At 40.7% G+C, this 144179-nt stretch overlaps 9 protein-coding genes across 19 annotated transcripts; 5 read left to right on the top strand and 4 right to left on the bottom strand.

Moving 5' to 3' along the window:
* The first annotated feature begins 27276 nt into the window (after window positions 1–27276).
* On the top strand, window positions 27277–30572 carry pou3f2a (POU class 3 homeobox 2a). Its single transcript, XM_075458906.1, has one exon. It carries the CDS (start codon window positions 27277–27279, stop codon window positions 28660–28662), a length of 1386 nt encoding a protein of 461 aa, XP_075315021.1. The 3' UTR covers window positions 28663–30572.
* A 2927-nt stretch (window positions 30573–33499) lies between these two features.
* faxca (failed axon connections homolog, metaxin like GST domain containing a) lies at window positions 33500–43968 on the bottom strand. Its single transcript, XM_075459545.1, has 6 exons — window positions 43470–43968; window positions 40629–40764; window positions 40012–40208; window positions 39444–39661; window positions 38114–38230; window positions 33500–37961 (listed from the first exon to the last, which is right to left on the bottom strand). The coding sequence occupies exons 1-6, from the start codon at window positions 43727–43729 to the stop codon at window positions 37654–37656; spliced, it is 1236 nt and encodes a 411-aa protein (XP_075315660.1). The 5' UTR covers window positions 43730–43968; the 3' UTR covers window positions 33500–37653.
* A 1568-nt stretch (window positions 43969–45536) lies between these two features.
* On the bottom strand, window positions 45537–51956 carry ccnc (cyclin C). Its single transcript, XM_075459405.1, has 12 exons — window positions 51814–51956; window positions 51345–51451; window positions 51083–51167; window positions 50362–50431; window positions 50157–50208; window positions 49991–50046; window positions 48695–48730; window positions 48500–48591; window positions 48343–48410; window positions 48157–48236; window positions 47094–47212; window positions 45537–46710 (listed from the first exon to the last, which is right to left on the bottom strand). The coding sequence occupies exons 1-12, from the start codon at window positions 51843–51845 to the stop codon at window positions 46656–46658; spliced, it is 852 nt and encodes a 283-aa protein (XP_075315520.1). The 5' UTR covers window positions 51846–51956; the 3' UTR covers window positions 45537–46655.
* Window positions 51957–52955: 999 nt separating this feature from the next.
* ngs (notochord granular surface) lies at window positions 52956–56851 on the top strand. The gene is made up of 11 exons (XM_075459562.1): window positions 52956–53158; window positions 53306–53471; window positions 53611–53760; window positions 53923–54042; window positions 54142–54237; window positions 54426–54560; window positions 54750–54860; window positions 54948–55058; window positions 56082–56206; window positions 56382–56657; window positions 56758–56851. Exons 1-11 carry the CDS (start codon window positions 52956–52958, stop codon window positions 56849–56851), a joined length of 1587 nt encoding a protein of 528 aa, XP_075315677.1.
* Window positions 56852–57186: 335 nt separating this feature from the next.
* pgm3 (phosphoglucomutase 3) lies at window positions 57187–62072 on the bottom strand. Its single transcript, XM_075458656.1, has 13 exons — window positions 61969–62072; window positions 61043–61251; window positions 60653–60837; window positions 60471–60538; window positions 60243–60376; window positions 59910–60105; window positions 59180–59337; window positions 59022–59105; window positions 58838–58936; window positions 58626–58745; window positions 58403–58525; window positions 57853–58026; window positions 57187–57719 (listed from the first exon to the last, which is right to left on the bottom strand). Coding segments are annotated over exons 1-13 (1641 nt in total). The 5' UTR covers window positions 61970–62072; the 3' UTR covers window positions 57187–57629.
* Window positions 62073–63797: 1725 nt separating this feature from the next.
* Window positions 63798–96242, top strand: LOC142374995 (clathrin coat assembly protein AP180-like). 11 transcript variants are annotated; one of them, XM_075458894.1, is made up of 25 exons: window positions 63799–64374; window positions 64505–64526; window positions 64620–64792; window positions 71148–71290; window positions 72830–72905; window positions 74057–74159; window positions 74306–74399; window positions 74492–74603; window positions 74691–74797; window positions 74900–74941; window positions 75444–75517; window positions 76846–76858; window positions 76951–77084; window positions 80559–80632; window positions 80899–80913; window positions 81500–81664; window positions 84347–84445; window positions 86805–86879; window positions 87205–87291; window positions 88022–88087; window positions 90500–90586; window positions 92278–92339; window positions 93260–93343; window positions 93438–93548; window positions 94869–96242. In XM_075458894.1, the coding sequence occupies exons 3-24, from the start codon at window positions 64663–64665 to the stop codon at window positions 93522–93524; spliced, it is 1929 nt and encodes a 642-aa protein (XP_075315009.1). In that variant the 5' UTR covers window positions 63799–64374; window positions 64505–64526; window positions 64620–64662; the 3' UTR covers window positions 93525–93548; window positions 94869–96242. The 11 variants fall into 11 exon arrangements, with proteins under 11 accessions (XP_075315012.1, XP_075315011.1, XP_075315009.1 ...); XM_075458897.1 differs by having other exon boundaries at window positions 63798–64374; window positions 64505–64792; window positions 92278–92309; XM_075458896.1 differs by having other exon boundaries at window positions 63798–64374; window positions 64505–64792; window positions 90515–90586.
* A 63-nt stretch (window positions 96243–96305) lies between these two features.
* On the top strand, window positions 96306–99894 carry LOC142375669 (C-C chemokine receptor type 8-like). The gene is made up of 2 exons (XM_075459812.1): window positions 96306–96338; window positions 98917–99894. Exons 1-2 carry the CDS (start codon window positions 96306–96308, stop codon window positions 99892–99894), a joined length of 1011 nt encoding a protein of 336 aa, XP_075315927.1.
* Window positions 99895–100795: 901 nt separating this feature from the next.
* Window positions 100796–103426, bottom strand: LOC142375094 (inactive serine protease 35-like). The gene is made up of 2 exons (XM_075459016.1): window positions 103259–103426; window positions 100796–102725 (listed from the first exon to the last, which is right to left on the bottom strand). The coding sequence occupies exon 2, from the start codon at window positions 102719–102721 to the stop codon at window positions 101288–101290; it is 1434 nt and encodes a 477-aa protein (XP_075315131.1). The 5' UTR covers window positions 102722–102725; window positions 103259–103426; the 3' UTR covers window positions 100796–101287.
* A 21964-nt stretch (window positions 103427–125390) lies between these two features.
* On the top strand, window positions 125391–131072 carry LOC142375348 (terminal nucleotidyltransferase 5A-like). The gene is made up of 2 exons (XM_075459349.1): window positions 125391–126422; window positions 127353–131072. The coding sequence occupies exons 1-2, from the start codon at window positions 125997–125999 to the stop codon at window positions 128166–128168; spliced, it is 1242 nt and encodes a 413-aa protein (XP_075315464.1). The 5' UTR covers window positions 125391–125996; the 3' UTR covers window positions 128169–131072.
* Window positions 131073–144179: the final 13107 nt, after the last annotated feature.

Here is a 144179-nt window from a genome sequence, read left to right on the forward strand (position 1 = left end):
TCCTTTCATGACAGGTACTCACCCTCAGAAATTTAAAAGTTAAAATGTTTAAAAAAACAAGTGTTTCCCGATCCGGTCCATCACTTTATTCCATGTAGATGTATTACAAATCTACATCACAGGACACCAAATAGAAGTCAAACGTCCTTGTCAGGATATGAACCAATGCAAAAAGTAGCGGTCGAGCACTTTTAGCTCATTTTTTTCTTCATTTAAATTAACTATAGAACCTGTGATAAGATTTTGTGAAGCAAAAAGCAAGAGAAATTCATTTAAACTTTACCACTTCAAAGGCTCAACAAATGCAGTATCATCAAAAAGTAGGAGGCTGGATAACCTTGTGGAGAGATACAAGATACCTGCAAATCTGAACAGCTCACTGGAGGTGAGATTTTCAGATGAACGAAATACCAGGTTAGGGTTTTTTTTTTAGGTTTTGAGTTGGTAGTGACTTCAAACACCCAGATATGTGCTCTCAAGCACAGGAAAGAAGATGTGTTTCCATAAAGATTACATGCCTAACACCAAGCATGTATACATTGAGAATATGCTTGTGTTCTGCTTCTTTTCACCTGCTTTCTCAGGTCTTCCTAAGAGGAGGCCTTGTGGCAGACCCAGGACTCCCTGGAGAGATTTTATCTTATGGCTACTTAGTGTTTAGTGCTTTCATGTTCCCCCAGAATAGCTGGAGAAAGTGGCCGGGCAGAGGGAAATCAGGGGATCTCTGCTTGGACTGCTGCTCCCATGACTTGGAAAAGCCATAGAAAAGAGATGGATGGATTCTCAGGTTGCAGTACATTTAGCTCTCAGCCACAGGGACAAAGAAACATTAGCTGCAACTTGAAGTAGTTTTATCTTCAGTATTCATTCAACAGGTACATTTGTTTAGCTCTCCACTAATTCATGAAGAAACTGACAGGTTCTTTATTGTTTCCAGTTCAGCTTTTCATCTGGAATTAGAACCAACATTCATAACGAATGGATTAATAAATTGGAACACTTTCAGCTATGCTTTTTGTCTTAATTCTTTTCAACTGCTTCAGCTTAAGCTACTTTATGGCTTTTTTTTTTCTTTTTTGGCACTATAAAGCAGCCTAAATGCTTGTGCTCACTTTACTATAATTAAAAGCGGACCATGATATTGGTGCTGCTCCCTTGACATCAAGAGTTCCCCTGGCGACGAAACAGAAACGAGCCCTGGTGAAGTGCTGTAAAGAAGTTTTTAAATGAACATTGATTTTAAATAGATCAAAAGCACTAATTGTGATATAGATATATAGATATATATCTATATATAAATATATATATTTACATATCTATATATCTATGTATATATCTACATAGATATATATAGATATATATTTATATATGTAGACAAAACAACAAAAAAAGTGGTTTTGGCTTGGAAGGCATCAGGCCAATAGGAGAGCTGTGAAAAAGAAAAAATCTGTCAAAGATTTTGGAAAAAGTCAGGAAACAATAAAAGAAATAAATGAACGAATAAATAAGTTAATCAATAATAAGTCAACTAAAAAGTTACATTTATTTGAAAACATGATATTTTTCGCATTTACTTGTGAACTTACTTATTTATATATTAATTACTTGTATATTCTGGCAAAACTATTTTTACATGTAATTGACTCTTTCATACTTTTATTTTTTATGTATTATCTATTTTGAAATTTTTATTTTTGCATATTCTCTTCCATATTCCTGTTGTTTGTTTGGGATGTAATGTCCTGCAAAACTGAAGTCCACATCAACCAAAAGTATTTTTAAAAAAGACACTAAAATTGTTTCTGGCTAGTTGACAGCTGCACAGATCATTCATTATGAGGGCCTCATTTTGACATTGATTTAGAATCTATATAAACTAGTAAATATTGTAGCACCAATCTACAAATATGCTTGCAATCTACTGTCAAAAAAGTGCTTATCTCAAATCTTTCTCGGGTTATAAAGGTAGTTTTCAGCATTCAGGTTTTGTAGTGTGATGTATGTGGTTGCCATGGAAATCCAAATACTGGGAGCTACAGAGTTCAACCAGTGTGGAGCTGCTTGCAGTGGATTATTACTGTATGTTAGCTGCATTCCACTGATGCAGCCTAGAAACATGAAATGTGAACAGCTACAAGCATTGCTTTTTTCTGCTCTTCCACCTTGCCTTCACCTCCTCCTCCGTCTGCTTTTCTCTTCCATCTATTCAGTGTATTTCCTGAACAAGCCATGTTATTCCACACAGTATTTTTTCTTCTTTTTGTTATTGGAACATGCCTTTGGAGGCCGTCTCTGTGATGTGCTCTGCCTCTCTGTCATTCTTTTTGCTTTTGCTTTTTCTCTTTCATCTTTTGCTGAGTCTCCCCGCCTTGGGAAGCAAATGAGAGGGAAAATGAATTGACATTTGGTCAGGTAGGAAAATAAAGACAGGAGGAAATAGAAACAGGGAGAGAGAAAGAGGGGGGGACTAGAGATGGACGAGGGGGGGTCGGGGAGTGAGGAGCAGCTGCCAAAGCCAGTCAGTTGGAGGAGAGTGAGGAGTAGGGAGATAAGGAGTCAGCCAGAGAGTGAGAGCTAGCAGGCACCCCAAAGAAAGACACTGATACCCTCTCTCTCTCTCTCTTTCACATCCCACCATCACCCCCCCTCTCTTTTCCTCCCCTTACTCCCAGCCTCCACTCCTCTTTTGTGCAGTGTCTCAGCGGAGCTACGTTTGAGTGGCAGGCCGTCACAGATCAGCTAGCAGCTAAAGCAGAGGGCTCTGTGTTTGTGTGTGTGTGTGTGTGTGTGTGTGTGTGTCAGCCAAGGCAGGGGGCTGCCAGCCCAGAGCGAACAGATCAGGGGAGAGTCTAAGTGGGTTTATCAGTGCCGCTGAGAACCAACACACACACGTCATAAACTTCAACACACAACTGTCGCACACCAGCAGAAAGTAAAGAAACAAAGAAGAGGGGAGTATAAGGCACGTATGCAGTTAGATTTAAGCGTATGCTCACGTGCACACAAGCACTCACACTCATACATGCGCGCGCGCACACGTACAGGAAAAAAAAGAGGTATTAGACCCAACCAAAGCAAACCTGTGAGCGTGAAAGCGCCTTACTGCCTGCCTGCTAGCAAGAGATGTGACTGGATTCTTAAGCAGCCAGCTAGAGAGTGAGGGCTGCTAAATACATGCACACACACGCACGCACACACATATACATACTGTGCTAATATATTTAAAGGTTCTGACGAAGGCTGGTGGTCATTCCTGCTGTAGCCCCATCATGCTTGTTGAGGTAATGATCAGGTGCAGTTCTGTCAGTGATTTCCCAGGGTGTTATATCTATATCTTCTATACTTGAATGACTTTTTGGCTTATTTTTAAGGGAGAAATGTTTTTATTAGATGATGTAGTTTAGACAGAGGAACGGGGATGGAAAATCAGTAAATGCAAGGGCATATTGACTGTACTCAAATTTGCTTCGATCAATATTTCTGTGTTTACATGGTATGAAATCCCTCTTTATAAGATGTTGAAAACTTGTAGTTATGATGCCAAGAGAAAAAGATGTGTCATCAGCAGGTTCTCCAAGTTTCAGGCAGAGGTTTGGCATCTTTCAGCACATTATTTTAAGTTTAGCATCAACAACTCAATCGTTCACCTGTGCCTTCTGCTCTCATCAGCTTCATTGACAGAGCTGGCTGCATGCTGTCCTGTGCCAAACAGTAAAAAGAGAATTATGTCTCCAAATGAAAAACAAAACAGTGCTCTGTGACTAATAAATAACTGTTTATGTGTCCACTAACAGCTGTATAAGGTGATAATGGATCCTGGTTGCATTTGCATGTTGGCTGTGACAGCTTTGTTAGAACACTGCATGAGGCACCAATTAGTTTTTCTTTTTTAAATGTACAGTTTTGATATTGTGAAAGTGTGTTTTACAAAGTCAAAGTGGTATCTAACTCAAACCCAATCATTTTAGTGCTTGCGTACACATTCCTTTCTCCAGATTTATGAAAAAAATGTTTTTCTCTTGCATTTCAAGCTCGAGAAACTACATGCATGCACAAACCTGATTTCCGCTCCCATATTTGAAATTGTCCCCTAAATTGTCATTTACATATCAAGACATTGTTTGCACCACAACTAGATGGGAATGATAACGAAAGTAACAGTAGACAGTCATCAGTGAAGCAGAGAAGAAAGAAAACGTGTCCTGTCTCAGTCCAACAGAACTAAAACTGCTGAATAAAAAAAAGTAACAAGCGATCACCCACGTAATTTCAGAGGAAAAGGATCCAGCGGAGGTAAAAAAGAAATGATTATATACCAGCGGCCAAAACACCACGAGCTCGCACATCACATCCCAACTATGGAAGGACCGGCAGCTCCTGTTTTATCTGTAACGGATAACACAGCCTGTACGGAATACAGTCTTTATTGGAGATGATCAGGAGGGAGACAAAGATGTTCAGACGGATCATGATATGTTTGTTTTCTTAAACAGCACGGTGGAAGTCTGAGTCTTTTTAAAGGGTCATAACATTGGTTTTCCACAGCCATTACGCATGACACAGGATTGCAATTATTTAGAGCATCAACAGTTACTGTATGTATATATACATATATATCGTGAAAATTGATTATAAGAAACAAAATGAAAATTTTTTTTTTATCATACTGGGCATGCTCTGTTAAATCATTTGTTTTGTTTTATGGTTATATATCATTCCTCTGTTTCACCTTCACTTTAGGGTTACATTACTATGAAAACATATGTGAAGAATGTGTGAGCTATGCACAATTTCAATGCACCTTTCTTCCTTTATAGACACCAGTTCACGTGGAGGAAAAGGAGTACACACGTGTAACATCTACAAAACAGAATAGCTCGATGCCCTGAGCGTGAGAAGTGGTTGGATGTGTCATTGGACAATGACATGAAACATCGCTGATCACACACTAAGATGATGCTTGTAACAAAAGGTGCCACTAATTTAGTGGGCATAGTGATAATCATAGTATCTAGGGGATTTCTTTCATTTTTTAAATATATTTTTGATAAAGTGGTTCTGCGAAGAATTTAAGTGTAGTCAGTGACAGGGAAGCTAAACTAAAAGCTATTTAGTTAGAGGACATGTGAAGACTGAATTTTTTCGTCATCTAAAACTTCACTTATATAGTGAATTTTACTCTTCATCAATTTTGCATCAGGAAGTTATTTACTCCACTTTGCATACAGGGTGACTGCACATCATAACCCGCTGCTAATTAGCTGTGACTCACAATTCTGTCAGTCTAATCCCAAAATGCAAACTATGAGACGGTAAAAATCATTGATGGTCTGACACTCCTGATGCAAAAGTGATGCAGTGTAAAAATTCACCGTATAGAGGGTTTGCTTGAATCACAATAATATTTCTGAGCTGAGAGTTGTTTTCTATTGAAACAATTTGCTCCTCTGTGGCCAAGTTCTAGCTGTGCTCTGTGTCAAAATTCCTCCAATATATCAATACATCCATTTAAATGGAAAGTTACAGAGATCTCTTCTGAAGGTTAAAACCTGAAATTTCATCAGCTCATTTTCCAACATCAATGATGACTGGTTAACATCACCACATGTGGTGTCTCTGCAGTAAATGTCACATTAAAGTGTTCAATTTAATACGTTTCTTACATTTGTAATTACATTGAGCTCTCTCTGCCACCTAAACCCACACATAAGCCCAACAAAAAGCCATAACATTTACTTCCAAAGTGTTTTTTTTGTATGTTACACTGGAACTGTTAGTATGTTCATTAAAATGGTGTGTGTGTGCGTGCGCCATGTGTGGACATTCTCTCTCCACTGAGTGTCTTGCTTGTTTGCTTCATGATATCTCTTTGTGTAGCAATGGAACAAACAACCTCATTATGTCTTTAAGTGTGTAATTAGATGCAAGTTAAATTGGTGGTTGCACACACAAAACACCCCTGACTGGAAAACATGAATCATGTCTGACACTATGCCTAACATGGCTGGTGGTTTGGGATGCAGTTTCAGCGGTGCACACAAACCCGTCAGTTGTATTTCTTCCAGTGAAAGTAGTCTTAATCAACCAAAGTAAATTATCAAAATTGAAGTTTGATAGTGTGATGTTGCACTTATTTGGTATGTATCTTAACCACTTGACCACCAGGACAAAGAAATGTGATCCAGAAAGCCCTCATGAAGCACTGGAATAGTGCACGGCAATTGTCACTGACATGGCAATGTTAATACTGTGCTTGCTCTGTCATCCAGTACACAAATGATGCATGCACCCTCTCGCAGGCTCATAGAGGAGACAGGGAAGTCAGAAAAGAGGAGAAAGAGATTGACAGGGCAGGCTTCAGCCTCTCTCCTGTCCACAGAAGAGCTGTTTGTTTAGAGGAAATGACACGTGCTGCAGAGGAGGAAATGATCTGCTTGGCCCCATGTAAGATCCTCCCTGGCACCAACGCCACTGCACTCAGCTCTTTTCTCTCAACCAAAACACGCCCTTACACACACACACACACACACACACACACACACACACACACACACACACACACACACACACACACACACACACACACACACACACACACACACACGCATACACCCGCTCCCCCCTCCGTGCCTTTCTTTCCTTCATCTTCTCAGCTCTCCATCCATCGCTCGTCTGTCACGGCAGGAGTGCAGCCAATCCATCACGGGTCGGAGCTGGGCGAGCCGTTAGGGCGAGCGTGTGTGCGCCAGTGACTGAATATGTGAGTCAGAGTCATCTCTGTGTATCAAAGCACCACTACAGAGCACACACCGAATGCACGGCTGAGCTTTATGTTTGTATGCAAGCTTTTCTACACAGCGATTCAGACACACACACACACACACCTTTTCTCGCTCTTTCACCTTTAATAAACAGTGTGAGTGGTGTGTGTGTATTTGTGTGTGACACCGAGGAAGTGGATTGGCCCTACCTTCCCTGTGCTCTGCTGACAGATTGTTGGACCGTGGCGGGCTGCAAAGACCCACACCATGCTGGGATAGAGACTTATGATGAAACATCAAATAATGTGTTGTAGGAGTGTGCCTGCGTGTGGGCCTGCTTCGCACACAAACACACCCACGTATGCACAACAACACACCTAATCGAGCTGTTGCTGCATTCAACTAAAAGTCTCCCACTGAGTCATTATGATCTGGTGGTAGCAACAAGCCAGAATTACCGATGGCGTGTTGTTTTATTTACATAATACATCTCCTTTATGCCGCTGATGTGGTCCCCGTAAAACCACTTTGGATTTATGAGGCCATTTTCACGCTTGTTACCGCAGGAAATATGACTGTCTATCAGCATGTGTTAGAGAGGAGAAGAGTGAGAGTCCTATAGCTTGGTGCAGCACTCCAGCATCACACACATACAGTACGCTCACACACATGGGTCGTTGTGCTTTGTTTGCTGGTGACAGTAAATTGTGGCTGGGTGCTGAAAGACAAATTTAGGTTCATAAAGCTTACCAGAGCTGAAGTTTCATAGGCTGTGACTGGAAGTTTGTACTGTGTGTGTGTGTGTGTGTGTGTGTGTGTTAGCCATAGAGTACCTCCTCTGACATCCAAAGGGGCACCCTGGGATCAAGTTAAGCCCACAGCGAAGCTCTTGGCAAGGCATCTGCATGCACCACCACAGTGTTTTCTGCACTGGCACTTTCATGTGTGTGAGCATATGTGTTTTGATAAGTACCTGAGTACACATAATACCTGTTTGTCTGTCAAAATATCAGGCAAAGGCCTTCGTGTATACTGCCGTGTCTGTATGCCTATGAATCTGCCAGTGAATTTGTCTGTAAAAGGCTCATTAACTCTGAGTGCTGTGTGGTCATAGCCACGATCAAGGTTGCGGGAGTCAGACTGATGCTCTGTGTTTGGAACTGTGACAGTGTTTAGTGGTCAGCTGAGAGCAATCCCACCCTCCAGATGCAAAAATCCTGTTCAATCTTTCATACAATCATGTGTAACCATGACGAAATGATCCAAGCAAGAGTGTAGCGTTGTGTCTAAAAAGTGAACAAATGCAAAATGAATTTACAAAAATTTAAAAAACAAGAAATTGATTATCACACCCCAATAATGTGGCTGGAGATTAAATCATTCCTGCATTTGCACTCAACAAGACTCTATTAGGCCTCAAATGCTCTGCAAATGCTCAAGAGTACCGTCTGTGTATATCATCCAATAAAGCTGGTCTCATTCATGTATTTTTCATTTTGTTTCAGCTAAAAGCATGAGAAATGTTAGACTGTGTGTAAACTCGTGGTAGATTAAAGCATTTCCAGACTCTGAAATCCTGATTATATAACCACAGCTTCACCTGACAAAATCGCCATTTAATTAACGTAAAGACAACATCTGTGCAGTGAATTCAACTATACTCGCATGTATGATGATCTCACATGGAGAATGTTATAGCGGCCGAATGTCATGAACGTTTTCTCAAGCGGTTCACAGCATTGAAAGATTGAACATACTTAAGTCAATTACTCGATTCCATTCCGGTGCATCTATACTGGGACAAAGATGATGTTTCAATTAAATTGCCAAGTCGAGCTGTAACGTAATTTGTGTAACCATGCATAGTGCATTACCTACAGTAAACAGCGATCAGACTGCTCTCAGTTTGGAGAATTAGAAGGTTCCCTAATGGGTGTGCTAAATGGAAAAGTTACTCTGATCAGGACAATCAGAGGAGGTAATGTTTTCTCATCTAAAACAGTTCAAACCTCAACAATTTCATAGCACTACGTTATTTTGGGCATTTTTACGCTGAATTTCCTCTGCATCTGAAAACTGTTTACTGCATCACTACATTTTCTTAACCACAGAATGTCAGAGTAGCAACAAGGTCTGCAGAGTGCTCTAAAACAGTCTGGACTTCATTACCAGGATCTATTCTGTGTAACTGATGCAGAAGTTGTGTGGGGTAAAAATCCACAATGTACCGTTCGCTCGAACTGGTATGAAATTTTCAGAGTTTGAGCTGTTTTAGATTTAGATTTAGATTTAGAAATGCCTCTTCTGGGGCTCACTTTCGAAGTCACTTTTAGCTTTAGCTCATTCATCAGGAAAACATCTTCTCACTTTCCAAACTAAGAACATTCTGACTGCTGTCTGCTGCAGGTACAGCACTGACAACTCACAAATACTTCACACAACCCTACTTAAAAAAACAAACATAAAAAAAAAATCCCTTTTATTCGACGTAAAGTTGTTAGTTTGGGCCTTCGTCAGACAGATTTGTTTTACCCCAACCATTCCTAAAAGCTTTTTTGCAGCATGGTAGCAGTTTCCCACTGAAAGATGCCACTGCCATCCGTCATCATGAACATGGTCTGCAACAGTGTGTAGCTGTGAGTCAAAGTAACATCAACATAAATGCCAGGCCCTGAACTTATGTTGCGCTCTGGAGCCTTGTTTAATTTCTTAAGAGGAATCAGTGATTTGACCAAACGCTACTAAACAGACGCTAAAGTTCCAGTAGAGTTTAAACTTGATTTTGTTTGAATATTTGACATGAAGTGCAGTGATGGTCTCCATTACTTTCACCAGAACCTCTTTACTTCTATTAAAATGCACTTTAATATCATAAATAGAATTAGTTCATAGCTAGTCCATAGATGACTGTTAGTTAGTAGTTATGTCCTTAGTCTACCTGGGAGACAGAGGTCTGTTTATGTGTCTCATAATTTTATTTGTTTGTTGTGGGTGGATAAACACCTAATTAGGTTTAGGGGTAGGGTTATGCACCGAATCTCTGCCTTAAGCCTCCTGTTTATGCCAGCCGCTACGTGCCATCCTAACATGAAGGAACACATACATTTGTTATTTCAAATTTACGGCATAGCTCCACATAATGGTTGAGAGGTTTCAAATCCATTTGTCCTCTTTTCTTACAGAGGAATAGTTTTAAGTTTGTTGAAAAAAAAAGAGATCTTATATTCATTTGTATTCAATTAAATGATTTTTCTCCTGTTATAATTAACGAGGTGAGCGACTTATTTTGTGGGTGCGGTAACTCTTACAACATCTAGATGGCTTAAACGACAATCAAATATAGATCATATGGTTCAGTGGTAATACAGACACAGAGAGGCAGAGACCCTGTGAATCAAAAGCAATTTCAGGATCGATGGCTCATGTTTCAATAAAAATCAATGGTGCTTGCCTTGTGTCAGGCTGGGTCAACTCTCCAATTCAATTTCCTCCTAAGGCACAGCTACACAGACAGGGGATGGAGGAACCAGTCTGTATGTGTGTGCGTGTGTGGATGTGTAAGAGTGTGTGTTGTGTATGAGCATTTATAATATCCTGAGATCACACCAGGAGAGCCAGCTTTGGTAAAAGAGACATTACAGCTTTCATGAAGCTTCTCTCTACAGCAGTAAGTGAGTTATATATTTTTTTTCATGTGCGCAGTTATCATTTCATGCCCTCTAAAAAAAGACTTTAGGACATATTTTCCAATCTCTTCAGAAACTTATCCTAGCTTATAGCTTGAGTTATGCGTTCAACAACAGGGATAATCACACATCTCTGTCAGCATTTTGCGTTTGCTTCCTCGATAACGAGACTCGTCTAATTTCAAGTAAACTGCTCAGAAAACAGACAGCTCTTTTTTTTCACTTCGACATCAACATCTTAGCGTATCCTGGTTGTACAGTGATGAATGATACAGATTCTGTAATAATGTCCATCAAAATTTCCCTCTGAATAAATGCGAGCAGCAAACTGATGCTGCCTAAAAAATTTTACATTTTCTACAGCCAGATGTCTTTTCTCTCTGTAAATGTGCTAACAAATGATGTCAGAACATAAGACTCTGTGCCAGACATGTTCTTACTACTGGAGATGTTCTGTGTTTTTGACATGAGGGAAATGCTTGGGTAGCACCTGTAGAAGGCAGTACTTTGGGGGGGATGTCTCCATACAGTCCTGTAGTAATCATAATTTGATTCTAAATTGTGTCTTTCTGTCCCTTAAATTTGTCTGATGTTTTCAGTGTTGGACAGTACTGTCTGGAGCTCTGTTTTCTCATTGACTCTCCAGTTGTTGTTGGAATCTTTGCATTTAAGAACAGATATATTATGAAAATGACTGCTCTCACCTGTGACTCACACATGAAATAAATCACACACGATTCACATGTTTGTGTGCTCTCATATGAAGCTCCTCTGAGTGTGTTTAGGGTTTATGAAGGCTTTTTTTTCTCTCCCTTATCCTTGTGTGTGTGTAAGTTTGGGCACTCCATAGAGCGTTTTCAAGTGAAGTTGGAGAGACATTTAAAAATGGCTATGAACCTAAGGCATTCGGGATGGGTAGCCCAGTCTCACCAGAAAACAAATTGACCAAATTGATACAATTATCAACCTGTTCAAAACATACTACTGTCAAAATCCATTGCTGTAATTTGTCAGATGATATTGTATCACTGGATGGCTGTTTTCTGTTAGACAACATTCACATAACATGACAGGGATCGAAACTTATGAATAATAAGATGTGTTAACTATAACCATGTATATTTTTGAAACCATCTAATTGTATTTAGAAAAAAGCTGAAGTAAGTGGGAGAGAAAATAGAAAAGAATTGCAGTAGAAAAGAAGGTTCTTGCTGCCCAACTGCCATCAGGGGTCGAGGTGTGCGCCCTGGACAGCTCCGTTACAAGGCCGGACAGGCAAGCACAATCACACTCACTCACTCCATTGTGAGTGTTCATGGAACACCACAGCAACACAGTGCTATAGAAAATGTGACTTTCTGCCTATAAACGTATCAAAAACTAACTCTCTTGGTACAACTGATTATATTAATTCGAGTAAATAATTTTTTATTTAACATTAATGCATACAACTCCCATTACAATATCTAGATGCCTTTTGTTGGCAGCACCCAGTCCATACATTACCACAGTTGTGACATTTTATAAGACACAATAAACAAAATAAAATTGTGTATCACTCATTGTCAACCAGAACCTAAGCAATTATATGAATAATCAAACAATTTGGGGGTTTTGAAGCTGCACTTTAACTGGTTGACAAGAGGACAAAAAGAGATGTTTAACATCAAAATTTCCCCACTGTGGGATGAATAAAGGTATTCGTATTAATCTTCATAAGCATATTATCCAGTTTGCCACCTTAAATCGACATTGCTCAGAAACAGCACCTTGAATGTGAGTATATCTTGCTCTCACACAAGCGACTGGCCCCCTTTTCAGTGTAATTGTTCACAAACTTGCCTGCATACAACACCTGATATGAAAGATGTAAACAATAAGCATGGTGACAATAAAGAAAGCTAGTATCTGACTGACATATAGCTTCAGAATTATAGTATTCAAGTATTCAAAGCCCCTAAATGAAGGACTTTGGATATCTGCTTACATTTGACCCAACTACCCTACCAGTCTCCTCCACATTGTGTCTTATGTACGCAGAGCCTCAATTTATGAAGAAATTCACAAAAGATGCGTCATGCAGGATGCATGTGGTAGCCATCTTAAACATACATGTATGTACGTAAATTGAAGCATATGAGAAGTCTTGGAATTTGTAAACCCTAGCATGTCCAACATTTCTGTTATTTTCTTTTAAACTTGCTATCTTTTACAGAAGTGACAGCATTAAACGCAGTGTGGACTTCAACAACTCACCTTCTCCTTCATCCTTACCCACAGTGAAATGACACGTTCTTGGGAATCCTGGAATGACATCTGATACAGTCATGAAAGCCAACAGAACTGGCATTCAGAATTCAGTTAAGTTAAAACTCTATAGCAGTGTGCGCAGATGGTGAGCACCTCTCTCACTGAAAATACAAGTCTTGCCACGAACAGTGTTGCGCTTGCATATACTCAATTTAAAAAGAGAAAAATCAAAAAGCATGGGACTAAATATTTTTCACAAGTAGAGTACTGGCATAGGTCTTGCAGGTGTCTCTGGACACACACACTCTACAATTTCCCTGAGCTGTATATAAGCATGCAAAATTCATCCCAGAAGAAATATAGCCCTTCAGAAAGAAGGCAGAGGATCCCCTTCAACCTCCACTCATAGACCCTTCCCACTCTCTTACACACATATGCACTTCACACTGACTATGTGCTGATTGGACGGTGGCAGGGGTTCGCAAACAGAAGTGCTGCAGAAAGGAACTACACAGATAGATATGAGAGGAGCCCCTGCAGTCCTGAGGATGAAAACATCAGGAATCTAGACAAGGCACACAAGCAAGGACACAGACTGCAAACATCTTGATACACACATAAAGAAATACCATCAATGGCCTTGAGGCTGGTGGGGCTTTATGGCTACATTGTAAACTGAAAGCCCCCCTCTCTGGTCTTGTCAGTTTGGAGTTTATGCATAAGAAGGTGCTTTACAGAAGAAAAAAAAAAGCCAAAACAACGAGTAAGAAGTAGGGGGCTAAATGAGCCAGGATCACTGACCTCCAGCCATCCCATTTCATTCAGATTGTGTTGCCATTTCCCGACTGATCTACGCCATCTGGCTCTGGATCTAAATTTTGGCACCCCGTCCGTGTGGAATGCCCTGACACACGGCTCAGCTCGCAGAGAAATGAAGGGAAAATGAAAATGAAATGAGCCGAGCATCTCTCCTGATCCTGGTCTCCGCTCCGTCCTCTGCTCAATCTCATCACCCCCCACACCCACCTCCCCTCCGTATCATCATCCTCCATCCTCTCACCCCTCCAACAACCCCTCACACTCCTCCGCCTCCTTCCCGCCACCCCTGGGTAATCAGTGTGCTCTCTCATTCTGTGGCACATGGAGACACATTGATCTGGCAATGCGCACTCATGCTCATGGAAATGCACCTACATACACACACGCATCGGGATTGTCTCACACACACACACACACATACATTGATCTAGCCCGCAGGTCAAGTTCAATAGGAACAGCCAAGCGTCCCTTTTTTTTCTTTTTTTTTTACACTGACTAGTTCTGCGGTATATTGCAAGGAGCTCTCACTCCTTATCTATCACGTTCTCACACAAACACACACCCTAAAACATGTTCTCAGCCTTTCTTTTCTTTTATGCATAATGACTATGCGCCTGAATCTGATACACAGCACAAAGGAAAAGACTATCATACTGTAGAGTAACACCTATATTTTTTCCAATAAAAATGCCTTCGGAAAAACAACATAGGGGCATAACTATAGCGGCTTTGTTTCCTGTCACAAAGCTATTTGTGGCATAACAATTCACCATCCTTATTAAAGTACCGTCGGTAAATAGCCCCTAATAGGTGTGGACGTAGTGATCTAAGTGCTTGACCCTGTTGCACATGTATTTATGAAAGTTTCCCTTGCAAATCACCAAATTTGGGGAGGTGAGTATTTAAATAGATCACTGCGGCATATTCAACAAGCTTTGGACCTTTCAATTCATGCTGTTTCCGCCTTTATTTACCATAGAAAAAAAGCATGTCTAAAAATTTGTGCTTGGCTGTGTTGTAGCTGCGCAGAGGAGGCACAGGCATTGTACACTACCAGCAGGAGGAGAGTGTGTGAAGGACGAGATTCTCTATTTGTATGAAATTATTCTGAATGACAGAAAAAACACTATTGATTGCTTTTGACTGCCAAAGCCACATTATCCTTAATTCACTGAAAGAATTCAAAGATGACCTGGTTTTCTCGAAGAAGAGTTCTACACAATCTTGTCTACACAAGCTGCACCAAAACTTTTGAGACATCTTCATCTTTTACCCCTTGCTTTATTCATACCATTTTGTCTGGGTTTCAGTGGATGTAAATACATTTTTTAGTAATATTATTTATATTTTCGTTGGCTTTGTCGCTGAGTGCAGAGAAATACAGTGGGCCTGTAGCATTACAATGTGAGAGCTATTTGCTAGGAAACACGATTAAACCACAACCTGATGCATTATCAAATCCTAGTCAAAACATGATAATAACAGCATGAAAAATCTATATTTTACACAGCTTTTTCCAAAGGCATATGGACTCCAAAGGTCTTCACATGGTCCACAGAAATGGCAACGGTTGGATTTTTCATCCCTTGACTGCTCATTGTCATAACATCCTTGTGCTTCAGTTTTTGCTTGAAGTGCAGATTTACTTTTGCTGTAGGTTATGCCACATTCTAACCTTGGATTTCTAAATAAAATTTCCAGAACACAGCTTATTTGTATTACACGTATGTGCTATTTATGCACTTAAGGACTGGCTGCAGCCATGTTCCTTTACGCAGGGCTTTCCTTACTCGACACACGGAAACAGAATATTCTTATGTGCAGAATTTCATTGTCCAAAATTCAGACTGGTTTAATCATTACTGAAATTAGCTGTTTACATGTGCATTTGCAGTTCAGTGCAGTTTTAGGATGTCACCTAACAAAACAAAACCCATGGATCCCCCAAATGCAAGATCAAAGCTAAGAAATCAACCTTCCAACACCCATCGTCATCCCAATGTCAAATTCTGATTGAGGATTCTCTCTCTAAATTTTTGCATTTACCATCACTTGTATCCCTGCAAATTATGGAAAAAAGGTTTCAAAATCCATCTTAGGTAGTAATAATCAGATTCTTTTTTCCTAAACAAATTATTGTTATACATAAATTATTAATACACACTTAAATTTAGAGATGGCAGTATAGTGACTGAAAATGTGCTCCTCCAAACAGCAGTGCAGGGTATCAAAGTGCTAACATCACGAAGAGGTGTATTTTTTTTACCTGATTGGAACTTTATCTTAAACCTAACCAAGCAATTTGTGTTGCCTGATCTTGCCCAAACAGTGAGTGAAACAGCAAATGATAAGAAATGGGACTTTGATCACTCTTCTCAATTTTGGCCAGATTTATAAAGCCCAGGGTATTAATGGTTCACTCTTATAAATGTCGTCATTGTGAAACTACACCCTATAACCTATGAATGAATGTCTACACTCATTATTAGTCATTAGTCACTGATATTATTAGTCATTTGCATAATTAAACATAATCGGCCCCCAACTAAACAGACATGGCAACAAAGGTCAAGTCAAATTTATTTGTGTAGCACATTTCATGTACAAAACAATTCAAAGTGCTTTACATAAAATAAAAGCATTGCAGCAGGGTTTAGGGGTTAGGGGAAACAAATAGAATAATTCAAATGAATTAAATTGATTACAAACAAGCAACAGTCTAGATAAGTTAAAAGATACCGTGCAGATATCATGCATAGACACAGAAAATAAATGTTTTTGGTTTTTGTCTACATTTGGTGAAAGTTTAATCTCCACTGGCAGTTTGTTCCACTTGTTCGCAGCATAACAGCTAAATGCTGCTTCTCCGTGTTTAGTCTGGACTCTGGACTGGACTAGTTGACCTGAGTCCTTGGATCTAAGAGCAACAACAAAGAAGAAGCTTATTCATCAGTGGAGACACTCATCACTGAGGTAGAGGAAATAAACTAATTTTTTTTGGTGGTCTCTGTTCTGGATTGAATAACAGAACAAAATCCTTTGATTATAAATGGGATCAATTGCGTAAGTTGCGTAAGCAAAGGACGTTGCAGAAGTAAAGCATAAGAAATGGTTGAACTACAAGGAAGAGGTATATTACAGCTACGTGTGGCGGACCAGCAAACCCCTGCTATGTTTTTAACATATGATGAACACATATCATATACGGCATAGGAAGACACAGATGTACAGATGAAACATGATATAATGAGTGCTTCCACAGCCTTTGGAAATTCAAAGCAGTGCATGAGCCAATTTTGAACCAGAAAATTAGAACAATCTCTGAATACTATACTTCCTTCATAAATACCGGCTTGTAAAGAAATATGTATGGAGGTTTTTTGTGTGTAAGCATTGTTTATGCAACTGACCTCATGTGCATATCACTGAAAAAATGAACAGGAGGGGAAATCTTATCAACACGCCTGCATCTTTACATTACTTCCGTACATTGCATGCTGTCTAACACTGAGCACTGGTGTTCATTACTATCCTCACGATCCTTTCTCACCACTCCACTTTGTAGGCTCTGGTCGCATGCTTTGTCCTCCACCACAAGAAACAATTTTTTTTATCTAAATCGCTATTCTTGATCTGCTCCCATCCTGCCTTCCCTTATCTTCAAAAAAGTTTGAGGAGTTGTTGTCTTAGCTTCTAGCACATACTCATTTTTATCTTACTAGAGCCTGAATTAAACCAGGAGAAAGGACATTTAAGTATACTACTCCCTCTGCTTGGAACCAGCTGCAAAAAATCATCTGTATCTCAGAGCTACATTGAAACAATGCCAGTGATTGATTCAGGAATTTTCCTGCAAATGTGACAAATTACTATTCTGACCTGCCATGAACAGGATGATTAAATATTCCGTTTTTTTAGATGTACTTAATATATGATGTTGAGGATTTGGGAGGTTTCTGTGTTTCACTTATTTTGTGCACAACTGCTGATTGAACTGCTGCTTTTCTTGACCTGGGTTCACTTTAAGGAGGAACATTGCCTCTGTTTTTTGTTTTTCATGTTTAAATAAAAATCAAATAAAAAAAATATACATCAAGTTTGGAAGTTTGGGAATTATAAAAATGCTCTGGTTGGGCCTATGGGGTTTGCTCCTATTTGCACACAAAAAATGACAAATCTTTGCCCAAATGGGTGTGAATCTTTGTGTGATATCACGCTGTCAGGGGTGCAAAACCCTGTAATACTGTGCATAGAGAAACCAAACGCACAGAGGGAAGCATGCAGGAAAAGACAGCTGAAATCATAGAAACTCCTACCACATGCTGGAGACACAAGCCAACATCTCAAGAAGCAAAAGCATGCTGGGATTGTCTGGGAGTGGGAATCCCACATGACTGAAAATCTCTCTTTTCCTCTCTGTGTTTTTTCATTTTTCTTTTATGATTCTGGAGTAATTTATCCCTCAGAGAGAGAAAGACAGGCATACAGAGAAAGGGAGAAAGAAAGAGAGAGTTCCACATTTGGCACTTTGATTTAGCAAAGCAAATTTAATTTTGTTTGCTTTATGCAACAAAACAACAAAAAAAAAACGACACAGACCACAGCTTCATTTGATTTGCACTGGAGGCAGAAACATTGCTAATGGAAGCTAGCGCGCACTCACCACAGCTACAGGCCTATGACACTTACTGAATTAGCCTCATGCATATATTTAATACAGACCTGCTACACAAATTAGCCCAGTGGTATGTAGCCTAGCACCTCTCCAGTGAGGCTTTGAGAATTGAGCTGCAAATTAATTGGCGAGGTTGCCTCCAAGAGTAGCTCCTCTGTTTTTCCTCCACCCAGAATTATGCTTTTCAATTGCTGAAACATATTTGATATGCATGGGGGGGAAAGCGTGTAAAGCAATGTTCCTTCGCAAAAGGGACACTTGCTCTCATTTCTTCAGTTTTGTGCATCTTTCACTCATATAATAGGATTGTGTATGACTAATTGTCTCCACATATAAGCAAGTAAAAAACTGAAATAAATATTATTTCTTCATTGGCAGCATTTCCTTTCTGGCGCATGTTGCACTGCCTCGACATTTTCATTGAAGGTGAATTGGTCTGTTTATTAGGAGTCATACAGATTCCACATACTGAGAGACACTGTAATGAACAGGAGCACATCTGTAGCCCGTGGTAACTGGAGACTGGAAATACGAGGGGACTATTCCTTCAAAGATTTTATAGTCAGAATAGTTGTTACTGCACAGAAAAGATACGTTTGGGGGGGTGGTGGTCTTGATTAGAATAAGAGATGCTCAATTTGTTCTTGTGTGTTACAGACAGAAAACAAGTAAAAGAACAAGGTAGAGATTAGTTTAATTACCACACAGAGAACAAGTATTGCTCCCAGAGGTCTCGCTGCTATCCATCTTGGTTTGATTCTTGGACGTACACCTTGTCTTAGTTTCAGGACCTTTTTTCTGGATGAGATTCTCTCCCATGATATTCATTAAGCCTTAAATTATTTCAACCATGCAGAAGGTACTTTTCTAGAAAGCTTTAATTCTTTTCAGCACAGGAAGTTAATAGGGGACAAGTCTTTTGAAATATTTTGCCATTGAAATTTCAGGAGAGGAGCTTTCGAAACCAAACTTCCACCCTTTGCATTTTGGTCTGCCGTGGGTTCTGCAGTTGGGGTGGTTTGTATGTGTGGTGGGGAGGGGTTTATATTTTGGTAACACAAAAGTAAGAATTCCGCTGAATAGGTTTCCCTTTGCCCTGCCCCCCAGCTTGCAGCAGTGATGGGGTGCAAGGGAGACCAACAGTTCGAGTCTTGTAAAGAGATGAAGAAGAAAGCTCGCAAAAAGCGTGGCTGATGAAGAACAAACACAACACTTATTTTAAAACCCCACAAATTAAAAATGTAAAATGTATTATGTTGTTTTAAAAACCACAATCACGTATTGTACCTCAGTATTTTTACTGGACTGTAAAATAATTTAACCACCCCCAGCTATAGTCATGAAAAAAAAAATGTGTTATGTAAACAGAAGATATAATCCACCTTTTAGATTTGGCTTGAGGGGATGTATATAAGCCTGTTAAGATTATGGTGTGTGTGGATAAGGATTTACTTTGTTTCTTTGTCACACTTTATGTAAATTTGAGCTTTTTGCTACTATTGCAGTTCTTTTGCTAAGTATTAATGTACACTGTGAGCATACAAGAAGTGTACAATATCAGCTGATAGAATAGGGATTTGCACATTTTTAATGGAAAAAGCAGAAACAGACAATTTACCAACTGAAACGATCGAATGAAGTTTCCATGACCTCTTCTGAGATTCCACTCTCTTGTTCTTTTATGGAACTTTTTATTCCTTTTCATCCTTTTTCCACAACTACATTTTCCCTCTATATCTCTCTGCATCATTTCTGCCCATTTTAACGGCCAGGTTACTCCGATTTGTAACTGGCCAGTGTACCTACCAGCGTTTGCACCTGTCAGTTGTCAGCGGCCAGCTGATCACTCCAGCATTCTGACAGATAATTTTGTTCACAAAAGCAAAAGAGTTGTAAAATCTGTGCCAAATGTATTCAATTGTGTGTGATGGAAAAAGGTGTGATATCTGCTACTGCCATCCCAGTGAATAGTGGAAAACATGCTGGCGTTGAGTGCTTGGGACTGAGCTGTCAGGTTTTTTTGTCAGTTTGTATCCAGTTAAGGTAGAAGTGTCACAACAGAGCAGGTGAAAAAAAGCACATTATTCTTAGAAATTTCAGCGGGAATCTGTAATATAATTATAATAACATAATTCTCTAAGAAATCATGCTTATCGTGTTGGATTTTTATTTTAAATGGATTAGGATTTAAATATTTGTAAAAATTTCCCATGTTTGCCAAAAGCTCAGGCTTCAGACGGCACTTAATACTAGTCTCTAATATTTTTTTCTTTACGTGAAAAATAAAAGTTCTTACACTGTGTATGTTCTGTATTTGTGTATTTGTTTTACCATGCCATTTAACTTTGAGATTAGAGTTACTTTTGCTTCCAAAATTAGGTTTTTTCAAACACATTCTGCTGTTTATTTTACAGCATTTTGACACACACAGCATGTGCTCTATTAGGTAATATCTCATTTTTCTTTTTAAACATAACATTTCAAAACACTTGTAACACACAAAAAAAATCCTTCTTTTAATAAAATTAAAAGATAACATGAAGCCATTTCAATAAGACTCATAAATTAGCTCATGGAATATAGATGTGCGGCAGCTTCTCCGTGTGTTGTCTCTCTGTAGGTACATTGATCAGTATCGGTAATTGATAAGCAGACCTATGCTTGTAAGATCAATCTGTGCGGCGATGGCCACCTTCCTTTAGGGTGTGAAGCAGTCAATCATGCATGTGAGCTCTTTGTCTATAACTCATTCTCACCTCTGTTAAAGCTTTGTTGTGTGAATAGACAACATGGTAACAAAAATTACAGTTTGGCTCTCCCTTTTCACACAAACGGTACATTACACGCTCTGCACCTCAAACACTTTTATGAGAGCTTTACTCAGTCTGCTCAACTGCATCGACAAATCCAAATTTATTACCCCAATCTTCTAACTAGACAGAGTGTATATCCACTTAGATACAACCAGATATGTCGCTGCTGAAGGTCTGTACAGCGCTCATTCATATCGACTGCACCTGCATGGTAACCCATTGTGTGTCCATTTGCATGGATAGCTTTGGATTTATCTGTTCTATAGGGCCTAGTGCAGACTTGTGTATGGGCATGTATGGAGATTTACTCCTGTTTTAACCCCAGGGTTAGCCATCAGTATTGATTGGAACAGACTTAGCCTGATTTTAATCCCTGCTTGGCCCGAGACTATCGATCAGGGCGCTGAGCTTTCAAGTGGGTTTAACGACCTACCTGCCCCCTTCCCTGCTCCCTCACACCCCTTTTTTCTGCTCATTTTCTGAAGTTCATTATCACACCTCGCAGCAGAAATTAAGTGAAGCATTAGGCTTGTATCCACAAGTCCACATACTCCTCTTCCAACACAACCTTCCAACTCGAAACCATTACGGAGGCATGTGACAAGGAGCTGTCAGTAAAATATGACTGCACTCATGCTTCTCCTATCTCTGGAGTTTGTATAGGACATTATAAAGCAGGGGACGAGATGAATCTGTGCACCTCGACAGCAATGTCATGATAAAAATACCTGCTGGTGAATTACGACCACTCAGCTAGAGGTAGGACCGTCCCTTTATGTCTTTATGGGTTCTCTGAAGACAGTTATATGGGACAACATGGGAACTCTTATAGGCGCTCCGGTGTCTTGGGGCATGGGGAGTGTGGTAAATTTATAGTTGTACAGAATGGTCACCACTGTTATTTGTTATGAAGAGTAACACTGGAAACGGAGACCTAAGTTTTAAATTGTTTAGAGCATGTGTGCAGGTTCGCCTGCAAGTCCTACACAAAAATAGGAATTTAGGTTGGTTTCTGCTTGTGGAAACGCTTGTACATATGTGTTTGTACATTTGTGTGTGTATGCGTGTGTGTGTGTGTGAGAGGGATAGTTACTGTGCCTGGCGTTTCTCCTCCATTTGTCCTCCCAGAGGCAGATCAGACAAAAGGGAAATAAATTGGAGAAAGGGAATAAATCAATGCTAAACTGAGCACCAGTGGGACCTCCTAACCCTCACGCTGTCACTCACACGTACACACACACACACACAAAAAATGGGCAATGTGTCCAGGGAAACTGTTATAAACATCCATAATAACAACACAAACCCCATACATACAGGCTGAGAGAGGAGAAGTGGCTGCCTGGATGAATGGGTTCAGACCAGCACTGGGTCACACTATAACTCTTGAACTTAACCCAACAATCACCAGAACTTTAACTAAGGCCAGCAGTTTTTACCCTGCTGCACATCTGTTGGCGCTTCCCTTATTTACAGTGCAGGTATTTTAACTGCTTTCATCTACAATACGTAGCTGTTTTTCAGTGTTGACATACACACAGGCAATTCAACAGCCTACTGGGCTTAAAACTTGGAATCTAAATCTAGCAAATGGCTTTAAACCTTTATATGTTTACCTGCACTTGAACTTTACTCAAACTAGACATGTCAGTCCATTAGAGTGCACTTACTGCAAAACATATCCGGTGCTTCAGTTTCAGATAAAAAAAATTAAAAAAAATCACTGTCATCATTCAAAAATCCACTATCAGTTCAAGTCTGTTCACTGAAAATAGAAATTCTTCAAGTGGTTGAGCTTCAACTGATCTCAGATTACTTAGCCTCCCAAAAGCAATTCACGGTTCCCAACTCTGATCGGTCACGAGGTCTGTGTGACTTAAATTTCATCACCTTAACCTGTCTGCAAGGGCACACTGGGTCTCTCTATGGCTTAATGTGTGAGGCTCAAATATTTGTGACCACGTGGACTGAGCAGGCTGACTGGGCATGCACCTGGATAAATCTCAATTCAGAAAAACAGACTAAAAGTAGTAGAAGTAGAAGGACAACATGCACGCTTGTTTCAAGCACATATTTTGAAGATGAATCATTGTCATCCATACCTCTACAATGTGCTGTAGACCCATTACAAGCCAATGCATGGTAAGCCACAGTGCATCTGACCCAGAAGGTAGTGCATATACACAATTTGCAGGAGAAAACCGCATATTCTGCTTTAAAGGCAATTCATGGTTCCACATAATTCTGTAGACCTCTATTTAGCAACTCCTCCACCATGGAACCATACTTTCACCAAATTTCCCTCTGAGGAACAGCTTTAATCAAACTAAAAGGTGGATTTCACAAGTTTCACATCATTATCCTGAACGGACCTCAATAGTGTTATTGTGTGCCTGTGTTGTGATTTCAGGTATTCCCAAATTTGAAGTAGAGCTCTTTGCAGCTGACTGCAAACATTTCACAGTATAAAGTATAAAAGCTGTCCTCCTCGCCATCTTGCTAGCTGAACGACACACATGCCCTGACACAGATTTGTGATACCTTCCACTACAATCCAGCCACTTGCCAACGAGTGAGAAACGACTAAGATTAAAAAAAAAGCTTTTGAAAAAGCGAGTGAACAGACAAATGATTAAAAAGCAAAACGAATGTGTTACATTTCATATTACAAAAAAAAAGAAGAAAAAAAGCAGCCAAACTTTGTAACATGCCAGAATTAACACTCGACATCACCGAGCAGCTTTTGCACACACTGTGGAGCTGCGTAGTTCAGGCCCCAGATGGAGTTGAGCGCTGGAGGTTGGGGGCCGGAGGGAGTGTGTAGATTGGGATCATGGGGGGTGCATTGGGGAGAGGCTCTTCACTGTTTTTCCTATTCAACCTAAGTCCTTTAAGACCTCCTCATCTCTTCTGAGAGCAGCAAACTGAGATCTGATCTAATGCCGAGTGCCACATGTGAGTGTGTGAGTGAGACACAACACTTTGATGAGAGCCTGCTGGGGATGGGAATGTGATTGTGGGTAATGAACAAGTTCAGAGTGTGTGCGTGTGTGTGCGTGTGTGTGTGTGCAATTGTGTGCAATTGTGTGTTGCATTTTCCGGGTAATGAATTAGTCTAGGGTTTATATATTTTCTGTGTCCCCCGTGTCAGTGCGCTCTCCCTCATCTCTGAAGGGTTGTTTGGGGTATTCTGTGAAGGTTTTGCTCAAGGGGGAGGTGGGTTCTCCGGGTCGTGCATTCAGATGTAATTAGCCCAGACAATGGCCTGGTTAAAGCTGGAATCCTCCGAGCTACCTCTTCCTTTGATTGTGAGGGCCAGCTGTGGAGGAATGGCCATTATCTCCCTGTGTCCGGCAGCATAAAGAAGCCCCCCCCCCCTCCCTTCCACAGTTACCCCTGTGTTAGGGTTCCCACAGGGGGAGGGAAATGAGTGGGTCACATACTGGTCTGGAGAAAGTGCAAGCAACTAAAGCACTGGTTCACTCACATAAATGGCTTCGCCTCGCACTTGAACCATTCTGTCTCAAAGCAATAGGGAAGAGCAGGTGGCACTGTTTACACAAGAGCAACAAACAGAAATGGCTTTTCACCTCTGGAATGGGCAAGTGCAGAGTTCAAGCTGTACATCTACATCAAACGAAATTTCTTCCAATCTGCATGTAAAAAAAGGCACAGATGGCTTTCCTCTGTGGTTGTTTTTGTTCTGTCTGTGTGCTTTTTAATCATGAACATCTCATACAGATTTCTGCCTGCACATAGGGACACTTAGACCCATTAGACTTGCGAACAAATTGAATCTTTATAGCATCGGGGCCATATAATTACTGTTAATTTAACGCTCTGACTCTCCATCGTTAACCCTCACTCCCGAAAAACAGAGAGGGAAAGTGAGATAGTGTAAAAGTGTTACATGTGTTGACAGCATACCCGGGACTTTAACTGAATTAACAGCGACCTCTTCGACTTGTAAGAACAGGACTGGCATCGTTTATGCGCTATTAAGTTCTGTGATTGGGCAGCCAGTAGTTTGCATATTAGTCTGTTAGGGTAATATGTTTTGCCTCTCTCAACACACGGCTTGCCAAAGCCCCTGGCGACACATTTGGTAATTCTCCGAATTACACCCTAATCATAAGCCAGTGTTCTTTCGATCCGAGTAATTCATTGTGCATCAGTTTACGTCTGTGTATCCGCCTATCCTGTGTATCAGTCAAAGGATTCATTGAGTAGCGTATCAACTACTTTGTGCAGTTTCTCTATGCAGTGGTTTTTCATCAACTGTAAAAATGCTGTTGTCTTTGAGTGCAATGAATTTGCAATAAATACACACAAGGGTTGTCATAGTACCCAGTGGCACTGTGGCACTGTCTCTGTGTCTGAAGGTGAAACATGGATGTATTTTTCTCCTTGAGGTTTCTTTAACCTCCTAACAGCTGGGATGTTTTACAGCCAGCGCCACACCTTGAGCCAATAGAGCCACATCTCCTAAAAAGGTGTGGCTGCCAAAAGTAGGTCCAAGGACGCCCCGAGGGGTTTGAGAGGGTTTCAGGGGGACTCAGCAGAATGAGGAATAGTTTAATTTCAATATCACTTCATTAATTTACAGAAAGCAGCAGCAGATAATGCAAAATAAGGGCTTTGATGACTTTTTTCTTTTTTGCAAAAGTTCACTGTTATTATTTTACCAACAGTCCCATCGCCTTCATGAATCTGTGTTGGAAAGATGGAAGAAGTAGTCATGACATTACATTACATGTAAAAAAAAAGATACAAATGTGTCATTAGCTAAATTTACAGGAATCAATGCACTCATATGATGGTGTTATGACTGGTAACGTTTAAAGTATGATAAGGGTATAAATTACACGATTGATGTTTAACTAACACATGACTTGTGATGATTTAATAAAGGATGTATCATGGCATCCAGCTGCTTCTCATGATCAATTGACAATTACTTAATGTGATAAGTTCATGTCAGTTTAGTACTTACAATGCTAAGGAGTTCATATTTGAATTATAAGCAATCTAACTATGCTGGATTTCTGCTATTTAGAAACCTGAATGTAAGCACAGCTTCACTAAAACAGTGTTTCTCATAGACATAAAAGACTATTATTTATAATCAAACTGATACACAACTAGAAGTACATAAATAAAACTTTTATGCAACCAAAATCAAGCTAATTCGATTCCATATCAGTTCAATAGCCAAACACATACAATTGCTTTTAATTAACACCTCAAAACTTACGATTTTTGACCAAATCCCAGATCAGTGGCCTGAACGTTACTTAATAGTGAACAGCAGGAATCTATGATACATCCTGCATTAAATCGTAAGTGGGGTCAATTGGTGAATAAAAGGACCATTTAATTAGTAATTACTTTTTTTTACTCTTTCGGTGTAGAAGTGAAGCAGGCAACGTGAAACATTTGTATAAAGTATTTGGTTCGACTCCACATCTTAAAAGCGAAAGGCCTGAGAAGCTGAGGGCATTAGGGAGAGCAAGCCCCGCGTGCCACTGTGGGTGCAACCATCTCAAAGTTTACCCAACAAGAAGGTGGAAGGGGACACGGTGGCCGCAGAGCAGACTGAGGCTCTTGCTGCCTCCACTCTCTTTGGCCCCGAGCTGCCCTCTCCGCTCGCCCCCCATTATTTGTCCCGACGGCCGAGCGCGCGGCCCCAATGAGCCCTTTGGAACGGAACGAAAAGAAGGAGCGAATTGCAGCTGTGACGTGGGCGTTGTTGTTCCATTCACCGCGCTCCCCATGGCAACGGGGCAGAAGCTGGAAGCACGCGGCCCCTCTCCTCTGTGTGTGTGTTTCTGGACAGCGTCCTGAGGGCAGAGAGGCAGCTGGAGGTTTCTCGTATAGGATCACTTCTCAGTGTTTCACGGTGCACAAAATAAAAAAAAGAAAAAGAAATCCCCCCCAAGTATTTGATTTAAAAATCCAGGAAATGAGATAAGAATATAATACGGCACTGCTGGACCCTCAAGGTTCACGTGTTGTATTCAATAATGTGAAAACTACAACTTTTACGCGACGTTTTTGACGCAACTAACAAATGTGACCTAGTGACCCAGATCAACAACAATGAACAACTTTAAGCAACGACTGTAAGTTTTTTCTTCGATCGTGTTGTGCCTTTTCTGTGTTTACACTCATCTGCCAGATTCTCTTCCTCCACTTTGTACTCCAACATGCTGCAGGACTACTTGTATTGTTGGGCAGAGCGATTGGGGTTTCTGTACAATCTCCCGTGACCAATGAGCGGGGTGCTGTCAGGGGTAACCACATCTGTCAACCGTTCTTGGCCAATAAAGAGCGGAGCGAGGCGGACCACAGGTGCGCGCCTCTGCGTCCCCTTGGCACAGCGCCCGGGAGATGCTGGAGAGAGACGCGGAGCTGCCCCGTGGCGCAAAAGAGTTACTGTCAAAGGCAGCCTCCTTTTAACTCCAGCTATCACTCTGGCTCCGATAGTTATGGCGACCGCAACGTCCAACCACTACAGCGTCCTCACAACCCCCAGCAGCGCGCCGCCGCCACACTCGGAGTCCGGGAGCATGCAGCAGGCGGCAGCGTACAGGGACGCGCACACCCTGCTCCAGAACGACTACAGCACGTTACCGGGCAGTGGACATCCGCTCAGCCACGCGCACCAGTGGATAACGGCGCTGTCTCACAGTGACAGCGGGGCGCCGTGGCCATCCAGTCCTCTCGGAGAGCAGGACGTGAAGCCCATACTGCATGACAGTGACCGAGAGGAGCTGCAGAACTCCAGCAGTCTGCAGCAGCAGCAGCAGCAGCAACAGCGACACCCTCACCTAGCGCACCAGCAGGCGCATCACGACGCCAGAGCATGGCGAACCAGCACAGCCACTACTCACATCTCCGGCATGGCGACATCTGACAGCCAGAGCCTGGTGTACACCCAGTCCGGTTTCGGTTTGATGCCGGGGGGAGATCAAGGAGGGATGCACCACCACCCCCTGCGGGACGAGGACCACCACAGCCACAGTCCGCACCTCAGTGAACACGGGGCCGGCCCCGGGGCCCACCAGCAGTCTATCTCACATCATCACCAGCACGGGGCCCATCAGGACCAGTCGGACGAGGACACACCGACCTCTGACGAGTTGGAGCAGTTTGCCAAGCAGTTCAAGCAGCGGCGAATCAAGCTGGGCTTCACCCAGGCGGACGTGGGACTGGCTCTTGGGACGCTTTATGGAAACGTTTTTTCTCAGACAACCATTTGCAGGTTCGAGGCGCTTCAGCTCAGCTTCAAAAACATGTGTAAACTCAAGCCGTTGTTGAACAAGTGGCTGGAGGAGGCGGACTCCACCTCGGGGAGCCCAACTAGTCTGGACAAAATCGCGGCACAGGGGAGGAAAAGGAAAAAGAGGACCTCCATTGAGGTGGGCGTCAAAGGCGCTCTGGAGAGCCATTTTCTCAAATGTCCAAAACCGGGAGCGGCGGAGATCAACTCCCTAGCGGACAGCCTTCAGCTGGAAAAGGAGGTTGTGAGGGTTTGGTTTTGTAACCGGCGGCAGAAGGAGAAGAGGATGACACCCGTTGGGGGACAGATAGCAGGAGGAGAGGACATGTACGGGGACACCCCTCCTCACCACGGAGGACAGACTCCTGTGCAGTGACCCCTGTCTGTTATTTTGAGAAAAACACGGACCCCTTATGGAGGTATAATGCCTCCTTATTTGTTTAAGTCTCTGTGCTGGACCGCTCGAAACTGGACCTCGGCCAGTTAAGATGTTAGATGGACAGCGGGAACACAGAGTTGCAGACCGCTGAAAATACTCATAGCCGTGCTGTATGGAGAGATTTCATGCCAAGCATATTGAGCTAGTGTGTGCTAACCCGAAAAAAAAGACGAAAAAAAAAAACCCCACAAAAAAAAAACAGGGACGTGGATGCGCTTTTTCTGTATCTTCGACCGAGGCGCCGGTGTGTCATTATGTAACGTGTCATTAAAGAAAAGCAGAGGGTGGTGTGGACAAGAAGGGTCCGCAGGGGTGGTGGGGGGGAGAAACATAAAAAAAAGAAAAACAAGCTTCGGGCTTGATGATTTAGTCGCAGTCAGTGTGGGTAAATAAACGCCATCTTTCCATCATAACAAAAGCGACAGGGGTTCTTCGCAGCTTGTGGCAAGACGGGGTTGAAATGGCAGACACCTGCTGTAACCCACAATGTTAAAAACGGAAGCCAATACCAGCCAGCAGCTTTTGTTACTATTGCTATCATTATCACCATCTGTATTATTATTATTGTTACTATTATTATTATTATTATTATTATTATTATTATTATTATTAAGCTGTTTTGGTCATTTAATGCATTTACAATAAACGTAGGCCTATCCATAAATAGATTAAATGCAAATCTCTCTCTGCTTTAATATAAAAAGATACAATTTCACTGAATTTAGTTACGTTCCGCCATAATAACAACAACGGTAATAATAATAATGATAAAAACTACTAGTAATAATGAAAAAAGTAATAATAATAAGGTTGCAATAGAGAGTGAGTGGACCGTAATGTTTTCCTCTCTGTGCATCTGTTTACAGTCTTCTTGCTGTTTGCTTTATTTCTGTACCTTTTCCAAGATGCTGTGACGAGAAAGAGACCGAGACTGTCCGGCTGGACCCCCCACCTCCCCCCAAAAAAGAAAACAATCCAGCCCCCTCTCTTTTTTTTTCTTTTTTTTTTTTGCCTTGCTTTCCTATAAGAAGAGAAACACACAAACTCTGACTATTTCCTGGAACCAGCTCTGGCCACAGAGGCTACAACTCTCTGACTCTCTCATTCACGCAGAATGTGTTCTGTGGGAATGGATCTGCATTCATTTTCTTTTTTCCTTTTTTTTGTATTGCTTCGTTCGTTTGTACGTTCGCTTGTTTTTGTTTTTTTTTTCTTTTTTTCCCCCCTCCCTGTCAGTCTGTGCCAAAGCACAAACGCGGACACGTGTTCTTGTGCCACCTAAATCCTGTGATTAATAATCTGGTGTGTGTGGTTTTATGTGGAGAAAATCCAAGGAGCAGCTGGAGAATAATTCTCTGGCCAAATTCTAATAATGATAAAAAAAAAAAAAAAAGTATTGAAAGTCAGAAACTCAAAAACAGTTGAAGAATTCAGATGACTGGAGGAGGGAGGGGAAGTGATATTTTAAAATTATGACGTGGTCAATGATAATACATTTAGTAAGTGAGAACTTTCTGAATGTAAACAACGTCAAAGCAGATCTCCAACCTCCCTTTTTATCGTCAATCATGAAAGAATAATCACACAGCAATATTTTACGCAATGTTCTGCAGTGTGTGTGCACAGGGGCCATTTTCTTTATTTATAAGCAACTATTTCGTTTAAACAAGGCCCGGTGTTTCTGTGACTCTGGTTCTGACTCCACCACAGGCAATCCTACAGCTGAATTTGAGTTTCTGAGGCTGAAAAAAAAAAGGAAAAAAAAAAAAAAAAGAATCAATAAAACCAAAACTAAAACAGCATCGACCTGAAATCTGTGATCAAACAATGAGGACAACTGAAATCAACGATTGCACAATTTCTATATGCTTTTTGTCATTAAATCCTATTTGTTTTCTACAAAAAGTGCAGTCTTGCTTGTTATTGAGGGGGAAAAAAAGAAGCAACAAGCTGGGGTTTTGTTTTCCTCCTGTCAACTGTGCTCGGCCTTGCATTGCGATTATGGATTTTATCAATTCGTCTCGGTTGCTTGGTAGTGTCCTTCATCTGCTTCGGTCAGGTGTTTGCTCCCGCTGATGTGGCCAACCCGTGAAGACGATGCAAAGCATCAATTTACATTTTCATCAGGATAAATCTTCAATAGTAATTTAGAGTATAAAAAATAACCAAAAAGAAAACAGAAAGCTTTTTTTTTTCTTTAAAAAAAAAAAAAAGTTTCCTGGAAGGAAAGCGACATGTCTGCCTGTCCAAAGAGGGGCCAGAAACGTGCACTGAAAAAGATATCTGGAGGTCAAATCAGAGCAGGTGCAGGGCAGGTGATGCAGGCCAGATTTATTTGTTTATCTCACGATGCATCCTGAAAAAAAATAGAAAAGGTTGTATGGTCTCACACTTCTGATGTACAAACGTGGGTCTTAAGAACACAAAACAATTGTCGATGTTATCTACCATGACTCTGAAATATCGTGGGAAAACTGAAACAGACCCCCACCCCCAGCTTGAAATCCAGACAGAGATGAAGGTATAGGCTAGTTTGTGGCACTGAGCCTCACTTTTTCTCATTCTGTAATTATTCTTTGAATAATCTCGGACATATTAGAGTATTTAAAAGCCAGAGATTGTGTGTTTAACAACACATCTCGCGGTGGTTTTTGTTCCCCTCGTGTCCAACACACGCTGTGATTTATTGCAAACTAGGCGGATCGATGGCCTGAACAAAAACAGTGTGCTGACGCCACCTAGTGGCCATAGGCAGCCCTGACTTGGGTGTAAAGCGATGGCCTCGTGGACAACGAATGTTGATGCGATCATGGATCCTTTTTCTTTTTTAATGTCTTTTCTTTTTAGGTGCTGGGACAATGCTGGGTCACGTCACTCCACTATTTCGAGCATACTTTTCCGTTATTTGGTTCGAGTGTTTTAACATTAGTTTGCATTTATTTTCGTACCAGAATTCAGTCAACAATTTTACTTCCTACATGGTTAAAGCACTTTATCTTATAGATTAATACTTATTTCAGGATTAATGCAATGACTCATAAATCAAACGGAAACAGCTACTTATTTAGAGTTCAGTTCAATTCTTTGCTCTGTGTGAATAAAACACAGTTAGCTACAAACATTTATTCAGGAAGTGCCATTGAGTGTAATTGTGAAGTACTTTTACTTTGCTTGAGAACAAGATGCCACTTTAGACTCACCTGCATTTCAAAGGGGGATGTTGCACTTTATATTTCACGAGGTTTCCTTGAAAGTTTTGGTTCATTACTTTCGAGGTGGCAGTTTTACACAAAAGCTTTAAAAATTCAACATATTTCCACACATTAAACCAGTGGTTCTGAGGCTTTTTTTGGCTTCTGGCATCTTTAAAAAAAAAGAAGTGTGGAGTCCAAATCACATTTCAGATGTCGATTAGTGAATTTTTGTCCCTCAAACTTCCACACAGTTTAATTTCAATAAATGTTCAAACAATCCAAATATCTCAGCGAGAGAAAGTCCAAATATTGAACTTACATCTGTACACAACATACTGTATTAGTATTTACAATCTGATTATGTTTGATCATCTATCAATATCAACAGGGCCAGACCAATACTTGTGCTTTTAACTTACTTCAATTTATTTACTTCAATATCAATATTTGTCCTTTTTCTTAACTATCATTGACTTTTTATCCTGGACTTTTAGCTGTAGGATGATTAATTGCTGTATAAGTGAGGCTCAGAAATTTGAGTGTAGTAAATGAATAATGCATTTAACACAATCTCTAAGCTTTGTAATTATTTTCAGTCAGTCTTTGAATAACCAGACAGCAACGTGGCAACGTCAGGCTGTGTTATTTTAAATCAATTCATTAATACTGAGGCTTTTACTGTAACTTGAATTCTGATTCAGTATGTACAGTTTCTGTTTAAAGAAAACGAGAACGATTGCACAAAGAAAAAAAAGAAAGATTCGTGGGGTTTTGTGGCTTTCTGTCTGTCTGTGTGTATGTGTGTGAACCCAGCTCTCTGGAGGACCCCGTTGGCTGGATTCTGTCCTATCAGCGGACAACCATCTGCCCTCCTCCAGGCCCTCACGCTCCTACAGGCATCCTCTACATTATTCATATTTTTCGCACACAAAAACACACACACACTTACCCTTCACAGCATACAAGGCCTCACCTCACACATCGTGCATACAGTCACGTTTTAGACAGCCTCACACACACGCACACACACAGCTGCCACCTCAGACACTGTACACCAGAGATGATTCACACTTCGCTATCATTGTCAGTCCACAATTGTCTCCCCTGTCTTGTGTGAGAGGCATCTCCCTGGGATTTTGCACAATGGAGGCAGAAATCCGACGAGCTAAAAGCCATCAAATATCATTCATCTGTTCGCTGCCATTTGTCTCTTCCCCTTTTCATGCCCTTTTCTCGCCCGGATCCGTGCTCCTTCTCTTAGTGGAGCTCCCACAACTTGTCTTCTCCCCCTCTGGCCTTTTTTTCTTCTTTTTTTTCGTACTGCGTTTCTCCAGAGCTCCAGCATCTGCACAAAGAAAAGGGCATAGAGCTAATCCTTCAGAATTGTTGGACGGGCTTAGTACTGTCATATGGTAGCAAGCACAAAGGGACAGGGATTATGGGACAGACATATGCCAGAGTGCACAAACCTTTAAATGTTAAGAGTGAATAGTTCTCTTTGTAAATATTCTTCATCTCAGGTGAATCACTAACAAAGCACAGAATAACTGAAGCAAACCAAAGAAAAATATCACAGCTATATTTAATGAAATATCATAATGCATCCATTTTCATACAGCCTTTTATCTCTAGTTATGATACATTCATATGAATTCTTTTTAAGTTTTATAGAGCATTTTCTTTTAAGCCATGTTGACATATTAGTTATATATATATATATATATATTTTTCTTTTTCTGGCTCTCTTATTTACAGTCTGATGAGATTCCACAAGTTTTTCAGCACACACAATATCAAGAGACAATGCAATATGGCTTCTTTAGTCTACAAGCTGAAATCATGAAGGGAAAGCACCACCCATGGCGGGGCCAAACCCTGGCCCGACCTTTAAATGCTGAGGAGCACAGAGACAGATGGAGCTGGCCCACAACCACAGATCAGGAAGGACTTGTGTAGTCTCGTCCTGCGACTGGTGAACTTACAAAAAGGTTGAAGTGACACTGATCTCCAGCAGGATGGCTCACCTCACCCTGCTGATCTGAGATCAGGTGATCAGTCTGGTGTTCTAGCGTCACCTGACCAGGGAGTTAACAGAGGAAAATTTCCACTTCTTGTATATTTTTGGCGAGAGCAGAACTGAGCGGGAATGATGCACTTTAACATGATGCATGTGTAGTACTATTTGTGCAGTGAAATGAATTTGAACATTTTCCAAGGGACATCTGGAAAGAGGCCTGCACATGCTGTTTGGCTAATGAGAGGCAGCATGGAAATATGTTGTAAATTCAGTATAACATGTCACCAGGAGTCATACAGTATTGCACTAATACAAGATCAATAAGTGACTTTGAGAACAATATTCAGCCATCGTAAACATAAGACAAAAAGTGCAAAGAAATCAACAGTAAATGGATTCCTAAATCTAAGTGCATCCACCATTTAAACAATTTGATGTAACCAACATTAAATGAATACAAATAAATAAATCTTACATATAAAAACATTTTCAAAAAAACACATAAAGTTAAATGCTGGCACAAGTATACAGTAAACTATAACTTCTGTTCCCATGAGGCTAAATCTGACCACCGATGAAAGAAGGCAATAGCATGCAGGCAAGGGTTTTTAAGACACCAAATAAAATAATTCTGTTAAATTTTTCTGTTTCAGCTTGTATCATTTTACTTAAATTCAGCTGCTACATCAAACACACACACACACACACACAAACCCATAGACCTCTCCCTCTGCTGTCGTCCTAAACACTTTGCTTTCAGCCCAATCTTTTGGTTTTAAATCATATCAAAATCATAAGACCTTAAACCCGTAAAACTGTTCATGAACAAAAATCCACGACAGAAGCCGTGCTGTTATTTCTTATTGCTAAGTGTTCATGTTCTTTCAAAGAGAGGAGTCGCGTAAGACGACAGGTAAACGTATGTGTCACGCGTCCACAGGGAAAGGAGCATATTAAAAGCTATTGGATTGGTGCAATCAGTGTAGTTTTGATTAGAAGAGTCAGCTGTTAAGATCCTGATACCATAAAGAAATATTTCTTACAGAGATCCTGTAAATCCTGTAAAGGTGATGAGTGGAACATTTTAGATTGGAAAATAGCTGTGAGTGCTCTCTGGTGGACAATGGATGCAATGGACACACTTCTTCCAAAGTGTTTTCACCAAATGTACTGGCTCACATTCACTCATACAGCATGGACAAACTTCTTCATTATGATCTCAAATCAGCATCAATCGAATGAAAATTGCCAAACTGTTTATCTTTTATTCCAATGGGATAAGCATCTGGGAAAGTCTTAATCTCTTTGTTCAATAAGTTTTTAATGGTATTCGGCACCGGCTTTTGAAATAGAAAGGATGGATCCTCACATCAAAGATCTCCAAAACAGGATTTTATTTAGTGACATTTCAATCTCTGGGCCTATAAATCACTGTGTGCAGTCACCATCTTAGATACATAATTATCTTAGCTGAAAGCATTAAAGACATAACGGAGATATCTGTAGAAAACCTGAAAAAAATCATAAGGCTGTCACTATAATTTCCTTTTGTCTTTTTTTTTCATCTTCTTTTTGTTTAATTTTATTTGGCTTTTGAATTGAAAAAACGAGGCAAGGAACTGTAAAAACTGTAGAAAAACCCCTAACAGACATCAGTAAAGTCTCTATTTTATCAGCTGATATCAAATAACTGTCTTATCATATGTGTATTATCAACACAATATCGATATGTCATTATTTTGATCAATACTGGTATATTGCAACATCCCTGAACTGAAGAAGGACCCAGTGTTCGAAATGTCATGACAGAAAAATAAAATCCTATACGGGAGCTCTTTGTTGTGCAGATCCATACGTTTATAGAACCTCTGTCTATATATACTGTCAACCGATCCAGCACCAAATCAAATGGATTCTTGTTTTAGGTCGATATTGGCCTTTTTATGATCAACATGATTTCTATTAAAACTGGACTGTTACAAAGCTGATATCACCGCTGTATTTTTCTAAGACAACAATCTCGGTGAACAACAGTGAGCAGTGATTACAGTTTGTAGTTCATACATGTGTATGTGTGTGTGTGTCCGGGAAGAAAGAAACATTCGGCATGAAGCCTCACGAATGCGCCATCACTCATGCAGACGGTGACTCCGCGTACAAGATGAACAGAAGCATACATACCGCCGTGCTCCTTACTCGTACCTTAAGCAGACTTAACACACCACAGCTGGTGCCCTATGAGCGTTTGCTGAGCGACAAACACACACCAAACATGCACCGTGCCGTCACGAGCCCCAAAACACCGCACAGCCCACAGCAGCATAAAGTGCAAGTGAACCGAGTGTGACCCGTGTCTGCGCTCTGATTGCTTTAGCTGATGTTTTCTGGGCAATGTTTGAAACAACCAGCAAGAGTTTGTAAAGATCCATCGGCTACATCTCTGTGTGGTTGATTTGGCCAGAGGTTGATTGCATGGACGATTTGGCCACCGACAAAGAAAAAAAAAAAGAAAGCTGTATCCTGACTTCAAACTTAAATGAACCAGCTAAGACATGTAGATACCTTTAGTTACGTGAAGCGTAAAGGAAGAAACTTGTGGGCATGTACCAGCCATGCGCTCTCATTCACTGTACATGAATTCAGACTATTTTCAAATGATTGTTTGACTCGCTCTCAATGATTGAATGCGTGTGAAACATCTTTTTGAGCTAAAGCAACTGTCCTATGACGCAATGATTCTACTGTGGGCATCTTAACGGTTTATTTTTTTTTGGCTAATTGAAATAAGACACACTAAAGTGCTCTATTCTCTGCTCTGAAATTTTACAGCACTCCTTAAACGTGGGCAGCAGGCATGACTCTAACATCCCCCTTGTGTAAACAGATGCTCGGGAGCTCTTGCGGCTCTGCTTGCTGATCCTAGACCAGCGGAGTGGGCATTTGCGGAGATAGTCTGTGTGCAACACAAAAGGGGTTTTAAAAAAGAAACACCTACAGTATTTACACCATATTACAGAGGAGATTATTCTATCTACTTTCAGGCTAGCTGTACCATCTATATTCACAATTTGATCAAATATCCTATTTATTCAATCTGAGAATTCAATCAGATTGCTTTATGTACATTTACACTGGATTGTGTTCACTCACATGAGTCCCGTACAGCTCCGTAAGTGTTGATGTCATTTCAGCACGGGGTGTTAACGGATTAAAACACACACAAGGCTGGGTGGTACAAATTGCTACAAGGGACCACAGGGGGCACGCAGGCATGTAGTTGCCATGGTTACAGCAATGGGACACAGGTAAAAGGTTGTGACTGCATCTGATGTCGACTTAGTGGAGGAGTTTCTCAGCACCAGCGTCATTTACTCCTTTCTACCTTTCAACTAGCTCCAGTATTTAACTTTTTTACTCATCTCCATTGAAAGTTTCCCACCCTTTCATTCCATTTCCCTCCATCTGTCGGTTCCCTCTCTTTTGGGCTACAGTGTGCTTCAACTTTGTGCCCCTCTACTGCAGTCTTTCCTCCACTACAGTTTTGCAAGTTAACCCTTAAAGTCCTCTACGTCTCCGCTGAAACAGCAACACCAAAAAAATAGTCCCCAGCTTTTTTTTTTCTGTTCAAAGAGGTAGGGGAGCATGTGCACAGGCAGGATAAAGCACCCTCCCGTGATGTGTGTATAGGTGGTGTGTCTACTGTTAGTGTGTGTTTTGTCAACACTTGAGCTGGTCTATTTCAGAGCACTCAGTGTCCATGTCAGAGTCGTACAGCGAGTGGCCCGTAGGGTCGCTGACGGGCGACGGTGGGTCTTGCGGCGTGTGAGTGTGTGAGGAAGTGTGCGAGTGTGTAATGTCCTGGGATGTGTCCGTGCGGGAGTAGAGGCCCAGATCCTGGAGTTGGGAGGGCGAGTCGCTCTCCTCCGTGGTGTTGTCGTAGCGGAAGTCCTCCAGGTCAACAAACCACTCAGGCCAGAATCGCCGGCGGATGCGCTCACAGTACATTGCCAAGTTGATTAGGTCACCTGGAAGGAACAATGAGCTCAGTGGGTACACAATGGAAGCATGTTTGGATGTAGACTGGCATGAAACCATCTGTTTGTCTTTACACTACAAGGGGCAAAATAAAAGTTTTATTTCTTTGTAAAATGTAGATTGCTTTTTTTGCTTAACTCACCTTTAATTAGCTGCTCCGGCCTAGATCCTGGCAGCATCCACATGGCCGGGGCCAGGTGACCGAACACTGCAGCGTCTACGGTTGAAAACCTAGAGCCCATAAGGTACTTCTTGTCACCTTAAACAAGACACACACAAAAAAAAAACCCAAAAAGTCAAATACCAACACAAAAATACAAAGTGCAGCCATGCTGTTCCTCCTATATAACAGCTCTTTGTGATTTGTGTTTGCTCTGACCAAAGAAAACACTCAATCTGATTTGAGGACACTATAATGCTAAAGATGACCACAAGAGGTCACTGTTGATGTGTCTTTCCATTTTTTTTCTCAGCCTCTGCTGTCTCTTGACAAGTGCAAGAATGATGACTTTGGTTTCTATTCTCGAGGCGCACATTGAAAAACCATCGATTCCCTTGCTGGCTAAACTATGTGAACATTCAAGTGACGGATATTGTGACAATGTGATTTTTAAAAAATCTGTTTGGATAACCCCATCAACCCTGTTTTTAGTTAAGTTAAGCAAATTTAAACTAAATCAGATTTGTAACAAGTTGTACATTCTTTAAAGACAACATATGGAAATGTTTAAACTGGCTTTTTTTTGGACAAATATATGCTTATTTTATCATTGATGCCAGTGGTACGATTTTAAAAGGCTGGGACTGGGGCACGTTTGCCTCTGAGTTATATCTCTTCTCCTTTTGGCAACACTTTTGGTTTTTGGGAACTGAGGAGAAAGACTTCTGTAACTTTGCAAGTGAAATGGTCAATACAGGATTTCATCTGCCGAACAGTTGAATGGGCAAAGCCTGTATGTGATATTCGGCATTCACAAATGTGTATGCGAGCACCTCCAATTCTTTTAACGGTTAACCCTACCTCACTGTATACTCTTTCAAGGTCAAATGTAAATCTTCTGTAATGAATGGGGCCGGCCGTGGCTCAGTGGGTCGTCCAATAACTGGAAGGTCGGTGGTTTGAATCCCACTCTCGCTGCTCAAAAAAGATTGATCAACTGACAGCTGGAGGGGTGGCAGTCCACCTTGCCATGGCTGAGGTGCCCTTGAGCAAGGTACCCTTACCCCCATGTTCCCTGGGTGTTGTGATTGGCTGCCCACCACTCCAGTGTATGCCATCTGTCTCCATGAGTGTGTGACCATGTGTGAAATATAAGAAATTACTTTTCTTTGACCCATCCAAATGTGGAGGATTAATTTCGTGTTAACATTGGTGTGTACATGACAATAGAGTAATCTTAACATTGCCTGCATATTTCAATAGATTACATTTTTTTCTAAGGATTACTATTAACATTCATAAAGACACTCACCTAGCAGGGTGGCCAGTGTGCGCATATCCTTCTCCATCAAGGCGTAAACCTCCTCCGTAGAGAACCGTCCGATCCCGTGGCCGTACATCTCCCTCTTAAGAATCCCGCCGGTCAGGTGACTCAGGATCCACTTGAGCAGGTCACTCAGCGGTCCGCTCACCGACAGCATCTTCTGGGTCTCCTCTAGGTTGTCCACCCACTGACAGTAAGCTATTGTCCTGGGGCATGAAAACATGCGAATTTGTACAGATTGTGCACATTTGTACAGACACATCTAAAGCAGAGCTTCATCAGTCAATGCTACTTTTACTGAGAAGAGGACGTCAAAGTAGAAGAAGGAGTATCACCAAATTATAAAATCTAACAATTGTGTTGGAAACATTGTAAGTTACAGTTCACAAAAGAAAAGCCCCATTTGGTAGCACATTTGTTGTTTTCCTACCAGAGATGTAGAAAAAGATTCTGTCTTCAGGACAGTGCTAAAATGACCTTGTTTTTCAACCCCCTCCTCTGAATGAGTCGCAAAAAAGGCAAAGCGATGGCGGTGTGAACTTCAGCTTAAACTTACCAGTAGAAGTGTTCCTCCACCATTTTGGTGATGGCACGAGACACCGCTCTCTCCTGCGGGGTCAGGCTCTTGTTGAGGCTCACGCCCAACCTCTCCTCCAAGAACTCGATGATGAATTCGGCGCCGAACACCTGCTCCTGGTTGTACTCGATCCACGGCATCTTTCCCTGCGGCGAAAGCCTCCCATCAAAGTAGTTCTGTAGGAGCGGAAATGAGAGTCAGAAAAGGTGCCCGAGGATGTTTTAACGAAACAACAGAATGTAGAAAGAGACTGATAATTGGTGCTGAGATAGTTATCATGGAGCTAAATGATGGCAAACATTCAACATTCGAAATTTTAATCCCTGCTGCAATGGAAACTGAGTGAATCTTTGTCACAATAACGAATCACAGAAGAATCAGTCACAGCAAAAGAACTAACTTAGGTTTTCAGGTGAAAAAAATAGAGATAAACATCCCTTATGCAGATTTACATTTAGTCCAAACATCCAAAATCCAAAAGTCAACTTGTGCTAACATCCCTATTTTGCAGCCATGTAGTTATTGCATATTACCAGTGTGAGTGTGTTTTTTTTATTTATTTCTATTATTTGTTTTTGGAAGGTACATAGCCATACCTGGTAGGGCAGGTCAACCATACGGAGGTAGGTCTCCAGCTTAAGGCAGAAAGGGGACAGTGATGGGACACCAGATTTGGGCCTGGAGAACTGGTGGAGTATGATGGCATCCTTAGAGTCCAGCTCTTCCTCCTTCCTGTGAGGAGCCAATACAGACAGATCAATATGTCACACAGAGGCTGAGTGAGGCTGTGAACTAGAAATCTTTTATATCCGTGTATGCTGCAGGATTCAAATGTGGTCCTCACAACATTAATCATCAGATTTTAGGGTAGAATTCTAAGGTTTTTAAGGCTGGCTGTCTAGTGAGTAAGGCTATGTCCATAGGCTGGACAACCAACTAGGAAAAATAGCTAAACAAAATGCAATCAAAGCTCTCTTTTCACTGAATGACAGGTTCAGGTTTTTCATGACTTGTTTAACTTTAAATTTGTTGGAACTACTTTGATCGAAGGTGTTGTTTAGAAAAATAAAAAAAAGACATTATTAAATCTCAGCGTTTCTTGAAAATGTCTAAGGCTCATCTTAAAAAAACTTTTATTTCTCAGCCTCTACAGAAATTATAAATATGTGATTAAAATGGCATTTGAGAGGTTACAATTCTGGCTTTTATCAAACATATTAATTTGATCTTTATGGAAAATATATCATGATATGATGACATGAACCTCGCACTCAGGGCCGGAAGGTAAACACACACAAAGCCACTCCAGGCCTAAAAATGGAGATACGTTATTTGCCTTTAATGGACAGGTCAGTGGAGAGAGACAGGAAAGGGGGGAAAAAGACACGCAGGAAAGATCAGCACAGTTGGGAATTCAACCAGCAATCACTGCAATGGGCATTGCCAACATGGGATGTGTTTTTGCCACTCGACAACCGAGCACCTCCGACTTAAAGGAATCATCCATCCATCCATTATCTATACCGCTGAATCCGTCGGTCGGGTTGCGGGGGGGCTGGAGCCTATCCCAGCAGTCAATGGGCGAGAGGCGGGGTACACCCTGGACAGGCCGCCAGTCCATCGCAGGGCTTAAAGGAATCACTGTTCATTTATTCACTTGTATGCTTCCACGAAAGGACTGCAACTATCTCATATCTGTTCATCAGAAGTCTGCTCTCCATTACAGCTGGAAACAATGTGAAAAGCTTATCCTGTTTCTGTTGCCCTTAAAGGAGCAAGATGCAAGTCTTGATGTAATCAAATTCTGGTATAAAGGTTTCAGACTGCTGGTTAGACAAGCACTCATGAATGTTGTTAGCATAAGAAAGTATTATAATATTTAGTAATATTAGTGATCACGTACCATACACAGTTAATATATGGTTAACTGGACAGTGAGAACATTTTGGGGAAGATGAGCACAGTTTGATCTGTCCTCACCTCTGACACACCTTCACAGGGCTGTTTGAGTTGATAACTAGTTTTAGGATTAAGAGCTGGGGTTGGGGTTTTAATAAGGTTTGGTACTTAGCTAGGTTGGTGTACGCAGCAAGTTTGTTGGGTTATGTGTTAAGCAAGCTGTGGTCATGTTGAATCTCGGAATGTTTTCTAAAGTAAACGTGACAATGTGTGCGTGAGTCATGCGAGTGGGCAACGCTCATCACATGACTGACTGAATAAACCAACAAAGGCTCTAAGTGGCTCTGTAACTGTCAGCCCAGGGTCATTCACCGTGGCTAGGAACACTGCAGTGTAATGAAGCATCCCCTTGTGAGAGATAATCTGTGGATTATTCTGGTGATAAGGACTCTTATTGGATGTGCACATGCCCACAAATGGCAACAAATTAAATTGGAAGTGCTGCACAAATCCGGGGGAGCTGTCCACTGGGGAAAGTGCTGAAACGTAGGAACACAAACAGGCCTCTTTGGAGAGGAGCTGTCTCAGTGTGGTGCTGAACTGCCCCCAACAGACAATTTGCTATTTGATACACAAAGCCTATGGCATGGTAATATGAAGCCTTGCACACAGGGAGGCATAGAGCTGCAATATTGTACGTCACAGCTACATGAACAGCTTGTGTTTACGCTCTGAAGGTATAGGAATCAACCCTGCATTTAGGATATATACCAAACATGAATCTTGCAGCGATGAGAGGCCCTCTCTGACATGTAATATTCACTGCCCTTCTAAACTGTGTTGTAACACAGTCATGGGCCCAGACTGCAGGTAACCGACGTTTTAAAAGACACTGATTGATCAAATAGCCAGATTGAGGATTCCAGAGTTCACAAAGGAGATTAAAAAAGCTGCATTATTTTAGACCAAACTCCACTGTGTGATTGGGAATAATAAAAAAATTAAAAATGAGCCTGTGTCGTGTCGACTTGTCCTTGAAATGCAGACAAATCTAAGTGACCTATTGACTATGATGTCAATTCGCGTGGCAGTGGAGCTGTTTGAGAGCCTGCAGGCTGGCACAGGAACTCAGACAAACAACATCGGGGAATTGTCATGGTTTTGTAATCGTAATTGAATAAGCAAGGACATAGCCTGGAAGAGTCCATAGCCCTTGCCGCGGGTCACTCGTGTCAATAATCCACAAAATTAGCCGGAGAAGGTGGGAATCTCCTAATGTGTGTTTGTGAGGATGGAGTCGGGTGGTGGGGGGTCCGTTACATCACAACCCACCACTCACGATTTCTTATTTTCCCACCGTCTCCGCTCTCACCCCGCCCAGTCAGACGAGATTAAGTAATATCGAAGCAGAGAGAAAATGCAGCAGACCTGCGAGATTTAAACAGATTTAAATCCACAACTGCTTTCACTTTGATCCGGCTCCACAGGCCTGGCTGAGGAGCCCTGAGCTCCTCTGACACCCTCTGTGTTGTTGGTACCTGATGGCCAGCAGTTCGTGCAGCAGATAAGCAGCGGCAGCGAGCAGAGCCCCTCCAGTCAAATACAGTGTTTTCCGCCACCACGAGTCCGAGCCCAAAGCTGACATTATCCCGCCGTAGTCCTGTAATGGGGAGGCGATGATGTATCCATAAAACGAGAGCTGCTCATCGGAGCCCAGCAGGCCGAAGGAGAAGCTCTGGTTCTGGCAAAAATCAACCACACTCGACCCCGTCCAGGCGAAGCCGACGCGCCAGTTCATTGCTCAGTATCTCCGGCCACTTTCCGCCTCACTTTGGCAGGTCGGGCCTTCATCGGTGGGGGCTTCATGGGTGCCGACAGAGGCAGACGAAAGGCGAGTGGACCAGGAACGGCCGGGGGGGCTCGGGCATCCCGTCCGAGGTTACTCCCCGAAGCGGGGGGGCATCTTCTGGAGCCCGTTCGGAGCTCACTGATTTGACCCCTCTTCTCTGGATACTGGCAAGACAAACAAGCGAACACCGACACTTCTGGTTTAATTTTTCAAAATAATAGTAAATTTCTCTTTTGTAACAGTTGAACAATACCAACACACTAAATTAAATACAGATTTTTTTAAAAAAGCTATTCATGCTTAATTCATCCAGGCTTCTACAAAATCACTGAACTACGGAAGCCTTTATCATGGCACAAAAAAACTCATCTGTAAAAATGATGCAGATGTTAGGACTGACACTGACGATCTCCTGTTAATTCACGGCCACTTAGTGATATAAAATAACAGCTAAAAGTCCAGAGTACAGGTCTCCATTTCTACAGTGGTAATCTCTGAACCACAGAACCAGGTGAACTGTTGTAGTTTTTTTTTCTGAGAAAGAAAAAAACAATAAACATTTCAAAAGCACAACAATGAAAAGCAGTTTAAAAAAAAAAAGGCACGACCCTTTTACAAAACACAGAAACTCAAACCAAAGATAATTCTTCAGTAAACACACGAATGAAACAAAAAGCAACAACTAATAAAAGAAAAAGGTTTTCTTTCACGATGTGTTCTTGTAGAAACTTCTATTTACCCTTTTTTGAGAGATTTATTCATTTAATTTCCTGCTCCGTCATCTAAATTGTCGTTGCATGTAACTATTTTCTGCACGAAGTGGACGCAATTTCAGGATTTTAATCTGAAGGAGACGTGGTTTATGGTACTACTTCCGCTGCCCCCTGCGGGCTTCTTGCAGTTAGTGATGTAAAAGGAACTGACCGTACTGGGGTGTCAATTTGGACATGAAAACACTGGCAAATACGCTGATCACCACGTCCACCCAAGCTGTTAATTAGAAAAACACCAGAGCAGTGGATGATTTCTATTGTGCGCTTTGCTGTAGCGACTCTCCAGCTGTCAACATCTGCATTGCATATCCTTTGCATTCACCGCTAGGGGTCCCACCACAGCCTCTATCCAGAGCCGACATTGAAGTTAGGTAAACGTACTGCATATAGGCTATACCCTTTATGTCTCGCTGGAAAATCCCCAAAAGTCTGTTAGATGAACGTGACACAACAACATAAATAAAAGCAGGGGTTTGCTTTGTTCTGCAAACCACAAGAGACGCTTTTTTTTCTTTCTAAACGGAACAGGTAAATGTTTTGACCGTAATTAGGATGAAGCCCTTTTATTTTCATGTGCGTTCATGTGGACAGCACCGACATCTGAAGCCAGCTGAAGGGGATGAGAGAGCCTGTCGACGAAGCACAGAGAAAATCCAGCCTCCCTCAGATGATTCACTGTCACGTGTGTTTATTTCGCTGTGTATGAAAAGGACAGAGGGGGTATGCCTTTAACGAGATGTTTTTGTTATTTTTGACAAGTGTCACAATAGCCAAAGAAATAAATAGAATTCAGAAGCAACCAAGTAATCCAACAAATCCCTTGAATTCATTTTAAAGTCCACCCGAACACAAAGGTTCACAGTGTTCTTATCAAGGTTTTTCTGTTTTCTTTTTATTTCACAAGGCTTTGAAACACCCGTTTTGAAAACAGCCACAAGTCACAAAAACAGGGAAATCTGTGGGTAAATGCATGAACATATTGCCACGGTTTGATGATTTAATAGACAGCAGAGGGGAAATGAAAAACAAACAAACAAACAAAAAAAAAACACAGAAGACACTTTGCAGATAAATCCAGAACAATTATGATTTGCATTCAACTCCAGAAAGGTTTTTCCCGACTGATTAAAAGCGAACACTTCACAAAATAACCTTTCTTGATACATTATTGTACAATTAAAGAGTAAATTACAAACTAAGCCTCGCAGCAGGCAAACAGAACAGTAACAGTGAAACAAACGGGGGTACTTTCATCTAGGTCACGAATACAAAATCAAACCAACTCAGGGATTTCCATCAGTTTCCATAATCAAACAAAAATGTGAAAGATCAATTAAAATAATTGTGAGGCTATTTACAAATAAGGAGGGAATGGGAGGGAAGAAATGGGCTGTTCAAACAGTTCATTCTTTTATCTAAAGAGCTAGTTTCCTGCTGAAGTGCTTTAATCAAGCAGCAGAGCCTCCAGAGGGCAGAGGTCTCCCATCACCCTCGCAGCAGACACGGGGATATCCAGTCACATCCATTCAAAGAACACAGAAATCCTGTCATTTTACAGAGGAGACAACCAGAATTCCTGAGGAATCAAAGGCCACCCACACCGACCACTCACATGAACAACACACAGACACTCACACACGGTTCTCGTGATCAAGTTTCCCAAAATCCCAGATCCGACGTGCTCCTCCGGGCTTTTCGAGGATGTCACGAATATCACAATGGCAAGTTTTGACCGAACCATCACATCTGTTCTCTCATCAGCCCCCCCCCCCCCCCCACCCGCTCCGCAGTTTTAGTTAATTTCAAGTCAGACTAGAGAGCCTCAGTGTGCTGTGACAGGTCGGCTGCTTACTGCAGGCTTTTCCACGGTTGGTTGCTTAATCCATGAACCCATAATGATCAGAGAAAGGAAAGGTGAAGACTCTCAGCTCTCAGAGTTTGTCGCAGTGTTCATAGATGATGAATAGACATCTTGATCAGCTTTTTTTTTTTTTTTCTTTTTCTTTTCAACCGATGCTGCAAATTTTGTGCTGTGTGACACTAAGCTATCCAACCCTCCCAAAGTTGGCGTTATGGATTCCCACGGAAGTGCACGAGCTCCGCTAAGACTGGCTGTAGGAGTTGCTTTGGTTCCCATTGGAGCTCTGATCACTCTCACTGCGGACAGAAAAGAATAACACAGATCTTTGAGATAAACAGCAACAAAGCAGCTGTCCCAGTGTGCACTCTATTCCAGGCTACGAGTCATTTAATCTGGAACAGTTCAGCAAAAAACACTTGGAAATAAAAGCAAAACAAAACTGACTCTTGTATGCTAAGTTTAGTGTAAAATGTCTTATATCTGAAACATATCTTATGATAAAACCCACCAGAGTTTTTTGGTTTGTCGCGACACCGCATACAAAACGCTCTGTGGTGGTTATATGTTGCGGATTTCTTTCATTGCACAAAAATAAGATTTCTCCACAACACTAATGGACTACAAACACTCAAATGAAATATTCATGCACTGTGCACAACATCAGAAGCCCAAGCCATACCTGTTGGGAGGTGGTTTGGGTTTTGGCATCTTGTTAAGGACAGCAGCTATCTCCTTTCGGTCATCGAAATTTTTCCATTGGTCATACAGCTTCAGAATGACACGGATAATCTCCAGAATCTTAAAAGCAAAATAAATAAACACACAGAAACATAAGTTGACGAAGGGCTCTTAAAGATAACACCAACATGAAAAAGCAGGGTGATGTCAGCCTCCATAACCATAGAAGCATGTGCTTTGTGTTATTCGGTAATGTTAATCCTCAGTTGTGAAAAGCGTTGCTTGTTTTGGAGCAAGTTAAGATGATTTCTGTAGTGACTGCCACCCCCCTTCTCCTACACTCGTTTAGGGTGCCCTCATTCATTCATTTGGTTGTTGACCAACCAGAGCGCACGCCATCATTAACGGCTGCAACAACAATTCAACCAGTTGAATTGGCTGGAATAAATAAAAAATAAAAACGTCAACCAAGGAAACACACAAAAATATATATGAGAGAGATTTTCAGAGATGCTTATGACAGCCGACCGGCGGCTTGGTGTGTGAGGTACCTTATTGTGAGGTTTCTAAATACAGAATAATGACAGAAGAGGTGAAACCTGCACAGGTTCACTTCTCGTAGACAGCGTTCACACATAAGTGGCTGTCATATCTCTGTGTCTTGTTATAGAAACTGAGACTATTCATTTATGCAATTTCAGGGCTTACACACTTAACTCTGACTATCCCTTCAACAATTGATAATAAAAGGAAAAAAAAAAAAAAAAAAACATTGCCCATTTACTAAAAACACATGCTGTCTGCATCCATTACAGTTTTGCAATATCTGCATGGATTTGAATTTTAAGGTCTACTTCATGCTTGATGTTGCTCAAACCCATAACGATGAAAAGCAGTTTATGTTGTCAACAAAAGAGATGATCGACACTCCACTTTGCTTCCTTTAATGCAGCCCAAAATGTTGTTTCTTGACACGGGATGAAGAATAACAAGATGCTGTAGTGTCTCGCCGTTAACCGAACTGGATTTTATTCTAAAGCTTTGAAAAGAGCTATCAGGCTTACTTTGTCCATGTCGACAGAGAGCTCTGCAAACCACTGCCTTGCATCTTTCTGCTGCACCACACAGGCAACATGTAGACAAGCTGCAGGAGGAACAGAAGAACTGATCAAGTCACGTCTAATAAAGCTAAAATCGGTCAGTGCGCATATTAACAGCCGCAATTAGAAAAGCAAGGGGACAACGCTCACCAAGGGCAATCATGAAGGGAGGGTAGAGCAGACACAGATCTGTCCTGTATGTGTCATTCACTATTCGCCTGGTAAAGACAGACGACAGGGGGAGTCAGAACACCCGAAAACAACTTCATCAAATGTGTTTTCCATAAACGGCGAACGGGTTTCATACCAGGCCAGAGGCAGCAGCATGTCCTCCTGTCCCATATCCTGCACATACTGCAACAGCGGTCTGTAGGGGTGGTACACAATCAGGCAGCAGTCCTGAAACAGAAAAACCATCTGGGATAAGTCATCCGGACAAACATTCAATCACACCAAGCCGATTTCTGTTAAAACAAAAGATGTTTTGGGGTTTTCTCCTCACCATTAACTCCAAAAGGTAGAACTCACATTCTAATATCTGTAAAGACACAAAACAGAATTCAGTGTGAACCAAAGAAACTATTTCAACAAACCCCAACATATCACCTGCAAAACTGTGGGGAAATCTGCCAGTTTGGGTTTGGACCATGTATTTTATCATCCATTTCAGTGTGCATCTCTGCTCATTACTTGTAAGTAATAATATTCAACATGTTTTTTGTTTTTTTTTATGTTGTGGAATGTAAAATCTGTAGTGAGTTACTTTGTGTTTCCACCTTCAGTCGCTGAGTGGAGCTCGACTTGGTGAGATTTTGGCCTCACTAACATGTTCACATTCTTTTGAAAGTCCAGTTTTGGTGGGACTGACGCAAGAATTCTTAATTTTTTCTAGTGTCCTGTAATTGTGCTTAGTGTTAAGCCATAAAGAATTAAAAAAAACACTGGAAACTACAAGTGGAATCCCATTAACGGTTATTTCTCCTCTCTTATTGGGAATTGACCTCACGGACACCAGGACTATTTTTGTCACCCCCCCATATGTGCCCTCATCCCTCTGTTTTACAATGTCTACAATGTGGACGAGAAGAATTGTGTTTATGAGTCACAGCACTTTGCTAACTGATTCTCTGCTGTGTGAACCACTCCTTCTTTTTGTCGCTCCGTGGTGGCCCTCTGTAATTAATAGTTTACACGGCAGCCTGTCACAGCAGACCCGGCGACGTTCTAGCACCTCTGTAGCGATGAGTAAATGATGGGTAGATGGGTAAATAAAATGCATGGAGCCTTGCGCAGGTTACCACGCTATATCCCACATCAACTACGTTTTTATCACCAGAATGCGAACATTAGCTGAGGAATCTCACATACTGATAGACAGTAATGTGTCAACACTGTGAGACAGTGTAAGGGGTTCTCGGTAAGCTGTAATTCAGCACAACAGTACATAAATAACTTTGCAGAGGAAGCAGTGTGATGCATTGCGTAGCTCATCCTCTGGAATGTGGTTTCGAGAAGTTTAAACTGGTGAGTTGTACATGTCATTGTGGTCTAGCATTATATGCTTAACTCTGAAATAAAGTGCAACGCGACCTCTTTCAAGTCTACCTTTGTCCCATCGAGCTCACCTCACATTCAAATGGCACACAGATAAGAGTCCTGGCTATCTAACTTTACAGGTGTTTATTTTACTGTCGATAATTCTAATGTGCATTTTACATTGCTCTCATGTGTGTCTATATATATATATATATATATATATATAAAAAAATGCAAACTGTAACCAGGGTGTTTCACTTACATGATTCATTCTGTAAGGGAACTCCTTTGGAAAGGCGTAGGAAAATCTGGTTTTCACTGTTTGAGTAAGAACAGAGTGTGAACATGTAGTTTCTGAAGCAGGAGAAGATTAACATGAGAAAGTTGGACTACTTTTAATTCTAGGGAACATAAATGTGATCACTTACACACAGATGTTGCGGCAGAGATCAGCCTGGTATTGGACACAACTCCAAATTCCTGAAGGAACAGCAATCATTGAGCTTTGGTCGAACACAATACAAGTGAAGATGAAAAAAAAAAAAAAAAAGATAACATGTAGAAATCTGAGACAGAATAGGAAATCCTGTTAACAACCTTAAGATTAAGATTTATGCCGCAAAACTTCCATACCTCGACTTTTGAAGCCAAGAAAACACAAGTCGGAGCCATGAGCACTGGGTCTATACTTTTCAGAGAATATCTGCAGAACAGAGGATTTTATTACTGACAAACATTTCTGCTGGACAAGAAAGATATGAGAGAAAAAAAAAGATAGGAACAGCAGATATTAACTCCAGACAAAGAGGTTACTACAGTTGGGTGAATAAAGCGCAATGTGCATTAAGGGAATAAAGAGAGATGTGAACGTTTTCAAAGTCTAGATTTGTTGTACTGAAAACTATTTACTTCTATCCTACTTTGTGCTTTCATACATGCAAATGTCTGTACGATTTGCTCCCGACTCCTTGCAGAGATTACCAACCATCTTAATGAGAAGTTTGGAAGATTGGTGAAGGGCGCCTGGCTGCGGTTACAACAGAAAATCCTGACAGGAAGCTACATTTGTCAATAAATCCCAGTGATATTCACAACGTAATTTTTCTGTGCGTTTCGTGTCGTTCGTTTTGTGCCTTTCGTCTCTACTCGGGCGCCACTTTGGGAGTATTTCCAGTTGTAGGAACACACTTCAAGCACAGGATTTAAGATAAAGTAGGGGTAAGTGACATTGTTTTTGTAAAAAAAAAAAGTAAAAAGACCTGACAAATGCTAAAAAAAAAACAGATATACTTCTTCAGACTTTTCAAACATAACAGATCCTCATCTCTTGGTGTGAACTGATACAGCTCCTTACCTGGCATAAAAGCGTTTAAAGTACACGGTTGCAGTAGCAATGACCTGCTGCCGCAGCTTCAGGTGCTCACCCAAAGCCTGGATCACTGAAAGACATTCAGATTATAAGTAAAATACTCTGACATCATACACAATTGCACATAGAGAGGTTGGTCATAACTGAAACAAAAAAAACAGAAGTGACAAAGATGGGAACCACAGTAAACATTACAAATAGTCATATTTAATGTAAAGCCGCGTTATGAAATTAATTTAAAAAATACCATTAGCGAAGAATATCTGCAGCTTCCAGTACTCCTCTTCTGTGAGGAACTTCAGGTCCTTCTGACGCTCTTTCATGAGGTCCTGTTTATCCAAGACCCACTGCAGACTTTAATGAATAAATTGGATGAAATTATTTCAAAACAAATGCCTGACTTATCAAACGGCGAACATGCAAGCTCGCAGACAGCACAACAATAACAAAACAAAGCACTGCGAAGTCGGCTATAAAGCTACTGTGAAATATTCAGAGAAACTTGCTGTTTAAATGACAGTTTTGTTTTGTTTATTTAAAAACTTTGAATGGGTTTCCTTTCTTTGTATTTACATATCTACTTTATATGGTAGCAATATGTAGAGGAAACTGAGCTTTGGGCCGCTCGATGTAGCCGCACATAGCTAGGCCTCACAACAAAGACGACCAGTGAGAACATAAAGACGTAATATGTCACAATATTCATACAAACGTACTAGTGAGAACTCTGCCAGAAATTCCCGGCCATGTCGTAGCAGTTGAGGTAGAGTATTACAACTTAAATTGATATTATTTGCCTTCAGAGAAGCAGATGCAACAGGAAAAATAGTTGTGCTAGCAAGAGCTGGAGTAACACCAAAAACCTTCCGGGGAACGACGAATGAAGGTTCCGGGATTTGTGGCCCGCTTATCACTTTTATTTGAGGAAATTGGAACATCTTAACAACATTTTATCACAAAAATGTGATAACACAAAAAAACCTTGAAAATAGTATAACGAGGCATTACACGTGCAAGACGGTCTTTATGAGGCTGATTTGACTTGACCAATTCTTAATGTCAAATGTTGCACATCAAAACAAATTTCTCAGCTCACATTACCATTTTCGTTAAAGGCGACTCAATTAACAATTTCATAAACTCTTTTCACGTAATTTAGAGATTTTTCTGTTTACATTCACATTGCAAATGAACGGTGGGAAATAATAGAGCGCTCAACTTGATGTACAAGAGAGAGTTCCTTAATGTGGCCTTTGATTGCAAATGGCCGCAGTAACAGAATATCATGCATTGTTAAATGCACATAAAACATGTTTGCGTCAGTTCCATTATTTATTTATTTTTTGTCAAAAGTAATTATTTTTTTTACCAGTAGCCTAAATTCTAAATAAATGCAAAACATTTTTTTTAAAACTCAAAATGTCGTCTCTGTGCATTTATTTAGTATGAAAATACAACGGGCATATTTTCAGTGTTTGAATTTTACGCAAAGCGTTCATATTATATATATCTCTAATTGAATTAATGGATTATAATAATTCCAGAAATATCTATGTATTTCTTATTCAGCTATTTGAATTAGAAAGTAATCTGATCACATTACCCATTCCAGGTAAGTCAGAAGAATAATTCATCCTAAGAGTATCATTCTGTCAACAGTCTATAGGCTACGTATGAATTATTTGACGTGACTTTGATGGATGTTTGTGGGGACATAGCCCATAGGTTGGGAGGGTTCAACATTCCTAGTGTTAAGGGAAGGGCGGAGAAGGGTATAAAGACCGCACCGCCACAGGGTGCGAGAAACAGCCCATTGACAGTCTTCACTTGAAATTGCATCAGTTTCAGACCCGTCAGCATGAGCCACAGCCCAGAGAGGATGTCCTCGTACCGCCGTCGTTTTGAGGGCACCGACGCCGCCACCTCTGTATACCACCTCCGGGCGTCCAGTCCGTCTCCCAGCCGAAGGGAGACCCGCCACCGGTCGGCCAGCGTCAACCGAAGTGGTGGGTGGAAGATGATGGGGCACAGGGCCATCACCACCAAGCCTCGCCTGACCAGGTGGGTTACCAGTGTAGGAGTTAAAAAAAAATGGGGTAAAAACATCAAGGGCAACTAAGTCTATTTAGTAATAGCTGCTTCAATTGACGCAAAGTTCCTACTAATCACCAACTTAGAAAAAAGTTGTCTTCTCTTCTGCTCCTCCAGCAGTGTGAGTATGGGGACATTGTGCTTGGATGTGTCTACGGGACATGGGGTGAATCTGGACCTGGATCTGGCTACAGCAGAGAACCAGGCCTTCAAGTTGACTCGCACCAGTGAAAGGCAGGAGATGGTTGTCCTCAATGACCGCCTGGCTGTGTATATTGAAAAGGCGAGAACATATGCATCCATAGTGTAATAATTTCACATACCCGAACAACATACACTATTGTTTCTTGTTTCATGTTTGGTGCTTCGAAATATGCCGTAATCTGTCTGAGTAAGTCTTTATGTCCTTTCTCTTCCTGTAGGTGCGTACACTGGAATCAAAAAACAAGTTGCTAGAGGCTGAGATTGAGGCCTTGAAAAGCTCCTATGACAGAACATCTGGCCTCAGACAGCTGTATGGGTCTCAGCTGAAGGAACTCAACAATGAAGCTGAGCAAATGAGAACGCAGAGGGTGAGAAAGAGGCTTCGTCCAATAGACCCGCTTTACCATGTTTGGATCACAGCCTTTTTGAAGCGACGGCTTTAGAGGCCAGATGTGGTTTACTGTCAGTCTTTCCTTTTCACCCCATTGTCTGCTGCATTAAACAACTGTTTGGCCATTTTTCCCTTAAAGGATTTATCTTTGGCAGCCAAGGAGTCGATGACAGGCCAGCTGGACATGCTAAAGGCCAAATATCATGAAGCTCTGGAGGCCAGGAAGCAGACTGAGCTTGACATTGAGGCTTTGCGTCCGGTAAGACACAAAGGAAAGTCTTTATACAACTCTGAGTTACGCTGTAAATTAGAAAAAAATTTGAATAGAAATTGAAACACCTAAATTTATGTGTCCCAGGATGTGGACAAAGCAACGTCAGCCAGAATTAAACTGGAGAAGCAGCTGGAAAACCTGGAAGTTGAACTGACCTTCCTGCAGAGAGTTCACAAGGAGGTAACAGCATATATGTCTGCCTGTCCTGTGCACACTTTAGTACAAGTCAGTAGCTTGTGGCTGACATGCCATTTATTTTATCGTTAATGGTGTAATGGGTTGATAATCATTCTTTTTAGCGGTTATTCCTGACCCCCCCCCCTCTCGTTGATCTTTTATTTGTGATGCTGTTTGTGGTCCAATGAAAGGAAATCGAGGAGCTGATGCAGCAGATCTATTCAGCTTCCTCCAAGACGGACTTGACCTTTGGCCTCCCGGACCTCTCCTCTGCTGTCACACAGATTCAGTCTCAGTATGACAGCATTGCTGCCAAAAACCTACAGGTACAGCGCAGCGATGAAGCTCGAGTATCTTCTGACAGTTTGTTGCTCGCGTCCATATTTCTTTGCAGAAAAATCGAACCTGAAGGAACTCTGAGACGTACAGTGCTGCATGCATCGCCAAGAAAAACAGCATGTAAGAGTGTAAATTGCAGTGTAATATGACCACTTCTCACTATTGTTATTGTCTAGGAAATGGATGATTGGTACAAAACGAAGTTTCAGGACCTGAATGATGCCTCCGCCAGACACGCTCAAAGTGTGCGTAGTATGAGAGAAGAACTCGCTGGATATAGGAAAGACGTGAGTATGATTTCCTCATCTTGTTTTATGGTTGCTTCTGCCACTTGTACATGTATGTGCTTTGTGCTCATGCATGTGCATGTTTAGATCCTTAACAAGGAACGTGACTTGGAGTCACAAAAGACAAGAAATGAGTATTTGGAGGCCCACATTCGTGATGCAGTGGAGAGATACAAGAAGGAGGAAGATAACTTAGAGGTAACTAACTGATGTGGCTTCACATTTACAACAATTTACAAATCAGTTAGACTCTGTGTTTAATTGAATAAAGTATAAAGGTAATGCTTTAAATGTTGCAAATACTTGCTTATTTTGAATTTGATCCCGGCAACAAGTGAGTCATATGACTGGGTGTAAAAAGAAACATCCCAGAGAGACTGAATCTGTCAAAAAATAAAGACAGGGAGGGGTTCACCACTCTGAGGCCAAAGAATTTTACAATGAAAGAATAATGTTTCTCTAAGATTGCATGAGCATACAAATCTGGTGGAAACTCTGTTCCAAATATTGGAAGATCCATTCAGACAGCCACCTTGGTGAAGAACTGAACCGTCCTGAAGTGAATCAACCTTTGACATTTCTGTATCTAATTTCTCCTGTCCAGAGAGAAGAGGGACCATGAGGCTTATTTTCAGAACATTATGGCAGGGATCTGTGAAGGTGCCATTAATGCTGATTTATACTGTATGTACAGGTTTTGGAGCAACATATGCTACCATCCAGAAGTCTTTTCCAGAGGAATTCTTGCTTATTTCAGCAGGACAGTACCAAACCACATTCTATAAGTATTACAATAGCATATTGCTATTGTAAAAGAGTCAAAAGAGTCCAAGTGCTAAAGGGGACCTGCCTGAAAAGATTTGGTCCATTATTAATTATTATGAAACAGAAGATACAACAATGGGGTCCCAAGCAGTTGGGCAGCTGAATACCTTCTAATAAAGCAAGCAAACCATTTCATTTTTAAAACCACAGCAAGTAGTCTCCTGATTTGTTAAAAGAATAGGTGATATCGCACAGTGGTAAACATGTTGCTGCCATCAAATTCAAAACATCTTGTCTTTGTACCATTTTAAACTGGACACGGATTAAGTGATGTGCATATCATTCCAACTTTTTTTGTGATTATATTCATTTTTGACAACTACGTGGGCATTTTCAGGTCATCGTATTAACCGAACCTCCTTAAAATCTAACTACTGTCCTGATCTGTTGTAACAGGAGCACATGGAGACAGTTAAGGCAGACCTGAAGCAGAGCAAGGAGAAGACTGCGCTGCTGATGCGGGAATATCAGGACCTACTTAATGCCAAGATGGCTCTGGAGATTGAAATCACTACCTATAGGTGAACAGAGCTTAAACATACTCTAGGCTTTGTAATAAAAGTTCAGTCCCAGAGATGATCCCCAGGTCAATTTACACCGTGGTATTTTTCTGTATATCCCTCTTGCTTCATGTGTTTTTAAAGGTTCTGTGTATTGTATGCGTTTGTTTTAGCCTCTTTCTACTCTATCCGTTAGGAAACTGATCGAGGGGGAAGACAGCCGCCTGAGCACCATGGTTGGAAACCTGTCCCTGACTGGTAGACTTCCTCTCATCTCCAATGAGCTCGCCTGCTCACTCTTACCCTCAAACAGCTCGAGCCCTGCAGGTATTTTAAAGCTTGATGGAGGCCCTGGTGAAACGGGCAGAGACCTGGCTGAGAAGGCTCCAGCTGCTGGCCGAGTGAGGGTGTTTTCATCAAACACCCAGCAGCAAGCATCCGAGATATCTGAGAGGAAAACAGTTCTCATCAGGTAGATGATGACTTTGGCATATGCATGTTATAAGCAAACTGGTCAAACAGCACAGTAATCTCCATCAATCATATTCTTTTCCCTGTTTTCTTTTTCCCAGAACAGTTAAGACAGATGAGGACACTTATGTGAGCAACACACAGAGATGCACCATCACCATTTCTGGAGCAGCTGAGGAGACGGATCAAGACTAAAACGTCTACTGCGCGGACCCCCCCCTCTGATATTATGCTGCTCTCAGATGTTTCATTTCTTTTTAGTGGCATCTTAGAGGCCTACAGTGATCTTTAACAGCAAAGAGAAGAAGTCTGACTTGTCCTCAGATGCCATGGGTCCCGTCATTCGGCCCTACCTGCTTTTAACTGCCAGCTTCTCTGCTTCTTTAACCCCAATGTGTGACAAGAAAATACTTTTGACAGTCACAAAATAAAACAGCAAGCAAGCAAAGTTGGTGTTTTCATGAAAGCGAAAGTTCCCGTCAATGTTGCTTCACTCTGATAAAAAAAAAAAGGAAATGCTTATCCTCCTTTTAATCATTTATTTAAAATCAAAGCAGCCTTCTTTTCAACTGACATTTAAACCATTGATATCATTGTATTGAAAAGCAAAGAAATGACTTGCAGTGCCAATAAAAAATAAAAATAAAAGGTTACAATTTAACAAAAAAAAACTTGATTGATACCCTCGTGTAAACCTTGTAAAAATAGTTGACAATTGATATTTGAAATCACATTGTTCATGTATACAGTAGCTCATTATATTACATAAAAGCTTAATAATAATTTTTTTTTTAAATACAATCCCTTCCTGTAAATGTATCCCACTGTAGTGTGTGCCTAATAATCACAGTCATAAAAAAAAAAGCACATAGCGGGATAAAGAGTGCAATTAAATATTATAAAGTCATTTGGCCCCTCCCTTGCAAACCAAAAAAAATGCAATCATGATAAATTGCAGCTTGTGGGTGTGCTTCTAGTGCAGAAGTTTGGGTTCATCCCCCACTCCTCCTGCGAGGCGATACACCGCAAGGCTGACTTCATGTGCCAGAGCATCAGCACTCTCCTGAAACGCAAAAGCAACACAGGGCAGCCACAGCATTATTCACAACGCAGTACAATCCACGGGTTCATAAGCATGAAAGTCAGGAGCGGCAAAATCTTCCCAAAAAGGATGAAAGAAAAGGAATATTTCTCACCTGCGTGTCTGCTTCTGAATAAACTCTCACCACGTCCTCGGTGCCGGAGGGCCTCACAAAGGAGCGAGCCTGTCTGTACTTCTTCACTAAACAGTCAATGGCATCCTGCAGCCCTGCTGGGCTCACAGCCCGTCTCTCTGCATCTGTCGTGTCTATCACCCTGCGGTCGGCAACCTCCAGGGAAAAATAAATAAACAAATAAATAAATAAATAAATCAGATGAAGCTCAAGTGCAGCTGTCTGTGGAAGCTGTTGCACAACATACTTATATGGTACTGTGGGAAGTTTTAGGATTAGATAGAAAAATGTGTTGTCGCATAGTTTAATGAAAACGTTGATGACTTATGCACATTAAGCGGTTTACTAATTCTGCATCCAGGGTGGATGAGAACATAAAATAATAATGTTGGCATATTTTCTATCAACATCTTCCATTGACTTCTAAACCTTGACACTTAGATTGCATTTAGTAGCCATCCCTGACCTCTGAATGAATCGATTACAAACTGCCTGAAATATCATACTCTGCAGTGCATGACTGTATGTGTACCTTGACTTTGAGCTGCCTGTTTGGTAGGTCGGTGTAGATGGTGTCCCACTGCTGCACTGTCATCCCTTTGATGGCTAATATGGCTTCAATCAGCAGCATGTCAGATATGGCATCTCCTACAGTCTTTGAAGGAAACAAGGAGGGAAATATTGACTTTACTAATCGCTCCAGTGTTTGCACAACCGTTCCTCACAGTCAGTTCAGTATGGGTGTGTGCGTGTACCTGGTTAATGACGCTGATGGTGCTTTGCAGCAAGAGAGCTGCCTTCTTCCTCTCGCCGCTGATGCTGCCGTCGTTGGCAAGCTGATGAATTTTCTCCTCAGCAGCCTTACTGAACAACACCTGGCCACAACGCAAACGCAATCATGGTACCAAAAATACAACGGTGTGGACACAGAAAGCCAGGGTTCGTGTGTGAACGTGTGTCTACTTACAGTTCCATGGCCGTTTGCCTCGAAGTACACACCGATATCAAACTCCTGTGCCGCATGATGAAGATGCTTCACTCCAGTCTTGGTGCACTTTATTATTACCTAAGTGACACCCGAATTTGTGAGAAAAAAAACTCTTAAAACAAAAATAAAAGCAAAAAGGAGTGCACTTTGTGTGTTTTCTCACCTTCATTGTGTTCTCCAGATAATGTGTTGAGCTTCCGTTTGCATAGGCGGTTTGAACCACTGCGATTTTCAAGTCAAGACCAGCCTGTGAGTGCAGAAAGGAACGCCTTAGCGAGTGTGTTTGCCTCTTTGTTTTTAACCCGTTATGCGAGAGTATACCTGATTGAGCAGCTCTTTCAGAAAAGTGCAGATGAGAGTAGCGATCTTGTCTCCATCCAACAGGTGGAAAAGTCCCTGAGAGTCGGTGTAGTAGTACACGATTCGGTCAGCGTCACCATCAAAGGAACAGCAACGATCTCCGGGATTTATCTCAATGCCTTCATACAGCGAACAGAGAGGAAACCGACAGAGGTGGTAACTTAAACACAAATAGTCAAAGTTCACCATATGCTTTTGTATAGGATATACGAACACAAAGACAATAGGAGACTTCCCACTGCAGATTTTATGCTGCGTTAAAGTCAAAACTGTTGTAATATTAGTACGCCACCTTGTTAGTCTAGTGGATTATAGAAGGTGATTGTAACCTTAAGAGTTTGCACATGGTTCTGCAACCTCCATGGATTCGTGCTTAACAAAAACACACGCATGTCGTGGCATTTTACTGCCACTGGGGGGCAGTCTTACAAATATATGGAACAGTCTAAGGTGGAGGATACTTGATTGTGTTGGCGTGCTGTTGTTTGTCCTTTAATCCTAAGAACAACTGACTTTAGAAGTGCAACTTTCTTCTATCAAACCACGATGAATTGAATAGAAAAATGACTTGCCGACATGTTACGTTAGCCGACATAAACAAATTATAGCAAAAAGCTCCAATTTAAATACTGTGACTGAAAGCATTTGCCTTAATGATAGCAAGTGGCTCCATCTTCAATTGAAGTCACACCTGCTGGAGGTTTTTGCTGCACTTTGACAAAGTCGGCTCCACACTGGAAGTTCAGCTTCCCTTTGCTGCCGTCGTTGAAGACAGACATCTGCAGGTCATTCTTCAGGTAACTCTCCATCTCCCGCACCTTCAGGGCTCCGATACCATTAGCACCATCTACGCAGAGGTGCTTCTGGTCGTCTGTACAGTTGGACGCCTTTCAGAGAGAAAAAATGGGTGGGGAGGAGAAAGGAGGTAAACATTTATCATAGGGTGTAGTGAGACAAATCACACCCATTTAGAGAAAGCACTAAACATAGGAACAAGAACGCACGACACACCCTATTTTCTTACATTCTTAGTGAGCTGAGTGAAAGCTTGGCTGAGTTTGCTGTAGTATCCTTCCACTGTGGCATCTCCATATTTACCCTGTGTGTTCTGACAGCAAACCATGTAGTGTAGCTGCGGCGTGGTCACCAAGCCATAGTCTGATAGGAAACATAAGAGCGCACTGGAAGGCCGGTCCATGACAAGAAAATGCAAAAACAGCAAAGACTGATCAGATCTTTAAATAAATTCCACCTTTGCTGCGACCACCAAGGGCGTTAATTCCATCCAACGCTGCTTGTGAGAGTCTGGCACTACTGCTCCTACAGTCAGATAACAAATTCACAAAAACATGAATGTGAGGAATCAATTCCTGCACAGCAAGAAGGTTCACACTCCACCTAAATCTGTACTTGCCTGTTTTAAGTTTTATATACCTGGTATCTTTTCCCACGAACACGTTTGCCTCCTGGCTCAAGTTTATGGCCTCCTTCTCTGTTATGTCCCTCAGAGCTGTGAGCAAATCCTCCTCCTCAGCGTTGGCCAGCTGGGTGGCGTAGCCCTCCCATGTCGGGGTCACCATCTCTCCCATTGGGTCAACCAGCTTCACCCCGTTGTCCTCCTAAAAATCATGTGCAATAAAGACGTACACAAGGATAAGGCTGAGGCAGAGTGTTGTGATTATGGTGTATTGGTAAAAGGGGTGTATACAAGTCTGCAAAATGAGTTATAAGACAAAGGAGAATTTAGATTCTGAATCTGTCAAATTTACAATGAGTGCATAAAAAGAAGAAAACATCAAGGAGTCAAAACACAGAGAGCCCGACCTCGGGGTTGTGCGATGCGGTCACCATGACTCCGATGGTAGCTTTGGTCTTCTTGGAACGGAGCGTGGCCAGCATGCCCATCCTGAACATGATGTGGTCCAGCTGTTTGGCATTGCTCCTAAAGCCAGATGTGCCATACTCCAAAACCAACCCTGCAGGCTTAGGGTGCTGATTTGACTGTTTGAGAACCTCTTCAAAGTTAGCAGTCACTGAAAAACATAGCCGTGGAGTAAGTATTTAGGTATTAGTAACGAAACACATCAAGCACTGCCCGAGGGCAAAGTATAGAGCCAACTAAAGAGATAAGCTCAATAAACCGAATCTCCGAAAAAGAAGAGTTTAGACGCCACGAACAAAGTGGCATACACGCCCACTTCAACCGTGTGACAGATGCAACAAAACAGCTAATAATTGACGTCCGTAAATTTGATGGAGATGTTTAATTCCTGCCGGTGATTGCTGGTATTTTTTTTTCCCTTCTCCGGGACGCATGAATCTTATCGGTAAATGACACAATAAACCTGGATCCCTCTAACAGATAGTCCCTGTTTTAAGGCAACGTCTCCGCCCCCCCCGGCAAACGCGTTTTCCTCATCCATACATACAGGGAATGACACCCTTCTCCCGCTGCCCGTCTCGTCGTAGCATGTTTCGTTCTTGAACTTGTTTCTCTGAGGCTTCTTCAAGTGTGGTCAGTTAACAAGTAACAAGTTGACCATACTTCGTTTTAAACGCTGTGACGTAAATTGCGGGAGGGCGTGTCCGTGGCGGCACGGCGAAACCCGATATAAAAATGCAGACCCACCAACTCTCTGACTTGGACCTATCCACAAGTTAGCTGAAGTCACATTACCTCACAGCAACAAAACCTGAGCACGGCGCTTACAGTTAAAGGACAAAGCTGAATCTCTTTCTAAATCACTTACTGGTTTGTGTTTCCTGGAGCTCCAGCTGAGATAGCTTCCTGCTTTTCCTTGTGACAGCGTGGCTCTTGTCAATGATACGATTCACTGAGCCCGGCGTTCTTCTTCGTTGAAGTTTTTACGGCAGCTTGTGTCATTAAAGCTGTGTTACTGCCATCTTCTGGATCCTGTTCCAGATAAGACTTTATGAATGCTTCTCTATTAAGTGGAGAAAACTGTTTATGTGCCTTATTCTTAGCCTGAAATCGTACATGGCCATATGATGCTGGTTTTTCATGACTTCATATTTTGCCTCCAAGCAACCAGACTTTCTTGTAACCTTTTAAAGTAGCCTAGTCTTGAGCAATAGTTCTCCAGCTTTTTGTGGGCCTTTCAATGTTTTTTTTTTTTTAAGGATATTGACTGTTTTTTCCACTCATTTTCGGTCCAGTTCTTGCACCTGACCATTTTCAGAGGACTGTGATCTTTTTTTTGTTTATGTCGAAGTGACATAACACTGACCCATGAATCATTGCGGGCTACGCTGAAGAATAAAGGTGCTCATAATATAGCCATCCCCATAAAGGTGACCTTTAACCTTGTAAGAATTGTACAAACTCGGTTTGTGCCTAGCATACTTTTATTCCATTTATGATCGCAGGTGCTTCAATAATTTGCTGCATTTGTTCAGGTTATTTCAGCAAAGCATTTCAAAGAAGAAGAAAATAGAGGAGACTCTTGCCCAGAATGACTAGTACTGCAAACCTTCCTTGGTCTATAAAAAAATATGAAACCAAAAAATATTTTTTTAAAATATCCAGTATTCTTTAAAAAAAGCAAAAACAATGTGCCTATACTCTGTTTTTAATATTTTATTATTCAATCTACAATTTCAGCTATGATCCCATCACTTTATTTTTCCTGTAGTCTTTTTTCTCCCTTTTTTCGTACCGACTTACTATATGTAAATCTGCAATAAAGATTTTTTTAAAAATGAGAAATAATAAATAACAGGGCAGTGACACCCTTCAGTTTTTTAGGGGCTCAAGTCGCAATAGTCTATTTAGTTTTGGAATCTTTTTAACTGAGTGAAATGACCCGGAAGTATCTGCGTAGTGTCCATGATGAAAGCGAGGTGCGATGCATGCTTGCTTAATTATCTCCTTTAGTAGAAAATACACAGGTCCATACTTTATGGGAGAAAGGGAATAATTCCATTCAATTACACCTACAATTCTTCCTGCTAGCCATGATGTTTTTCATGAGATTGAGGAAAAGAGCTGAGGAAAAGGCTTCTCTTAATATTTGATTGGACCACATTTTCGTATACGTCATGTGACGCATTACGCTGAGCCTGCACGTCAGAGCACTCTTTCCCCACAGATTAATCTTTGCTTAATATTCTACAGGGATGCGTGGAGTATCGATTCGCAGCATATAATAAAACCACATGGCATAGGTGTTTTTTTTTTTTTTTTTTACAATAACATGTATTATGCTCTCAAAATGTGTAAATGGCTACTTGCATTTTTCATCTCCATGATCAAGAAACGCCTAAAGAAAATCTGTTTTAATCTTTCTGGTTGCTGTGTTTTTGGGACAATAAAAACGTAGCGATAATTAAACTCACAAAAGCTAATTTTAACCGTAGATCCAGCCTACTGGTCATTTCGAGGGCGCATGAAGAAATATGTCATCTTCATCATCTGGTGCTTGCACACCTGTGATGCATAGTACATGCGGCATCGCACAAACCATAGTCACGCTCGTAAATTAACCCTTTGTCGCATAGTGACAACAGTTTCCGTAGTGACCCCACGTCGTCACCCCTGTATAGGCTCGCTATATGTCGACGCGTGTTGTCCAACTGTGTCCACGAGCCCTGCAGATTATAGATGGACGAATAGATAAGGTTGATAAAAAGAAAAAAGAAAAACAAACTGCAGAAGCAAGGAGAGGGTATCCCCGCCTGTCTTTTCCTGCTTCAGTGAATCGTGCGCTGCGTAACACTGGGAGGGGTGCACGTTTTCTGTCCGTCCGAGGAGGCGACTACAGCACCTGAGGCGGCGGACGCATAAAAAGATAGCGAAACGCTCGTGTCTGACAGCCGAAGAAGACACTGCGGGTTCTCCTCTTATTTTGAAAGCTCTTTTATCCCGATGCACCGAGGCGGGAGGAAAGCCAGTCAAACCTGATGTCCCGATTTATGGAGTACTGATTAGCATTTTTTGATTCACACACATTTTGGGATTTTTCAATCGTGCAGCCTTTTTCATTGGCCATTTTTTTTAAAGAACTGCTGCGGGGTAAGGAAATAGCTTTCATTGCCGGCAAAGGGTTACATAACCGAGTGGCTTTAGCTGTCCAAGGTGCTGAACTGAACGGTCGAAGCCTACAACGGGACGAGCCGAGGGGGATTCTCAACCTTGCGTAAGTCTGCTAATGTCAAAGCCCACGATATCAACGTGACCTCACAATTTAATACTAAAGTAATATTTATATGGTGATTTGTGTGTGTGTGTTTTTTTTGTTTTTTTTTTGTCTTTTTCCGCCCACACAGAAGGTCACGGGCCTATCAGTCGGTAATACGAAAGCACTGGTGCCATCTCACCGAACCAACAGGAAGCCGGGTTATATTCATACCTATATATACATTTTTTTTTTATTTCGGCCAGTGGTATTATAGATTCCTGAGGTGGTTGACTGAACGGAGATAAAATGTCGGGGCAAACGCTCACGGATCGCATCGCCGCTGCGCAGTACCAGCTAACGGGATCGGATATGGCCCGCTCTGTCTGCAAAGCCACCACTCATGAAGTGATGGCGCCCAAGAAAAAGCACCTGGACTGTAAGTATAGTCCTTTCGCCCCTTCTCCTAATGCATAAAGCATCTCTTAAGAGCCTCGGCTAACATGCCTCACAGCATGCACCCGCAAACACACATGCCATCATCACCATTATAAGTAGCTATTTGCTTAGTCTTTTATCCTAATTGGGTGTGGTGCTATAATGAAATGATGTAGCCACGATGATGACCCCTTTGTTGACCCTTTGTGTCAGCCTCCAGTGAAGATTATTGAAACCCAGTGATGGAAAGGGAGAGCAGGAGACAGTGACAGGGTTAGAAAAGAGGTCATTATTTAAGACAGGCTGACAGAACAAATTTATTTATTTTTCCTTGTGCTATCATTACACCACTTTTGCCAAAATTCACACTGAAACAGACTCCAGCAGAGGCGATGAAGGCTTCTGAGTGTGGAAATGGTAAACTGTAAGTTTCAAAAGGTAAATTTCAAGCTATGCTGTCTGAGCAATGCGCCCTGTCTCTCAGAGAGTTTGGGTCAGTATAGGACTGTGAAGTCACAGCTGAGTATAATCATCACAGTTTTATTGACACGTCTAGTGATGACAGCAGGGGCCACCTTATGACAAATCATGATTAGTCACTGTCATCCACCACAAATACTGAGTCAAACCAAAGCAGCGGCGTGGCACTGAATACAGATGACTGGGGTTCTGGTTGGCTCCGTGTTGCTTTTGCTTTCCCCGTTTCTGTGTGTTTTCATGACTAGAAAGGTCTGGTCCCGCATCTTGCTCCTGGACTTATATCTTGTGATCCGCTCCCTTGCTGAATAATTCAATAATCAGCCAATGACTGCCTTGCATTATTTACACAGCCAAAGGTGATAAGGCTAAAGCTAGCATGCGCCAGAGACCATTGTTTCCTCATTCTCTGCTGTGTCTCTGTGTGTTTGCTTTCTGTCGCTATCTTTCCAGCAGTACAGACTTGGACATTTATGTCTGTTTGGCAAACTGTCTGTGATATACACCTCTTTTTCACCTTTCTGTTGATGTTAGCTTTTGAAAAAACGCAGACCTGTACGACCGTCTCATTTGATTAATGATGCTATTTGCATACATACTGAATACAGACAATATTTGCCCATTAGGTTTTTAATCAGTGAGGTTGTATTGCGTCTATTTCTGGGGCAATTCAACGGACTTCTTGTGTGTATATGGGCCACAGTGCTTGTCTTGAAATCTTGGCCGAGACAAAAGTCATCACCTCCCAAAGAAAAATGCATGCCACAAGGAAAATCAAAAATGAGTGGATGAAAGTTGCAACAAGTAACTCAAATAAGTAACCTCAAACTGTAAGCAGTAAGTGTAATTTATTCAGTGCGGAAAGATCCAAGCTTAGGCCACTTAATTTAGCCATAGCTCACAAGAATCGATTTTTAGTGCAGTGCATAACCAGAGAGCTCACAGTTATTGCTTTCTGACATATACACAGTGACCCTTGGGGTGGATGTGCATGCCTGTTGTTAGAGGTAGTTGTGCAGTGTAGTTGCCATAGCAACAGATTGCAAGTATCAGGATAGCCACTGTAATGACAGAGGGGGACAGTGAGAAAGAAGAGGGCAAATGACATGCTTGTCATCTCACTGCAGGTGCAATCACAATGATACACAATGGTACAGTAGTTCTTTAATCAAAACACACCAAAATGATGAGTGTTAATGCAAACATCACTGACGCTCTGAGGTGAAATAAGTGCATTGTTTTTAAGCTCATCATACTGTCACACAATGTTAAAGATAAGCAAGTGTTAGTGTACAATGTAGAGTTGTTAGTTTGGGAAGTGCCTATGGACGCATTATTCAGTGGCAAAAAAAAATAGTGAAGGTTGCATGTGTGTGCAGGACTTTAATCTATATGTATATGTATACATGTATATAAATAGTAAAAAAAAAAAAGAAAATGGACGACCTTTTGATTGAAATGCTTGAATTTCATTCATTCCAAATGAAGGGCTGTTGTGCAGCAATGAAGCTCTTTCTCTCTGTAACATAAACAAAATGGGATGATTTAGTCATGACCAGACATGGCAGATATAGTGAAAAAAAACCTGGAGGACATGTGTTTCAAATTTCTAGAGAACCTGTTGAATTCACTCAGTACCAAGGGGCAGTAGATTTGAACTGAAGATAAGTCAAGCTGCAAACCTGCTGGGTACAGACATGGCTGTTCTGATGAATGGACTTAATATGTTGTCCTGAACATAAAGATGATCAGCACAAATTTTTTGTTGATATAAAACTTTTGCTTTTTGTGAGCAACGTAAAAAGAACCACACCTTAAGCTTCATTATACAACATGTGATGGAATAATGAAAACAAATATTGAATCTAGATTGTAAATATATTGGAGTCATGTCAGATAACCCTTTGCTTGTAAAATGCAAGGTTTTTATAAGCAGATCTGCACACGGATAAGCAAAATCTGTATAGGGATGAGATTGAGATTTTTGTAACCATAAGTTTCCAGATTGTGTGGCTGGCTGTTCAGATAGCATGGTTGTTTTCTCTCTGTGTTGGTCCTGTGATGGACTGGGGATCTGTCCAGCAAGTATCCTGCCTCTCACCCAAAGTCAGTGAGGATAGACTCCAGGCCCCTGCCAAGACCCTGAATAGGATGAAGTATGCATAGAAAATGTAGTCTGTTATTCAGATATATCTGCTGCTTACACCAGAAACCCAGAAATTTTGTGTGCTTCTACCTGAGGTAGTTATCAAAGTGTCATGGCTCATTAATTTAAGTGTAAATACAAGAAGTGGATGTTCTGGGGTTATATGTTTATCTATTTCTAGCTTGGAGCACTAACTCGATGAAGTCTTTTCGTGTCTAGAAGGTAAACCTATTGAAAGTTAATAGAACCAGTTGTTTCTTTTTATTACCCATAGTTAAAGCCAGCCTAAATGTTTATCTTTTACTTTATTCCCCCAAAATGTCAAACTATATTTCAAGCCCCCCTCCACTAAACATTGTACTTTTTCTTCTTTTTCCAACAGTTTACTGTTTGAGTTTTACTTTGTGTAGGTGCAGCATTTGTCACCAGAAGGCTGTCCTAACATTCATGTAATGAAAATATAAATTTTCTGGGTGTGCTCTGAAAGTCTGATATTTGAATGCAGGCCTAGAGGTATGAGCATGATTTGTGACCTCACAAACTGTTTAGACGTCAATCCTGGTCCAACATTCAGCATTCACACTCCACACATTTGTGCTTTAGTTACCTTTATCTGGACTTTTCTGGCTACCACTAGTGATTTGTTGTGTAACTGTACAACACAACAATCCCAGTCAGACTTGGACACAGAGTAGAAAAAACACACGCGACACACACTTGCACAGTGTGAGGTCTCACAGTTCATTCTTAGAACCCTCCTCTAGGCTGTGGATTACCGTAAGAATCTTTATTTAGCTCTGCCAATCCTCATTATGCACGGACACACAAGTCGTATGCCAGTGAGTGTCTGTTTCAGGTGGTGATACCACAACAGAAATTGGATTATTGCCTATGATATACGGCTCCATAAAAGATAAAAATCACAGACCCACACACACAGTTATTTACAGCTGAGCAATTGAGAAAAAAATGTCTGTGGATGGGTACTGTGTTCATGATGTTACTAGAAATATTGGCTTGCAGCTGAGCCTGTGACATGATAATGTTATATAATCACATTTCACCATTGTGGACCATGTCCCTGTGTGTGTATCATTTCAAAAGGCTGTAGAAGACTGTGGAAAAATGGACTAAAATCCAACACAGGGTGAAGACTGATGAACCGAGCAAAAGAGAATACAGAGCACCAATGTGGGAGAATGGAAACATAGACGTTTAAATTAAGTGACAAATGTCGCATGCTGCCTTCATTAAACATGAAAACATCAGGCTCCATTAGAGCAGCTACTGTGTGGCTGTTACCATCTGGTCAAGCTGTACATACAGACTGGAGTCTAATTAGTTCCACAAAGATCAGAAGAAGATTTGTGATTATACCATCATCTTTTAAAGCCAGATGAAACATTCACACTCATTAAAATAATGAATCACTTGTATTCTTTTCAATCACTTTTGGTGTCCGTTTTGTGCTGGGAAGATTGTCATTACTGTCTAACATCTTACGGTCTTGCGATAAAAAGCTAATAATGGCGATGTGTTCAAACAGGGTGTGTGAGGTGTGGATGTGCCGTATGTGTGTTGTGATGGGGGTGGACTGCCAGACATCCGCCACAAAAAGACTTGGATCAGAGATTAGCATTAATCTGTTTACGCGCCCCAACTGTAGTAACCCTTAACCCCTCCGTGCAACCTGCTGCCATTCTTTATTGTAAGTCCTGCATGAATTACAGTGAGATACCTATTTGAGGCAAATACACTCAATCTTATTGACTGTAACGGCCTTGCTTTCTTTCCATTAATGTTGAAGCCTGCCAATATTTGTTGCACTGCTATCTAGATACACTGCAGCCTGACCTTCTTAATTTATAGTTTACTTACTATTTTAGTTTGAGCACAAATACATAATTTGCCTTTGTATTTATATATATCACATATGTCAAATATGTTTAGGGACTCTATTGTATGACTACATTGTCGAACATCCTGCAACATACTATATGTCTGGATAAAATAGCCCAAGATATCCTATTTCAAAACTCATGATCGCATTGGTGAAGATAGAAATGAGTATGATCATTAATCAGTGAGAAAAGTCATTTGTTGATTTGTTGAAATTTGTTAAAGCACAAGTATAAGGTTTCAGTTATTGATTATAAGGAAATATTATGCCTGTTTAACAAATACAAATTGGGAGCATTGCTAAAAGGCCAATATAAATAGTTTCAGTGTTGCAAAGCACAGTTTAATAGTACAGGTGACGTAAAATGGGCTCCAATTACATAAGATCAACCCACTTTCTGACATAAAATATTGGCATTTTAGATCATCACAACAGTGTCATCTTTCCACTGCACCAAAAGAGCCGGGTCCTTCTGTTGTTACCGAAGCCAAACAAAACAGAGAGTGAAAATGAAACTAAAGAACCAAGGGTCTCCCACGGGATTTGAACCAAACTTCTTCATGTTAACATGTTTGTTGGTTGATATTGGAGATGCACATGCTGCGATATGAAGGACTGGATGAAAAATGTAGAGATTATCCCAATCTGTGGTTTGTAGAAAGTTGAAATGATATCTTTTTTATTCTTGTCAGACCGTCTCAACAGCATTGCATAAGCAGTGGAAAATGATTTGGCAGCACCATAACATTCTAGGACAGGAGAGGAGAATGCAGCCTGAAATGAAGCAGGCAGACTTATTCCAGTCGACATCCTAGTCGTCAGACTGGAGTTGATGAAACCACACAACTTGGTAACTGATGAATCATTTCAGTGAACTGTCTCCAGTTTCAGGGTGTCCAAATGGATCATTTTTTAGATATAATGCGAGAGTAGATTAAGAAGAAAACGATTGATCTGCTCAGTTTCCTTACTCAGTGTGAACCAGAATGGCTTAAGAACTTGAACTTTCTTTTGATTTTATTTACACACAAATATTCATGTCTGCATCTTGCACTGTGGTGTTACTGTTGGAAAAAGTTGTTGTAGCCTTACAAAATCATATAAGCAACTGTCTAAATACTACCTTTCTGATAGTTGTTTTGACATTTGGTGTTGCCAGAACAACATTTTGCTTTTCTTGCTTAAGAGGAAGACAACTGCTCATCATCAGTGTGGCAGAAAGTGTGCCTAAAATAAACTGCAGTATTATGTATGTGTTTGACTTCAAGTTCCTCAGTAGAACACAGACCATTGTTTGGATTCCATTGCACACTTTAACCTGTATCATTAAAATCAAATGTTACATGTCTGCACCCTTCCTGCTGCACTTATATGTTTTGTATTCCATTTTGTGTTTGTGTAGTGGTGTAAACCCTTTGCTTTTAGAGAGCTCTCTGTCTCAGTGTCAACCAGGGAAGTGACAACCAGTGGAAGGGATGACAAAGCATCTTACTGTCTCTGCCTGCATTGTCAGCATGTGTGTGTGCCTGTTTGTGTGCGTGTGGGTTCTTGTGCCAATCTTATTCTGGATGTGTGTAGGGTCTTCTTTCTGGCTTAATATTCTCATGGGTGTCTGGAGCAGCTCCGCAGTGAACACTCAGCCTCTTCTTCGCCAGAGTTTAATCAGAGCAGTTTAATCAAAGCAGCAAACTATGCAGACATTTTCATGAGGATAAACTATAAATCCCTTCCCTTTTTTAATGTATGCTATCTGATGAGTGTTACATGGCACTAAATGGAAGGAGAGCTTTGACAGATTAAAGATGTCTTAATGTCTTTGTGGCTGTGTTGCAGACCTGGTGTCAGCCACCAATACCACCAACGTGAACATCCCTCAGATGGCTGACACACTGTTTGAACGAGCCACCAATGCTAGCTGGGTGGTTGTCTTCAAGGCCCTCGTCACCGCACATCACATGTGCGTCCACGGCAATGAGGTTAGTGAGTGCCATACCGCCTGAGCACGTGTGGAGCAATGGATATGTTCCAATTGTCTTTCCCATCAAAAGATGAATGAGAAAGAATTGGCCATACAAATCAATGGGTTATCACCCTTTTTAATTGTGTAACGAATGAGTTACTGCATCAGAGAGCTAAAATTTCTCTTTCGAGGCCAGTTTGGGCGTCGACCGTGTATGTGAAATCTGACGTTTTATGAATAAACAGAGGGTTTGACCGCAGATGCTTAAATACACTGAATACAGTGTGTCTTGTGTGAACATAAGATCTGTAAAATCTGCAGCATAAAAATATCGGAGTGTCTATTTGCACCCCTGGTACAAATAGCCTTGGCCACACAGCTGAGCTATTCACACCCCGTGACGTAACACCAAAATAAAAGCTGCTGGCTTGCACAAAAAAACATGGCGGACATCCGTTTTTTCGTTATCAGAAAGTGAAGAATACTGCTAGGTTTCGGCACTAATATCTGTTCCAATTAAAAACTAGATGGAAACATTGTGTTTTATTTTCATAATCGATGTTCAGTGAACACATTACAACCGTCAGTTTGTTAGTTTTTAGAAATTTCGCGATCATGACCTTCAGCCATATTAACAATAAAGTTACCTGCACAACACAGATATGTTATAGGATCAACTAGCGTAGTGGTAAGCGATTTGGGTAAAGATGTAGGAGTCCCGGGTTCGATTCTTGCCCGATGCGTTTTGGCAGTGAGAAATGATAGTGCGCATACCAACGTCTCTGCAGAGAAGGCGCGCAATTTGAAAAACAATTCAGTTCGCAAACGGAAGTTTTGATTGCAACAATTAGCTAGTGCACCAGGGTGTAAATAGCACACTTTGCTATAAATAGCATACATTATTCTGAATGTCTATTAGCACCCCTGGTACAATAGCCTTACACTATTCACACCACTGATCTATAAAGAAGGTTCTTTATAGATCTGTGATTCTTCACACCCTGTGAATTACCACCAAAAACACCTTGCTCGTGAGCACAAAGGCCATTTTAATAAATGGAGTTTAACATAACAGATTGGTTGAGGAATTGAAATCTTTCTCATCAGGACAAGGCGCAGTTCTGAGTAGAAAGCTTCTACATGGTCATGTAAAAAATGTCTTATAATAAGTAGATCATAGCTCTGTAAATGAGAATGCGAGTATCATAAAAGAGGCATTTCCATTGCATATTTTGCATTAAAATTGAATTATGTGATCAATATGCCAGTGTAAATGCACCGGGGTACAAATAGCATACACTTCTAATTGCACCAGACGGGGTATCAATAGAACACATTGCTGAGTGCACCGGGGTACGAATAGCATTCACTTCTATTTGCACCAGGGTACAATCAGCATACAGTGCTAATTGTACCAGGGGTGCAAATAGCCTTACCCTAAAAATATTGAAAAAGTATAACAAAATAAGTCCCAATTAGTGGAATTTAAATATTTGTTTGGTTGTAATGCTCATCTGTCATTGCTACACATGCTAAATGTATTTTTCTTTCTCAGAGGTTCATTCAGTACCTGGCTTCAAGAACCTCCTTGTTCAACCTCAGCAATTTCATTGACAAAACCGGCTCTCATGGTAAGAAGATAGAATTGATCCTGTATAAATGTATATGTATGATGTATAGCATGTCAAAATAGGTACAGAACAAGAGGGATCCACATAAAGACAGACATCTGGTAAATAGAAGAACACGGACACACATGCAAATAGATGTTTTCAATGTCTGAGGCTAAATTTAGTAAAACAAAACCACAAACCTCCCACATTTTTTTCAAAACATTAGAAAATTTGAAATTCTCTACTGTTTTTTGGATGTTAGAGATTATCAAAGCTGCCAAATTTGTAGTTTCTAAGGAGTGTTTTTGGTTATTTTGATAAGATATAATTTTTCCCACAACTAGAAAAAGAATATCCAAGAGAACACCCAAGAGCGATGTGTTTATTTGACTATACCTTGTATGTATAGTATTAATGAGATAAGCCAGCGTAATATTTGAACGATGAACATAACATTTCCAAAGATGAGTCTCTTGTTATTGCAGTTCATTGGTGATTTTGGTTGAGATTTTAACCCTTAAAAGTCAAGTTATGATAAATGTATGAAATTTTACAATCCATTTGATTAAATGCCATTCCTTGAGCCATGCTCTGAAGAATAAATCTCCAGTTCAGTCGCACTGATGTGAACTAAACTTTCCTGTTTTATTCTTGCCCATATTCTGTAAGTATTTAACTGGGGTAGAGGTGGGAGGGAGTTGTTACGTTGATACCTCATTCACAACCTGACTTTTTCTGTTTATGTTTTATTCCTAATAACACAATAAAATGTGTCAGTTTTTGGGCTGTTGATAGAAACCTAATGTACTAAATGTAAACTTCTGAGGAAGTTTCTTGATGATAGTCACCCTGTATTTTGGTGTCTTGTGCCTCACTGGAGTCACATGAACTTTTGTGCATGTTTTAATTTTTTTTTTTTTTATTGAATAGTTTTTAAGATGGTCTTTTTTGTGTTTTCCATTTTATTTTTTATCTGGTAAAGAAAATTTTAGTTTTAGTTGCTCTCACCCAAAATTTAAATTCTCACTAACCCAAAAGTAAACGTAGTTGCTGATGCTCGAAGACACAGTTTAACGTAGCTTCCCACTGGAACACGGAAAGCTCGTGATATGCAACACATGAGAGGAAAATACGGTGCTGAGCATTTCCTGGTTTCCGTTTCTGTTCAGGCTATGATATGTCCACGTTCATCAGGCGGTATGGACGGTACCTGAACGAGAAAGCCTTTGCCTACCGTCAGATGGCTTTCGACTTCACCAGAGTCAAGAAAGGGTACGTTAACATCAGATATCTTTCTCTTTACCTCCTTGAAGCGCTTGTCATTTAGTATTCTACTCATTTAAGATCAGGGACAGTTTTAATGTCTTTGAGCTTACTGTTCTTTTGTGTAAAATACCCTTTGTGTTGGATCCTCTCAGTGCCGAGGGAGTGATGAGAACCATGACCACTGAGAAGCTGCTGAAAGGCATGCCTGTTCTGCAGACTCAGATCGACACACTCCTGGAGTTTGATGTGCGTCTTTACTCTTATTCACTTACAGTCTTTTTCCTGAGGTTTTCATCTTGCTGATCATAACCTGATTGTCCTGTCCCACCTCCTCTCAGGTTCACCCAAAGGAGCTGAACAACGGGATCATCAATGCTGCATTCCTGCTTCTCTTCAAGGACATGGTCAAGCTGTTTGCATCCTACAATGATGGAGTCATCAACCTATTAGGTCTGTAGTCCACGCAGGATTAATGCAGTTAAAAAGAAACACAAATTAGAGTGTTTGTTAGTTTTCGAATCTTGTTTTTGTGCACAGAGAAATTTTTCAAGATGAAAAAAAGTGAATGTAAGGAGGCCTTGGAGATTTACAAGAGGTTCCTGACCAGGGTGACAAAAATTGGGGAATTCATAAAGCTTGCTGAGGTAGGAATAAAGTGTGCTATTCAGCATCACTATCATAACTGAGCTGTGTTGAGTCTCTGCAGTGTGATGATACTGGTTTTACTTTTGTCTTATCTTTAACAGACTGTTGGAGTTGACAAAAACGACATTCCTGACATCAACTATGTAAGTTACATTTCATAGTAACTCCTTGTTCTTATTTATTATTCCTTTGAAGAATTGGGAGCAGGAATGTGACTCACATTAATCAATCAGTCACAGCATCAATCCCTCCACACACACATTCACACACACAAGCTCGTGTCTCATCCAACACCATGTCCTCACTCAGTGTCTCCACCCGGGGGTTGTGGTGGATCTAGCTGACTCAGATGACGAAGACTGTCCTTTTAAATCCCTTGAGGACCCGGTAACCACCGAAACAAAAGGGTGCCCTGGCTGAGTGCCTGTTTAACTACAGGATGAAGTGTTGACATGTTGATCTTTTAATTTAATTTGACAAAGCAAATGTGTGGGTTTGTGTGCTTATGCGTGCATGTCCATGCTGCAGTGATATTTTCAGAAGCTTTGCCCCCCTTTTTTTCCTCGTAGATGAAATGTTTACTTGGAGTTTTGTTGGAAGAATTATTTCTTGGTGACTCCAGTTTTATTTTATTTTATTTGTCAGGCTCCCAGCAGTATCCTGGAGTCTCTGGAAACACACATGAACGGTCTGGAGGATGTAAAAGGTGGAAAGAAGGGGTAAGACAGCGTTTTGGACAATCATTTTCAATTGGAGTTACATAGAAACAAAAGCAAATCAGGCTGAGATGCTCCCTCCGTCTCGCTCTTCTGTTTTCAGAATTTGCCTCCCTTTTTTCAAAGTTGACATAAATATCACACAATGCCTGAATGTGTCTCTCAAGTTTCAAGTTTCACCTCGAACAGCTAAGTCTCACTACAAAATGCGTGTTAGGAACATTTGTTAATTTGTCCAAAACCTAGAATTGTCACAATCCATGGATGTCAACTGTGAGATGGCAACAAATCCTCAGGCTGTTACTTTCTGCAGGGCCACGTTCATGTGACATAACAGTAGTTGCAAAGCATGAATCGTAAAATGTAAAAGCCATAACCATGCAGACTTTTGTAGTGGTCTAACCTTGTATTTTTATATCTCGGCGTAAACATTGTGTCTTAATTCCAATACTCACTATGCACTTTTAATTTTAATCCTAGCTATTTGGGGTTGTGAGTTTAGTAAAAATGTAAAGAAATTGTGAGAGGGAAGGAAATAAAACAGGGCCGTGGACAATGTACAGAACGAGTATTGGCTCATCGAGTGCCACCTTCCACTTTATAAGTGTTTGTAGCTGTTTATTGTTGTAGCTGTTTGTACTAAAACCCAAACATATAAATGTCATTTTCTAAAATATGGAATCTTTTAGGAACCACCCGAAAGGTTGGTAGAAACATACTTTTTATTTTTTTCTTTAACCCCTCCTCTTTTCTATTCTCCTTTATGTTGATTTGGGAACAACAGTGAAGGGTGAGCATATATTGTAAATGATGTATTTGAGTTTACTAACTGCTTAGAAAACTACGAAGATGTATTTGCTATCACCCCAACCCATGGTAGAAATTTGCACATTATTCTCATGTGAATTAGGTGCACATAATGCAGATTATGCTTCATCTAACTTGATTCACATGTGGAAATGTGTGTTTTGTTGCTGTGTGACTTCATGTGTGATTTTTGAAAGAGACACATGTGTGGACAAATGGTAGGCCACATGTGTACTGTCATATGCGATGTGGATCGGTGCATGAAGGGTTTTTTTCCCAGGTGAAGTGTTTTTTCCAATTTTGTCTGGATTTTGTTATATTTCTCATGCAATATATGTAATCAACTTAAGGCACAGCATGTCACTTGGGAAATTAACCCTTCACATGATCACATATGATGCAATCTGCAGTGCGTTGGGTATTTGTTTGGTCTCCTGAGAAAAAAATACCCATCTAACATAGTCTGTGTCAAGAGGAGCTGCTAATTTCAGTCACTTACAACCCTCCTTTTCTTCCACTTCCAGGTCTCCAACAAAGGTAAGAAGAACATGTAAAAGTCTTCTTGTTTTTCATGGTGCTCCTTCTGTCTGAGGCAGCACCAGACAAGGGTTTCTCTTTCTATCATTTAGGGGTCTCCAACAAACAACGTCTCTCCAACATCGACTCCTGCCAAATCTTCAAACGCTGTTCCCACACTGCAGCCTCCTCCTGGGGATGGTGCTGCCGGTGCTGCTGCGTCAGCTGCTCCAGAACCAGCTGAAGAGTAAGTTTGTGGTTCTTTCTATTTATTTTTCTTGATGATGTCCAAGATTATGATTAAGGGTAAACAATGCAATGGATTACATCAACATCAAAAGTTCAAGCACCCTCTCTTGGAGTTTTTAGGCTTGTAAGTATCATGAGACTAAACCAAACAATTATTCATTTTGACAGGTATAAACAACGTTATCTCCTGCATTGCAGTAATGCCATTATTGTAGCAACTTTTACACCGTCTTGGTGATGACAAGACTTTATACATGCCTGCTTCAGTTTCAGCCCTCAAACCCCATGGATGCTGTTTGTCATCATTGTCAGTGATGGATATAATAGCTGTAGTTGTCAGCTATATGCTAAAGTCCATGGTAAAAGGGATGAATTTTGAACCCAAAAGCAGACCAGCAAGAGACAGAACACAGGAAATTCTTTATACTCGAAGATAGTCAAAATTAGCTAAACCCAAAATCTGTAAGAAGAGGCAGAGCCAGACTGAAAAAAAAACAAGGATGGAGTCAACAACAAACCGGCAACTGACAAGGAAAACTCAGGAGACTAAATAGTGACAGGACATATTCAACTAATTGGAAACATATGTGAAACCAAGGACAACCAAACAGGAAGTAACTGGAAATTGACTTTCAAAATAAAACAGTAAATGGTAAACTTAAAGCTGCAGTCTGCAGGATTTGTTGTTGTCATACGTAAAGTCCTAATTTTTGGCATTTTAAGAGTTTACATGATCTATCAGAACGCTTGAAGTTGAAAATGGTGACCTCTGTAGTCGCAAAAAGCAAGAAATGCTTATTTTTTAACCGAAAAATAAAAAGTTATTCAACTTCCTGTCCCGCCCCATCAAAACACATGAGAACTCGTGCACGTCTACGTGCACGCCAGATACGCTTACACGACTCCTCATTCATCACCTCACCTGTCATTTGAGATCATGGAAGACACAGTAAGTAGACTAGCCCGTAATGAAGTTCAATAGTCTAGATAAAAAAGCGTGGGGACGAGCCTACCTTGTATCGCGCGTGCACAATCGGTGATTGACAGGCAGCAGAGCCCAGCTCGTAACCTGATTGGTTACCTTTTACCGGTCCGGTCTGCAATTTTGTAAACAAACCTGCTGGCTTTGGAAGGACCTAGCGGGACATATAGGGGACCTAGAGAACTCATTTTTTTTTGTATTGGGGTATTTAATGTACTGCTTTCAGAATCCCCGGACAGTTCCAGGGATTATGCTTGAAAAAGAGTTGCAGATTGCAGCTTTAAGAAAGCCCTGAACAGAACACACTTAAAAACTAAACAGAACACAATCAGAATACAAACTAACAACAAAAACCTGGACTACCTGGGGTCCGTTTCACGTAGCAGGTTCAACCAACTCTGAGTCTATTCCTGATCTCTGAGTTGATCTACTCTGAGATAGAAAACCCTGAGTTTTCGGTTCCAGAAACGCTGATTTGAGTAAGGTTAATCAACTCTGAGTAAGTTCACCTTGAGTTTAGCGCGTGCACCACAACTTTAAAAAGCCAGCATCAATGGAGCCCCGATTCGACGAGTCACCTTGGCAACGGGGAAGAGGAGGGGCTACGTTTTTCACCAACCTCGAATTGGAAATCTTAATGCGCTCATACGGCGAGTTTCAATACGTTTTTAGAAATAAGTGCAACACCGTTGCAGCAGCAAAAGTGTAAGTTTAAATGTAGTCCTTTGCAATCACAATAATATTACAGGGAAACTGCTTGAATGGTAGCCCATTCATTTATTTCATTTAGGTGCAATCCCGCAGGGGAGAAGCGCTCTTGGCAGCAGTTTAAGATGAAATATAAAAACATTGTTCAAACAGGTGAGACCTCGGCATGGAGGTACCTCATTTTGATCATGTTTTACACTGTAAAATAAATATTAAGTGGCTATTTGACTGTGCAGTTATTTTATTCCCAACATAATGCTGTTTTCACACACATAAACTATGTCTTCTCATCTATATCATCCATCCATCCATTATCTATACACCGCTGAATCCGTCAGTCGGGTCGCGGGGGGGCTGGAGCCGATCCCAGCGGTCAATGGGCAAGAGGCGGGGTACACCCTGGACAGGCCGCCAGTCCATCACAGGGCCACACAGAGACAAACGAGACAAACAACCATACACACTCACAGTCACTCCGAAGGACAATTTAGAGTCATCATCTATATCATGTTCTGTTAAATAATTAAGCCTATTTAAACTAACACAGACTTCTACTGAGCCAACAGAAAGAAGGCAGATGCCCGTAAAACGGGTGGTGCCCAGCACCGCCACCTCTAACGGGAGGGCAGTGGCTGAGGGAATCCCCGGAGGGAATCCACCCCCAAGACACGGGTGCCTTTATAAAATATAATAGGCCTATATATGTCTTTTTTAAGCCTATTCATACAAATATTTATTTGTCTTTTATGTCTTTTTTTTCTTTTGTCCCAACACATTCTGATGGTGCCGCTCAAAAAGATAATTGTCTGTCAATGCAAAAATCTATGCGCGGTCTGATAACCATCTCCGACGAATATTTAATTCTCTGCGCAATAATGCTGCACCTTCATCCACGGGATCATTGTCAAAAGGACATGTTCGTGAAAAAGTCGCCTCCTACTGTGCCTAATGGACTTCTAGAAGTAGAAGAACTCGCTCTGCTGAATGAATGAATGAGGAAATCAAATGGCGTGTGTGGCTGAAAGAGGGCGGAGACAGAAAGAAACTCAAGGTTTTTTGAATAAAACCTGGTCCCGACCAGGTTAGGTTCAGAGAGTCTGTTACTCCGGTAACTGACCGTGAGGTTAAGTTACCTCTCTTTGTGAAACAGGCTAGAGTTACCCCTCTTTCTCGGGGTTGAGTTACCTCCCTTTGTGAAACGGAAAACTCAGGGTTTCCCTCATTTCAGGGTTAACCTACTCAGAGTTTTCACTAAACCTGCTACGTGAAACGGACCTCTGGAGTAAAACTGGACTGAGGACAAATACTGATGAATCTGGAAAGCTAAGACAGAACAAACTGGAAAGTGAACTGAGACCAGGACTCAAAGATAAACACAAGATCAGAATAGAGGCAAGACAAGACAAAGACTATATCAGGAAAATAAAACAAAACACATAACAAAGGCAAATCATCAAAGAGTGATTAGAGACAAAAAGGCACATCAAGAAAAGACGAATGCAGAAAATAAATCCTAATTCAAACCAATAACTCTAACCCAAAGAAAGAAACCCTCTTACAGTACAGATTACATTGGGATAAAGAACGCAATTTGATACAGCTGATAAAAACCCCAAACACTAACAATAATACCAATGTAACTGTCCCTGCATCTTCTACTTTTGTTTATTACAACTTACTCAGTTGCACTAAAAATGAGACCGATTTAACCAAATAAATGAATAAGTAAAGGGGTGAAAGAATCCCAGAAATGATCATGGGCTGAATGTATTCATTCTTTAGCTCTCTGTTGGACCTGGATCCACTGTCCTCCTCTGGTCCCTCAGCACCATCAGCCGCTCCGACATCTTGGGGAGGTGAGTGGCTCCTTCCAGCCAAATCAGCTGCCACTTCATCTGAGGGCAGGCACGCCCACTTACCAGCATTTCAGGCAGTGTATTGAACTGCAGTAACTACACCTGGCGCAAGTTATCCATTTGACTTAGTTAATGTGTAGTCATCAATCCTTACCAATAGTTCAGACTTTTAAAAAATAACTTTTTCACTCCTTGTAAAAAAAAAAACTACCAGAATAATATATTGATCTTTTTTTTTCTGTTTCTTAAATTTTTTGCTTACATAGATCTTCTTGGATCAGGTGAGTGTCACTTCCCTCCTCACTTCTCTTGTAGACTCTGATCCAGACTAGTGTAGTCTTAAATAATCTCCCAGGTTGCATTGATGTTACTAACTTTCCTTCCTAGCAAACACTAACAGAAAATTGAAGTGACTTGGCCACACTATTAGTGTTTGATTCAAATTAAAAATGAAAATAGACTAGAGTGTATTAATGTCACATGGTTAGCTCCCTGTTTGTCTCCTTGAGCTGTTCTCTTTAGTCTGAGTACTCTTTTTGTTTCTCTGCCTTCTCTCTCCCCTTCCTCCACATATTCCATTTGTATGTTTTTGGTTTATAACGGGGGCTATTTTGGTTGGTTGTTGTTTTATTTATTGATTATGAACGGGTGGTGTTGGATCCTTTTGCGACTTTAATTTGTTTACAATCTGGATTTTAATTTTGTCAATACGTTTTAAATGACCTAAATGGTTTTTTATTTGACTGGACTTTTGTTTTGGCTTCTTTTCCTCACTGTCACATCGGTGACTCCTCTGGTTACTTTGGTTGCTCCCTTGTGGTTTATTTTTCTGCCTTTCTTTGGGGATTTCAAACACCCAAATGGCAGAAATGGGCGTTTCCTTGCTATCTGAACCCACCCTCACCGCAGAGCCCTCCCCTGCAGCAGCAACGCCCACACCTGCAGCGGCAGAACCTGGAGTCTCTCTAGCTCCTCCCACTAGTACAGCAGCCGCCACTTCCCCTGGCGCCACCAATATGGATCTGTTGGGAGGTCAGTGGGCTTCCAGAAAATTCTCTGCGAAGGAATCAATCTGAGAAGCTCAAGCCCAAAAACCCATCACACACGATATCACACTCAAATGCATGCTGAAACACATCTAGTATATAGCCGGCACAGATATTGTTTGTACACTACAAGCAATCATCAAAAACAGTTGCTTCTTACTGCACTGATGCACATCCCCCTCATTTTCAGCTATGTCGCATAGAAATGATGAAAGTTACTGAATGACCACAAAGACCAAATTGAAAAGCACCAGGAAGCTGCAAAAAATGTAAAGAAAACAGAATGCAATGGTTTGCTGATCCTTTAAACTCCAAAAGTCATTTTTCTCGTTTCTTGGAAAATACTTTCATTGAAAGTTTGACATCAAAAGCCATCATTCCGTTTGTAACATTAATGTTACATTCGATATTTGTTACACTGATGTGAAAAATAGTAGCAAGGCAAGGCACCAGGCCAAGCTACCGTAAACATGGAAACAGCAGTTAACATTGGCATGCTGCTTTCTATTCTGACACTACCATAGTCTGGATGATAAAAATGAGTCTGGGGTCAAGTGATTGGTTGAAAGTTGGGGTGGTGGTAACTGTGCATAAGTGTCATCAAGTGACATTATGAAATCAAAACTAACACTGTATAGAAAATAACATAAGGTGCCTTTCCATTGATGGAAACTTGCAGGCTTGCAGTGCTACTTTTACACTTGCAGGAACGGTCTCATAACAGGTCCCATAAAAAGCCTTTTTGATTTCATGGTGATTTCACCACTCACTTGCCGGTGTAATATTTTGCAGCATCTTCAATCACAACATCAGTTCTGAGTGTACCAAAACAGCAATAACGATAGAGGGAACATAGATAGTTTCTGCAGTGCTGTTTGTGGTGTTGAGCCTCCATTATATATGTCATGTGTGTAATTCCTAGCACAAACTGGGACATCAAAACAGTTCTGTAACTTTTTATTTTTGATTCACTGTAGTCTTAAACAATGGGTAGGAGTAGCTGCTGAGCAAAAATACAACCTACAATATATTGTGATAGATATATTTAAGAATAAGAATTCATACAAACAATGGTTTTTCCACAGTTTTCTGGATGCAATTTAATTATTTTAAATAGTTGTAGTGGCTTTCTTCCATGAGTTTTTGGGCCATCTGGGAATTTTTATGCCCTTGCTTTCATGGGTTGTAGAGATTTGTGTCAGGACTGACCTCCTCACAGACTTCTGCACACGGCCGTCGACTGTTAAGAAGAGTTATTTCTTGTATCCATGTAACATGGCTTTCTTTGACATCCTTGTTTAGGGAGACAACTGGTTATAGAGCCTATATATTCTCATGGGAGAATCGAGCATGAACATAAGTAAGAGATAAGAGATCATTTTGCCCATACATGCAGAGGAAATGGTACCTTTTTCAACAAGTCACATATCTTTGAATATTCTGACATTGAATTTGCTCTTTTCAAACTGGCAAATCAATAAATTAAGGTCTCTCTGTGTCTCAGTCACAAAGATCTGGCGATGCAGTTATCTCTTAGCAAGAGAAAATATGACTAGATTACGCAACTATAAAATAAATGCAAATTTCAACATTTGTTTATCAGCCCAATAAAGATCCACAAAAGTTTCACAAGGCTTATCCCAAGCTCACATGTTTCACAACACTCCTACCATGCCCACTCCACAGACCAGAAGTCCAAATCACTTTGCATTATACTTGAAATATGTAACGCGTTATCTTGTATGTAGAGGATCTTCGTTTCACCTCGTCATTTTTGCATTAACCACTCTGTACAAAAGGTTTAGATTAGGCGCTACAGAGGTGGCTCCTGCTGTTAGAGCACACACAAAGCCTGCTCTCAAATGGCCTGCAAGTGACTGCAGTGGAAATTTGGCAAATTATGATTTCAAATGAGTCATTTTAATTAAAAAATTAATTAATTAGAGAGAAGGATTTTACTATTGAATAAGAATGATGAAATAATATTTTTTAATGATGAGATCAAACAGTGCCTTTCATTGTAGAACAATATTTCTGAAATTCTTAGATTATTTATTTGAATATTTTCCTTTTTTTTTTTTTTATAAGAACCAATTTTGGGATCCATTCCACATAGATGTAATAAACATAAAAGTGCAATGTCATTCCCTTTCTTCCTACTCACACACACCTGGATTTGGTATTCTTTCAGAAATACTTAACATACTCACATGCACACTCACCATTTGGCTGGCACACCGCTACACTCATTCCCCACATGCGTCTTGTTTGATAGTTCAACATGCTTTTCTTTGACCGCAGTGAAAAGCAATTCTATCAAACCCTATCACGTGGATACAGCTACAGATGGCAGCTGTAACATTTGTAGACTGCTGGCTTACTCTGCTCTTTGTGCACTAGATTAATCCTTGCTTTAGTGCCTCCTGTCTGTACCCATTTATTCATTCACCTGTCAGTCATCTATGTCACATAATGCTGCTCTTTTACACTTGCAGACACTGTAACAAGTGCCGATTAATTTTTACGACTCAAATAGTTGAATCCTACCTTCAATTTCTTGGTATTCTCCTTACCTCCTGGTATTTCTTAACTTCTTCTTCTCTTTTCTAATCCTTATATCCTCATCTCTCTCTTGACGTTTCCGTCCTGGGGTTTGTGTGAACTTCAGATGACTTTGCAACACCTGCTCCTGCCACTGAGGCCTCTGCCGCAACAACTGAGGGTGGGGCTGCTGCCACGCCCACCCCAGCCACCAACGCTGGAGCTGGTGGGTGATTGAAAATCCGAGTGTGTGTCTGCTTGTGGGAGTGAGTGTGAATGTATTCAAGACAGTGGCATACGCGTGTAAATCTAAGTGACAACCACATGGTTAGCTTGGTGGTACAAAAACATTTCTGTGTCTTTTTATTTCTTTTTTCTTCATATGTCTTTTTGCTTGCTTACTGTGATGATTACTACTTTTTACTTGCAGTCATTTAGCTTCATTAAGCATTTGTCCTTGGTCAAAACTATTTCAAAATTGGGAAAAGATCATGCTTTGAAAAACACAGCTTGATCGTGTTGCTTGAGTCTGCTCCAAGTGTCCATATGTGATGCTTTTTGTGCCAAGAGCACACGTGAGTATTTTTCCTTCTCGGCTCTCTGACAGAGAGGCTTTTTGTAGAAAAGATTGCCAAATTTCTCCCACTGTCCTGAGGGCTTTATTCTTCACCAAAGCAGGATTAACACAGTCTGTTTCACGTTCACTTTGAATGGGGGGGGGGGGGGGGGGGGCTTTGACTGTTAACAAAATATGGGTCCTTTGTTTCTTGCAATTGTTAGCATTGCTTGCAGTTGTAAGTTGTGCAAAGCTTGAATTCTTATCAGGTCATAGAGCAGGTTCCACCTAATCAAATCACGTCTGACTGATTGTGGCAACCTTGCCAGACACATCAGAGACATACAACAAGCCTGAAGTTTGAATCCTGTTTTACAATTGTACTTTTTTTTTTTACTCTGACTGCATAATATGAATGGGTACATTGCTTATGTATACTATAACTATTGACTTTTTTTTTAGACTGAATCGTTCATACCACTCTCATAACTGTATGGCGAATATGAGGCTACAGCAAAGAGATGTTAGTTTTCTATGTCATCAAGAACACTTAAACTCTTGTAAGACAAAACCAATTATCTTCATTTGAGTTGATTAATGAGTTGCTAGTAATGAGGTGCCAGTAGGCGTCACTGGAGATCGACAGGGTTAATGTTTTTACTTGTCCCAAGACAAACCAGCTGTTTGCAAAACTAAACTAACAGAGCTGAGGAGAGAGTCCCATTTATCTGCAGGTACTTTCGCTTAAACAGGTGTGAAAGCAGGATTTATATGTATGTGTTATATAATTGTGTACTGTTTTTACCTATAGTTTGAGTGTTTCATACAGATTGCATCGGTGCGTATGATTCAGTCTATGCATTCATTGCTGCTTACAAAGCGAATCAGGGGTTCATCTCGAGTCTTTGCGCTGGAACAGTAGGAGGCAGATTCACGATTCGTTACTGCTTCCATCTGGAAGGACCATTGGTGTTACTGTTGCAATCAAGAACAAAACTTATCTCCTGTCTTTTGGTAGAAGAAGAAAATAAGTGAAGTTTCCTTTGGTGATTACCTGTAATAGTCATCTGCTTTTAGAGTTTTGCTGTTTATTCGGGGAGTTTTTGAATTGCGAAAGCATTTGTACCACAGTTGTTTGTCTTTTTTTTAAATCACAGATGGAGTGTGTTGGAACTCTGCATGTTTTCCTATCATTCCTCTCAGATGCTTTTTCATTCCCCTCTCCTCCTTTTATGGCTATTGGAGTGTTTTCAGTACCAATGCATGAAATACAGAACAATGCTGTGCGAACATGCTGAGCACTAAAAGTAAGTCAATAAGAATCCTAAGAAAATAACGCAGGGATTGATAAACTAGCTTTTTCTGTCTTGTCGTTTAACCCGAGATCAACTGAGCCACATGAGAAGGACTAATCAGACCACTTCTCTATGAATAATAATTTCAAAATCTGAAATTGTCTCAAATTTTCATTCAGTATTGCATCAAAGTAATCAGTAATCTGTTTTCTAGTGAAGTCAGTGTCTAACATTCCCCTTCCCTTCCATGTGTCATATTTCTTTCTCACCCCCATCCCACTTCTTCCAAAAAGACCCTTTTGCACCTATGGATGATAGTGCCAACGCAACGTCTTCAGGTCTAGACCTTTTCGGCATGATGACGGTGGAGAATAATAGTTCACTGGACGCCTGTTTTAGTTCTGTGGTGCCCCAGCCCTCCCCCTCCCCTTCCCCCCTCTTCACATCCGCATCCAACTCCATCACCACCACTGCAACCATTTCAGCATCAGACACCACTGGGCCCGGGACTGACCTTTTCAGCGGTAAACGTTAGAGAAGTGTGTGGTTCCGGATTCATCTCTCTCTTTTTGTCGTACTGACTTGCATCTTCGCCTGTTCTCTGGTCTGACGCGCCTTGTCATCTTCTCTAGTGTCTTCTTCTCACCCCTCGTTTATTGTTTTCCTCTGTCATATATTTGCAATTTTGCTGTGTTTGAGCCTCATCAACATTTTGGGTGCGCATGTGTTCTTAGATATCTTTGACTCCATGCCAGAACCAAGCCTCTGCAGAGCGGACCCCTCTCCCAGTGCTGACTTGTTTTCAGCAGGTACCCTTTTGCACTCAGTCTGCCATGTTGCGTGCGCTCTTATTCTCCTATGCTGTCTTGTTGTGTCTGCCTTTTTGCTTTGCCCTTGGCTTTGATTTGGCAACAGAAAAGGGAGATGGGATTGCTTTCTTGTGGGTTGGCCAGAAGCTGCTGAGCTGTCTGAAATGTTTACTAAATGACTCCTTACCTCCTTTCCAATTCCAGCATGAATTGTGTGCACTGCAACTGTAATTTGCCAGTGCATTATAATGAATCACAGTCAATAGTTTGTGTGTATTTGTGCGAGTGTGTGGTCTGAACATCATCTCCACCTTGCCTTCTCCAGCGGATGCCTTCAGCTCCCCTGCCCCCATCCTCTCCTCAGCACCCCCACCCAAAATTGACACAGGAGCCATCATGAGCTTGTTTGGTGGTGGGTAACTCATATGACTGCCTGCCCACACTCTGTCTTGCTGGTTCATGAAAATACCATAAAAAAGGAGAAGAACAGCTGAAAATCAAACTGAAACCATTACGTTTTTCCTTCATAACTACAGGGATTGAGTCTGCTACAAACTGTACTCTTGTTCTTTATAGACAACTTGTGTGCCTCTTTTTGGAAGTGTAACACCTGGGCGCTTGAAATAAAACTTGGTCTTATTGAAATAGTTTTATTTGAAATAATATTTCAAGTTAAGTATTTATCAACTTGAAGCAATATCTTTGACCTTTTCTGGGGAAAAATGTCGATATAAAGCTGTTTTGGATTGGAATGCATTGGTACAGTTAGGGTTGCTGATGTGTGTTGACTTAGGAAAAACTATGAGCACAGATTTGACATAAGATAAACGATAAATTTGAAAATGTACGAGGACTCTTTGACCACTGAAAAATGAAGAACGCATTAAGATATGTGAGTGTAAGTGGGCGATTGTTTTGAATCCAAAAAGGCCACGTTACTGGTACATTGCTGATACAATTTTTGTGATTGTTTGCATTTTCAGCCCTGATTTCTAACTCTAAACATTTTGTTTGGAATTACTAGTGTTGAAGGCGAAGGCTGATTATTACCCTTCTTTGCCCTTATGCTGCAATGGAAACGGCTCAACCTGTTTTGACCTGGCATGGAATGGTTTGGTCATGTTTTGGTTGACCTGCCACAGAGTCTGCAGGAGGAGACGCCCCAGCTGCTGCTGCTCCTGCTGCCCCCGGTGCTGAGCTGATGTCAGGTACATCCTCACATGTGTGAACTTGCACTTGAACGGCACATGTCGCAGACATTTCACAGCTTTAGCTTCATTTCACTGACTGAGCATTTCAAGGTGTAAAACACATTGAAAAGATACCTGTTATGCCTTACCGAAGGTTGAAATTAAAGGTTTAGCAAAGGTATGGATCACACCCAGATGTTGAGTAAGCATCTATATTTTAGAAAAGCACAGTAAGACAATGCTGATCTGGGTAGCATCTCCAGCTAGTAACGGAAACAGTTTGTCACACAAAATACAACCAAGATGATTATTTGCGTCTATATATACATGAATTGCATCAATGTATTTATGTTTAAATAATTAGCATTAAGCAAAACTAGTCTGTGCGTGGAGTTGCAGTTTTTTAGCCATGTGATATCAACCATTTCACAAGCCAAAAAAAAAAGATTGCGACATGCACAATGTTTTAAAATGTGGTCTGCAAGCAGGACATAAGAAGCTGTGAGCTAGAACACTGACATGCTGTAGAGATGTAGACTCAGTGAGCTGTAGTTGTGGACAGATTACTAACCTTTTTGAATTTCCAGAGTTTAGTTAAAAGGAGAAATGAAGTCAAATTTGTGTCCGTGTGTGTGTGTGTTGTATTAATTTTGTAACATTATAAGGCAATTCAAATGCTCTCTACAATATTTTGAACAGTGTAATGACTTTGCACATCTTGCTGTGGCTGTGGTGGGCGGTCAGAGGGAAAAGAGTCTAACAGTCTTTCTTTATCTCCAGTGTGAACTAAACTGGAGATTGAAAAAAAATAAGTTCAGCAGCAACAATTTCAAACATCAGCAGCACCTCAGAGTCTGTATTCACTCGCTACTTGTTTCTGAAATTGATTGGATGCTTTCGGCCTATGGGCTCATAATTTGTCCATCTCTGTAGCCATTAATCTCATAACTGCACGACGCCTTGTCATTGTTCTTCTAAGATCCTAACATCATTTTTGAACATCTTATTGACATCATCCTTTTAAAATCTCTAGGTTTGTGTTTAACTACAAAACTGGTTGTTGGTTTTTTTGATACATCTATCAGTCACTGTTTCTATTAACTTTGGTAAAGGTTAATGAAAAAGTTTGCTGGTGGCTCTTCCATGTTGGATTTGTCCACTCACCTGCGCTTCATGTTCTTTGCATAAAAAAGACGGTTGTACAGAACCCGTGAGTGTTATTTTTGCTCGTTTTTAAGATTCAGTGTCAGTACATTTGTTGATTTGAACTATGTCCATATAAGGTCAATCATACGTCATCATTTGATCACTGCGTTTACATACCTCTGTCTGTCTGTGGAGAAATGTTTCTCACTGTTCACAACTATGCAACTTATAACTACAGTAACTGCTACCATGACAACATGGGCCTCTGCTCACCTGGTTCCTAGTCATCTCCTTCAGCACCACTACTCTCATATCTGATTATTGATGGTCTGCAATAGAACTGCTTTAAGCCTTAACTCTTGCTCCCTTTCTCTCTTTGTATTCATACAATAACCGCTGATGGTCTCTTTGTCAGCCACTCCTTTAAAACCTCGTTGCATTTTTTTCTCTCTCTCTTTCTCTGGCATATGTGCTTTCTTTGCAATCCACTTTTTCTCTTCTTCAATCTTCCCTGCTGTCTTTCTCCATCTGGCTCTTGGGCTGGCTCATTTCTTGCTTCCTGCCATTTGATTGGGTGAGTTTCCTTGCTCTTTAACACGCTAATTTCCCACAGTGCACTGCATTGCAGTGGTGCAATGCGAGCTCAGCTGCACTGTCCCCTCCACCAACAGATGCTTGATGGTTACAAAGAGTGTCTGTGGGAAATAGTGTTATTGTTTAATGCTTCCTTAGCCTGTAACCTGTCTTCATTTAGCTACAGTGCTTTTGCCCTCATCTCAATCTCTGTGGCAACCACAAACATGATAAAACACAATTAATTTGTATTTTCCTTTCACTACTGAAAGTGTTTTCCTGACTTTGCGTTTAATCTTTTGATGAACAAATCAGTATAGGGTACTTTCTGGTGTTAATTAATTCCACATACACATATTGATGAAGTAAAAATCTTCTTTCATATTGACATTTTAAATTCAAATTATCATTACTGGTATTTCATGTAACAACTATAACAGTATCAAATACTTATTTAAGAGTATGAAGTGATCATTTCACTACTTGGTATTGATAATCCCTACTCTCCACATAATTCCATGTTACATTGCTTTTTTCTCTTCTCTCTGTTGTCATGGAGACACTCATTGGTTGTCATGGCAATCCCAGTAGTAAGAAGGCCTGTGACTGAGTTGTGGTAGAGTGTGAGGATAGCTCACACTGAGGAATTCTAATATCTTCCTCCCTTTTCCTTCCTGTCCTTTCCTTTCTTCTGCCCTCTTCCTGCTGTAGTATTTGATGGCCTAGGAGATGTAATGAAGCCCACTGTCACCCCTCAAGCGGGTGATGTTGACACATCAATGGCTAACATGGCCAGTAGTAAGTAATTGTTGGGATAAATACTGACTTAAAGGAATTGTTTGAACTTTTGAGGACCAAGCTTGTTTTTTCATTTTTTTTTTCATGTACCCTCATTGTTCTAATGAGTACAAATTTACTGTCAGAAGCTGGTAAGATTATTTGAACATGGTCACCTAGGAAGATGTAGATGTATATAACTATCTTAAAGGGTTACCCAGCTCATTATAATATAATGGCAAGGGCTTGCTCAAGAACACGTGTTAGTATGTGATGAGTTGATGTGTTGGCAAAGAAGCTCTGGCTCCATCCATCTGTAATAAAATTGTACTATACACTGTACCAGCACCAGTGAAGCGCCCTAGTAAGCAAGCTTAGAGACAATATTTCAATCTAGCCTGCACAAAAAAGGAGCTAAATTTATTCTTCCAAGTTGTACAGGCAAACGGTAAATACACTACCATTATAATGATAAAGGTGTGTAACAAATCAATATTTTTGGGTTTTGGGTGTGCTGTTTGGCAGATTTCACTGGATAGAGCCAGACTAGCTGTTCTCTGTGTCCAGTTCCACTAATAAACTAAGCTAACTGCAGACTTATATTTAAAAAAAAATAATCTTTGCATCTACTATTCAGAAAAAATTTATATTTCTCAAAATGTTGAACCATTTCTTAAAGTGTGGAGAACATGAAGATGCATCATGTTGTGTTGTATGCTGGAATGGGGAGCGCCATCTTACAAGTAATGCTTTCCCATTACCTATGGTTACAACCACTATTGCCTGGTTACATTTTGTTTTGTTTGGCTATAAACAATCAAATCTAGTGGACAAAGAGAAGAGATGGAGGAAGAAAAAAGGAAAAAGAAGACGAATCTTACTGGAAGTAACTGAATTGCACAGCTGGATGCAAGATCTGCAAATTAATAAGCCAGCATTGTGCCGAAATCTGATACCTCCCAAAATTTGACCTCCCTTTTTATTCATGTCAACTACTTACAGTGCTTCCAAATACATTCATTAATTTGTTAATTTTATGGAGTCATATGTAGTGGGTTTTATCATATTTATATTATATTTTAATATATATTTTTTTCCTTCAGTGTTTATATATATATATATATATATATATATATATATATATATATATATATATATATATATATATATAAACACTGAAGAAAAAAATATATATATATAGATATATACACTCTTGTTTGTTTATGAGGATTAGAATGTAATCAGATATGGTTTTAGAGACTCATCCAGCAGTTAGAGCACAGAAATGCTATCCTGAATGTAAAATTCAGAGTCTGTCGGTACAAAATACAACCTCAAAGCAAGCTAGAATACAATACGGCATCCAAACAAACTGATGCATTATGTCAGCTTCACGTCTTCTATCGTTTAAAAAATAGAGGGCAGGTAGCTTCCCTCAATATCTTGCATCAGTTCATGTAACTTCATCAAAAACCATAAAAATAGCATTTTTGACCTACTCCTACCTATTAATTTACTTACAAAAAAAGAGCATCTCAGTGACATTTGATGGTGCAGATTTTAAACTTGTGCTATTTCTCTGATCCCGTTTTAAATCTTTAAGCTAAACTGAGTTAATCACTTTTTTTTTGTTAATTTCATGCTTTCTTTATTTGACTAATCATAACAATTCTAATGAGGTACTTGTGTCTCTATCTCTTTCTTTGTCTAAGACTTGACGATGGGAACTACAGCGGCCCCTCAGGTAGCTCCCCCCAGCTGGGGTGCTCCCATGGTAAATGTTGTCTGTGTCTTATAGCATGGAGTGGAGCTGCATGCCAGACAGAGCATACCTGTAGCAGCAATCTCAAAGCATTACCTTCATTGGACTCTCCAGGTTCCAGGTGTAACCATATCACTAAGAAACTGAGAGCAATGCAAGGAAACAAGAGAAAAGAGATCACATTCTACACAGCCAATAATGAGTACACACAACATATAAGATGGATCTCAATCACAAATATTTAAAAGAAAGGTTATATATCTGGAGTGTCTACTGAAGAGTGATGGAGTGGCAAATGATAGGCTACTGCCAAATTAAGAAGTTGTTGCAGGGAAACAACTTCTTTTTCTCTTGAAGAAGTATATCTTCTTTCAAGCTTGATAGAGTTCAGAGAAGCCGAGTGGTTATCCCTTCATAGTCGAATACCTTAATTAACACACTTGCATTTTTTGGCAACAACAGATTTGACTCTTCCATCTTAAGGCCACAAGCCTCTCCCCTGCCCTTTATTGCATGTGTCAATTAAGAAAATCACTCTAGGCTTAAAGTCAGGGTTTTTGTTGTCTCATCTGTATATTTCTTGTATCGGTGTGTTTGTCGTCAACATTACGTTTGTGTTCAACTAGAAAACATGAAAACATTTTGAACCTTTGTCCGTGTTATGTGTAGTAGAGTAACATCCCAACTCCTCCTTTCCATCCCCTTCCCTCCACACGTTTAGACCATACCCATGGGTGTCGCTCCTTTTATGGGGACTCACCCTAGCTTCACCATGGTAAGACGACCTCTCCAGTCCAGTCCAGTAATGTTCAGCTTGGACATTAGTGGACATTGATGGACTATCAGCCCTTTAGGTTCCCCTTACACATCCATCAGATGGCAGACATTTTGCCTTATTTTTCTTTCTATTCCTTCATTTTTCTCTGTGAAAGGCTGGGGCACCAGCTGCCGGAGCACCCATGATGCCCATGGCCAGACCAGGATTCCCTGCCCCCGGAGTGACCCCAGGAGCGCCGGTAACATGCTCATTCCTACGTGGATTATATATACTCATAACTATTTCATACACTGAAAATGAGGGTGCATATTAAAAGAAAAATGTTTCTGCAGATGTCACCTGGAATGGCCCAGAGCCCCAGAAAGCCCCCACCTCCCAGGAATGCTCTGGATGACCTAAATATTAAAGACTTCATGTAGACTGCCTGACATATAACCCCCAAGGTGCATTTGCTGTCTCTTTCTAAATAACAATCGATGTAACTCGATGTAACTCACGGCTGATATGCATGCTTTTGTAAACCTTTAGTTCAATTATTAAACTAAAATGAACATTCCAATTAAACATTAGAATTTCAGACGTGTTCTTTTTTATAAACCATGATCACACAGCAAAGTTTATAGAGCAGAATCCTCTGTTACCTCCAGAATCATGAAGCCTTCACTGGATGAGCCATGTTTAATGCAGCAGTCAAGGCCAGCTGACAGGAATACAGTGACATTAGTGCAGTGGTTTTATCTGATAGTTGTCAACCTGTTACTATGGAGAGGACTGATTTTAAGCATATTTCTCGAGTGTTGCTTCTCAAAGTCAAAGATGGATCCATAACAGCAGCCTTAACAACAACATGTGTTTTTTGGATGCCCCATCATAAAATCTTGCCAAAAGGGCTGTTCAGTGTTAAGAATCTTTTGAAAAAGTTTGTCCCATTTCGAAGATACCGCTCTGTTTCTTCACTGTTCTCAAAGTGCCCTCAGTCCTTTGCACACATCAAAGATGGTGCAGAAGGACTGAGGTTTGTGCAATGTGCATTTACATTTTTGGTTTGGGTTCACTGTATTATTCTCCCTTTTAAATTTGCCAGCATTCCAATGTGTTCCTTTAAAAGACAATAAAACGGAATTGCCAGTATTAATGGCCATTGGCTTGTTAGTTAACAGCTAGCAGCCATTTCAGTTTTTTAGCTGTTGTCTGTCAGGTCTTTTTGACAGTGGGTCTGTGGCCTTGACTTGTGCCCACTTGTTTGGATTGTTCTATTATGGAGTTTCCCAAAGCAAGAAAGGATTTTTTTCTATTCTGAGGATGACGCGACTTGGAAGGTTTCATTCTACCAAGGAGGCATCCATGACTTTGAGAAGCACCTCATCTCTGAAAGTTAGGCCAGAATTTAGGAGACTGTTAGCTTATCTTATCATAAAGAGGAAAGCAGTAGGTAAACTAGCTCAGGTAGTATGGAGATTACAAGCTTGAAAAAAGAACATAGATATGCAGCCTACCAGACCCCTGTAACCTGCTCCTCCTTACTGCCAGAAGATAGTAGCTCAGCTATGTTAGCAACAACAAGCATAGTACTGTATTCAATGAGCCCTGGAGAAGCCAAGCTGGATGAGTAAAGCTTACTGGCTTTAAACAAACAACATGGTTGTGATTTAGATTTTTGAAGAGTCTAGCTGCCACTGTTTTAGGGATACACAAGACACTGCTATAAAGCATCAATTTTAAAAATGTATAATTTGAACAGTTGGTCTCTCCCTCCTCTGCAGGTTTGTCTTTGTGTCTGGAGCTCTGTGGATGTGGATGTCTGCACCCCCCACCCCCCTCCCAATCCCCTCAGCCAACCAGCCATCATCTCTTTAATCTATGCCCTCTGATCTCCAACTGGCCTCTATTCCTGAGAAAAAAAAAACGAAAAAAAACAACAAAAAAAAGATGTCCTCCTTATCTAATGTTGTAGCACAACTGTGAATGTGAACCCTAGTTACAGAAAACCTGAATTCTGTTTAAGTGTGTGTGGGTGTGTGTGTGTATTCAGTGTTAATCTTTACTTAATATATAACAGAAAAAATAAACAAAAAAAAAAATCAATTAATGGATATTTAGATTCGTTCTGGATTTCAGCATATCAGCTGACTTGGAATGGTGGATATATGTTGGTTTCTTTGCGCATCTCCCAGACGAGGACCGTGTTGTTAAATGTGGACTGTGTTCGGTGTGACCTCACTGGCAAACCTGCACCCCTGCTCCTCCACCCCTAATGTCCAAACTAATACTGAGCTGTCTTTAATGTCATCAAAGACTTGGTTGTACCCATATCTGAGTGGCCATTCATCCTCCTCCTGTCTAATACACTTTTTTGGAAAACAGTTGATCAAAATGTACCATACCCCAACTTTCACTGGAACTGTGAACTTATCATTGAGAACCACATCAAACAGTGGTCAGTTTTACTTTTTATTTCTTTCTTTCTTTCTTTCTTTCTTTTTTTTTTTTTGATAGAAACGGTATGAAACATGCAAAAATTTGTGTCCTGTGTTAAAATTGACATATGCATTTTGGACTACTGAAGTATAGATTATACATATTTTCTTTAATCTTTATTCTGTCAAAGAAATTGTATCATATATTTTAGTTACTTTAACATGTAGGAAAAAGGCAGATAGACATACATTTATCCAGTTCTTGTACATACTTCTCAGAAATAAGAGATGGATTTGAATGGAAGTATTGCCTACGATGTGTTCTGTTGCGCCCCTTGGTGGTGTGGAGTGATACTGCATCACAGCGCACAACATGGGTTGATCAAATCTGGGATGCATTTTGATTCTCTCAAAGAGCTCCTTTTTTGTCTCGGTCTCAACACAAGAGAAGCTAATGGGAGAGACATAGAAGTAAACATGTGTGTGTGTGATTGGAATGGGGCCTCAGCTCTTCTTGAGTCATTTCTGACACAGCAGCGGTCAGTACGTTTGCTCATGTGCTGCCACTGAAGTCTTAGGGACTCACTGTAAAGCACTCATGTGTATGCTGGATGTTTCTCTGTGTTATTTATTTCAGAAAAGTGACTGTATCTTACTCCATTGTGGCATTAACAATGTGTTGAAAGAAAAATAAAGATGACTATGACTCTTAAAAACAAACATGTGGATAAGTAATGTTTGCTAAGTATTCATATGAAGACTTTTTTCCCCTTTTTTGTAATAATGGATGGTATCATCCTCCCTTTCAACCTGCATGTGAGTCCAAATGAGATGCAATAAAAGACAAATACACTGATCCGATTTATCCTTGTGGTTGATCCCTTACATTTGCTCTGGTTTTGTCAGAAGTTAGAATATTTTTTTCTAAATATCTATAAAAAAAACATGTTTTGTGCAGTGAGTGTGTAACAAGCATTGTTGCTTTTTATTTAAATATCTTTTTCCCGGTGCATGTGGACAGATCCTACGTCCTATGACATAATGCATGCAAAAAAGTTGGATTAGGCTTGCTAGGCTTTAGCAGACACACTACAGATGACTGGAATCTCTAAACAACCAGATGAACGGCTGAACAGACCACAGTACAACTACAGTACCGTGACATTCAAAGCTTGTCAGACATACTGTCACTTAGGAGGTGGTAGGTCTCTTCTCAGTCTTCCTGGCCCAGTTTGTATAAAGCCCAGATTGTTGATCTTAGATGCGTGTCAACAAAGGGTCTAATTTTTACATTTAGTGAAAAATAGATCTGTTGTCTTGGGCATGCTCATTTCATCAAGACAACACCAAACCACAGAAACAGCAGCAGGGCTCTGGAGTGAAATAGTCCTGCTGGTAAACCCACCGACCTGCAGGCCAGACGTGCCAACTCTTGTAAACATTTGGTGCACGAGAACTAAGGATGTGTCAAAAGGAGATATTGAACTGTTAAGCAGCGCAAATCTTTTATCAAGCGAGAATGGCAAAACGTTTCACATTACCAGTGTTGTTAAAAGAAGAAGTGATGCAAAACAATGGTAAACTTGCCTCTGTCCAAACGTTTTTTTGAGTTGCTGACAAAAAGTTCTCTTTCCTTTTAAACATTTGAAAACCGCATGTTGTCCTTTTAGTATTTTCAACTAAATACAGGGTTCACTTGATTTCCAAATCATTGGATTCTGCTTGGGCTACACGGTGGTGTGGTGGTTAGCACCATCGTCTCACAGCAAGAGGGTTCCCACCGTCCAAAAACATGTATGTTAGGTTAAGTGGGGTTTCTAAACTGACCCTAGTGGTGAGTGTGAGCATGCATGGTTGTCTCTGCGTGGCCCTGAGATGGACTCGCGACCTTTCCAGGGTGTACCCCACCTCTTGTCCAATGGTATCTGGGATAGGCTCCAGCCCCCCCAGAGTTGCATTAGTATATCACACCTGCAACACAAGTGAATACAAGACAGATGTTCTGATCTGAATCTGTAAAAACTCTTTTAGAAAAGTAAAATTTTTATTGGAGTCTGTATTGTATTAGTATACACATGTTTCATAGGACATATATAGGATGAGTACCAGATAAAATTATATGATGAAGATAATTACAGCTTTCTTCAAAGCTGGTAGCTTAACTGTTAAGGGAAAGGATACCGACATGGATTTTCTTATATTTCTCTATGAAAACTTAGAAATAAAGGGTTCGCTATGAATGGATGCAGGAAAAACACAATTAAATTCCGGACCTGAAAACACTCAAAACCCTCCCCCAGCAAGTGTTCTACGGATCATTTATGAAAACATGTTTATAAAAACTTTCTATCCAAGCAACCTCCTGGATGTCAGTTCTACAACCTTCTTGGTTAGAAATGTAAAAAATATACATTTATATACAGGTGCATTCATGTACTGGAGCATCAAATGTCCTGTTAGAAACCTCCATCTCAGGTTGAGAGTGTCTAGTTACAAGGACGAGCCAGTTGAGCAGCATGTGGAAGGTTTCTGATCATGTGATAAGCCATGTGGAGACTACTTTTGGCTGCCTTTTCATTACGTAGTTGATATGCACAGAGCATTGCTGCTTTCAAGAGACGAATATAATTTTAAAGCTACTTTCAATCTTACAGACAAAGTTGCTATCTGGTTATCCTGCAAGCAAAAGTGTTCATCGGTCCTATAAACAGGTGGAGGGCAAACCTGAGCAATCTGTATTTTAACCGATGATGGTTTCATTTATGACGACTGTCCCGCTGGTCTGTGCAACAAGAATTCACTCAGTCCGAGAACTCCTTCTTCCTTCTTTAGATGCTGCAACACCAAAGCACATAGCTGTCACACTGACACAATATATGAGAGCATTTTCAAAGAGTTATTTATTGACCTAATGTGTTGCAGACATCACCTAAAAGGTTCCGCTGTGCAGCAGCTGATTAAATGATCTCACCAGTTTCCATTTCTAGAGAACTTTGGAACTTAACTATGACCCCAAAATATCTTAAAGGTGACAAAAAATGTAACTTAATTATCTATACCTATGAATACCATGGGGGAATTTCAGTGTTTGAAAAGTACCTGATCCTTAAAATAAAAACGTAATCTTTTCAAAGTTAAGTGCAAAAATTAAATGCAAAAGATGTAGCTGATGTCTTTTTACTAATTTGAAACAAGAGATTTTATGGAAGTTAAAAAAATAAGTTTCATTTGAAAGTCATGCATCTATGGTGTAAGGTATTCTTAAGGATATCAGTTCTTTTAGATCAGTGTTACTGCTTCCTTTTCATTATTTATTACTTCCTCATTTCCTTTTTACTTCCCTTTCTCACTGCATATCTATCACCATCACTTGCTAAGCGCACAACCTCACCAGCAAGTCTGCAGCATGGCGGAGATCACCTCCACAGTGGTCACTTCTAACGTCACCTCCGCCTCAGAACATCTGCCTCGGGCCTCCTTGGATTCTATCAGCCTGGTCCCTGCAGTGGTGCTGTCGCTCTGCTTCCTGCTGGGAGTTCCCGGAAACATTGCAGTGATCATTCTCAAGCCTAACTGGCAGCACCTGTCCAGTCTGAGCCAGCATCTGATGCTGAATCTGGCCATGTCAGACCTGCTCTGTCTGCTGAACCTTCCTGTGCGGATTTACTCTTTCTACTTTACCTGGACCTTCGGTCAGGTGACTTGTAAGCTATTAGTGTTCCTCGGATACAGCAGCATTCTCAGTAGCAAGCTGACTGTGACTGTGCTGAGCGTCCACCGCTACCTACTGGTGGTGCACCGGCAGAGCCGCTCAAATAAAGTAGGAACAAGAATGCTGCTGATTCTGCTCTGGCTGGTTGCAATGGTGCTGTCAGTTCCTACTGTGGTAGTTCGACAGCTGGTCACAGATCAACGATGGACACATTGCCGAGCTCAATTTGTTTCCGAGGCCCAGAATTTGGCCATCCAACTGATGGAGATTCTGATTGGATTTGTTTCCTTTTCTGTTGTGGCATTTGCATATATTCGCCTACACAAGAAGGTGAATAACACAACCTTCTTCAACCACCCTAACACAACTAGACTGGTAACCAGCATCACTGTAACCTTGTTTGTCCTGTGGCTTCCATATCATGTCATAAATGTGCTGATTGTGGCAGCTATTACTCTCAATAATGGGGGCCTGTTGAAGTTTTGTACAGACACAAGGGACATTGCTGCAGCGTTAATATTTATAAACAGTTGCCTGAATCCACTCCTGTATGCCTTTACCTCTCACAATGTTTGCACTGTGTGCCAGAAAATTCAACCACTGGGGCAGAGGGTCCAAATGACACCAAAACAAGACGTCCCTCCAGCTGCAGAGCCTTGATAATGATCACAAATAGATGAATTATTTTTGCATATGGAACAGGAAAAGACTATTTCAGTCTAAAGATCTTTTTTCCGTTGATACACACATGGTGTTGCATTCAGTTTGTCACAGCAAGCTGTAAGGGATTTGTGCTTTCATAGTGAACTTTAAGGTTAAGCAGCATTTAAAATCAGCTGTGTGCTGGTTACAACTTGCACTCAGCCACAGCTGTCAGAATAGAAATGTGATGAAACTAAATCAGAAACAGAGTAAGAAAATTGAAATTAACGTATGCAATTACAAAATAATTATGTGTAATGCAAATAATTTGAATGTATACTAGCTTTCTGTCTTTGTTAGTTTGTAAAGTGTCAGAAGGAAGAACCCTTAAAGAAAAGTATCACAATGACTCCCTGTCTGCTTTCAACCACAAAATGGACTCAGATGAAAAAAAGAAGACAGAGAGAATATTTTTCACTATGTCTGTTTTCTTTGTTTTGCATTGTATAAATATTCTCTGAAAGTATATTTCAGTTCTTAAACTGTGTTTTTTGTGGATATTGCATATATTTCCAACTATATTAAACTTCTTATGTCATTCAGTTTGTTTAAGTGAAGTCAGAAGACCACATTACACAAATGTATCATCACAACTTAAAGTTCTGCATTGAGAATATTACTTTTGCTCATTTTAGGGAGTGTGCTTGTTCTCTTTGGTTTTGAGATATTGATGAGGCAAGTGACACCACTACTGTGACCATAAAACTTGAAGCTGGTTGTTTTAATTCAGCATAAGGCTGGAGCTGTTAATATGTGGCTTTTGAGTGCAATGGAAAGGAGTCTTATAGGCATTCATACCTCATTCCTTTTCAGGGAAGGTCGTGTAAAAAGTCTTAGGTAAAAGTTTTATTGGTGTTTGTATTGTGTTAGTATACAAATGTTTTATAGGACATAGATAAGACGAGTATCACAGAAAAATACTTGAAATAATTACTGCATTCTTCAAAGATTCACATAGATGAATGACTTTTATGAATAATATCCAAAGTAGTACAGTAACAGTAAATATACGGAAAACATTTACCAAGCTTTTCTCTCTAATGCTGCAATATACTGAAGAACATATCATTTTACACAAAATAAGAAATAGGCCCTCTGGCCTTTGTAGACGTGCTATTGGCTGTTTCAGTGCTGCAGGAATGGTGTTGGTAGCCTTCTTATAACATAACTTCATTGGAGTCTGCACATAGCAATCACACTTAACACTAAAAGTTACTCTTTTTACTTTTTTTACACTGTACACAGCTTCCATGCCCTTGTAACTCAGAATGTGGTGAGTCAGTGTCTTTAGGGTTTACTGGACCTGTTCTTAGTGTCCTGGAAGGTGTTGTAGATCCATTTATCTGTCAGGTCAAACTTCTTTACAAAGACTCGGATCACCATGAATCCAGTGGCAGATCTGGGCATATTTGGGAGGCGTGATCCTCACTGCAACATTGAAGTCCCTCTGCTCACCCCCCTGCACGTCCACCCACTGATGGCCTGAGAACACACCAATCACCCTCCTCTGCCATATCCCCTTCCTGCCCTGGTGTTCCGCGTCCTCTCTCAGACGAATGTAAACTCCTGCACCTATTGCGCCACGCTGTGCGTCACAGTGCTGATACATCAAGTCATCAGACTCCTTCGCGACTGAGCAAAAGCGATAAATCACCTTCTCGTCTCCAAGTCCATCCAAAAGGCTTTTGTCGGTGTCAAAGCCAGAGAAATGGATGCGTTCCATTGGTGTTGCAGCAGGTGCCACCCCGACCTCCATGTACTTTTGGTTGACGGGTCGTTTCAGCTCCAAAAGGGCGTAATCGTAGTCAGCAGACACAGAGTTGGGGGAGCTCTTGGTGTGGATCCATCCTTGAGGGATTTGGGATTGTTTCACTCGAGTCCACCGAAAAACAGGCTGCTTTTCTGGTCCTACACTCCTTCGTATACGATTAGGACTGTTTTTCTTTCGTCCTCTCCTTCTATTTAGCTCCTTGTTTCCACCATCACCCTCCCCCTCTTCACCCTCTTTTCTTCCTCTGTAGCTTGTACCTTCACCTCCCCTTTTCTTCCTCTCTGCTGCTCTATTCTTCTCCTCACCTTCCACAGTTAGCCGCTCCTCTCTTTCCCTCTCTTCTCTCTTTCCTTCCCGTCTCCTGCCACTCTTTCGTCTCCCTCCTCTCCTCTTTCCCATCCTTCTTCTTTTGGTCTTGATCTGTAGCACGCCGACTTTAAGCCTTCTAGCACTGTCCAGGTAGTCACTGCCATCATGGATACAATGTGCTGCTGTTAGCACATGTTTTGGAGATACAAGGACTCCAGAGCAGCCTGAGGAGAGGCGGACTGCAGTGGAGAACGGGTAGTTGGTGATGAAGTGTGAATCCGAGATCACAAAGCGTCCATCTGTTCCGTAAACTTGACGTTTCCTGCGTGTACGAACTGACGAGCCTGTTGGCGATCCTCCAGACGTCTTGTTCATCCACTGCAAACTGATATCTGTATGTGTGCGTGTGCCATCATCATACATTGTCTCATATCCCAGAATCCTCTCTTGCTCCGCCTGGTCTATTGATGGTAGGCTGCTTTGACACTCTATTCCACAAAGCATCTTTGCTTCCCCTCCTACTTCATTCTCTTCTCGGCCTTTGAACAAAGTTTTGTTTAAAAGTGCTGTGTGTGTAACCTTCAGCCCCGGCATGTTCTGCCTGCTCCACCTGTACGCATCGCTGCTCTCATTCTTGGCAAAAACACCAGAAACTGTCAGAGCAGCCACATAAAGCAGCACACACATGAAGTGTTTAAGGCCCATACCACTGAAAATGAAAGGACAAAAAGTCAGTTACCTCAAACAGTTGGAGAGAAGTAACATTCTTTTAAATTTGCTATGAGATACAGGGCCAGCAGATGGCGCACAATCTTAATCCATAAGCAACACAGTAACTAAAGAAGCAGCAGAGTGAAGGTTATGTCTGTAATATTATTGTAAACCAACAAGCAATAGTAACATGAACAAAATTCACACAGTGTTATCATTAATAATGCATGCAACCCCTTACTTTAACTGTCATTTAACAACAAAGAAAACGTTTTTTACTTACTACATTCTGATAATAATTCTAAGACTTTAAGAAAGCCGGAAACGGTCTCAAATCTCATGAAATTAAAACTGCATCACTGGTAAAAGAGAAAACTAACGAAAGCATGAGGAAAACATCGTTGGTAGCCTCAATATGTTAAGAAAAATAATACTGATATCATGATTTGATTTTTCTCTCCGTGCAAAACCATGTAAATAAAAGGTAAGTTGCAAATAGATGCAGGAACAACACAATTAAAAAGTCCCTACCTGAAAACACTCAAAAGCCCCTCCAGCAAGTGTTCTACCGCTCATTTATGAAAACGTTTTTTTTTTTTTTAAATTCTACCCAAGTGATCTCCGGGAGTTCTCCTTAAAAAAAAACGTAAAGAATTTTAAATTCAGGTACCGGAGCTCAAGGAGAAGCTGCGTCAAAAGTGCTGATAGAAATCTTCATCCCAGGCTGAGAGTGAAAAAAAAAAGTCTAGTTATGAGGGCGAGCCAGCTCAGGAGCGTGAGTGAGGTTTTCTGATCATGTGACAAGCCATACGGAGACTACTTTTGGCAGCCTTTTCATGATGCAGGGAAGAGGATATGCACAGAGCATTGCTGCCTTCAAGAGATGAATATCATTTTAAAGGTATTTAAAAATTCCCAGACAAAGTCGCAATCTGGTTGTTCTGCAACCAAAACTGGTAATCTGTCCGACAAGCAGGTGGAGGGCAAACCTGAGCAATCTGTATTTTAACCGATGATGGTTTAATTTATAAGGACTGTCTCGCTGGTCTGTGCAACAAGAATTCACTCAGTCCAAGAACTCCTTTTTCCTTCTTTCGATTGTGATTGTGGCAGCTATATTTCTCCAGAGCAAGGCCCTGAGGCTTTGTGCAGAAACATGCAACATTTTTGGAGCGCTAACATTTATGAATTTTAAGGTTAAGCAGCAGCTGAAATCAGCTGTGATGCTGATTACAACTTGTGTGCAGCAATGGCTGCTAAAATAAAAATGTGTTGAAATTGAACCAGGAAAAGAGAAAGAGAAAGAAAATTACAGTTTGGATTCGCAAAATGGATATTTTTGATTTATGTATGTAATTCAAAATATTAACTCTCATAAAGGTATATTCATTTTCTGACTTTGTTTTCATGTTTTCATTCTCCACTATGACACCAGCAGGTGCAGAAACTCATGGAAATATCCATTTAAAAGTTCTGTCCCTATGTCATTTAGTTTGTCAAAGGGAAGTCGGAAGACCACATTATAGACCACAACTTGAAGTTTTGCATTGATAATGTTTGTTATACAGCATTTTAGAAAGTGTGCTTGTTATCTTTGAGATTTAGATGACAAGAGTGACACCATGACTGTGACTATAAAGCTACAGCTGGTTTTCTTAATTTAGCACAAAGGCTGGACCTGCTAATGGCTTTTGAGTGCAATGGTCTTTGATAGACATTCATTCCTCATTCAAAGAACTGAAGTCAATGACTTGTGAAGTAGATGCAGGTTTTTCAAGGTCCTGGCTCCAAACAGCATTGATGGAAATACAACACCTGGGTGCTCATGGCAATTTTAACTGACAGCGCTGCACTTAACTCATCCACTTTATTTGTTAGAGATCTCACATTTCCCATGGTGATCATGGGGAGACAAGATTTGAATTATCCTCCTACTGTCTCTCCAATCTGCCCCTGTCCTACATCCTAGATGTCTTCTTTTCAGCTCTTTGGATTTGGGGCTTTGGAAAGCTTAATAAGCTGCTCAGATTTCAGATAGAAAGTTCAGATATTTCTCTGCCCTGGTGACAGCCAAGGAGGTGGAGTTGTCATCTTCTGAATGAGCCAGGTGGATTGTTTCTGCTCGTTCCTGACTGGTGATGATCAGCTAGGCTGCCTGTGGCAAGAGAACAAAGATTTTCCTAAATGTCAAACTTTTTCTGCCAATATTTAACAGAAATGTTATTTAACAAATAGTCAAAATGACTGAATGCAGAGAAACATTAAAGACTGTACATTTTATTGTTAGATTTAATTGTTAGTAATGCAACCATAATGTTCCTGCTGCAGCTGGTTAAAGTGAAACTATTTTATACTCTCATCAACTATGTGTTCCAACTCTCCAGATGGAGCCTATCCCAGCTATCATTGGGCGAGAGACAGGGTACAACCTGGACAGGTTGCCAAGCAAACAAGCAAGACACACAACCATACAAGCGCACACTCACTCCCAGGTACAATTTCGAATCACCAATCAACTTAACAGGTATGTTTTTTGGACGGTGGGAGGAATCCGGAGTACCCGGAGGAACCCTCTTGCTGTGAGGTGACGATGCTAACCACCACTGTGCAGCCATGTGATAACTATTTTGATGACAAATGTATCACTATACATTATTTGGTTTTATCAGTGTCTATATCTTGTGATTTGCTTGTTCTTCATGCCTTCATTCCTTGAGTAATTTACAGAGTACTTGAACTGAAACCAGCATTGACATGTTTAGTGCACTTTGTGTGTGTGTGTGTGTGTGTGTGTGTGTGTGTGTGTGTGTGTGTGTGTGTGAAGTAGGACTTATGACATTAAATCATTTGTGTTTGCTCCTTAAACTCCAGTGACAGCAGTCTGGGTGAAGTTGTAACCTTTTTTGTGCTGAACTCTGTCTAGACACAAGTGTTAGTAAAGCCAGTCCACCCAAAGGGTCCAAACTACTGCTGGAGACTGTGCACATGTGTTTGTTTGTTATTTGTGACTCAGTATTTCTCCCAGCTGTTCCTTCGGGCCCAGGCGGGGTTTTCTCTGGCATGTTCTCAACAAAATGAATCCCTTTCCAAAGCAAGGATGACTTCTACTCCAAAGGTCACTAACATTGTGTGTTAAAGATCCAGTGCAGTAAAAGATATCAATATTCATGTCCAAAGTGTCAAATAATGACATTGGCATTTGTAAATGGAATCCTTTTGAGCCAAAAGCTCTGGCTTCAGACAGCTCTTGATATTCAGTTTCTTGTGCTTTTTCTACTTTCACATCAATGTTATATGATTTTGTTACAGATTTCTTCATAAGTCATCTACAGTATGCTCACAAACTCAACTAATATTCTGCATGGTATGGGACATTTAATGTACTCCAGTATATAGATAACGCATAGTATAATAAAGACAATGAACAACTGTAGTAACAACAGAACAACATTTTAGTTGTTGCTACCTTTGGTGTTTCTTCACAAGAAACGTGTGTGAAGAAAAATTTTTATTCTTGCAAATTTGACCATATACGACTTGTGATGGCAAGAATAAATGCATTATAATTTCACACAATTGTGCTATCCACTTTTAGATATGGATTCAAATCTATATCCATGTCCTGCTAAGCAGCAAATAGTGGACTTTTAGGAATAAGGGATCAACAATAAAGGGGCTTAATGGGTATGTTTAGCTGAACCGAGGGCTTGCAAATATGGCCAATATATAGTACTATTTTTTTTTGGGGGGGGGGCACTGAAGGTTATTCAGGGAGAGTGCCACAATAAAAACATGGAGATGGAAATAAGCCTAATGACATGCTGATTTTCATTTGTTTTGAACAAAGAGTTCTTTCAGCACAAGGGCGGGTGGCAACGGGGAAACAGCCAGCTAGCATGATATACACAATGTTCAGATGTAGTTTTGCAAGGCGTGGCTCTTTAGCTAGCTTTCACGAATTTGGTAAAAAAAGAAAACATCTTTATTGGTGAGCTTTAACGTTACATCTACCATCTTCATTTAACCGTTCAGTCTCTCTGTTTTCTGTCAAGGTTGAAAACGAAGCCAAAATGAATCTGAATGTAGCATGCAAATGGTATTTATCTCATTGAGACCTTTTTTTCCCCCCGGAACTGTTCTTTTTATTAAGGATGCACATTTTTAACTTAAAGAAATCAATTTGAATATAGGGGGAACTTTGTTGTTTGTTTTCTGCTAGATAATTCAAGGTTTTTTAATGAAACTTTAATGTAGCGGAAATCAGTTCACTGTGGTCAAGGTGACATAATAAAAAATCTTTTCATATAAAGGGGTCAAGTCTTGGAGAACTAGAGATAACTAATATTATTGCCCTGGGATGGCTGATGACTCATTGCTGCCTACTCATTCTTCTCTTCTCACGAATTTCGGATTTACTGTTGTTTTTCCCTCTCTTTAACTTCTTTATTTCTTTCACATAGACACAGCTGATAGTATTCACAGAGAGGCCAAGTGTTAAGGGAGAGATAAGTGAGCAGAAAGCTGGGATTGAAGGGGGAGTTGGTTTATCTTGGCTCCCAACACTCAATGTGTCTCATGACTTTTCCAGTTCCCATCCAACCATAATGATCAGTTAGTGAGATTCTGTTGTTAAATGGAAATTTCCTATGAGACCACCAGTGAAATTAGATTATCACGTCCCAGTGTGATCTGTTGTTTGTTTTTTAGTTCTGTTGATGAACAGTCCGAAAATATCTCAAACTGACTGTGTGGGTCTGTATTTGTGTTTGGTTCAGTCTTCATGTGAATACATGTTGCTGGGTGAGCCATTTTATATTGACACAAGATTCCAAGTGATTTGTTCAAAGGGTATTAAAGTCCATGCACTGTAAACCACAATTATGCCACACTATGCCTACCTGTACAAGGATACACCATGAAATTGGGTGAGATACGCTTACAATATGGTTGCATGCCTGAGTTTAGTTATCATAATGGTGATGTGTAGTGATGGCTTCTGAAAAAGCCATGAGGGATTGATGGAGGGTGCGTGGCTTTGCTTTCCTTCAGGATGAGGCACTGAGACACGCGTTGAACACTGCAATTTGAGACAAAACCCAAGCATGTGTAGAAGCACTTATCGGTATAACAGGTGTGAATACAAGCAACTTAAAGGGGAACTCCGGGGCATTTGAAGCGCATTTCCATTGCTAGAGGTTGTCAAATACTGATAGTAGGACACAGACAGGTGCAAATCTGCACTCCCTGTGTGGAGATAGCGCTGTTCGCACACTCTGTCATGCGAGGCTAATACGTGGTGGCTAAGGGGCAAGAGCTAACCCTTCCACGTAAAACAACAACTTGCACACTGCAGAAACGTCACACCACTTTATAACCCATCCGACAATAAAGTCACAAGCCTTACCATCAAAACCATATGCATGGTTCTCACATTACTGGCATGGGGACGTTACAAAACAACTTTATAAACAGCATGTAACTCACCGGCTGGTTGTAGGCTCGCGCATGTGAAAGCCCAAAAGAGTCGATGGACGATAATTACATATACAAAATAATTATCTTCTCTAGAAAAACTGCGTTCAAGTATTTAAAACATTACAACAATACATGCCCAGTAATATTGTTGTAATGTTTTAAATACTTGAACGCAGTTTTTCTAGAGAAGATAATTGTTTTGTATATGGGATTATCGTCCATCGACTCTTTTGGGCTTTCACATGCGCGAGTGTACAACTAACCGGTGAGTTACATGCTGTTTATAAAGTTGTTTTGTAACGTCCCCATGCCAGTAATGTGAGAACCATGCATATGGTTTTGATGGTAAGGCTTGTGACTTTATTGTCGGATGGTTTATAAAGTGGTGTGACGTTTATGCTGTGTGCAAGTTGTTGTTTTACGTGGAAGGTTTAGCTCTTGCCCCTTAGCCACCACGTATTAGCCTCGCATGACAGGCTGAGCGAACAGCGCTATCTCCACACAGGGAGCGCCGATTTGAACCTCTCTGTGTCCTACTATCAGTATTTGACAACCTCTAGCAATGGAAATGCGCTTCAAATGCCCCGGAGTTCCCCTTTAAGTAACAGTGACGAGAAATAAAAAAGTTCACATGCGCACTGACAGTGTACTTGCTATTGTGTGCACACGGGCATGAATTCTGACACAAAAAGGATTCACTTGTGAATTTATAGCAAGAGAATATATAATATGAATTGTTATTCATGAAATGAACATGTGCATTGCATTTGTGCACAGGCATGTGGGCCATGTGGGTCTTTTAGAGACACGCCCCTTTAAATAGGAAACAGGACTCTTTGGATCGTGCAGAACACGGGTAAAGTACATGATTAATGCTCATCAGTCTTATCTTTCCAGTGTTATGATTGAGATCTTTGGATGCTGGTAGAATTTTTTTCCCAAATCCAAACATTGTACAGAACACTGTTACACATTTTTCCAGGAAGTCTTGTTTTCTCTTAAACAAGGTCTGGTTTTTCTCAAAAATCAGCCTGAGTTTAAAATAATATGCACCCGAGACTTTTCCCAACGCTGCCCATGAACGCCTTAATTCAGTGTCATGATTCGAGAGACAGATTAACAAATATCTGACATCTCTCAAATGATTGGAGAACATTGGTGCATTGGGAGTCACTTACTTTTCGCTCTGCCTGCAGCTTCAGTTTTACAGGCCAAGGGAAGAGTCGTTCTGTAGAAGTAGGTGTGCGAGTTTTTTTGTCCCAACTGCAACACACAGTTATACTGATGACTACACTGTGATGGAACACTATTCATGGTTACACCATCAATGATACTGTCAATTCTGTGCTATATACCATTAAAAATGGAAGTTAATGTAAACAGGGTTGGGTGGATGGATCACAACACTAGAAAATGTTTTTGTGAGTTTTCTATGAATAGATGCCTATAATCTGAACTGCTTGTTGCATTATTCTTAATGCGTTTTTGTTCGTGATGCCTTTTTTCACTTTCAGGGGAAACTTCAAAGCCCATGAGGAGGCTTGAAGAGTGGCAGATGAAATATACCCCAGGACTCAGAGAGACCGCTTTGGGACTTTGTTTTGTTTTATATTCACTATTTTTTGTTTGTTTGGGCACCACACATAAAGTATTTAATGAAGTGTATGAAAAAAAGGTGTGACCTCACCAACAGTATTTTTTTCTTTTCTTTTTTCTTTTTTTTTAAATCAGGCATCTGTTGGTTCAGTGAAAGAACACAGCGTGAACCAGAGTCTGTTCCTGGATTAGACCAGTCCAGGGAACCAGACTATGAAAGTTGCAAAAGTAAGGAAATTTGTAAACGTTGCCTTCATTTTGACTCACAGATACAGTCAGATTTTCATTTAGTTCAATCAGTTCAATTTACTGTGGCAATCTGTGACCAGATCTAATTCAGAAAGACAGGTCAGTGTCTGTCTTCTATAATAAGCTAAGCTGTGATAAACATGCTGACGTGTGAGGTGAGTGCATGTTATCATTCCAACAGGAAGAGGAGGAGGACTTTGCTGTTCGCTTACTCCAAATCAAAACAGATGTGTATGTATGTTTGTGGGACATAGTATTTTGTGTGTGTGTGTGTGTGTGGTTTCCTCTGTTCCTCAACGAGTGTGTGGTCCATACATGGTGTCCACAGATCTTCTGCCATGGTGAGGGTCACTGGTTTGAGTTGTTTGATTTACTCTCTTCCACCACACCTTCAGAAATCTGAGCATTGTGTGTTTACCAGATGGACAGATTTGAAGACCTGTAATCCTCAGATAAACCCACTGGGATGTGAGGGAGGACAGTGGGTATTTTTCAAGCAGAAGAATTAGATTTACCTCCTTCGACTTCCCCACATTATCTGCACCTCAATATGAAGGACACAACTGCATGTAGTTTGAAAATCAAAACTACAACCCCAAGTAGTTTTGTTTCCTTATCCTAACAAAATAATGTAATTTTCAAAAGCCAAACAAAGTGGCAACATTTTGTCGTAAAGTGTGGATTGGTGGCTGATTTAGAAGACCACTGAGGTATTGATAAAAACTTTCATCTTCCGTGGAAACTTTGCTGTTCAGATTCAATTTTAAAGTTTCAACCACGGCCACATGTGTCCTCAATGCACTTATCAAAACATATTTTTAAGCTGGGCTGCTCACTGAATTGTTTTTTGTCAGCCCACAGCCCGTGCATCTTAAATTGATGGTGGTAATTGGACGGAAACAAGAGTCTGACAACTGGCAAGTATTGACTGCTTGAACGTTTACCGTTAATATGACTAGATTAAGTAATTCCCTTCACTCTTTTTGTGGTGTATATTTTGTCATTTTGCGAGGTCTTTGCATTTGCAGCGTTGTCAGGCCATCCAACTTTGGCTTTGAAATACTTTCTCTTTAAAAAAAAAAAAAGGGTGGGGGTTCCCCCGTTTCTGAATTTCAACACCAACATGAGAGAGTAGGAGACAGTTTGGCGAGGCTAACACTTACAGAGTCCATAATGACACATGAATAAATCATCCACCTCTCAACTGCATGCTTTTCTCTACTTTCTTTATCATCTTTGTCTCCATTTGGGTCCATCTGAACGAAAAACATAGCTGTTGTATCCAAGTTACCCATCACACAAACCAACTGGATGTACAGCCTGAGATTATGTCAGTTATCACTGGGTTTGGTGGTGCAGTTTCTCTGCCCTTTATATCTTCACTTAAAGCTCATAATCCTCATTCATTTTCTGACTGCCAAACACCTGCTAGCTGTGGAGACTAGACAGACGCTAACATTGACTTAAAAACATTCATTTGCTTATTACACTCTTTTTCAATTCTGAGGTTTTACATATCAGGGCATGATATGATCTGGACTTTACCAGATACTAACATTAGGTAAATGCAGGTCAGATCAACAACCACATATGATATTACTCTATGACATGGGTCAATGGATAGAGGTAACAAAACTGAAGGCAAAAAGGCAGAACCATTGTGTGACAAAGTAAATTTATAAAAGCAGACCAAAACGTTCCCATGAGGCATCTGTCCATGTCAAATACAGCAAGATTCAACCTATAATTACGCTCAAAGAATAAGCAAACTATAGTTGTAGTGAGAACGGTTGCATGTTAAGTGTAAAAATGGCATCTTTAAGGGTGATGGTCACACTGTAAAAAAGAAAAATAGCCCACACCATGATAGTTTTCTAACCCAAAGTGAGTTAATGTAAAAAAAATTGTTGATCAGTCATAGTTTGGCCTTGTTCTCACTTCGTATAAGGCATATAGATCAAAGTGCACATAACAGGAAATGTTATGAGTCATATTGCCCTCCTGTTGCTCGTCCTTTACAGGACGCCATTATAGGTCATGTTTAAGGGTATGAACAAATTACCTATTTGCCACTGTTGCAAATGGCAAACAGTACAGTACAATTAGAAAAAGACTGAACAAGTATGGCTTGTCTGGAAGGAATGCAAGGAGAGAGGCTCTTCTGTCAAAAAATAGTATGACACCACAGTACGACACATCCATTTGCAAAGATCTATCTGAAGAAATCACAAGACCTCTGGAAGAAGTCCTTTGGACAGACAAAACCAAAGTGGAGATGTTTGGCCGAAACGCACAGCGACACGTTTAGAGATGAGAAAACACAGCATATCAGCACAAACACGTCTTCCTAACTCTGGTGGAGGGTTGATGATTTGGGCTTGTTTTGCAACCACAGGACCCAGACACCTTGCGTGGACCATGAACTCACCTGTGTACCGAAGTATAAAAGTGAGGCCATCCGTGTGACAGATACAGGTTGGCTGAAAGGGAAATGGTCCCAAAGACATCTGCAAATCTACAACAGAATGGCTGAAAAAGGACAGAATCGAAGAGACCTCCACAAAGTATTTGCATGGGACTCAACGACTGATAACAGACAGAAATGATTTCAAATAATTGCTTCTAAAGGTGGTTCTGCAAGCTATTGACCTTAGTTGTTCTCACAGTGCTTCTGCATTTTGGCTGTGTTTTTGTTAAAAAATGACACTATGTAAAATAATTTGTGTGCTTATTCATTTGATGTTGTTTTTACCTATTTTTTTTAACATATAGCAATGGCCTGATGATTATATGTCCTGATACCTTAAACCTTACAACTGATAATTATAACTTCTATAACACAAATATGTACCACAGTATCTTACATCTCCTCATCTGATTTCCCTTTTAGAGGTGGCCAGAAGTCACAAACATAGAACAGAAACCATAAAATGTGTAATATTCCATGCCATCGCAGCTGCTTTTACCCTTAACGTTTATGCAATCATTTTCGTTTATTCTTTTAATTATTTTGTGCAATTAAGCACTTCATAGTTTCTTTTTTGTTGATTCCCTTTCATGTATGATTAACTGCATGGACAGAGTTTAAGAAAAAAGTCTAAAGGCTTTCATCAGTCCAGACAGAGAAAGAGGTAAATTAGGAAAAACAGGGAATGAACTTTTGAATTTTTATCCTGCTGACACTAATACTAATACTGCAGCTGAAGTACTTGTAAGAATAACAATGAAGAGAGATAGCTTGCAGCTGTTGATTTTAATCAAACGTTTCATGCACACTCCCATGCACTTTTCCACAATGGAATTTCTTAATAACGCCAGCTGCTGGCTAGCAGTACACTGATTAATTAAATTGTGAAGAGTTGATAGGATAGGCAACACGTCGGTTTGTGCTGCCCGTTGCTTTAATCATTTCATAGCCTGACAATATTATAACCTAACTACAATTCCCACTGATACTTAAAATAAAAGTAATTTGGCAATTAATTCACATGTTGGAGGAACAAAACATCTTTGAAACCATATATTCTTATGAACAGCACAGCTTTACATGCTCAAACAGAGACACATTTCTCTCAGGCCACAATCATTTATCACTGCTGGCAACAGGAAAGGCACTGATTACAAACACATACCAACTATTTATGAGGCAACAACAAAGATTCCGGACTAATAAGTGCTTTTCATAAAACACATCCAGGAGTGAATGCTTCTAACTGTGGATAAAGAGGATGTGGAGAAGGAGTTTGTGAAATGCCAGCGATTACAGATGGGCTTTTGGCCATATCAAATTTTGGGAATTCTTTGAGTATTGGTTCACAGCACAAGAGTTGACATGAAACCACAGCAACCAACACCCAGTTTGTGTTTACTGATTTCAAATCTGCTGTAAACACAATTTCTGGCGCTCTTTCAGCCTTATATTCTTAACATAACTCAGCCTGTTGGCATTCAGTGAAAGCTGATTGTAGTATTAGACATATTAGCCATGCTTGGTGTGAACATGAAGCATTTTCCTGGATCATATTTTTTATGCAGATACTTTAAACTAGCTTCTGAAAATAGCAGACCAGTTCTTTTTTATTCAACAGGATAAAACATGATGGGTAAACAATTGATGTGTTTCCACATTTTTATATCCATGTGTCGTGACTCATGGATTCTGCCCTACACAAAACAACAGCTTAAGAAAATATAACCATCTCACAATTTACAACATATCATTGTGACATGACTGCATGTTGTACAAGTAAACAAATGTACATATTACATGTATTCTGATAAGACTGGACTGGAAAAGTGGGTCACATTTAGCTGGAATCAGATTACAACACCAATACAGTCACTGCAATACCCTTTCGCAAGCCTCCTTGGATTTGTTGCTCATAAACTCCCATTAAGTGCGACCACTCAGTCCAAAAACCAAGTTAGTGCGTCAGGGCCTGTAAGGCCGTCCAGTACATGAATCTATGTTGTTTTTCTTGTTCCTTGGCAGTACGATTACATTTTTCTCTGTAAGGTCCATTTTCTCTGTGTTTTACCATCTCCATCCCTTCCCTCCTTTACCAGATTGAGCAAGTTTGTTGCCAAACTAACCAATAGCCAACCAGGCAACATGCCATCCTTAGCTACCATGCACAAATGGAACGCGTCCCCCAGGTGAGTGTCATGACGGGAACAGACACTGTGTCTGTGGCGCAGTTCTCCAAATGTTCAAATCATATGCCATGTCCCTGGAGCAAAATATCAATCTATACAACATTGACCAAATTTAGAGAATGTAAAATCTGTATATAAAAATATACAGGTTTAAAGTTGTGTTACATTCTTGTATTTTGAGGACTTCTAGAAATAAGTTTTTGTGTCTTAATAACACAACCTTTTTTTGTGAAATCTGATGGTAACATATAGGAGTTACAAGCCATTGCTTTATGTCATTTGTGTTATATAGTCTGTTAAACCCATGCCAGGCCTCACAGATGTTTTGGATGTTCCTACTGGTTCAACAAATACCTTTCAGAATGAGTGAGAAAATGAGCAATGATAGGAATTGCATGGAGAAGCTAAGAATTGGCTGGTTAAAAGAAAAGACCAAAAGCTCAAAGTAAAGTCAAGGAAAGAAGTGAAAAGTAAGCACTGGATGAAATGATGAAAAGCAGATCCATTTAAGGTGTAATGGAGAGCTGTAACATGTGATATCAGGCTTGAACGAGACAAGTTAGCTGGATGCCACATATGATCAAACAACCTCTGAGACTTGACTTCATATCATGCTCTTCATCATCTACCTCTGCTTCTAATGTTTTGTTTATGCTTCTCAACCTCCTCCTCTCCCTATTCTTCGTCCCCACCCTTCCTCACTGTCCAACTCATCATAACTCCCTGCACTTTTCACTTTATTTTACTCTCTCGCTCACTCTTCTGTCTCCTCAACCGAGACCTAAATTACACACCAGAGAGTTTTCCTGAGAATATTATCCTCTTTCCTTCCCATCGCCCACTGCTGCTCTGTCTGATGGGAGTGAGGGAAATACACCTCACCCTAAATAACTGCTCAGTAAAACGCTGACACAGAGGAGCAGAGGAGTGGAGCACCACCCTAAACCTTTCATGATAGAGCAAAGTGCCAAATGACTGACCACAGCCCCAAAATTACGGCCACATCACCTGCAGCTACAGCTCACACAGGGCTCCACCAAACCGAGCCGGGGTGGATTTCCTTCAAGCTCTTACCCATAAAATCCTCTTTGTTCCCGAGGAGCCCCAAAACCTTTTTAACCTGTTGTGAGCCATAAATTGTCATATGTAGAGGCCAAAGTGGATTGATTGCTATCATCAGGAGGGTGTGTACGTGTTTGGTGGGCTCTTTTTTTTTTCTCACCAATTATTGCTAGCTGACAGGTTATAGACACATAGAGGAAAAATAGTGGAAATGCAATCTTTCGCTGTGTTTACAGAACGCATTCAAACAAATCCAGACTGAATTTATATCAATAGTCAATAGACCTAACAGTGATCTTAAACATGCACTCTCCCTCACACACACATGCAAACATGCACCCCCGACTGTGACAGATGCCAAAAATGCATTTGTTTCTACTTGTGCACAGTCTGTGGCCATAAATCATTTTGCAGAGTCAGAATTAGGCAGAGCCCAAGCATTTGCTTCTGCAGCACATGCGAACAGTCATCTGAGTCATCTGTCCCACAGACAACGGAGCAAGTTGGGAGCTGTTGCCACATAATATTGCTGACACAGGTCAAAACAACTAAACAGACTGCAGAAAAGATGTACAGTTTAATCTCTGAGACAGAAAGGCTTACAATCACAGCAACATGGAATTCCCCACAGCAGATGCCTATGATGTTCCCAACATCAGCATTACTCTAAACAGAACAAGGGTTCAGTCTCACCCTAAATCACTCTACACACATGACACATGCATCATGACACAGATAGAATAAAGAGAGATGCTTTGCATGATTAATAACTAAGCGTCATAGTTGCATGTATTCAATTACTGTTTATTTCACTCAGTTTATGATAAAAGAATCATGATAAACTGCATTAAGAGATAGAATGACCTAACTTGGCTCTAGAATTACAGTGTTTACTGAACACAGCTGTACAAATACATGTGTTCACTTCTCTGAGTGTTCTGAAGTGTGGGAAACTGAGGTGAAGGGATAAGAGTGATAGATGATACGTTCACTGAAATTCAACCTGTGCGGAAAGAGCGCCACCTGCAGAGATGAACAGAGTGGAGGAGTTTCTGGTGAGTTTGCTTTGGCGATCCAGCAGGTGGCACTGTAGTACCTTTAACTCTTGACTGGCAATGACCTTTGCAGGGACTTGTTAGGGGTTTTCCAGTTTCCCCATGAAACTGAGAAGAACACTGAGAAAAGAGGGAAAGGAAATCTTATCGTATAAGAAGTGCTCTAAATTACTTTTATTTTGCCATTTTATAGTCAATGCAAATTCTGTGCAATGAACTCTGTCATTACTTTACAGTTTAATTCCTGCTGCCTTCAGTTAAAGTCAGGAAACATTCATCAGATACATGAAAATCAATGTAATGGGATCAGGTACACTGTTTTGAGAAAAAGCAGTGTTCCCAAACCCGGCTGGCTTGTGACCATTTAACAAAAACAAACAACGTTCTCATACTTTTTTAAATACACAGAAGTCATTACATAAAGGAGGCAGCAACAGGCCGTGAATTTATTATTTTCAAAAAGTCATTAAGTTATAGAAAAGCAAAAGGTTTCTGCAATTATCGTCTTGTATTAAAGTACTTTTTCCCTCTTTTTGGCAGCACATCACCGTTTTGACGGTAAAACAGTAATGCACCTAACTGTTTGCCAACTGCCACAACTAACAAAAGAAGAGGCCTTCACTGCTCACAAGCTCCGATAAAACATGAATGGGGTGGTGAGATTGGATGCTACAGCTGTGTAAATAATAGAATTATGCCAAATACCACAATAAAAGGTTCTGTGTGGAACTTTTTGAAATAGATTAAAACGAGGTGGAGGATTGTCTATGAAAAATGGTCGAATAACTTCCAGTGAATATCAAATGATAGTCTCGCTTGAAATTCCCATCTCATAGGAGTAGTCTCATTGCTTTTTGCTGAACTACGATGCTTCAGACACAGCAGGGGGAAAAATACATAAATGGGAGGTTGTAGAGTTGCAGATGTGTAAATCATCATCCATCATGAACCCAGGTTGTTGATGTTGGATGATTGTTTAAAACAAACATACAGTACTCTGCAAAAGTTTGGAGCCACCTGTATTTTTTTCAGATTTTGCCAGGAAAACAGAAAACACACACAAAGATAAATGTCAATACAGTATTTCAGGTAAAAAACAATTTAAATCTTTAAAGTCAAGATTTTTTATGAGCATCTTTAGTCTTCAACACAGCCTGAACCATATGAGACAAGCTTTCTGGTAATTACTTTAAGGAGTCTTCAGGAATAGTTTTCCAGACTTTTTGAAGGACATTCCAAAGTTCTTCTTTGGATGTTGGCTGCCTTGTGTTCCATTCCGTCCAAGATGATCCCACACTGCTTCAATAATGTTGCGCTCCGGGCTCTGGGGAGGATTCATCAATCCATAAGACCTGTTGCCACTGATTTCCAGTCCAGTTCTTGTGTCATTTGGCATCCCTCAGCCTTTTCTCACTGTTTCCCCTCCTTAAGATTTGTTTCTTGACAGCCATCCTTCCACGGAGACGATTTTCTGAAGAGGTTTCAGTGAACAGTCAACTGAAGGGTAAGATGCATCTCTCAGGTCCTGTGTCAGGTCTTTGCTGGATTTTGGACATCTCTTTCGGATACTGTTCATCTGCTGTAAAAAGATTTCTTTTAGGCCTGCCACGTCTCGTTTTTCTTCTACTTTTGTGGTTTCTTCAAAATGTTTTGTACACTGCACACACTGCTGAGATACTCCATGTTTTCAGCTAATAGCTCTTTGGGAATCACCTTGTTGGTGTGAAAATACTATTCTATAAGCTGTCAAGCTGTGTTATCTTTTGCTTTTTTTTACTAGAAGCAACTAAAAAACAGGAACAAGTTATGTGTCAGGCTGCTAGTAACAAAGTATTTAAAAATAAAATTCAAAACAGGGTCATTTCTAAGTTGTCTGTTCTATGTAGACACAGCACTGGTTCACCCTTTGAGTTAGGTGCCTTTTCTTATACCTGAATTATTCACAGGTCAGAGTTAACAGGCAAGAGTGAAGGTATTGCCGGGTGTCTGTGAAATAAAAGTCTCCACTAGTCTCCACTAGTCTCCAACTAAAATTTGTTTCTTTATGTGCCCTTTTAACAGTTTTCTTTGAGGCCATACTAGGTCTCAAACCCCAAGCTTGGACTGGCAATTTTAACGCATTTTCTAACTCGTGTAGGACTGATGATCACCACCTGAAACTATTTTTTTTCCCTTGTCTGTTCACATGGAATAGAGGCCGTGGTCACTGTGGCATTCACATTACCAACCACCATCTTGTACAGGAAACTGAGTCATAGTTAGAGCGAATAAACTTCCTGTTTATAGTTTCTCACTGTAGTTTACTGTCTACAAGTAAAGCAATTACAAGTCAAGACAGCCAGAGTGTTAGAACAATCGGAGGAAATACAGAGCTGGAAGGCTGATGGTTTGTGTGAGTCTCTGGGGTTGTAGTAAAAAATGAGTTGAGTGTACAGACAATACTTCCAGATAGTCAAGAAGAGGCTGGGGGTTATCTGCATAATAATATCTTCTGCCTGATCATGCAATGATACAAGAAAGATATAAAAGGTTTTATTTCATGCATTGTAAAACTGTTTTATGTATATTTTATATACACAGTGTTCACATCTTTGTTTGAGCAAAAACATCTGCAAACTTTTGTGTGATAATCAATCGTGGTTGTGCACCAGAAACATCACCTTGCACAAGTGCTTTAACATTTCTGATCTATTTTTCTCTGTAAAATATACATACTCGAAGACAGAGGACTTTCTAGGAGTACTGCAGCCTGGCTTATAGTTCAGAGCGTATCAGTGAATCTCATTAGCGGCTGTGGAAGAGTTTAGTTGGGGGCTTACATTTCAAAATGCACTCTTGAAGGTTGATGGAGGTCAAAAAAGGTCACTTGCTTAGGCCAGGGTTAAAACCGATTGGAAATACTGCTGAGGTCTGTCTTTGCCTGGATACATGCCTGGATACAGTGTCGCTATGTGCAATATGAGCTTATATGTGCCCTTGCCATTAGCCGCAAAAAATATCCAAGAGGGCTGTTACATTGGCGAGCACGTGGAAAGTCATAAGGGTTCATCAAGCTAACAGCCCCATCTTTCCAACTGTTCATAAAGTCATGTGGAAAAAACCTACACAAATTTAAACTTTGACATATAAGGACATAACAGAAAGGGATCTCGTCCTTAATAAGTTTTAAACTGAGGTAAATACAACCACAGATGAACTACAACACATGAAATATTACAATGTGTCTTTTATTTTTAACAAAATCTGAGTCAAAATGCAGAAGCAGTGTGTAAAAAACTAAGTAAACCCTTACTCCTTCCACAGGAATTATGTGGGTAAGTAGCAGCTTGGTCCTATTAATCAAGTACAATTAATAAATCGATTATCAGCTGATGTGACTATCTTAAACAGATGTTTTGTCAGGTTGCTGGTTTTGAACATTCAGGTGTGTGTGTAAACAGAGTGCCAAGAAGGAAAGAACACGGCTGCTATCTAAGAGGAGCGATTGATGCTGCCCATCAATCTGGGAGGGGTTATAAGGCTGTTGCCCAAAAATGTGAAATCCATCATTATACAGAGAGAATCATTATTCACAAATGGAAAACATTGAAAAAAAGCTGCAAATCTTCCAAAGATTGTGGTGAAATAGTATTTTTACTTTGAAGGGTGTCTTACTGAGTGGAATGACCCCAAAATATCTAAGTAGTTACCATTATATGAGCTGCTCTTTGGGCCATACTTTATGAAAGAAAGGCAATCATTTTGTTGCACAATTCCTTCAAGACACAACTTTTAAAGCAATGATCAATTATTTGTATCCACTGTAATAATGTTGACAGATATGACTTGGGTGAGCAGCCTGTGAAAGTAACATTGGTCACTGTCGTGATTTTTTATTTCCTTTTCTTTAAGTTCAATGCTTTATCATAAAATATTACTCTTTATATGTGATATTAATACGATATACAGCACATGATAAAGCGTCAACTCCTTCTGCCCCATGCTGCACTTCTTCCTTACACCTCTGATATATCCTCTGTGTCTGCTCTGCTGTGCTGCATGTCAAGGGGAAATAAGCTGAACAATGACAATTTTGTACATAATAAGAGGAACAGGGAGGTCTGTAATTGCTGGCAGCTGATTCATAACTCGTGCTAAGTGTTGAATAGTAGCATCTAGAAAACATGGACAGGCTATAAAGTTGACCTAACCTGAAAACCATCTTACAGCCTGGTCAAAACAAATAAATCCAGTCTTCAAGTTAACCAAACAGGTGACGTGAATGGTGTTAACCACAAGCCAGTGGGAACCTGATGGAGATGGTTAGATCATTTTTGTTAAACTGCATAAACTATTTAAGTTAACCCCATTTTTTGGAATCCAGCTCATTCCAAATAACGGTTCATTTTTTATCTAACAAGACAAATTGGCAGCTAACTTTGCAGTTGTGCAATTTCTTCACATTTCAATGCACTAGTTGTTGTTTCGAAGCTGCCTCTTTCAATTTTAAATATATATTTAAGAATTATCCACCTACTTTTTTGTGCATCCTCAAGTAGCTACTATTAACATCATAACAAGACCATAGCTCAGTATTCCCAGCGACATATGGATTGTCAAAAGATTAGCCAATTAAACTGTTTGACTATTGGTGGTCAGGAAGGTACCATGTAGTGTATCATATCCACATCAAGAGAGGCCCAAATTCCTCAAAGAAGTTACCCTGGTGAGCTTTGTGAACACAAGCTAGTGTTCAAGAAGGCAAAAAATGAATATATACCATTTTCTTTGTGTCATACTTCTGCAAGTTTACTTCATGTTTTTGTAAACAATGCCTTCAGGAAGTAGCCACATGCACTCACGTTAGTCCAACTTAGCAAAAGCTTTTATATCGTCTTAAACTAAATTTGTAAGGTATATATAAAGAAGTGATTGTGTGTGTGTGTGTGTGTGTGCATCTGTGCGTTTGCACTGTTTCCGAGGCCTATTCAGCAGCTGAACAGGGAGATTTGATGGAGGGGATTGAGGCAGCAGTTTGGGGAGCTTTTATTGGATGGCAGCAATAAAGAATAAAGTCTGTTCAAAGTCTGATCCAACCAATTCCGACATTTATTCTTAGAACTTTGTGTGATGTCCACTGCTGCATGTGAAAATGACTTAGGTTATATGTAGTTGGAGTATCGCCCTCGCTCAAAAATGTTAATTACAATCTCCCTTAAAGAGAAGATGACTCATACAGGAAGCAGACTGGTGGGAGAGAATAGAGGGAAGGGTGGCTTAATTGCAAAAAGATGGAGGGAGAGATTCTGAAAGCAGGAAGCTGAAGACTAAATCCCGTGCTGGCCATTTCTGGGCTATGTGACAAAGAAGAACAGACTTTAATACATCATGAACAAGATAAAGGTTAGGAAAAACAATTATAATATTATATATCCTGTTAGTTTAGTCTTAATTGTTTAATAAAGCCATAGATAATGGAAAATCTTTTAGTTCCGCTTCTCCTCAAACATTCTATGGATATGTTCATAAAGCTGAAGTCACATCCAGTATCTTCCACCTCTCAGAGGTATTAAGAACCAGGGTGTTGTATTTGCCAGACATTTCATCCCAAACCTAAAGACTACCTACTGAAAATCAGCCAAACAATTACAGTATTGTCTGTTATTTCAACTATGGAGCTGGTGGTGTTGATGGGGTTGCAGTCCATGGGCTCAGCAAAGAGCTCTGTGGGCTTCTTATGTTTAGGAGTGAGGAGGAGACTTAGTGAACAACTCTGACTGGTGGTTATTGGATGTGAAATAAACTCACGACCTGTAAGTTATGTGCACACTTCTGAGATGAGTCCATAATAAACTTGTTATCTTGTGGATATTGCACATTAATGCCCATAAGAGCTACTGCACTTTGGTTAGTTGGAAGCATCCATTTTCCATCCATCCATTTTCTATACCCGCTGAATCCGTCGGTTGGGTCGCAGGGGGCTGGAGCCTATCCCAGCGGTCATTGGGCGAGAGGCAGGGTACACCCTGGACAGGCCGCCAGTCCATCACAAGGCCACACAGAGACAAACGAGACAAACAACCACACTCACGCTCACACTCACTCCTAAGGACAATTTTAGAGACACCAATTAACCTAACATGCATGTTTTTGGGCAGTGGGAGGAAGCCGGAGTACCTGGAGACAACCAACACATACACAGGGAGAACATGCAAACTCCACACAGAAAGGGCCCAGCCAGGAGTTGATCCTGGAACCCTCTTGCTGTAAGGCGACGGTGCTAACCACCACACCACCGTGCAGCCCTGGTTGGAAGCAATTTCACAAGAAACGAGTTTGTAAATAATTGTTTCTACACTTTGAAAACAATCTGCATATCCAACACCCAAAAACTCAATATGCTCCTAACAGTTATTAATCATTTAATCAGTTGTTCAATAATTACTCACAATTAAGTCTGAAACATCAGGAAGAGCTACTTGTTAGATTGACAGAGTGAAGAGTACATGATCCCAAGGTAATGCACTAATTGAAATCCAGACAAAATAAGTAGGTGTTAAGGAATTGAGATGAGAAGGGGGGGTCATCAGTAAGGTTCACAATAATCTCTTAATGAACTCCCACGTGTAGTTATAGTGAAAACAGTGATGGGAGAGAGGATGAGCAACAACAAAAAAAGCAGACTAATGAGATAGGATGGCTTATAAGTAAAAAAAGGTGCAGGGAAGGATTCTGACAGTGGAGAACTGAACACCAAATCAGGTGCTTTGTTTTGTTTCATGCCAGCATGTTCTCAGAATAGAAAGGACCAAAAACAGGTGTCAGAAGTTCACAGACAAAAAGGAAATGCATGGACCAAAAAAAACTACATCACAAAAAGGTAATCAAAGAATAGACTGCTGTAGCATGAGCTGTGCTGATATGTACATATAGCTTAGCTGCGAAGCCTACATACAGAGACTATATTCACAGAAATGTGTGTTTATATTGTATGTGGTTGGCCTGGCAGCCCAACAAGGGGTCCACATGAAATCTCCCATAAATCCTCTGATGTCGTCAGACATCAAGAACCAAGCTGGTGTCATCCACTTGCCAAGTCAAAGGTCAAGTTAAAAAGCTGCTTCGTGATAAGTATCTCAAGCAGTAAGCCTTACACCGAGCCAGTAGGTGAATGGGCAGAGTGTGTCAACCTACAGAGCTGCACTGTCTGCAGTCTGGAAATGCTGTTCTAACTCCAGTGAAATTATGTTTACTGTTTGTATTGCACAGAAGAGCATCATCTGATGAGACTTCTGTTTATTGTAACTCATTGTGACCAATGTGAGCCTGAGAAAAGAAGCATTACCAAGAAGTGAAACAGCTGCCATCCACTTCACTGAACAAACAAATACCATTGATACTGAAATTAGTTCCAGTAAGCTTGATCTAAATGCCTCAAGCCGTACTGTGAAAATAAATGGATTTTGCATTTCAGTTGTGTATTTATGGCTCAAAAGTTCAACAGATTTCGTCAGACCTAACATAAAGTATATTTAGACAAAAATAAATGTATCACCTTCTTACCTCAGCCTCTTTCAGTGTTTTAAAGTATGACGTATTAAACGTGTTAAACGTGTGCAGAGCATCCAAAAAATAACGCTTTAAACTTTAAAAGTGAGAGCGCATGCGTGTCTCTGTGTGCAAACTACCTATTTCTCCTGCGTGAACGTGTCACTTCTCATAGAGGGTAATCTGCGATAAGCTGGTTAATGGGCTCGTCTGCCGTGACGCAGATGTAGCCTATGCGGCAATCTCTGCACTGATAGATTCTTCATGACAACCAACCCGCAGATACGGCCCATAGTCATTCATACAGACAGACAGTTTACATGTTGAATCATTTTAAGCATGCTATATATAATGCATGGTAAAAGAAAAAAAACTGATGAATTTAGTTGCACATCTTCCATGCATTTTTGCTGCAAGTTTTAAATTCAGAAAAGAGATGGACCTGCAAGGAAATTATTGAATTGCTCAATAAAGATGGATGGAAAACCGCCCCTAGAGGGCGTGTATATGTATCCACCGCCTCAGGTTTAAATGATCAGGATAGCCTTAACTTTAGTATAAAAGCGGGAACATTCATATTTGTTATTTTCGTGTTCTAGTATGTTAGAAATTGTTATGAAAGACAGGGTGTATTATCATAAAGAGATGCGCAGACATCTACAGTTCCTCCTCATATGTCCAAACTGAACAAATTGCAACTGAAACTGTATCAGTGATAATAGTACCCCTATTCATGAAGTTTTATAATATAAGACAAGTGTGTGAAGGCGGCATATACAATCTTGAGTGATTTGAGTGTATTTGAAGCAGTGTTTTTTTTTTAGAGGAAAAGGTGTCAAGGAATTCAGCCGCTGATAGAATGAATTATTCCTCCCAAACGCCTTCTCTTCAGACACGGACACGCCTTAATCTTCAAGCTTGCTGCCACTCAAAAAAAGCCGTGGGAAGGGGCGGCAGCTAATAGAAAGTGTGACCTATCAATCAAATCGACCCGCCCCAGTGTTTTCAGACTGGAAGCATACAGTTCACAACCTCCCCAGCAGCTGTGGAGAGGAAGCTTGTGCGGCATCACGCAGTATCTGCAAGCGACAAACGGACAAAATGTAAAGGATAAGTAGCAGTACACCGCTTCCCGAAAGTAGGTGTGCACTGGAAAAAAGCGTTAAAGTGTTAAAAAGTTACTTAAAGTTGCAGTTGCGCCGCACGGACGCGCAATAACCTGTGCGTAAAAGAGAACAAAAGTTTTACTTTTAATCGCTGGATGGGAGGTTTTCTCGGGTGAGATGGATGCGGGAAGTAGCCAAAAGCTGACATCCAGAGGAACAACCGATTTAACATGTACTGCTGTTATTTACAGTTTCCTGAATCTGGTGACAGAGCGGAAAGCGCAGTCCGCCTGCTGATACTGGACAATCTCATGCGTAGAATTTGTCTGGTGTGCAGACTTTATGTAAGAAGTAGGACAACGCCGCCCTACTTGGTCTGCCCGTCATGCGTATAGACGTTCTGCCGTTCAGCATCTTGTTATGGTAGAGTTGAGCTCCGAAGGTTCAATTCCAAATAACGCTGCAGCTTTCTGATGCCACGGCTCCAATTGGAGTCACCGAGAAGTTTTGTCGTTTATATCCTGCCGTCTACCTCCTATCGAGATGGACCAGAGTGCTGAGTGTGCTGTGGCCGACAGCTGCCCGGACGGGGAGAGCATCAACCTCAGCGTGCTCAACTGGGAGCAAGTGCAGCGGCTGGACACCATCCTCACCGGGTCCATCCCCATCCACGGCCGCTGGAGCTTCCCGACGCTAGAGGTGAAGCCGCGGGATATCGTTAAGGTGGTCCGGAGCCGCATGGAGGAGAAGCGGATACATGTCCGGGAAGTGCGACTGAACGGATCTGCGGCCAGCTACGTCCTGCACGAGGATAGCGGTCTGGGATGGAAAGATCTGGATTTAATATTCTGTGCCGAGCTGAAGGGAGAGCTGGAGTTTCAGATAGTGAAAGAGATAGTTCTGGACTCTCTTCTTGACTTCCTACCCGAGGGAGTGAATAAAGAAAAGATCACACCAGTGACATTAAAGGTAATATGGAATTATGTTACAAAGTTAAACACATTATAACTTGTAAAATGGAATTGGTGTTTTTCTTAAACTTTTTCAGGCTCACAGACCTATTACGAAAGACGGTGTAGGGCCTAAGTTTTCCATCCAAAGTGCTTTTAAGTCAGCCTTACAAAACAGGATTGAGTACTGCCCTGAATACTGCAACTAGAACAGAGATATAAGCCTGTAAATCGTAAAAAGGTCGGTTTCCAATTCAAAGAGGATTCAGTCTAATCCAATTGGAGTCGGATCCACATGAATCACTTGGTCTTAGTTACGTGGATACCACTGACTACCCAGGCTACTAATGGCCCTCCAACAGACGTGATCAGTAAAACATCACGACTAACAGACCAGATCCAGATATCTATCTGGTGCAAATAGGATTAATGTTGAGTTGTTGAAGCTTCCTCAAACAAAACCTTTTTTTTAGTCTTTTACATCCAGTGTGTGTCCACCAATTATCCACTGTGATCCACAATCATTCTTAAACCTGATTCTGAACACATCGTTCTTATGAGTGTCATTATTAAGTATCATTTTTCAGGAGAAAAGAACTTGTTTGAAAAACTGACAGCTGGCGTGACAGCTGACACCATGCTGCAGCTGGTAAAGTGTGGAAAAGAAAGGAGGAGGAGGTAGTAGGCCTCTGTGGGATGGCTTCAAGCACAGTTTTTAATGATTTGAAATAAGGCTTTATTAGGCTTGGGTGTCTTTTGTTAGCACTACAAGACACACTAGTGAAAAAAAAAAGAGTTCGACCTTTGTGTTCTGTGGTTATCTGTGTACACTATTTTGTCTTTGGTTTAGTCTGAAGAACTCAGTGACCTGATTAAACCTCACGGAAATACACCTATCAATGTTTTCTGTCTTTGTGCACACCTCATCAACACTTTCTTTGTTCCATAGGAGGCTTATGTGCAGAAGATGGTGAAGGTGTGTAACGACTCAGATCGTTGGAGTCTCATCTCGCTCTCCAACAATCGTGGCAAGAATGTGGAGCTCAAGTTTGTGGACTCTCTCCGACGGCAGTTTGAGTTCAGCGTGGATTCTTTCCAGATTCGCCTGGACTCCCTACTCCTCTTCTATGAGTGCTCTGAGCACCCCATGGCGGCCACGTTCCACCCCACAATCCTCGGGGAGAGTGTCTACGGCGACTTCCCGGCCGCCCTCGATCACCTGCGCAAGCGCCTCATCTGCACCCGGAGCCCAGAGGAGATTCGAGGCGGGGGCCTGCTGAAGTACTGCCACCTGTTGGTTCGAGGTTTCCGCGCCGCATCAGATGCTGAGATGAAGTTACTGCAGCGCTACATGTGCTCACGCTTCTTCATAGATTTCCCCGATGTGAGTGAGCAGAGGAGAAAGCTAGAGTCCTACTTGCAGAACCACTTTGTGGACCTGGAGGACAGGAAGTACGACTACCTGGCCACGCTGTATGATGTGGTGCAGGAGAGCACTGTGTGCCTGATGGGACATGAGAGGCGACAGACGCTCAGCCTCATCTCGTCGCTGGCACTTCGTGTCCTGGCCGAGCAGAACGCCATCCCTAACGCTGCCAACGTCACCTGCTTCTACCAGCCCGCTCCTTATGTCTCAGATGGCAACTTCAGCAACTATTATGTAGCGCAAATTCAGCCTGTCTTCTCTTGTCCACCTTCACCTCCTCAGCAGTACCTTACCACCTTGCAGCATCCCATGTATGCCACCTGGCTGCCCTGTAACTAAACTTTGTTTAAGCCCATGCACTTTTGCATAACTTGTGGAGCTCTTGTCCACACGAGAAAGAAGAATGAGGATCTTTTTCTCTCATTCTTGAAGTGGAAAGTTGAGGGAAATGACAGAAAATAAAAGAGAGATTCAAAATTACACAAGAAGAATGAAAGAAGGGAAATGTGGACAGGGAGACTGGATCAAGGCAGTGAGCCTGAGAGATGATGTTTCCAATGTTAAGGGTCCACAGCAGCAGGAGCCGAGCATAAAAGGTGAAAGAAGCTGACCTATCAGTTTGATGGTTTGATAAACTAAACCACAACTGAGATGGATGAAATAAGTTCTTGACCTGTTGTGAGTTTCGGCTCACGAGAACGTTTCACATTTTACACAATAAACTAATGTAATATTCACTTCTTCTTCACATTACAAACCAAATCAGATGCACATAAACTGCCACAAAGAGTTTCAAATGACCCCAATGATGTGCTGAAAACATGGATTCATTCAGATGGTTTCCATGTGCACTGTGTATATGTGTGTGTCCGTGTGTATCTCTTTTCACAGACAATGCAAAAAGAGGAACTGGATACTGTTTACAAATTCAATGATCTTTCTTAACTCTGAGAAAAAAAAAAGAAACAACAAAACAATGCATACTTTATTTCTGTACAGAAATAATTTTAAGTGCCTAGGTTATGCCCAAAGGGACGAGCTTTTTGGTGATTCTTTATCATAAAGGACCGTTGAGGTCGCTTTGATATTTTTAAAGTGATTATGAATGTATCTAGGGTGTAAAAGTTTTCCAATGCTGAGTTGGGTCTCTTACACAGTGGGAGGTATTAAACCAACTGGCAATTCTGACAGTGTGTAGCTGAAGACTGTGCTCTTATCAGCAGCTCTGCTCCCCAAGTACACATTCTGATTACCAAAGAGGAAGTAACAACATAATCTCATCTTCTGTAGAAAGCGGTGGGGGTTGGATCTAAAATGCTTATCAGAGTGAAATAGAATATGAGAGAAAAGACTGCTGACAGAAGGGAGAGAGTAAACTACTCTTTTTTGAATAGCAAACGGGGAGAACCCATGTACAGCTTGACAACCGAAGAAACTATATGTCTCAGAGAAAAGATCACATTAGGGGAGGAAAAGTTAGAAAAAAATAATACATGCCCATTTCAAAAATGCAGTTTCCCTAGTGTATTTCTTGAAATGTTTCTGTGCAATCAAATGCATATGGAAAGATACATTTGAAATGTACCGCTCAAGGTTACTTAAGAGCACCCGCAGTTGTTTTCCTGAAAACAATTAAAACTAATGTTTACATCTGGAGTTACTCACTAAAAGTGCCTTTGCACACCAGGTCTGTATTTTTGTATGCTTTTTTTTTTTTTTTATCCAGTATCTGACCCAGCGAGTGTGATACATTTAAAAAATGTACCCCTCGCAGATTTTCTCAATATTGGGCAAAGGCAGTGGGGTTGACTATCCACTCACTTCTTCACGGTAGAGAAAAAGATAAGTCAATTCTGGATCTGTCTAATTGGGCAACAAGAGCAGGGAGACTTTTACCTACTGATAAAAGAGCTTCAGGATTATTACCATTGTTTCCAGATGTATGTGTTCCAGTTTGATACCCTGCAAGTAATAACTGAACCTCACATTGAGAAGAGGGACAAGGATTTCCGTGATCCAATCAACCCTGTATTCTTTACATCTCTTATCATTGATGCTGGGAATGAAGTAAAAATGCAGTAAAAAATTTGTTCGGAAAACTGTAATGACTGTCATTAGTTTTTTTGTATTTACTTCCAGACAACAAATACGGATTATGTGTGCAAAGGTCTTAAGTGTTTCCTTGATGTCTAACAAAAGAGTAGAATGCGCTGAAATTGTAGCTGTCAATCAATGTAACTGTGCAAAAGCGCCGGCAGGAGGTTGATCCACCCAAATGGTCAAAAACTACTGGGTGGCTTTAATTTCATATTAAACTTGAGCTATGGTAGATATGAAATGTTTGTATATTAAAGCAAGGGTGCTCAGTTTAAAAAAAAAAAAACACTGGAAAGTTGCAGCATATGGAGAACACCCCTTTTTTTTTTTTTTTTAAATGTTCTTCCCAATCAGTTTGAACATTTTGACATCATATTTAATATTCGGCTTTTTTAAGGCATTTTTGCCATTATGCTTTCACTGTCAAAGCAGACTTTCCGTGTGTGAAAGAAAAATAGAGGGGTTTGAGGATACAAGATGTACGTAGGGTTGAAGTGGTACTTGGCATGCAGGGATGTTGCACCACAGAGGTATACATGCTGCAAGAAACCACGGGAGCTTCAGAGATGATCTAAGATCACAGCCTCATGCAAATGAAATCCACTCATTGTACAGACAGAATTTAAATTCAATCTGAAATAATGTAAGAAATGTAGTGTGCATGATGATGAACACAAGCGCATTGATATCTGAATGGCAATAACACGTGTTGACCCTGATTCTGGGGACATTTTTGGGTATAGGTGTACTTTTTCAGCTTTAAACACACTGCGGATTCTCTCAAAATGTGTCAGATCTCCTATTTTTCTATTTTTCAATCTCTATTTTTGTACAGTTTGTGTTGGGCCGACGTAGAAGGCAGATTCCAAGCTGTTTGAGTATTTACTGTGGCGTGTGAGAATTTGTGTAATTTGTTGGCTGATGAAGAGCAGCACAGGTGGACAGGTGTGGTTATATTAAGGTTTAAACTTGTTCACTGTGTATGTGCTCTGATCTGTTTCATGTGGATTTCTGTTTGCTCTAAAGAGATTGCTTGATGTCCCTCAGTCTTTTTTAACAGAAGTGACATGAAAAGAATGATCTGATATTTTGTTGTGTCAAGTTGATCGACTTGATAATTAAAAACTACAAAAGACCATCAGAAAAGAGTCATTTCATCGGAAGAGTTTTTGTTTTCACTGTTGTTCGTCACACTAACAGCCACATTAACAGCTTGTTTATGAGATGCTTCACCTTTTGCTGAGGTAAACTGCTCTGGCATTTTGATTTGGTGCCCAGGTTCTTTTTTGGTTTGCCGGAAAAGTCTACTTTAGGTCAATGCTCTTAGGTACCCGCACAATCTTACCGGGAACAACTTTCACTGCCAACAAGTGACAGCTTTAACGTGAAGGATTTCCTCTCCACGAGACGTCACTGATGGGCGTCAGCGGGCGTCATAGGGTTGTTTGCCAACTTCATTAGCTCTGAGTGAATCTAAAATAGCTGGTTGATGTCACGTATCTGCACAGACCTTACTACCATCAGAGCCCTGGCGTCCAGAAACACATGGTAACTTGCTGAGTGGATTGGCTCCAGGTCTGCATCACTCTAATGCCCGGAAGCCTCGGCCTCCAGATGTCACTTTCCCTGCTGACACTGAGAAAAATATTTCACTCTCTCCTCTGATCTCTTTTATTTTTTTGTCCTCACTCTCTGCCTTTGTCACTGTGTTTTCTCTTCTTCCTATCTTTGCTTTGGAATGATTTTCACGGTTTAGATAAGTGTCATGGTGAGATCACTCTCACTTGCTTCCACATCGATGTACCATCTCTACCCCAGGTTGTTATTTGTCTTCACTTACTCCCTCTCATCTCCGCCTCTCTGGGCTTCTTGATGAATTTAAAAAGAGAGAGATAAGCTACAGAGATGAGAACAGGGCCAGTGTTATCCCCTGTTAAGAGGGACAGAGAGTGACGCTAAATATAGGCCCCCCTCTCAGCCGCTGTAAGGTTATTAGCCCATCTGCCAAAAGCTGATTAGCTTTCCTCTACAAGCATGTACTCAAAGCTCTGGTGTGGCTGCTGTGGGAAGATTTACGGGCTATTGTCCTGTTACCCATACCTGTCCCACCTCCCAAAGTCTTTTATGTCACTCTCAATGGAAAGAGCCAAAAAAACAAAGAAAAAAATTAGTCCACTTCCTTATCAAAGGCTTAAGAGGAACTGAGAACAAGCGATTGAGGCTTTCAGTATGTTGCACAACAACGAAAAGCACTAAGCCAATAACTCAAGTCTACATGGCACACAGGAATTGTGTTACTGTGGTGCTTAAACTGAGTGTTTTCTACAGGTGGGCTAAGCTAAGGAAGTGTGTTATGAAATATCTTGCTCCAAAAACAGAACATTTTAGAAAAGTGGTGATGTAAAAACTGGCTTTACAAACCGCTTCTCTTCCAGTCTAGTCTGACACATACGTGAAATGACCGCTACTACTATTGTGCCTTTAAAATGAGTACGAAGTTAACATCTGCCTCTCATTAACTGAGCTTTTAATAAAAACTTCCAGCAAGGGAAAACTTAAGTAACCAAAAATAGTATTTCCTCCTAATAACGCATGTCCAGAAAGCCCAGATGAAACGTAGCTGTCCTGGTATAAGATAAACAGCACCCAGGAAACGGCCCAAAAACACTGACCCAGATCCGTTTTCAGAATAGTCAAGAGTCATGTCATCACACATGGTCGTCATCTGGTTAGAAAGAAGCTGTAGAATGTGTCGACACTTGGCCACAATTGCTCTATATGTCTGGTTACTTTGGTAATTTGGCCCCGTCTGAAGATAACAAGAATCCGCGTTTTAACACCTTTTAAGCTGCTATACAATAAGGTATTCAAAGAAAAAAGATGTTTAACATGTTTTAAAGGTGCAGATAGGCAGCTTGCTGCATCATGCTAGCTGCTCCTTCTTCTTGCTATGTTGAGATATTACCCTCTAAGTTACAATTTGAATATCAGAATTGTGTTGATTTTCATACCAATTGTGCAAAAGTGATGAAATGTATTTTCACAATGTCAAATAATTGCTTTGAAAATACGTCGCCCATGGCAAGCAGCTGCAGTCTAAAAGCAAAGGGTGTGCTGCATGTGCAGCAAAAAAAGTTTATAGATGGCTTTCAGAGATTAAACTGTTTAGCAAATGCCACAAATATGGCTCCAGGATAGTAGAGTATAATAAGGTTTATGGTTTGATACACAGCTCACATACTGAACTATCCTTTAACAAAGCACTTAAGTTGCTTACAGTGGCAGATGACTTTGTTGCTTGGCTACTCTGCCAAATTGGTATCTGTGTTTGTATGAATAGATGCATGAGCTGTTTGTAAACTTCTAATGTTAAAAGGTACTATATCAGTTTCTAATATTCACCATTTCATTTAAGTGTCATACTCTGTTTCTGCTCTCCACGTACCACTTTAGATTGACTAGACCAACCTTGTCACTAGTCTAAGACTTTTTATCTCAGACCATTTTGTCTATTTAGAAACCACAGATACATATCATCTTGAAATGTCACAGAAGCGTGCAATGATGCGGTCACGTGCCTTATCAACATTTAAGCTCAGAGACATGGCTGTAGAATAGGTTGAAAGCCGAAGAGGCCTCCGGTGTTAGACTGTAATTTTTTCAAATAGTTTCTCCTTTATACATGCAGCTCCAGTCTCATAAATTCCTGTTGGAGCCAATACTTCAAGTCTCACTAACTGTTGGCTTGGGTTTAATTAAAACTGGTACATCTTAAGGAACAAAACCAACTGGTTCAGATTAGGAAACGATCCCACACGAATAAATTACAGCATTTCAGACTCTGTATGTTACTTACGGCCCTATGTGTGTCACAATGTTACAATGCCCTCTTTGGTCTGAAAAACATTCAAATTATACATCTTTGTGCCTAATTATAGGCATAAAAGTTTCTAGAAATTATATCAAAACCCGAAAATGATGTGGGGAACAATGAGAAAAATGATGTCTCAAAGAGAGCTGTACTGCATGTTCTCTACCCTGTCGACACTTTTTTTTAGCTAACTGGACATAGTTTATGCCTTTTTCTGTTTATTCCTCATTTGCAAAAGGTTCAGACCTTCACTGCAGGTGTAAATAAAGTAAATAAAGAAGTAAATCCAACATCCAACTTCTGAGGGAGTTGAGTATGAAATAAAAGGAGACCGAAGAGACTAAAGAGGGAGGCTTAGTCAAGATTAAATCACTTCACTCTGTCTATTTGAAAAAGGGCCATATACTGTTGCCTAATCAAATAAGTTAGTCATCAAATCCAATATCGTTGCAGTGTAAGGAACTTTTACTCATTAAAAAATTTAACATTTTAATGAGCAATCTCTCTAATACTCTCAAGCTGGTGTTTGACTGTTTTTACGAACTTCATGATCCACAAAAAACAGGAAATGCACAACACCGAAAGGTCAGTTTGCAGCTTGTAAAACAGGGAAAATGTGGGAGTGGGGAGGTTTTCACTGAGTACAAGTGCATAAGAACTGCATTGTTTTGTGTAACTCTTGTTTAGATGGCTCCAGAGCAGCTTTTAACACATATGAGGTATGAGGTTTGCTTTTGCTCCTTAATCTATGTATACATTTACTAAAATGTACAGCCTACAGTGTTCACTGGAGACAAATGACGAAGTGTGTCCAGAGTTACATTCTCACATTAGTGAGTACTCACTGGGGTCCAGCAGGGTTATGTTGGAGACAAACCAGTTGGAGCAGCAGCAGGGCCAAGAGTCCATCCAGCTCAGCCCAGCCAGGGTCAGAGGCCGTCGAGTAAGTCAAACAACAGCAAGACGAGACTGTGAGAAACAACGATTCGACCGTCTGTGTGTCTGCGTGAAAGAGGGCAAGACAGATAATGAGTGTGTTCAAGCGTGCAAGTTTGCATTTCAGTGTTTTTGCTGTGCGTTACAGGAAAACCTGACTCTACTTTTTAGTGACAGACATCTGAAGATAATGTTGCTTTTAGAGATTGTCAACAGCAGCCATAAGCAAAACTCTATCCTCCTGATATTACTAGGCAACACAATAATGATAATTCACATTCGGAGAACAACCACTGAGGGATTTTTTTTTTTCCATGACATCAGACGCCAAACAACAGGCTGGCTGGAGCAATGAATAATATTCATCCTTAATTTCAAGTGTTTGTGCGCTGCTGTGTAAGTTGTTTAGCCTGCTGGACCTCGTCTGAAACTGGAATACAGATTGGTTTGTTGCAGTGCAGATATCAGCCACTAACAAAGGGTCATACAAGTATTCAAGATGATCCGTAGTCGTGAGACAAGAGGATTATTTATTTGTTTTTTAAGTTGGAAAAGGAGTCATACTGGCAATGCAGTTAATCAGGGGGAGGTGTGGAATAGTTTCAGTCATTTGATTAATAACCACAAATGCTAAACATGTGCAGGCGCAGGAAGAAAAGACACAACCCGCAAACAAAAGTCATTACGATTAATCCTTGTGGGAGCATTAGTATGTAAAACTGAATTGTAGCTATCGGTTTAGTTTTTGTTTTTATCTAATTCTTCCCTATACAAGGGTTTTTAAAGTGGTCAATATTAGTTTTGTTGAAGGATAATAAATGATAAAGGTGGTAATTCCTTTAGCTGTTTGCTGTTTTTCATAATATCTACCATTACTTCCAATCAGTTAGAAGTAATGGTAACCCATTTATATCCATGGGTTTCTTAAATTGTCACAAACTTCAGAAAACATTACAAACTTGTTAATCAGCCATTGTTAATGTTATTAGTTAGAGCTCTTTTTAAAGGAGAGTTATTGGAAACTATAGTAACAGCGCTGCACACCAAGTGGTCAAAGAGTGAAAAACATCTTTAATTATTGGTTTCCAACAATAAATGATCGAGCCTGCAGTTACAGCAACATAGTGAACCAGGTTTACTCCCAACCTGTCTCGTGTGAATACTTTTCAGGAACTTTATACTGGAATATACTGTTAAAAGTCATTTTGCAATGTGCTCCATTAAAGTTGTGAAAGGTTGTATTTTAACTCAAACCGAACAGGGAAATTAAATTGGAAAAGCAGTGTGGGACTATTCACAGTAAAATATGGTAAAAACAATTGTTTCCCACCGGTGTCAAATCTGTATCCTCTGTTCCACCACCGTCCCCTCATGACACCCTATTTGGACTTGATACTCGTTCTATTGCTTGTCACCAAGCACATTCACATCCACAAATCTTTCTGTTTCTTTTTCTCAGACAGTCAAAATCACATGGTCACCCAATTCTTTCTCCAATTAACACTCTGCTCTAATAAAATCCTGATATTAAACCAGCATTCATCTGACACAATCAACATTCAAGCAAATGTGCAGTGAATCTGGCTATACTTAGATGCACAAAGATCCCTCCCACATACTTCAATCAATATATAATATAATTTTCCTTTGCGCTAAATAAAGCATTTTTTTCATTGAATTTCAGTAACTCAGTTCTGCTCCCGTGCATGTATACTAATACACGGTCGGTGGTCCAGTTAAATGGCCCAGTCGAGCTGTGACCGTGGTTCAACTTTACTGTGCATTTAACCACACTGACAGTAGCCCTCAAATATTGCTGCAGCCATCGAGCTCCTGTTACCTTGTGTTTATCTCAGAGACTGATCAGAAAGATACTTTAACGAAACGACAGGATTTGACTTCCTGTTAATGGGACAAGAAGTTACTGAATGATCTTCAAAGCCCTGACAAAAATGTCACCGTAAACCACTATTAACCCCTCTGGCAAATATTATGACATTAGTTTCACTTATAACCTTTTTTACTGTAAGTGCACACTGACTGAAAAACACAAAGAGTGCAAAGAGTCAGCATTAATAAGCTCTTCAAATATTCAACCCAGTCTGGAAAATCATTGCAATTATATCATCATTACCAAATGTGTGATTTGAAAAACATTTTTGCCCTTATCACTGATGCAGTTGGTGCTTATCATGCCATATCATTTGTCTTGGCCCCAGTACTTTGGCACTAAGAATCACATCAGAGAATAATGCTTTCTTTGGAGCACAATTTGTGTGGGTGTGTGTGTGTGTGTGTGTGTGTGTGTGTGTGTGTGTGTGTGTATGTTTCTGCGAGGGCACTCATTTTGTTACAAATGTTTTGAAAGCTCACTTCAGTCATAAAACACCAAGTAATCATGAAGACATTTTCTTATCTTTGTTTTTCAAAAGTGTCATGGTTAAGTTGAAGGTTTTCTGCCAGTTAGGGTGAAGGGTCAAAGTAGTCGTGCTGTATGATTTAACACGGCCCGTGAAGTATCATCGAGTGTGTTCTGGTCTCCACGTGCACACGCATCTTCTGTTTCTCTTTACAACACCCCAGGAGCTAACCCTAAGCTGTAATAGCTTCACCCCAGATGGTGATGAAGCAGTGTGCATGCTGAGCACATAGCAGATGTAACTTGGTTTGATTTACGCTCACTGACTACAGTGACTTGCACTCAATAAAATAGCTGGTATCTATAATGGGCATTTATTTTCAGCACAGATACAATCTGAAGGGCTTATTTGGAAGTGAATTCAAGTCACCAAGGTGTTCATTTGTGTGCGTTTCTCTTTGTGTGTCCATTTGCGACAGTTTTCCTTTGTGTGCGCATCTGGGTGAACGTGCACTATTGCTCAATGTATATTTAGGATGCAATAAAGCCAGTTATGCACTCACATCCTGCGAGAAGCATTATTACCTTCCTCTTATATCTGTCCAGGCCTCCTATGTTCCTGCTTTTACCTAAGCTGTAATGATAATCATTATCACATTGTAACAGTAAACACACCTTCCGGCTCAGTAGTCGAGCCAAAAACACACCTGTATGTGGTTAAGTATAGCTTTGCCACTATATTGGGAAACAGAAAGTTAAAGCTGGCCTCAAGAAATTGTCATGTGTATGTGGGCATGTTTAGTACCGAGCTTTATAGCATCATATATCATCGGCTGCTTGACACCAATGATTTATGTGTTGTCACTTCCTGAAGGGAAGGGTTTATTCATTGTACATATAGAGAGGGGGGGGGGGGTCTGTTTCAGAGGATTCTTTCTAATTAATTACACAAACTATGGGGCGGTCGGTGGCGTAGAGGGTTAAGCAGCCGAGCCGCCCCATGTACGGAGGCTACAGTCCTCGCTGCAGTGGGCCCCGGTTCAAGTCCCGCACCGGACGGCCCTTTGCTGCATGTCTCCCCCCTGCTTCCTGTCTCTCTCCAACTGTCCTATCATTAACGGCATAAAAAGCCCAAAAAAATAAATAAATAAATTATACAAACTCTGACAGTCACAGTGGCTTTGCAAATGTTTGGGGGGGTTGCATTAACACTGCTACTGGTCAGAAAGTCTGCAGATTTAGGGTTTGCTCCCCTTACCGAGCCTTGTTCCCAGCCAGAGAAAATCAGAGCGATACAGTTTGACAAAACTGCTAGTTTTCCATTCGAGTTTAGCAGCTGCAGCCAAATGTCATTTTCAAATTGTATGCTAATACAACAGCAACAAAATACTGGCCACCTACGACAAACTATAACTGAATGTGCTTTAATGTTACTCCAAACACTTTAGAGAAAATTAACTTCTGAAACACAAATTTGTAGCACCTAACAACTATGATTGTTATCACGCTAATGCTAACCACTTGACATGCATTTATGTCACGTCAAAGGCATTTTTGCTGGATTTGTGCATTTTTGGAATGAACGTATGACCTTTATCAGATAAGTCCCGCTGGCGTTTATTCAACTCAGTTTTCCCTTCTCACAGCTTGGATCCAGCTGTGTGAATTACTGTTCTTAGACTTAAAGCTCTGCAATTTTCCTTTGAGTTTTTGTGCAGAGGGCTTGTGTTAAAACCATATGAACGCATCAGTAAAAACTTGATATATCGTCTATGTATTGGCATCTGATATTACAATAGAATGATGTGAAATAATTGCATCGCGTAAAGGATGACGAGAAGTAATGATGATGTCATGTGTTCATGTCTCCCAATACAACCCCATTGATCATCAAAAAAAATACTCTTTGTAATCTTGCACTCATATGGTTTTGGTTTGATTTGGCAACCCACACATTTTGGTTAAAGTTTGGGAAAAAACTGTGGTCCCTGGCAAAGCCGAGCATGTTTTCAACAAATTCAGTTCAATTTTCAACTCAGTTTCTTTTATATTGTTCCAGCTCACAACAAAGGGTCATTTTAGTCCTCTAGAACGACTTAACAGCCCTTCATTCATTGATACACTTGCTTAGTAAAATTTCAAAGAAACAGCTGGATTAATTGCCATGACTTTGGAAATACATCCCACTGACTTCTCCTGAAGGGGCACCACAGGGCTGAAATTTCTGGTTTTCAATTAAAGAGCTGAACCACTGCAAAATAGAGTACTGTGAAACATTGTATAGCTAAATTAATTGTGTTGGACTTACATCACTTCGCATTAAGCTGAAAGCATTTAATTAAAGCCCTCTCCGGGTCGGGAATGAGATCCTTCCCCAAGTGGAGGAGTTCAAGTATCTCGGGGTCTTGTTCACGAGTGAGGGACGAATGGAGCAGGAGATTGACAGACGGATCGGTGCGGCGTCTGCAGTTTTGGGCTAGCAGTCTATGACTAGGACTTCAAAATTATCTGTGGAAGTGTGTCAAACACTGCAAGATCTTTCACCAGACCTAACCCCCAATCCATCTCAATTATCTCTATCAAGTCGTGCAGATCTTTCTCTCATCTTTAATGATTCAAAATGTTACAAGTATATCTGAGTGATTAACTCTTTTCCGCTCACCTGGTTGTAGAAGAGAACTGGCGGTTTCTCTACACAGCTTCTCTGTCTCGAGTCATGATATTGCACGTTGGAAACATCGGAGAGAAATGGATGATCTCTAGCCTGGGAATTCCCATACTGCTTTGCGCGCGATTTCATTCACACTGCAAAGGCAGCCTGGAAACCACCGCCCTTATTTTTGCCTGAGTTAGGGAACCAATCACAGAATGGGGGGGGGGGAAGCAGCAAGACGATGACAACGTCTATGCGCGACACTGAAGCTTGTAGAGTGTTAATCCAACATGGCAGCGGACACAACGTTACCGTTCGATGCAGCCTTAGAAAGTGTCTTAAGTAGCTTAGAACGCAAGTTTACTTTTATTTTACTTTTTTTTCTTCTTCTTCCTCGTCGAATTTCTGTCGCTCTACATACGTCATCTGGTATAAGTGATACAATTGGCTATGAATCGCGCGCAAAGCAGCATGGGAAGAACCAGACGCCATTTGATAGACATTCGTAGCGCCCAATAAACGGCTCTAGGCATTCGTAAACCACGCCTCAAATACGAGAAAATGCACACCTAGTTCCCAGACCACCATCTCATCGAGATGTGGACGCGTCAGCCAGGCTAGATGATCTCACTAACCTTTAGCCAAATACAGTTGGGTTTTTTAAGCATACTGTAGTTTCTTTACCAAGCTCTCCTTTTCTGGGTTTTGACCTCCCCTGACCCTGTCTCTGTCTCTCTCATTAGCCAACGCCTCACTAACTGCTCACTCAAGAACTACTTCCCAACTGCCTCCTTGAAAATATCAAATACACTAGACATTCAGTCCAAGACTGCGATGTCGCCGGGATTAATGTATTAATCTGCAGAAAAAAGTGTTAAAGAAAATCCAAACAAGTCAGAGGCTTTTCATTCCCATAATGTTATCTTAACAATAACGGGCCCAAACCTGCAGATTACCTCCTGTACAGCTAAAATCTGCTAAAAGGATTATGCACTAATCAAACTCCACAATGTTCCTTCACCAAAGAGAAGTGTGTGTATGTACCTCCCGTTTCCTGGTCTTTTGCAAACACCAGCAGCCATGTGGAGCATGCCACATGCATGATCAAGAGGCGTGTGTGCTCATGCTTCTGCTGATGCATGTACACTGTAATGTGTGCACAGCAAACAAAGTGTTTATCTTAAATTGGGTGCAATGTTCCTTTCCATGCATCAAAGAAGCAAGTTCAGTTCACTGCTGCTTGACTTCCAGCAGGGTAAACATTTTATTGGGAGATGATTGCTCTTCCTTCTGATCTATGGCCACCCAAGATGTTTACTGGTTTAGTCCCAATAAAACAAGAACAATGAGGTATTTTAATGTTAGAAAAGAAGGAATTATTTTTTTCTTCATTCTTTGGTTGGTATCATTCCAATACAATTACTAAGTCTAGGATGTTTCTCAGACCATTTGTTACACAAGGCAGGAGTGCCAAAAAAGAGTCTCACTTTTCTTGTTGTTTGGTCAGACATTTAGTCAGTGTCATTCCTGGCCTGGTGTGTAAAATAGATGTAATCGGTTGTTTTCTAAGAAGATTTAAAAGCAAGATCTTTAAGACAGAATGACGAAATCCATTGTACCAGTAGTGTAACCACAACGGTCAAGAAGTATGTATCATGGCGTTCTAACAAAGTTTATAAACATTTTTGCAATTTTAAGAACAAAAAACGTAAAATTACCCAGACTGTAAAATTTCAACTTTGCTGTTTCTCAAACGTTCTTTATTCTCTCACCGTTTCACTTCCATCCTTTGCTTTTTCCTTAACATTTCATCGCCATTTAATGGGTGGCTAATCAACTGCATCTTTCTTCTTTGTTTCGTTTTTATTTTACACACATATGGTGTGTGAATGTGCCCGAGACAATAAAAGAAAAAATAAACAACTGTTTGCGGTGTACATGTAGTGGTCCCTTCTGAAGACGGGCTTGCTTCATATGTACAGACAGCAAGTTTTGTGGTTCATTCTTGTTCAAACGTAACGTAGATCAATAACGGCGAGCTTGAAATAGTTGCACAGATTTTAAAAGGACAAAGTTCCTGCAGAAAGGATACAATAAATGGGTCAAAATTTCACTGTGCAAAGGAAGGCAGGAATTCTGGACCTTTCAGCATCGTTTTAAAGTACTTCTCTCCTCATAAATTAAATCAAGATTTTTTTTTTTTTTTTTTCACTTTTCCAGATAACTGCAAGCAGTCACCAGTGTAATCACTGGTCATTTCCTCACATTTAAACAATGAACACATTAAATTGAACGTGCAGGGTTTGACGTGAGAATGTTGTTTTTCACATTAATTGATGAAAGAGTGCTTTTCCTCCATGCTCATTGATCTTAAGAGGCATACCCTCAAGAGTGATTTGTAACATCACAAACTATTTTTAAACATGGAGAATGGAGCACAGACACAGCTTTTTTCATGGTGACGTGATTTTTTTTGCTTCCTGTTGACTCTGAGGAAAATGCTGTTTCAGTTTCAGTAGGCCTTTGACTCCATGGATCATGATATCCTTTTGACACACCTCAGACATTAAGGGTACAGCACAACACTTATCTTACAAATAGGAATTTTCTTATAATTTTGCCAGAAAGTGTGGCATTTTGGCACAGTTCTCCTTTCCACTGAAATCTAAGGACTGCCTCTTCTAGCCTCTGGAGGACATAAAGTATCTGATGGCGCAAGGCTTCCTACGGCTTAATAGCATTAAGACTGAATTAACAATTTCAGTCAAGGAGTCATCTAGCCGAGTCATCTAGCCGGCTTGCTCATTCGGTTTTCTAATATCTTTGGGTATTGTAATTGAATCAGTTTTATTGTTAAAAATAATAATATGATCAGTTCAGAACCGCCTCAAAACTCGAGCAATTTTTGCCCTTCCAATTTATGAAAAAAAGTACATAATTCCTTACTTACATTTGCTTAGAAAAATAACCACATCCAGGTTTCCTTCACAAGCAAAGCACATCTGAACAGATTTTTGAAAAGCTGCAGAAAGGAAACGTGAATGGCAATTTGAGGCAAATGCAATATGTCACTCGAGGTTGGCAGTAAATGCTAAATTCTCTGCAGATGGACTAAAATGCAGCTGAAAGAAGTTCAAGGGGCAGACCCCTTTTAGCTTTTACACCCTCTTTAATAGCACTCAGCCCCACGGTATCTTAAATCTGAAAAAAAAATCCCTCGTACACATTCCAAGATCACAAAGTAAAAGGTAACAGACTTTTGAAATTGCTGCTCTTCCACTGTGAAACCACTTGCTTTTAAATATTAGATCTACTCATTCTGTCTAAAGAAGCCTTTTTTTGTGAAACTGACCTTTTAAATGTTTTTTAGGTCTATTACTCTGTGTCTGTCTCCGGTTGTCACTGGATGTTTATATATGTATGTCTTATTGTGGACTGTGGAGTGGATGGTCTTGGTTTTAAGAGTTTAAGTTGCGTTTGGAAATCGTTTTGACGTGAGCCTGTTGAAATGATAACGGCTAAATAATGGCGCAATTCATTTAACTTGGCTCAAACCACAGTGCTTGTGTGCTTAATTCAAAAGTTTCTCTGAATAAACAGCTGCAGTCCAAGTAAGATAAAGTCAGATCTTATAATTATTATCTCAAATTATTTATCTTCCGCTGATGGACATGTTCCATTCCGGTTCCCACCGTCAGCCATCGGACATGCTCCTTTAAGACCTGAAAAGTCCCATGTCAGTGAGGGTAAAGTCCAGCCTCTGAACTCACTGAGCTTCTTGTCTTCCTGAGAGCAGATTTATGGTCTTCCACTGTGGGCTTTAAAATGACTCCAGCAAGCACTGGGGTCCAAGGTTAAGGGTTGAGGCCAGAATCAAATGAGACTGACTACTGAGAGGAGGGTGCGAATGAAACAGCAAAGTGTCAGCAAAAATCTTTAAATCTGATTAAACACAGCGTTTCATGCCTCTCACGTCACTTCTTACTGAACCCGTTATTTATCATCTCATGAGAGCCAAGATAATTCCCAAGACGAGCCGCTCTGGATCACTATGGGAAAGTAATCCTGTTCATACACACAGTCTCAAACACACTCATGCACTCTCATGTCACACTAGAGGTATGTTTACACATGAGGCCCACTAACTTTCACATCCTCTGAAACCTGCTCAGTCTATCCGTCCCATGACCCTTCTTTTACCTTCCTTTTGCCATCTCCAACCCTTTCTTGCATTGCCCCCGTCCAACACACACACACACACAGATTCGCACACACAAACACGCACACACTTTCTGCAGAGAGGTCAAGAAAACGACCCCAGCTGTTACGTTTCCATCAGAGGTCAATCAGAGGGGAGACACACAGTTTGACAGTTTACCTATAGTCGAAAGGTCTGGCAACAAATGGTCTCCATGGTAACAACCGAGTTTGGAC

The sequence above is a fragment of the Odontesthes bonariensis genome, chromosome 24 (genome assembly GCF_027942865.1).
Source record: "Odontesthes bonariensis isolate fOdoBon6 chromosome 24, fOdoBon6.hap1, whole genome shotgun sequence".
NCBI classification, from domain to species: Eukaryota; Metazoa; Chordata; class Actinopteri; order Atheriniformes; family Atherinopsidae; genus Odontesthes; species Odontesthes bonariensis.

Coding starts and splice junctions, on each gene's coding strand:
- ngs (XM_075459562.1), top strand. CDS start 52,956: ATGAGCCACAGCCCAGAGAGGATGTCCTCGTACCGCCGTCGTTTTGAG. Junction 54,238..54,425: donor TGCAGAGAGTTCACAAGGAG/GTAACAGCATAT, acceptor GTCCAATGAAAG/GAAATCGAGGAGCTGATGCA. Junction 54,561..54,749: donor TTGCTGCCAAAAACCTACAG/GTACAGCGCAGC, acceptor GTTATTGTCTAG/GAAATGGATGATTGGTACAA.
- LOC142375094 (XM_075459016.1), bottom strand. CDS start 102,721: ATGGGCCTTAAACACTTCATGTGTGTGCTGCTTTATGTGGCTGCTCTG.
- LOC142375348 (XM_075459349.1), top strand. CDS start 125,997: ATGGACCAGAGTGCTGAGTGTGCTGTGGCCGACAGCTGCCCGGACGGG. Junction 126,423..127,352: donor TCACACCAGTGACATTAAAG/GTAATATGGAAT, acceptor TTTGTTCCATAG/GAGGCTTATGTGCAGAAGAT.
- pgm3 (XM_075458656.1), bottom strand. Junction 58,937..59,021: donor ATCTGGAGAACACAATGAAG/GTGAGAAAACAC, acceptor GGTGTCACTTAG/GTAATAATAAAGTGCACCAA. Junction 57,720..57,852: donor ATTCAGAAGCAGACACGCAG/GTGAGAAATATT, acceptor TTTGCGTTTCAG/GAGAGTGCTGATGCTCTGGC.
- LOC142375669 (XM_075459812.1), top strand. CDS start 96,306: ATGGATGGTATCATCCTCCCTTTCAACCTGCAT. Junction 96,339..98,916: donor TCCTCCCTTTCAACCTGCAT/GTGAGTCCAAAT, acceptor CAACCTCACCAG/CAAGTCTGCAGCATGGCGGA.
- faxca (XM_075459545.1), bottom strand. CDS start 43,729: ATGAACTGGCGCGTCGGCTTCGCCTGGACGGGGTCGAGTGTGGTTGAT. Junction 40,209..40,628: donor TGGTTGACCTGCCCTACCAG/GTATGGCTATGT, acceptor CCGCTCCTACAG/AACTACTTTGATGGGAGGCT. Junction 39,662..40,011: donor GTGGAGGAACACTTCTACTG/GTAAGTTTAAGC, acceptor TTCATGCCCCAG/GACAATAGCTTACTGTCAGT.
- pou3f2a (XM_075458906.1), top strand. CDS start 27,277: ATGAGCGGGGTGCTGTCAGGGGTAACCACATCTGTCAACCGTTCTTGG.
- ccnc (XM_075459405.1), bottom strand. CDS start 51,845: ATGGCCGGGAATTTCTGGCAGAGTTCTCACTA. Junction 51,168..51,344: donor GCAGATATTCTTCGCTAATG/GTATTTTTTAAA, acceptor AATGTCTTTCAG/TGATCCAGGCTTTGGGTGAG. Junction 50,209..50,361: donor TCTTGGCTTCAAAAGTCGAG/GTATGGAAGTTT, acceptor CTGTTCCTTCAG/GAATTTGGAGTTGTGTCCAA.
- LOC142374995 (XM_075458894.1), top strand. CDS start 64,663: ATGTCGGGGCAAACGCTCACGGATCGCATCGCCGCTGCGCAGTACCAG. Junction 74,604..74,690: donor TGGAGTCATCAACCTATTAG/GTCTGTAGTCCA, acceptor TTTTGTGCACAG/AGAAATTTTTCAAGATGAAA. Junction 87,292..88,021: donor CATCATGAGCTTGTTTGGTG/GTGGGTAACTCA, acceptor GACCTGCCACAG/AGTCTGCAGGAGGAGACGCC.